The sequence below is a fragment of the Plectrocnemia conspersa genome, unplaced genomic scaffold (assembly GCF_051122295.1).
Source record: "Plectrocnemia conspersa isolate PC_06_02 unplaced genomic scaffold, ASM5112229v1 ptg000012l, whole genome shotgun sequence".
Classification (NCBI taxonomy): domain Eukaryota; kingdom Metazoa; phylum Arthropoda; class Insecta; order Trichoptera; family Polycentropodidae; genus Plectrocnemia; species Plectrocnemia conspersa.
Window position 1 is genome coordinate 3,931,404 of NW_028277176.1, and position 144,179 is coordinate 4,075,582.

Sequence of the window (144,179 nt, forward strand, 5' to 3'; positions counted from 1 at the left end):
GATGAGACAGGTTTATTTTGGAAAACTCTTCAACAATGAAAAATATGAATGAAGCCTTCACGCATCTTGACAAATTTTTAAATATTATGGAAGATTGTGATCCCAATGGAGAACGCATATCTCAAGTGCGTAGGGCGATCAATAAATACATAGCATGTTATAAAATACTATATGAAGAAAAGAAAAAGAATAGTGGAAAACAGTTAACTCTTGATAACTTTTCAAAGGAAGCATCCGCAATCCCCACTTAAACAAGTCTCTTAAACATCTTATATTTACTTGATAAATAAATATTTTAAAATACACACAATTTCAATTTTTTTTACTGTCCTCTACTTTTGAACATTCAACATTCGCACTCATTTTCAGGAACCAATTATGTGCGAAAGTCGAGGGCCGCCCGTAGTATATTTTTAAAAAAATTTATAAAAAATATTAGTTTATATAGTTCAATGTTTTTAATCATTTACTCGATTATATAAATGAAAAAGTTATGTTAGTTAAATAATGTGAGGTTGGATTTCTTGAACGTGAATATATGTACATAATTTATGGATTAAGACCTCATGGGACTACCGAATAGCTAATGTTTTCCATTATTCAGTCCGCACGGTTTATCTCCAATCAAACCCGAACGAAATCACACCCAATACGGAAAGCGGCATTTAGAGCGACAAAGCCTTCCGACTAAATCGAATTTCAAAGAACCGAAAATGACTTCACGAAGTGTGTTTGTATGTGCGATCTCGCGATTAGCATAGAATAATTCATTGTTCAGCCGCCGCCTCTGCAAAGATCGAACCGGCTATTGATTATTTTTTTCCTCTGTGTATGGTGGATTACAAATTTAAAATACACAATGTACAGAATAGACAGGCAACAGTGTGTGCGTTGCGCAAATTGAACAAATAATCGATCGAAGGTTCGTTCTCAGAAGGTCCATTTGGAATCATACTCGGGCGTAATTACACGGGCCCATTATGCGGCCGAGCCATTTCGAATACAATTACAGATTTAACAAGTCATTTTATAAAATGAAATGGAAGCCGAACGAAAATAACACGTGTATGTAGATTTTTTACATTGACGATGAATATCATGAGCAGACGTAAATGGAAAATCGTGCGATAAGTGGGCAATCATTGTTACACACGTGTTTGATCAAACATTATATTTTCTTTATAGAAAATCAAATAATCATCCACAAAAGGTATTGTTATGTTAAATAGATTACGCTATTTGGTAATCAAAGCTAAATAAAAGGCACTTAACGGTATTTGCATACAAATTTCGACACAGAAGCTACAAATAATTACTGTATCGTTAAAGAGCAGTAAGAAAGCTAAAAAATTAGCTAACCTAACACGTGTCGATTTTATTTTGTTTTTTTATTACAAATCAGACAAACAAGTTTAAGTTTAAATATACGATACATAATCTCAAACATTCGCTCTTTACCATAAATTACATTTAATATTTTGACAAAATGTTTAATTACACCATTAAAAAAAATATGATCTTTAAAATTGGTTATAGAAAAGTAAATTGAAAGTACACCCATACCTCGCTTTACGGCCTAGATACGTTCCACGAAACTTGGCCGCAAAGCGAAAAGCCGTACAACGAATCAATTATTCTAATACAAATTCATACAAATTCAATGGGATCGGTTCCAAATTTGTTAAATATGTAACATGGTTTATCATTTAAAATGCATTTTATCTTTTTATTTCATTTAATTAAAAAATACATACATAACAAGTACATACATTTGTACATAAAATAATAACAGACTCCAAAACCCAACAATAATCCATAAACAAAAATGAAACAACTTCATGTTACATAAAATATGTGTATGAATACAAACATATTTTTTTTTAAAATGGCTTTAACCTGAAGACGATGAAGAAATGGTAACCTACAGATCACTGTTGTTCTCATTTTTCGCTAGTAAGGATGGGCCTGGCTTAAAAAAATTGTCCAACGTTGTTTGTCTTGCCTTTTTGTCTCTTTCGTTCTTCAGTGATTAATAACAGCTAATGGCTGAATTAATTCCTCGAGAAACTTTAGCGCTACGTTCGACGTCAGGATCGTTTTCAAGGAAGATGTTTATTCCTTGTTCGAAATAGGAAAAAGCTTTTGACAATTTTTTTGATGTTAGCTGTTTGAATACAACAGACTCTGTCTCTTCATCAAATGCCGGTTCTGCTTGCAACTGAATGAGTTCCTTATATAAAAGGGGTTCCCTATCAGCTTCAAGTAGATCAAGCACATCACGTTCGTTCAAACCTTCAAAGCCGAGATCATGTGCTAGATCCAAAATGTTTTGCCTAATTTCAGGAAGGCAATTAACTTTTGCATCAGGACTTTTTACACATTCTGGCCATATTTTTTCCAAACATGGTTCATTGTTGTTAATTTTAATTCCTTCCATGATTCACTAATGCTGTCAACAGCATCCTTGATGTTATAGTTTTTCCAAAATGTTTTAATTGAAGATTTACCATCGGTTTCCCTTATAAGTTGTCGGAAAGTTCGGCGTAGGTAATATGCCTTAAGAGTGGGTATTGCACCCTGATCCATTGATTGGATCAGAGCTGTTGTATTTTTCGGAAGGTACTCAATCATGACATCTTCAGATAGTTCGGATAAATTAGTAGGATGCCCTGGTGCATTATCCAAAATTAGCAAAGCCTTGTTGTTTAAGTTATTGTCTCGCAAATATTTTTTCTTTTCTGTGCAAAAGTGATTTTTAAACCAATCCTCTAAAGTAGCTTTAGTCATCCAAGCTTTCTTGTTGGATCTCCATATGACGGGTAATTGATTTTTATTTAGTCCTTTAAGAGGCCTTGGATTTTCGGACAAATATATTAAAAGTGGTTTTAGCTTAAAATCACCCGCGGCATTTGCACCAAGTAGCAAAGTTAATCGTTCTTTAGACACCTTATAACCAGGCGCAGATTTTTCGGTTTTTAAAATGTACGTGCAATCAGGCATTCGCTTCCAATAAAGCCCTGTTTCGTCTACGTTAAACACTTGTTCAGGTTTATAACCACCTCTTTCAATAATTCCCATTAAAATGTTGGGATATTCCTTAGATGCGGCCTCAACGGCGCTAGCTGCTTCACCTTTCATTTTAAAATTATGCAAATTAAATCTATTTTAAAATTTTTTGAAAAATCGACATCGAAAAAAAGTTTTTTTGCCGTTATAGCGAAACATTTTAGGCCGTTAATCGAAAACGTGCCCTAATTGAAGAGGGCCGTTATAGCGAAAGGCCGTATAAAGAGCGGCCGTATAGCGAGGTATGGGTGTATTTATTTATCAGGAAATTGTTTTAGTCTGTTGATTTCAAAAATGATCTTTCATCACGTCTCACTTTTTTACTGCAGAGTGCAGCCCATAAATATTTTAATTTCTTTATTTTTGAGAATTCTATTGATTATACAAATAACATAATCACCCAAAAATGACGTAAAAATATTGATCTTTTCACACGCGTTTTTTCGTAAACACATGTTATGTTCAATTTCAAAAGCCGCAAAATGAGATAGCTTTTACATTGTCTTTATGCGTTGGTTTGACCACCTTTTCGCAAAACAAACGCAGGTATAAAAAAAACCAAATAAAATAACAATAAAACGGCATGATGGCCGCAAGCGTCTCTTTATTATAAATAACGCGTTATTTATTATATAATCCGCGTGCGATCGAAGTTGTGGATAAAAAGTGTATCGCCACTTTAACCGGTTAATGTGTGCCCGTATAAGGTTTTACTTTTTTGTCTATCCTCTATCTTAACCGACGGGGTTACAGACACGGTTCAGGGTTACGGAGCAAACAGCGAGCGGGGCCTTTACTACTTAATTCACATTTGAGTCTAGTTCCGGTAATAAAACAATAATTTATTTTGGTACGATAGATTAGTAATCTTATTAATTATTATATGCAAATTAATTTGGCTATCAATTTTTTTTTATTTTATAAATTAAACCATTATAAAATATAATACTTTTTTTCTGGCCTAGTAAAATATGATAACAACCTATAAAAATAAATTTACCTAATACATGTAATTACTATATTTGTTTTATTTTTCATATTAATATTTATAATAATTATAAAAAGACTTCCTTTTAAAAAGAATATATATCCATAAAACCAAAATAACCAAAAAAAAAAATACTTTTAATTATACTTTTATATTTTTTATGGCTCGTTTTGATGGACAACAACATTTTTTCGAGGTTCGAGGAAAAGACAGCAATGAGAACTATCGATTGGAGCAATAAGCTCACCTTCGAAAAAATTGGGCAAATCTAGTTAGTTTTAATTTGCATTTAGAACTCTCCTATACATATGTATGTTCTGCAAATTTTTAAATATTTACACATAAACATTATTATCTTAAAATAAAATGCTCGCACAATAAAATAATTAAAGAAACACTATATCCTGTATATATATTTTTAAACATATTTCATCCTTTATGTTATCTACATCGTTTATATAATATTTTAACATCTCTTACAGATTTACAGTTTCTAATTATTATTTAACCACTTTTCCATTATTTTATTATTATTTAACACATATTAATGATGTACGCTACGCAGTAAAAAAAATTAATATTTTTCCTAGAGTATCTTGATAGATATTCATTAGCTAAGTACAGGTGTAAATATCAAGGTCTTTCACACTGCAACATACAACAATTTCACATTTTTTTACTTCACTATATAATAAATCAATTAAAAATTACACGCTTATTTTTGATGTAATATTTTTTTATAATACTACTGTTTGAGATTCGCATGTCATACAGTCAAGACTTTACGAGGTCAAATCTTGACTGTTCATCGATGTCTTTATTTTGATAATAATGGAGTATCAAGATAAAGAATATACATTCAATACTATTTTTTTTTTTAAATTTATTTAGCTTATATATGTAATTATATATATATACATACATGAAATAAAATATAATATAAACATAATTAGAACAAAACATACTTTTATATTATTATGTCTTAACGAATAAGTCGAAAATAAAAAATAAAAATGGGCGGATTTACCGTCTTAATATTCACAACATCTTTATTAGGTAGATTTCTGAATTTTTTTGCGTCTCATACGATTTATTTAACATTTAGATCATTAATAAATTGCTAAGCAATATTCAAGAGTTGCTTTACGCTTCGTAACTATTACCAATCAATGATGTACGCTTATAAAATTTAAACAAAAGTACTATTGCTCTGAAGAGCCAAGAGTAAAAAATCACGTCAAGTTCGGTCGCTTTGAAAGGTTCTCTTTACTGTTTTCTTTATAAATAAGAAGTTTAATGTTTGCATAAAAATACCACAATTGTAGGCGAACAACTTTTGTATTTTGAATCAAGATAAAATACCAGTTTATGTACCAGAACCCTAAAAATAATCAGCTGTGACTTTTGAATGTTCACAAAAAAAAAGATAGAAAGGAATTTGTTGTGACAATATTGGACAAAATCAAAATTGCCAAGTGAAGCTTCTTTTATTCGATGTTTTGTGAATTAGAAGAAGCGCTAGTATAAGTATATTTGATGAAAAGTAAATATGAAAATATCAATATTTATAAATAAATAAATAATTTTTGATTCATAAGAAAACTATCTGATTTAATATTATTTTAAGATATTGACAATTTTATTTTAAAATAATTTTGTTATAATGTATTTTATACTTTTTGTAACCAAGTATATGAACCAAATTCTAATAATTACAAAAATAATAACAAAAAACTCTACCTTAAAACAAAAATAAGCACCATTGACAATAATATTAAGATATCGATATTAAAAATTAAGTTATTTAACAAAGTTGTTGATACAAAAAACTAAAAACAAATTTAGAATTATTCGAAATCTGTTTTTATTTTTTGTAGTAAAAACTTTGTTAAATAACTAAATTTTTCATATCGCTGTATTAATCTTCTTGTCAGTGGTGTTTATTTTTGTTTTAATGTAGAGTTTTTTGCTATTATTTTATTTTTTGTGCAGCAATTATGATTCATTACTTACAGTTGGTATATGTTAATTAAATGTAAAATCCTCTCTGTGTCTGTGTTAAAAGGATCTAGTCAACTCCAAAACCAGATTCCGGACTTCGATTTGGACCGAGGGATGCGAAGAGAGAAGCGGTGGATTTTCCGATGGCCTCTTCTTGGTCAAGTCCAAATTAAAGAGAATATGTTTTACCTCAGAAAGAGATTATTTTTTCGCCCCCTTTTGTTCCAAAGACTAAAAATAAAGACTCGAAGGCGTATTTCGGTGTATCTTTTAATGTACAATTGTACGAGATAATATTGCGTTATGTTATATAATACATAAAAAATATATATCCTTTCTTTCGTGCTTATCATTTATGATGGATGCTTTTAAATATATACAGTTTCGAATCAAACGCTAAGCCCTTGTTTTTGTGTCAGGTACTCGCCGACGTTTATGTCTTAATAACGTAATATTTAGATTTTCACGCCTGTGCGTAGATTTCATAAATTAAATTTCTTGAAAATGCTAAAATTACTCAGAACTAACAAAAGCAATAAACACTGCCAGGAAAAGATACTTTTTTTAAAGCGACTTCCAAAACAAGTATATCCTTCACATAGACGCACGTGATGATCAGAAAATCAGACTAATTAAGAGCCACTTGATGATGCATTTTTCAAATTGATATAAACAAAGCAAAAATGACTAATACAAGTAATGACGTTTGGTGGAATAGCCAGTCCTCTAATTACAATTGCCATATGATATTATTGCTTAATTTATGTTATGTTGAAAAAATAATATAAGATAAATAACAGACAACAATATAGTCTGTTCTAACCCAAATCGTCGGGTATGAATGAACCAAATCATCACAGGAAAATAAGCGCGAACATAGTACACCGACGACACTTCCTTTCGGAATACGTTTCCTTAGAATCATCCATCCAGAAAATTTAAAAGTTTCTACTTTTTTACTTCTTTGCTTGAGACAAATAAGAGTTCATCCAATCCCGATGAGAGAAGCAATCGCTTTCTATTTTAAACCAACCTTGGCCCACTTCAAAATCCGAAATCATAAGTTCATATTCATATTCATATTCATAATTTATGATATCAATAACTTTGTATTCTAAAAAATTAAACGCACAAGACTAATATTTTTTTAAAACATATATAGGGAATTTTGCATATGTTTTTTATTATTATAAATTTATATTTTTCATTTAAAAAATTATAATTTAAATATAAAACTTAAAAGTTAGGTCTTAATGAGTTAAATTTGTTGTACAATTATAGTTTATTAAATGCAATCATATATAAGTTGTTAAAAACTTTTTTTTAATATAAAAGTATTATATATTAGATACTATTTGTATACTTTTCCATAAATCAGGTTATTTACTTCTCGTTACAAAAATAGATATAACTTTGTGTCACTTAACCGTAATATTTATTAAATTCTATGTAAAAAAAACGAATCCTTAAAATAAACTCAAGGTCTATAAATTATCTATAAATTATTATGTCAAAAAAATAATCGTCAAAGATCTTTACCTAAAAATTACACAGAAAATAACTAATCAATAGTTTATTTATTTTAGCTGAATTTTGATAAGCACACTAATTCACTATACACATATTTTCATCTATCAATCATCATTAGATTAATTTCAGGTATATTTTTGGCAAAAATAATTTGAGTTAGTGAAATCTTGTATAGCTATGGCCCTGATAAATATTTAACCGCTGCGCCATATATAAATAGCTAACATTGCGGTAAAGCTCTGATATTGAATTATTATTTTGCTATTAACACCCGCAGTTTAAATATTCATAAACGTTGTAAATTAAACACTATTATTTAACTGATGTAAGTTAACTGCATAACGCCCCAGTTGGATTGCGGAATGAATTTTCAATTTGTTCTGCCGTCATTACGTTAAACGGTGTTTATGATTGAAAACATAGATTGTAACATACCAATGCCGTGGTACAAGATGTAAAAACGGTTTTAGCGCAGATTAATTTAGTAACAAATGCCCTGGACAGGAGCATAAGTCGACTTTCTTCCACTGAGTGGAATCACCACCTAAGTTGCATGGCTTCTCTCTGGAACTCGTTCGAACACTGTACCAACGCGTCATTAAAGTGTGGGCAGCTATCACCGAGACAAGTGGTTTATCAACCTGAAGACCCACCTCCAGGTTCCTGGGGATTGGATAAAAAAATGGCGTGAGAGCTAATTGCTTCGATTTAATCAAATATTACATCAATAGTCAAATTTAGGCGCTTTAGATTGTGCGAAAAATAAACTTAAATTTTTTCAATATAAATTAAATTAATGATTTAAAATATAAAAAAAGACGACAAGCATGAGGATGCAAAAACAATGTAAAAATGAGTCAATTATGCAATTAGAAATAATATATGATAAATTGGAATAATTAGGAGATATTTAAAAATATTGAGATTAGGAAAATTAAATTAACGGATTAATTTGAATATCGATTATATTATTTTTAAGCTCGCTGAAGTACCATTGACATTTTCTGAGCTTGTTATTATAACTGTCGAATATTTGAGTTAATCGTGAATTTTTGACTGGAAATTTAGAAAATATTATAAGTAAAATATTTACACGTACACACTATATAAGCATCTTCAAAACCAAGTGTTAAATAACTGATTTTGTTGAAGATGAAGACTGTCTAAAAAAATCATCATATGCATTAAAAAAAATTGCCTCTTTATAAGCAACTAAATTTGTCTCTAAAATAAAGCAAGTTCACAATGTGGTGTTATTAAAAATAGTATTTTAGTGATTTAATGATTTTATCTAATAAAACAAATAAAATGTACAACTCAGTGTTAAATAAGTGTTTTTTTAAAAAGCACATATTTTAAAATGAATAAATGTGTAATTATATATATAAGATGTATTATTGTATCACTTACTTAATGTTATCACTTACATCCTATTTTATCATTAGTATGAGAATATGTTATAGATCTAGAGAAATATAACATTATATTTTATTTTATTTTTAATAAAAAAGTCAAGATTTAAATCTTTGCATTGTTGTAAAAAGAATTGAAGAAAAATGTTTACAAAGGAAAGATTGAGCAATAATAAAAAAGTAAAAGAGGTATTGCTACAGCAAACATTTTAAAACAACGTAGGAGTTTTTCATGTAAAAAAATATATTAAAAAACACTCTCACCATGTACGCTGTATGTTATTTATATACTCGATAACGCTTAGCGCGTGAGAAATCTTCGATTTACCACCGATACATTTAATCGAAGAGTCCGAGGTGCAAAAATTTAATGCACGGATTCGTAATAAAATGGGTGTTTAGCGTGGCAAACTGTGCTTCAAATCATACTGTGGGCGTTGTACATTGGCCTTAAACATTTCACTGTACAAACGCGAAATGATATAGAATACCCAACGGAGAGAAACTTTCAGTTGATAAGCCGTAATTGAAAATTTTCCAAAACGACCTCCAAGCCATTAGGGGCACGGCTGTTCAAGGTTGCGATTGTTTATTATGGATGTTTTGCTTATAGTTTTATTCATTTTTCATGGCCTCTGTATATAGCAAGAATTCTATTTACAGTAAGTAATTATTTAGGGTAGTGTGAGAAATCGGAGTGGAAGTAAATGTTAGACTAAGAGTGAATGTTAATATTGAGTCTTTTTTTATTTATTTTAAGCCCAGACAATATTTCTAAAAAATATTTTTAAATAAAACAACTTTTTATTAATTAAATCACTAGAGGACTCAATGTATTTGAATGATCTGAAAACGAGTTTTTTGCTCTTAGATTTTTTTACATCAGTTTCCAATAATCCAAATCTTTCTATAGCTATTTATAACACAAATATTTTTTTTAAGCATATGCATTAATCATTAACAAGCAACCTCTATTTTAGCCACAAACAGAAACAAGCAGCAATTTTTTCTTTCGCATAGAAAAAACGAAGTAAACTCGCGCTTCTTAGGAAAAGAAATTGACATATCCGTTTTAAACTGTATTATAAATTAGTGTCATAAAGACCATAGTATTAAATTATTTTTACTAGCCTTTTATATTCACTTTTTGATTATTGCTCATTTATTATGCAAACACTTATATACAGTACTGAAAAATAAACTTTAATAATATTTGTGTTACTTTAAGATTTTATTTTTAAGCTGACATTTGCTTCTATACTCTATTTGTGTTAACACAGTCAGTTAGAGAGTTATCCATTTCACCATTATTCATAATTTAGAAAGAGATGGCAAGTTTGTGTTTCCGCCCCTACTATTAATACGATATGGATATACTTATCATTACTCCAATTTATTTTTTGAACACATTTATAGATTTTTTTATAAATGAGACTGTTCAAAATCCTGCAGATTTTATATTTTATTAGTATTAAGAATATTTTAATGCTAATGTAACATTAATTTACGCTATTCTTGCAGATTTGTATATGTTTTACAATCTTAAAAATCAAACGTGTTTGTAGTTTTTTTGTAGTGATCATATCTCATTATATGTATGATACAAACGCTGGACCATGTACTAAAAAATCATAACACCATATCTAACGTTAAATGCCTAGATGAATAAATTAATTTCCTACTGATTTTCATGCGCAAAATTTAGAAATCTCTGAAAAACGTCATAATGAATTTAATCGTTAATATCAATGTTAAAAAAAACTAAGAGCAGAATTACACAATATGAAATAAAGAAGTGATGAAATATGGGGAAACAATTACCACAGACATATAGTGTGCTAAGTTAATTTGTTTGAATGAGGCATGGCAATAAAAAAACCTGCTCTTATAAATTAAGAAGACCAATCTATAAGATCTGAATATTAAGAACATACCAGCGATTATTATAAGAAACAGTAAATCTAAAAATTCCGTTGTTGCCGGATGTATGCAGCACAAGACGCATACACCTACTCAAAAGCCAATATTCTAACAATAAATTTAAATATAAACCCAGATATTTTATTTTATTATTCATTTACTACATTTTATTAATAGTATATAAACCAAAAATAAAAACGGTATATTTGAGGTACTTACTTCGCTTCTGAAGAAATACACAAGAATTCTAAAAATACGATACATATTTTCTAAGTCCTAATAAAAGCATTAAGATATTGTTCAGCTAAGCAGTGACATTGAATCGTCAAAAGTACAGCCGTATTTCATTAATAATTTATAAACCAACTATTAAAAAAGCGAGTTTAACAGCTTAACGACCGAGGTCTCACCCACGAGTCCTGAGAGAACCTTTTGCAGCGGCCGAGGACTCGCCCGTGCGTCCTGCGTCACGCGTCTTCTTTTATTAAAAATACACTATTATACAATACAGTTTACCCCTATATTATAATGCGAGATGGTAGTATACTATTTATAGATAATATAAGATATAAAATAAATTATATTTTACTTTTATTTTTCGTAAAAAGAGTCGTTTTACCCCACTGCGTCGCAATGCAACGAGTCGTCGCCTATTTTAGTTTGTTATATTCTAATATTTTTGGGCTAGTGTGTTGTTTGTTAACGGTTCTCCAAGCCGCTCCCACTGACCATATTTTTTGCATTGTGGAATATTATATTTTTATTTATTGTTGTTGTTATTAATAAGTGATAATTTGTAGTAAAAGTTAGTTAATAATATTAAAAACAGTGAATTGCGTATTTACAAAAATAGTTAAATAATCATTAAAGAAATTTTTGAAATTTGACAACGTTGATTAGTGCACGATTTTTTTTGAGCACCACATTAGCTTAAAAATGTGATAATTAAATTAATAACATGTATGTTTAAATGCTTCTAAAATTTTTTGTATAAACGATTTATAAGAAATATCCATTTATAATAAATAATAATTTGCACTCACTAAATTTTTTGGCGTCCATTTTCTGCGTACAACTGTTTCGAACGCATTTATTTTCATAATTACACTGAGTGATACGTGTAAAAACATTTGTCATTATGAAGAAAATGAACTGGATGAGTGCAAATTTGTCACACGCGGTCTATGTTCACGTACACTTGAATTAGAATTACTTTCGCACACATCACTATGTTCACAATCACTGGGGGCGTTGGACAACGCGTCATCAAAATTTTCCAAAAAGGTTTAATTTCTTTCGTCCATTTTGCCGTGATTGAAAATAAAAATTTTAAATCAAAATCACAATCACGAAAGATCACAGACAGAAGAGTTATTTTCGCGATACGTTTCGACCGATAGTTTAGAGGAGACTAAATATACTGCATTACTTCGATTATAAAATGCATTTTTTTATCTGTGTAGAATTCCCGAATTTGGGAATTCCACAATAAAAAATGTGTCATATACCCTAATAGATGAATTCTTAAAAGGTATGCACAAGGTAAGCTGATAAGACGGGACAGGTAGTGGCGATTTACCCTTTTAGAATAACATTGATTGTAATTTATCGTAAATATTTAATATTATATTTGTAAACAAGTTTTTTTTCGTTACATCACTTAATTATGCGGCCCACAGATTTAGAAACATTGGTTAAATGACGTAATTACAATATATTTATGCAAAAAATCATAAGGAAGCTACAAATTAAATTTCGATAAAATATATTATTTGGTTTACAAGTTAAAGGGAATTTACTTAAAAAGGTGATTTTTTGCTATTATTCCGCGAAATCTCCCGGCCACCAAGGAAAGTTCGGCAAAAAACACCGGGTGTTAAGCTGGTAAAAAATATAGTGCTTAGATGTGTTATAAGATTAAGAATAATAAATTAACAATAACATTAGATAAAATCGTAAACTATTTTTTTAAATAATAAGTTTTTTCTTAAATGAAATATTATCATAATATTTTTGTGAATTGCTAAACACCTTGTAGTGTATGCGAATATTGTGGGCTGATCTAACTTGTGTTTCATGTAAATAACCAATACAAAATTAAGTAGAAAATATCTTTCCTAAGATTAGAGTCAATCTATCTATCGCAAGTGCAGGTAGTAAATTGTCAACAATGAACCTTTAAGAAATGGATGTTGGCCTTCGCTCAAAGCATACAATATAATTAGAATGAAACTGTTCTGAGAATTTATGTTTGGTTTTTTGTTTATATCACCTATATAATACCAAATTATTATTATGGAAAGAATGAAAATGATGAATATAAAATATATTGAAAGCATACATGTTACTTTTAATTTATTTAAGTGCAATGGGCAAAATATTTTTAGTGAAGTGTACCGTAAATTCATTTCGTGAATATGGGCATACAAATGGTCAGACATGGTGGCCCAGAAATAACAAATCAAAATTTTTATTTTTAAATTTAAAAGGTGATAAAGAATCAGGTAATTAATACTAATCTATTGAAGGGTCTCACTTACTTTGTATTTGTAAGATGTTTGCCAATGATATAAATTTGTTTTTGAAACTATTATTTCAAACAAATTGGACCCACAGGTTTAGAAACACTGGTGAAATGACGTACTTGACAGGTATTTATGCGAAAAATCATAAGGAAGCTACATATTAAATTTGAATACAATATCTTAATTGGTTTACATGTTATAGGGAATTTACTGAAAAAGATATTTGTTTGCCATTTTTCCGTGAGATCGCCCGGCCACCAAGCAAAGTTCGGCAAATAAATACCGGTCGTTAAGCTGTTAAATAATATATTGAAAAAAATAACTCATTATTTATTTTTCTAAAAAAAATAAAGTGCTAAGCAAATATGCGTCACAAATCGTGAGCGAGATCACACACGAACATGTTCAAGGATAAAATATTGAAATTAATGTGTATAAAAGGACAATGCGTTATGTTTCTCAGTAAACGCATTTAATTTTACAGCAATTTTATTTAAAAAACTTCATGCTTCATTAATATTAAGCAAGAATCATATTCAAGTCTTCTTAAATATATATTTTTTGAGGTCCATATTATAATATAATAGGCACTAATGTTTCAGATAATATAGAAAATAATCTTGTCGTACATTTTACATCATAAACTTAAGCATTCTAATTTAATATTAGAAATATTGGCCATATATGAGTTTATAATAAAATCATTTTAAAAAAATGCAGACTGTAGATTTTTAAGTTAATACATTTAAGTTAATTATTTTTTTTAAGTTAAAACCATAAAAGTTTATTAGTCAATTTTATAATTTTAAGCTGAAAAGCTAGACTCAAAACACAAAGAATAACGCTTATTTATGTTATTGTTGTTTGTAGGTCAAGTGGTTTAATCTATGTAATAAAAAAGCACTATATGTAACGGTGCGAAAAGTCACCCAAAGTTGTTGACTTGCAATAATAAAAAAGGCACATTCTTTAAATCAATTATAGTTAATACAAAAACACTAGTATTATTGCTGTTAACTTACGAGCAATCTAGTTGCGAGCAATGATAGTAATCAGAATAAAAGCTAGCAGATAAAGTTTTTTTATTGTATATGTTTTTTCCTGATAAACACATCTAACTGTTTGGATAATATTACAGCAGTAAATTTTCAATCGCCCTAATACTATAATATTTACAGTTAGGTAACGTTCAAATAAATTGTTTTAAAACACATTATTTAGACGTTTAACCTATTTTCATCATACACTAATTTAATTAATATTATCAATCAATTTTAATTTATATTGTTCGAAGCACAATATCAAAATTTCACTTATCGCACGATATTTCAAATTTAATTAATTAATTTCGCGAGCGTCAATAGCCATTTCAAGAGATTTACGACTCTGTAGATATTAAATAATGCTTTGGTGGCAATACAGTTTTGACTGTGTACATTGATTCGGCGTGATGTAACAACGAATGTTTACCGGCGCCACCGCGTGAAACTACCGTAAATCCTACGCCACGGTTCAACTATGACGACCTCTCCCTGAACAATAACCGTACGTCAGTTTTAGTGCTCGACTATCGCGTCACGTTCGGTCCGATTCCGTCGTTAGGATAATAAGAGGGGTGTTTTATAAGCTAAAGGAAAATATAATGGTATAAGGCTGTAGTCTTGTCTCCATATATGAAATTAAGTTAAGTTTATCTACTGCCTATGTACTAGGTGTAATAAAAAGTAACGACAATTTCTGTATTTGCATGAACTCTCTTCGCTCTCATCTCTGTGATGTGCAAGTAAATTGTCAGCCTAAATAAACGGGTAGCTTGTGTTTAAAATATGAAGACATTGATTTATTTATTTCAAAAATGACGTTCTGGAACTCAAAAACAGATTTTTTTCTTGAATAGTTTGATTGTCGACAACACTTCAGTAGTACAAAAAAATGCTTAGCGACATACAACTTTTCACAATAACTAGGGAATTGTCAGATTTTATGCTATTTCGAGTACCAGGGATTTCAAAAAAAAGTAGCCCGAAAATCAATACTTTTTCAAAATCAATATTTCGTATATTTAATATGTGTTATTATGTAATGATAAAAGAAAAATTCTTTCATATATAGATTTACCGAACGACAAAAAATATTCTGGAAGAAACAGATACTGCAGATAAAAATTTACTGCAGCAAGGGACTATTTCGTATTAACAATAAAACCTTTTACCGTTGTTTATAAAGTACGAGTATCAATTACAACGAAAGAATATTTCGAATCTCGCGATACTTTTCGGCAAGTAATAAAAAGTATAATGCACGTGTAGGGATCACAATAATACTTGAATTTTAAATACCGGTATTACCAAGAGAAAAACAAGCAATACCGGTATTACCGGTAGGCTTCATAAGATTCCCATGTCGTCTGGACGAAGTACCGTTACACGAAATAGCATGCTTTATCTCTTTCTTCGTTGCGTGCGATACCCCTCCCACTTTTATTTCTAGGGGATCGGCGTCAGTTCTGGATTGTTAAATGAATAAATTTGATTAACCTACAATACTACTAACTTCATTCCATAATTTTACTACTTATGAATCTGATTTTTTTTAATTTCGCGCAGAATTTCAACGATCTTTTATATAAATATAATTATTATAGTCATTATTAAATGTGTTCCTACTATTGTTGCTTCCAAAAGCAATAAAATATTTGTATTTATTATAAGAAAAGGGCATTATTATATAATAAAAATAAAATGGTGAATATTTCTTTAGAAGCGCAGGGTAACACCCCCACGGTGTATGGCTGAGAGGCAAATAGTAGTGGATTCTAATTAGAATGTAACGGTAAACCGTCGAGCTCGATAGGGAATCTTATGATGCTACCGGTAGTGACAATAAAATAAGTATTTTAATTAATTATACATAAGAAAGAACCAAAAAATTATCGCTCCATGTTTCACCATGTTTATTGCAATATTGAAGTTTTCAACACCGGTATTGTACAAGAGAAAAACAGCCAATACCGGTATTACCGGTATTGACATTAATATTATTAATATAATTAATTGGAAATAAAAAAACGAGAAAATAACCCAAGTACCGCTCACATGTTTTACCATGTTTATATAATAGCAATAATAATAGAATTTTTAATACCGGTATTACCGAGTGAAAAACAGTCAATACCGGTATTAATGGTATTAACTGCTTTTCCGAGTCACCGAGATGGCACTTATTATGAATTTCCTGATGAAAAAGTTGTTCAAAATCAATACAACTTTACTGCAAGAAATGTTTTCAATTCTGAAAGTCAAAATACAATAAAAATAATAAATATGTGCCTTATTAGTTTAATTTATTTGTTGCAAAGTTGTTCATAAAATGTATCTATAAAAATTTATTAAAGAGGAATTTTTCTAGTGTAGAAAGTATCAAGGTAACCGAAGAAGAAGAGAGCACTGATTGTATTGTCAAAAAATTGAATAAATATTTAATACACCACCAAAATATTTCAACGGTGAAAAATAATAGATACAATCATTAAAAGGAGTTTCATATCTTGAAATTAAATAGAACTCGGACTCTAAATTTTTATCTGTTATATAAATCATTATTTTTAATCAAGCCTACTTCAACGGAAATCGAACGAATATTTTCTACGGCGGTAAAACGATTCAACACGAAAATAAGAAATAGGCTCTCTGATTCATGATTAAATGCTTTAATATTTTAAAAATATTATTCTGTCCTGAATATGTAAAATATTAGATAAATAAATATCTAATATAATATTTTTCATTAGTTTCAATAAATTAATTTTTACCTATGTTTATTTAATACAATACGATTTTTGTATTAATTAAAATAAAAAATAATAAAAATCTTGATATCTTATTTATGACTGTGATCAAAAATGATTATTCATCAATTATAATGAACTAGACAATAGTGTAAAGGATGGGACCACACAAATGCTCTCATTATGACTAGAACAAATGGTTTCACATAAATAATACGCAAGGATTGACAGAATATTTCTTTGATTCGAAACGGTCACGGGAAACAATATATCACCGGAAGACAAAGATTAAGAAATGATGAGGTTTTAAGAATCATATATAAAATTCGTTTTAGAGGAGCAGGAAGACTGACTTCGCAAATTGAAATCGGAAAACAAATCTGGGCCAGAATAAAAAATGTTGATATTTTCTATTGCTCTTTTTTCGGTTAATTAAATATGTAGGAACAGCAAAAATACTACGTAGTTTAAAGACACAGCGCCTTCCATTTCCTTCATATCTTAAATTCAATCAAATACTAACGAATCGTATACGGCCATATTCAGAAGACAGATTTATGAGGCGAGAAAGTAGCTATCAAAAATCGCAATGTTCGAAATACTATGAAATACCCGTTTTGCTCGTTGTTAATGGTAATGAAGTTAGGTCGTAAAGACAAACGTTTTACGGAAGCCCTGCATATCACGTACAAGTTTCACAACACCGCCGGGACAATTTCACGTTAAATACTTTCGCATTGTTTTGCATTCGAGGCGCGCGAAAACAATTTCGTTGTTCAATAAATCAAACCTTCGGCTATTACGATTCGGATGGGTAGCTTAATAAGCGAGGAAGAAACTGCTGATTTACATTATTATTTTAAGTGCTTAACAACAGTTTAAGAGTCGATGATTATAATACGCTAAATATTTTTTAAATGCCGTTAAAGTTATATTACACAAGCAGCAATTTAAATATACATGTTCAAAGATTAAAATTGTTGGCAAACCAAAAAATAACGTTAGAGAGTAGTCGTTGTAGTCGTCGATGATACGTTTGATAATGAGTGATTGTCGTCCGTCGACAAATTTTTGCTAAGACACAATGTCACGTCTTTTATATTTTATATACGACGCCCTTCAGCTTCGAGTCTTTAAGTGATCTAGAGAGTCGCGATCGCGTCCCTTATTATTACCCGTTGCGACCAGGATATCAGCCTTGTATTTGGCAAGCTTCTCAACGAGCTTACCAAATACATTATTTATATATATATATATATATATATATATATATATATATATATATATATATATATATATATTTATTTTTTCAACCATTATTAAAAACCGCAAAAAAAATGTCTCGATTATTTTGATTAGTGTCTGTCGAGTATTCGTCGGTTTGAGAGTCGTCGTTGTAGTCGTCAATGATACGATCTGTTGTTAGTGATTACCATCCAATAATTATAGAATATAGTTCAAACAAAGTTAATTCTATGCTAAGACATTAGTATATTTTTCAAAACTAGTTTTAAAGCTCAAGAATGAGTAAGTCTCGATTAGGATGGCTTTTGTTTTGGCTCAACGGAAAGTTCATAATAATAATGATAATAATAACAATAGCAATAAAGATTAATGCGACATTATGTTGCGCGAACAGCGCTGCGAAAATGGTGTGCATGTTCATAATTCTGCAAATAATACCTATTTTGTTATTGTAACGAAAATATAACATTATACACATGTACGTGTGTAAAATTTAAAAAATTAAATTACATTCGTAAATTGCCAGGAGACCATGAATGCATTATCATTAGGAGCAAACTACTCGGACGGAGTAATTACGCTCGGACCACACAGATATCTTCTAATCTAATGGCTATTACAAACATTAAAAGTAATAAAGCCAACGAATAAAAAATAAAACTAAATCAAGATTCTTTTCGGATCTTATTTTATAATTTAATATTTAAATAAATTATTTCATAACATATGCAAATTGATAACATATCGTTATATAATGCTGATATCTGTCCATAGATCTTTCTGTGTGTCTGTAATATAAATAACGATCGTTAACCATATGACAGAACTCGAGTACATTCTGCACATTATCGTTACAATGTCGATAACGATCACATTGAACGTTAAACGATCGTAGAGAGATTTCTTCAGCGGTAATTAAATTCTTATCGACGTTTTCCATCTAGCGTATTTATCTCGACGTAATTAATTTCAATCAAATGCATAGCTTACGTGGTTTATAAATTATGTCTAATACTACTGAATCGTGTTATAAGTGTAACAGTGTGCTTAGTAAATGTGCAGATATTGTCAACATAATTTATGCCAATTAATATATTAGGAAAAGGTAGCGATTTATTATGTTTACAGATCATTTCTTACTAAATAAAAAAATACGTAGTGCGTCATGGATGACTGAATTTTATTTAGTCTCCCACTGTTTGTATAGTAACAATTCAATATAAAATCCGTACTTCCTCAGTCATTGTTTGTTTTAATAAAACCGTCTGGTAAATTGAATTTCAAGTTCAAGTTCCGAGAATTGATTTTCTGAAATTGATTTATGAAGTATCTATTGTAAACTCAAAAGGGTTAATAATCTCACATTGCGTACTTTCACTGTTATACGTTATAACCGGACATTGGATACTGAAGGTAAATGGACATAAGTGCTTAAAATAGCTTTTGGATTAAGTTTTATATAACAAAGTTAACAACATAAATTTTTAATAATGTTCCTGATATATTTACCCATTACACTCATACATTTCTCGTTCTTATAAACATAAGATAATTCTTGTTATAATGGCATACATTTAATCACAAAATGTCTTCAATATTACATTTGTATTAGATTCAACAAGATAACAATTCCGTGTTTATTTCAGAAAATATGTTTTAATTATAAATATTGATAATTAAAACAATTAATCTATTGATTATTTAAACTAAATATCTCATAACAAATTAAATTATCGTAACACCATAATCAATAAATAATAGTTTATTTGAATCAAAATGAAATATGTAAAATAAAATATATATGAAATGGGTCACTGAAGAACATGTTTAGTTAAAAATACATATATAAAATGGCCAATTCACAGAAATCCAGAATTAGTACCAAAAATAAATTATTAGCTAGTAAAACTCTACATTGACCAGATTTCGAGCCGCCGGTGTACAAAGTAAATTTCCGTATGCCAATTTTACTACCTATTGATATTCTGGCACTAAACGACAAAGTCTTAACCGTGAACCTCTGATCTCTCTATGCAACAAGGAACGATTAATAACTTTTTTACAATGGGTATTGATAGATAAACACCAATATCAATAAAATATACAAATTATTGTATATAAAGTAGCGTAAAAAAACGACTAACTACGAAATCATAATATTTAAAATTAAATTATTATTAAACATATATTTTTTCCCACTCTCAAAATGTAATTAAATTTTATTGATTGAATTTTAATTAATAACCTTAATATTTAAACGTAATTATAAATAAAGTTAAACGAGAGAATAAAATAAAATTATAAGTATATTTATAAAATTTCAGTTCCTAAATAATTAATAAAGTTCACTTTCATTCGCCGCTTAAATATTATTTATAGAAAAATCGTTATTAAGTAACTTCACCTTAAAACACCGACTATTATATAATAATCACCGACTTATACCAGTGGTATCGAAACTGCAAATAAGTTTGTCATCCTCTGTTATTGGAATATTTATTAAAGGCATACATATAGTCACAAAATGTCCTCAATATCACAATCGTATTATATTTGATAACAAAAATTACTCGTATATATTTCCGTAATATACAGAAAATACATTTAAATTATAAATACTAAATTACTAATATTATAATTGAGTATTTCGGTATTAATTAAATAATAATTCAGCAATGCAAATCATGTTAAATTTTGTACTGTACAAAATATGATTATTATAAATAAGAACCAGTGGTATAAGTCAATAAATAATACTTTAAAAATCTGGGTTTGAATCACATTTTATTTTTAATCGTGTATAGGAGGTCATAATTAGTGATTATTTATCTATTTTATTAATCTTCAATCAGACATAATGAATACTTACAAGTAAGTATTGACCACCAGACTAGGAATCGATGACTGAAATTATGATTTGCCATCAATAGATGTCACTGTAGTTGAAGCCGGGTTTTTTTTTAATAAAAGCGTATTTTTTATTTATAAATTTTCAAGTGCCGCTGCCGGGGGCTCGAACCCGAAACCTCAGAATTACTAGTCTGAGACGTTACGTTACGACTACGCTATTCCGTTCTTAATTATGTAATTCTAATTTTGTTATTATTCATTTATAATATTTTTATAATTTATAATTATAATTTTGATCGATTATCACAAATGAGTTTTTTTATAGATTTTCCTTATCTCACGGATAAATATCGTAATAAAAAATTAATTAAAAATAAAGTAAGCACTGATTTGAATTTATTATGGTGTCTTACTAATTTGTAGTTTGATTATATTTACTCCGTTGTAACGTATTAAGTTAGCACCTGTCATGTTGCAATAAATACATAAATTGTGATATAAATGATGATACAACTAATAAAGAATCTGATTCAAATTAATATAATACGAATATACGCTACTGTAGCTGATAAAGATACACTGCACTAATATCATTATATGTTTCTTCAATGCAAAAATCGGAAATAACAAGACGCTTCGGACTAAGTGATCGCAATGAAAGGGGCGAGCGGCTAATTAAATTTTGCCAAGAGGAAGATTTAGTCATCAAATAAATCTATATACATACATATATGTTCCCGTTTTTTGGAAGGATAATAATATATGTTACCAAATTGATTTTAAATTATTTAATAAGAGATTATTTTTATTTTTTTAAATCATCCGTTGTAGCCTGACAAGCGTGAGCCCAATGCGTTACAACGGGGAAACTCTGTACCAACTATATATCATGAAAAGATCTATAAGTAATTATTAAACCACCAGATTGAAAGTCTGGGAATCGGTGACATATATTTTATTAATCAAAAATGATTGTGTTGTATACTTTACAATCAATTAATGGATCGGTTTGTAATAATAGAGTATTTTTTATACATACAAATTAGAGTGCTACTGCTGAGGCTCGAACCCGCAACCTCAGAGTTACTAATATGAGACGTTACGGACTGCGCTATTCCGTCCATTGCTAATATAAAAATGTGGCTTAAAAGCATACAAAAATCAATAACCAAAACAAAATTTAATCTATAATATAACTTTTTCTAAATTTTAAATAAAACTGCAATAGATAAAGAAAAAAAATTAAATAAATAAATATAAAAACGACAATTATTCAAGCAGAAAAAAGAGACTAAAAAATATCATAAGTAATAAACAATCGTAAAAAACAATAATTAATTAAATTACAATATTCTTCGTTTTATAAAAAAAAATAAAAATCAATGAAGATTAGATAAATAAAAAATGGAAACAAATATAAAATTTACATCAAAAATACGATAAATATAACTTACAATAAAAATTGAAAGAGACATTAAAAAAAAATATTTATATTTATATACCAAATGCTTATAAAGCTATTTGTATCAATCTGATAAAAATAAAATGTAATCAGGCTATTGCTGAATAGCAGCACCAAATCAAATTATTCAGATTATTTGCATATCTAAACAACAATGTCAACTATGGCCATCAAGATACTTGAACTCACGCCAAACGGCCAAATTTGCAATCAACACCAAACAGCGCACAATTTCCTATGAAAATTATGGTTATTGTGTATTATATTATCTGTATATTTTTTTTAGTGGCGTGATTTCTTACAATAAATCCCGACGAGTAACCCAAAGGTGGATACTGCTTATTGATCACGCCACTTCAGCTACGGTGCTTTTTCACCTATGATTTGTCACGCGATCGCGGAAAAACAACCATGAATCATAGCAATTTTTTTCATGGCTCTCGCTTCATTACTTTAACAAATTGAGAAAACGATAACCAAGTCGAAAATTACGAGCGGAGCCTTTAATTAAACTCGTGACGAAAATTTACCGCCTGCGTACGCGCCGAAGGTTCAAAGCTCGGAAGCGAGTTAAATTTAACGTTGTCGTATTATATTGTAAAGTTCGGAAGTCGATCGTTAAGTTCTAAATTATGTGTTGGCCTTATAAGGTGTCTTGTGCTATATATGTTTATATAGATCAGCGCTTGGTAAAGTCGTGGGTTGCGAAAAGTTTCTAAATGGAAGAAAAACATATTAAATAATAATTGAATATAAATAAAAAAAATATATTACTTTTTATATTAAGTCGTATATTTTAATTTCTCAATATTAAAATTATCTTTATATCATTTTATTGGGCAATTTAATTTGAATATTTTATCAAATATGATTATTTTAAACTTAACATAGAAGAGTTTCCTGTAAATTTCTGGTATAACAAAAAAGCTATATAATTTAATATTTTTTCCTCTCTAATTTTTTTGAAAAAAATTCAGAGAAATGCATTAAATTCATACCATTTATTTTAATGCAATATTGGTTACAAATCAATTAGTCTGCTTCCGGTCTTTGAAAAACTTCTTCTTCAAAGATTTAACTCAATACTGTAGCAAGAAAACCTTATCCTTAATACCACAATTTGGCAAAAATATAAGTATAAAAATATAAGTCCAGTCAAATAAGGGTTTAACCTCGGAATGAAAGATAACAAGCTGAAATTTTGCACAGACCTTTGTTTTGGCGTTCTTAATATATGGTGAAAAGTCTCAAAAGATATCGTGTCTGCTAATCAAGATATTAAAGGTCAAAGGTCATAAAAATCGTTTTTTTGCAAATATCTCGCCTCTTTAGCGTCGCATGTCATTAAATGTTTCACAAAACTTATAGAAAATAAAATTTTCTACAAGTTTGTTTTAATTTATTTCTTCGTATGGTTAATGGTTTTCGAGATATAGCGCGGGGAGTGGGAAGCGCGCATCCGTTTATAGCAGCGGTTTCCAACCTGGGAGGCGCGCCTCCCAGGGGAGGCGCGGACTATTGCCAGGGGAGGCGCCAACATTTTTTAATGAATTATTTTCTATACCATAATAACTACAAATGAATAAAACTTGATATATTAACGTAACAGTGAAAATTCAGTGCATGAATGTTCATTTTTTTACATTTACATATATTTAATTCCTATTAAAAAAATTATCTGGAGCGGAGAAATTTAAAAATGGCGCGTTTGCAAACGCTCTGTTTCGGTAATACACAAAACGACCGCTAGTTGCATAAAACAATAACCTCAAATTTAAATGTCACTCGTGTCAACTGAAGCGTGTCGGCGGGCGTGATATTGTTTTTTTTAATTGTTTCTGACGTGATTTCTTCTTGAAAATAATCGTTAGTATATTTTAAACTTCATTTTTTTTTATTTAAACTATCATTGATTTTAATTTATATCAATAAAATATTTTTTAGACGAATGGATAAATTTTTGAGTGGTTACAAGAGAAAAGTCAACAATAATGAAGATACTGATGCTGATACTAGTGGGAATAAAATCAAAAAAGTACAAGGAAGTAAAGCTCCCAAGAAAAGACAATACAGTTCATCCTATTTATCATTAGGATTCACCAATGTGTTTGTTGTGTTCGAAAGTTTTGGCTTCAGATAGTATGAGACCAGTCAAATTAAAACGGCACCATGAAACTCTACATTCTGAATACGTTGATAAGTCCATAGAATATTTTGAAAGAAAATTGGATGAGCTTAATAATCAAAAGCAAACGTTCAAAAATATTCTTTCTGTATCACCAAATGCATTATTGGCTTCGTACCATGTCTCTTACCGAATCGCAAAATGTAAGAAACCACATACAATAGGAGAAACTCTAATTTTACCAGCAGCTATTGATATGGTTCGAATAATGTTCGGCGAATCATATGCAAAACAGTTGCAACAAATTCCGCTTGCTGATAATACAGTCGGAAGAAGAATCAATGATATATCTGAAGATATTTGCGATCAATTAGTTTCTCGGCTGCGTACTTCGAAATTCGCCATACAAGTAGATGAGGCAACTGATATAGCTAAAGATGCCCATTTAATTGCATATGTTCGATATGTTGTGGAAAATAATATATTAGAAGATATATTATTTTGCAAACCCATTCCTGGAAAGACCACATCCATTGAAATTTTTAATATAATGGACAGTTTTTTTAAAGAAAACGACATAACGTGGAGTAATTGTATTGGACTGTGTACTGACGGAGCTCACTCAATGTCCGGACACAAAGCAGGTCTTCAAGCATTAGTTAAAAAGAAAGCACCACATGCTATCTGGACGCACTGTATGCTTCACAGAGCAGCTCTAGTGTCAAAAAATATGAGCGAGGAACTTAACAACATTTTTACAAAAATTATAAACTACATTAAGAACAGTCCTTTGAGATCTAGGCTGTTTGCAAAGTTGTGTGTAGATATGGAAGCTAATTATACCTCACTTCTGTATTATTGTGAAGTTCGCTGGCTATCTCGTGCAAAAGCGATTCAAAGGGTATTTGAACTCAAAGAAGAAATAACAGCCTTTCTCGAAGAAAATCACCACGAAGAGGCACATTTGTGGACGAACGATAATTTGCTTGTTAAACTTGCCTATTTAGTTGAAATTTTTGGAAAATTGAGCAGTTTGAATAAATCAATGCAGGGATCACAAATGCATCCACTTGTTCAAAAAGACAAAGTAAAAGCTTTCATTAAAAAGTTGAAGTTATGGAAGTCAAATTTACAAAAGAATGAGTTGGACATGTTTTCACTGTCAAAAGATTTCTGGGCCACAGCCAATATTGAAACAAGCAAGAATCTTTTTATTGAACACTTGGATGGTCTAGTGCTGCATTTTGCAAATTATTTTAAAGATCTTGATTTCTCAAAGTTTTTGTGGGTACAGAATCCATTTATCGACGATGAAAACGACAAATTTGAGCTGACAACCATTGAAAAGGAAAAACTTATAGAATTATCATGCGATAGCCTACTAAAACAAAAGTTTCAAAATGAAACCTTAATTCAATTTTGGATGAATCTTAAAGGAGAGTATGAATCTTTGTATTGCAAAGCAATGCAAGTGCTTCTACCGTTTGTAACGTCGTATTTATGCGAAACGGGCTTTTCGGCACTGGCTGCAATGAAAACTAAATATCGCAACAGGTTAGTAGTCGAAAAAGAGATACGAGTGGCACTCTCCACATTGCCCCCAAGATTTGATAAGCTTTGTGCTAATAAACAACAAAAACCGTCGCATTAAATTTTTATGCGATAGATGTAGTTGGTTTAATTGTTTAAAAAAACTTATATATAAAAATAAATATACACGTATGTGTATGTTATAACTAAACCTTGTTATTATTCTGTTAATTGTGGTTTTCAGTTTATTTATGTAATAAAGTTTTTATTATTTAAAACGTGTCTATATTATTTAATCTATTAGAAAAATAAAAGGTAAGGGAGGCGCGGAAAAATTTTTTTTTTTTTGGGGAGGCGTAGTAACAAAAAGGTTGGAAACCGCTGGTTTATAGGATAACGCTATGTAAACTACGGAGCCAGAGTTAACTGTACATTCTTCCACAGTTTCGTAGAAAACATCGCAAATTGTTATTTGCTGAATGAACCTATCTAAAGCATTATAACTTTCAATCTCCATATCTTCAAAAATCATCATCGATAATGCAAAAAGTAATACGTATGGCCTCTGATACTTCTTGCAGAAGCGGGACCATCCAACATTTTGTCCACAGAATTCGATGCATAAATTGTACTGAGAGCTTCCTTGATTCCGCTTCCATTCATTATATACCCTATGCATCCAATAAAAGACATAAGCATATGAAAGCCTCCTAGTTTCACAACTACTCTGGACAAGTCTGAGCTAGCATCTGAAGCTGCTACGATTTCACGTGATTTTATGTACAACGGCTGATCAAAAGTTATTAAGTATGTTCTTTGTTCATGTTTCTTGGCAGTGTTTATAGCACACTGTAATGTAGTGTAAATTGTGTCTATATTACTCACAGGATGATGAATAAAAGTAAGAAACAGAATCTGAGAAGTTACAAAGTTCTCATTGTTTTTTGTAAGTTGTTCAATAAATCCATTCCACCCTGGCAACGGTGAGATATTTTTCCACTTTCCGTACTTCCACAACAAATCAACTACCTTAAATTTGTTCGGTTAGTTCTTCTACATCATTAAAATTTTGAACTTGAATCTCTTGCTCAATCCGGGTACGACATGATTTTCATACACTAGAAGGGGTATATGTGATAGTGCTGCTAACTCCTTTGCACTTGGTTTTGTTGTAAATTTCTTTATGCGGTCATCAGATATAACTTCAGATTTTGGAGTTATTATTTTTATCATTCCCATTATATGAACAGTATTATAGCCATCAAGAGTATAAATATTTTTCTGCATTATCTGCTGCATACTGTACTAAGGCACTTGACTATGATGGTTGATTACGAGGCTGTGGGTGATAAACAGCTGAAATTTAACATTTTACAGTATCACTATATGAAGCGAAAAAACCTAAACTTGACAAAACATCCAAAAGATTTTTGGATGTTTGGCCTATCTGTATTTTTTCTATGAAGAAATACAGATAGGCTTATTAATAACTGCAAAGAAAAGGACCGTTTTCGTATGGAAGTCATTATAGCATGACTTATAGCTGTGTATTTCGTTTTAAAATGCCCCGTCTTTCCTTTTCTGTTCTTTATAATAACTTCTTGCAGAAAATGTAATAAAGTTTTCGGAATTTCTTCATTAATATTTTACTCGGGGGCGGATAAGACTTGGTCTCAACAACAGAAGATCGAATATCTTCTCTAATAATCGCCGCAGCAGCTTCCATTACGCGCAAGTGCTCTTCTTCCAAAGTGCCTTTTTTATTTTCATACTAAGCTATGGATAAAACTTAAGCTTGAGCATCGCGAAAAGAAAAAATAGGGAATGATCCAATCTTCGTTATAACTATAATATCAGTCAAATATTTTTCTCTTAATTTGGAAATGATCTTCTTATCATCTGGTACATACTCCGTAAGGACATCTCTCAACTCTTTCAATTTTTTCGCACAAATTTCTTGTCGAGCAATATTTCATTTTTAATTCCTAATAATACAATGAAGAAAGTAATAAAATTATGGTTCAAACGACTTGCCGAGACCACTTTTTTCACGATTGTTTACTTTTTCAAAGCTTATACCAAGTTAAGCAGGTAGAAATACTCGCTGGATTCTATAAACGGATGTACGCCTCCCACTCTTCGCGCTATATCTCAAAAACGGTTAATGATACAAAACAAATATTATAACTAAACTTGTAGATAATTTTATGCTTTACAAGTTTTGGGAAGCATCTAATGACGTGCAACGCATAAAACGCGAGATATTTGCAAAAAAACAAATTTTGTGACCTTTGACCTTTGATATCTTGATTAGCAGACACGATATTTTATGAGACTTTTCGCCCTGTCCTTAGAACATCAAAACGAGGTTTAGCCTTTATTTCGCCTTATTTGACTGGACTAAAGGTTTACTTGAATTATTACTGCATTATTTTCAAATAATAATATTATCCAAATGGTCACAAACCAATTAGTTTTAGAATTACATTAACTATATTTTATGAGTGAAATGAATATTTAATTCCATGTTTTTCCTTTCGATTATAATAATCTAATCTGGTTATAGCGAGCGTATCATGTTACTTAATGAAATCAAAAATTTGCAAAAAATGTGGGGAAATAATAAAATTTTATCTAGTCATCAACACAGGTGTGGAAGTGTGAAAATATTAATATAAATTTATTACTATTTTTTAGTATGAACATTTAATACTATTTAATATATATTTTTTCAATCGAATTGTCAGGTATATTTACATTTAGCTATGAAAACTAACTAGCATTTTTTATTAAAGTTATTTTAATTTAACAGTTAATATCATTGACCAGAATTAATTACTAGTAAGAAATTTACACTGTTATTTACAGATATGATTATGAATTGATTAAAAACAAATATTTAAAGATAATTTCTAATGAAAATTAGCTCAAACTGTTTTTTTAAAAAAAATAGACTTGCCCCACTTTCAAAATCAACGGCTCATATGGCTCAAGCTGGAGTTACCGAGAGTTTTATAAGATCTCAAAAGTGCATCGAAACTATTAAAAATATAAAAATAAATCACATTTTACAATATAATGCCATTATTTAAAAAATAACAACGATTTTGAAACCAGATTGTAGTGCAAGATTGTTATACATTTTATTGCTAGCCTGATAATATTAATACACTATTCCTGACAAAGCTTTTTAAAATCAGCGTGTCAAACTATTAAGAAACAACATTAAAACCAGATATAAAAATAAGATAAGTTATCAATAAATGGAGTTTTATTAAATTTAAACGTCTCGGTTAGGCAATCTGATTTTAATCAGATTCCGCTTTAGGAGATTGTCATAAATGCCGATTACCTATTTTCGTGCCTGAAATAAGCCTTAACTTATTCGAGAAAGGCACTCGGAGCGTGTATATGCAAAATGTCATTTTTTCACCGGCTATTCGTTACCCGAAGTCGATCACGATTTATCTCGGTCACGAAATAGATCAGATTGCGCTTGTAATGTTGAGTTAATTTTTTCTTTCCAATTTTTTTTTAATTAGATACACGACTACGTTTTTGTTATTAACGTTGTAAGTAAACAAACGTAAGAGTGTCGATTTTTGTTTCGATTAATAATATTCTCAACCTCGCCTGTCAACGGTCTGCGGTTAACGACTTAATTGAAATTCTGTACAATATGAAAGATGATACAGCCGTGAAATGCCAAAGTCTCAGCGCGGTCGTTAAATGTTAATAATTATTGCGATTTTTTACGAATAATAATCAATTTTCATATTTTAATATGAGCAATATCTTAATATACATGGTATTTGCAGACGTTTCGCATAATTTGAGGTGTCAAGAGATCGGTTTGTCAACGTTATTTATTGTGTGTAATTAATACCTTCTGCAAATAAGTGGCATTAATTAAAAATATATGTAGTTCTTGCCACCTGGTGCTTATATTATTTTTACTACATTAATATTATATTTTAAAACATTACTTTTACTTTACTAAAATATAAAAAATAGACAAAAAGTCATGATATAGCTTAACGCAAAATATATGTATACATATAAATAATTTTATTAAAATGCAGATGCAAAGTAATAAAGAAGTTGAGTTAAAAATACCATCTTTTATGTTAACAAGTTGTTTTTAAACTCCAACTTTAATAAGCATACTTAGCGTCTACATATGAAAATTTAATTTATAAAATATATGCGATTCGCATAATACACCTTCTAGGGTTCTCCTAAAGAGCGATTTCTCTTTATAATCACACGGTAATCCTGCAATACAACCATCTATTCAATCGTTAAAATTCTATTTTACTTATCCATACCTGCAATATTATAATTTAGCAAGATTTTATAGCGGATTTAAATATTTAACACTTCCAATTGCGTGGAGGCATTCAAAAGTACAATTCATTCCATAATTCAATTATGAATTCACATAAGAACGTTAATTCATGATATTGAATAAGGAAATACGCGAGAGAATTTTTAATAAGAAATATATTTTTTAATCGACGCGAAGATCGGTAGTAAATTTAATTAATTTAATTATCGCCTCTTAAATTTATTATAATAATTTTTTAGTACCTTGTAAATATTATAGTTATAAATTGTTCAATATGATTTTTTTATTTTAAGTATCTTTGATAAAACACGGCGACTCTTCTCAACTTCGAAGTTCAAAGTTTCGAAGAGGGTTTGAATTATTCTAATAAAACGCTTAGTAACTCTAGCTACCATAAAATAATTTGTTCTATCTTTACATGTCAGTTGTGAATCGATATAATCGGTGTATTTTCGTTATTTAAGAAAAAAATCATTCCCCGCTATTTTTAACATTATATGTTAATATAAGCAGATTCTATTTCGTCTTCCAGTCTTAAAATAATGATAAAGCGTCTGTTGCTGATCAAATTCTTGTTGCTAAACAAGTGAGGTGGTTCACACTTAACCCCATATATGTAGATATATAACAATATTAAATTAAAAAAATTAAAAAACAATAATTTTGTTTTTAAATATAATACATTGGTCCTCTATAAATAACTTTTTAAAACATTTTAGTATCACTAAAATACCTAACTTATTTAATTATATTGTCTTATAATTAATTTTTAAACGCTATCTACATATATTAATTTGTTAGGGATTGTATGAACATTATTATTTCTAATTACCTACTTAAAAACTTCAACTTAGCAGTTTTGTACGTTTAAAATATTTCACTAATTAATTCAAGAAAATTGTATTATTTATGTAAGAAAAAGCAAGCTGAGGTTAAATGTAATTATTAAGGGTCGGATCGCGGATTTTTTTTCTCAGAACACGAAAACTTTTTGCTGTGAAAAGTGCATAGACCTGTATTTATTAGTTGTTTACCTCATTGTGATTCTAACAGCAGGTACTGAAAATCAGCCGCGTTCCGAGAAAATGAATCCGCGATCCGACCCTTAGTAATAACAATACTTCATGTATAAATTTTACAGTCTAGACAAGCGCGATGCCAACACGTGTAACTCGTTTTTTTTACGGTAAATTACATATTTATTTAATATCAAACCAGACGCAAAATATTTTAATGTATGCATTGAGTTACTTTTAAATCTAAGTGTATGACCATTAAAATTAAATTTTATAATAAAAAAATACTATGGAAATATATTAAAATTTTTATAGAATTACACTCTTTTTAATATCTAAATCCTAAAATTATATAAATACAACTTAAGCATATATTATATATAAATATTACAGATGCACACGAAACATTTAATTTAAAAAAAATATAAGTGCCGTACACAACTATGTAGATATTATTTAAAAAAAACATTATTTTTCATGAATTGTTTTATGCAAGCTCGCTGGGAAGCTTGATTGCTCGTGTAGGAGTAAAACTTTGAGCGCTGACCTCCTGGCCACAACGGTTAAAAACAAAGAACGCATTTGCGACTATTTAGAGAAATCTAGTCTACAACACAAAATCGAAGAGCATCGAAATGTGTGTCCATGATTTGCAACCACTGTTGTGCAATATCATATTAGTGATAATCTTAATGGCGTTATTTAATAACAAATCTAACATTTTCAAACAAATAATAGAATCATTGGAAAATGAAATATTAAAGTTAATCTTTTTCAAAGTATATAGTTTTGGGCAGATAGAAAACATTTATTGCAAAGATGCTTTGCCCGTGAGTAAAGGACTTGTCGCATATACGGGCTAAAAGCGCAATAAACTATTTACATTTTGCATTCATCAACAACGGTTATTCAGTGCCTTTACAGACACAAAATAATATATGGAATTGAGAGACGCTGATCACTGTTCGTGAAATGTACTTCCACCTTTTAATATCCTTACTTCAACGACTATTTGTGTTAGAAAAACTACGGAAAAATACAAATTTAATTCCAGTCACAAATTAATAGAAGCCAGCGTAAAAAATCTTACCCTTCTAGCATATATCACATATAGCATATATCATTCACTTCGTACAATAACTTTCATTATGAACTTCCACCAGTTACTACCATTCAAAACCAAAACTAAGAAGTGAAGGATTGTTGACACCACCCTTTAGAAACTTTAGTCAAATAATTTTAAATATTTTACTATGATTTTTTTATATGTTTATATTCATTAAATGCTGCATTTATATTTACCTTCAGGAATAAAGCTTTAATTTATTTTTTATAATGAAGTTATATTTAGAAAATTAATTCAGCACTTACATACATACACTAGAATACAATCCATTATTTTTATTTTATATCTGAGATTTTTTTCTGAATATCTGAACATATTTCTCTGCTTCGCTAAAATTTCAGACAAATTGTCAATAAATTATTTAAGTGACACACGCTCCGAATTATCGAATAAAGTATTTCTGATTAAAACCCATCTGCATGAACTACAATGAAGTTCTGATAGGTAAAGTGCCTTAAACATTTTAACAATTACTCTAAAACACTCTTAGATCATTAGCATATCATAAATATTTTTAGTTTAAATTTGCCGCATGTTTCTCATTGATAAGTTGATAAAGAAAATTACTTAAATTAATTCCTTGCTTTACTTCAGAATTAGTGAAATACTCGTCAGATGGATAGTACTGTGGCTACTTAATTTTTTTTTTAAATTCATGACAAATATAGTTGAATGATTATTGAAAGTCTATGTAAAACACATCGACCCAAATTATACTAAGAAAGGAATTTTCCACCACCTTTTAAGGTATAAGAGGTTAGTGACCGTGGAACGACGTGAGCGAAAACCGTGTTGCTGGTCCATTAACGCCGGCCGACAGTGATTGCAAATATACGTGTGAATTATTATATCCTTAAATCTAAATTTGGTATTCAATTCAAAATATTTAAGAGTGTCTACTGTAACAACAAACCCATCAACTGTCGACAAAATTGACTGGCATATCAAGGGAACTTTACGCATAAAAGAATTCTGGCTCTCGTGAAATGAAAAAAGAGAGTGTGTATGCAAATCATAACCTTCTACATTTTTCCTCTCATTCTCCATTCGTATTACCATGTCTATGCTTAGTTGCATTCGCTCATATTAAAGATACCCGCCCAAAATGTACTTATTATTCCATTCGGGTCATTTCCGCCAATCGCCAATCCGGCCCTGTGCGCGTGGAAACTGGAGCCACGCTATTAGAATTGCTAATGCGTATAAAGAAATACTATGTACGTGTTATAACAATAATAACAACGCTTGTAAATTCGTGAATTATCCGTGACTGTAATTTTACAATCCGCTTGTTTATGAAGCCGTTACGTGATATTTCCTTATCCTCTCGCGCTACCGGTGTCAAAGACTCTGATTATTATTTACACAGCACAATATGCATAAACATATCATTGTTGTGAATATTTTTAACGAACTAGTACCGTAAATTGTATTATATGGATATAAAACGACGTTCGAATTGTGCGATTGTAATTTAATACTATGCGAAATGATCTGCGAGTCGATGGAAATATGTATTATTTGTTATTATATTAATAGTAAAATATTTTTAGAACCAAATTTATATATAAAAGATTTGTTAATATTGATTTTGTACCTCAAGGAAACCTAAAGCACGATAAAAAACTTTTTATTTCTAAAAGTTTTCTCTTTATGTGTTTCAGTTTACCCTTACATAATAAATTATAAACAAAAACTCAATTTTCAACAAATCTAATACATTTCTGTTTATTATATGTGACAAGAAATCTATTTATAATATTATATAATTAAAATTAATAATATTACATAAATAAATCTATTATAATATAATAAACGGACTTTGAAGTTATTATGTTTTAATTAATAACAATATTATTCGAAGGTAAAGTGGTAACAAAATAAAAATTTGTTTCCTAAATCTATATCTAAATTTTAATTTTCGCTAGTAGAAATATACATATATTAATTCACGGTAAAAATGTATTTAAATAAGATTTCACTTTGAGAGCTAATGAGCTTCACTGAAAAATGCACATTTACTATAAGACAAATTATTAAAAAATATTACTAAACAAATCCCTTTTTACATATTTAATTTAATATATCAAATAATTTTTATAATATAATTCCTAAAATTAGATAAAGCAGATTTGAGTAAATAAATATAACTAGACCTATAAAATTTGTATTTAATCACGAGAAACAGTTTTTCATTAAAAACTGTTATTAGAAAAACTATTAATATGTTTTAATGTTCATGGGAAGATATTGTATCGCTTTTTTTAATTACTTGTAAATAAAATAATTAACAAAAAATGTTATTAATAATAATAAAATATTGACTAATGAAAGAAGCTAAACAAAATCAATTAATCTCAAAATTAAATCGTTAAATTAACTATATACATTTTTTTATTCAGCAACGTGTAAATTATTTTTTTTAGATATTTATTTTAATTGCGATCATCGTGGCCTAATAAGTTACCTCAGTGATTCATGTTGATCAAAGATGATACATTGTGTATAAAAAAAAAAAAAAACTGGACCAGCTCCTCATTTCTGACATTAAATATATCAACGTCTAATGCAACTGAATGAAGGAACTGAATGGCGATAGTCATTAGGGAGTCCACTAGTTCAGATGTTCTGGCTCTAACGGGCATCAGACGAAGACGTTTCGGAACCCAAAACTGGAATTCTTTGAGAATAGTTTGATTGCCAATAGGCGACAAACAAATATATGTTAGAACGCTCCTAAAAGAAAGGCGCTGGAATACAAGAACGGATAATAAGCAAATACCATTTTTTAAAGGTATATCAAGAACCTTTTTCAAACATTTTGGTTTAAGAGAAAATATTTGGTTATTCTTAGATCTAAAATTATAGATCCTGACTCTAGAATGCTGCGATCTTAAGTGTCATAGAGGATACGAATAACTGTTAGATCGTCAAAGTGATACACGTTTCTCATAACAAAACCGAGAACCTTGGAAGATTTTTCGCAGATTTCGTTTACTTGCTCCTTAAAAGGATTTGGAGATCTTTAGTGGAATTTTCTCTAGACAGAACGTTTCCATCAAGGTTGTAGGAATAATGGTGAATAAGGTCGAGAAAATTACACAATATAATACTTTCCGACACTAAAAGGTAGACGGTTGATGAAACTCTATCTACATAGAAAATTAAAATCACTCTGTAGAGAGAGTCTTTAAGAGATCAAATGCATCTAAACAATTTTAAATTATCTGCATAAAAAATAAAAATGTAATGTGTAACTACCATGTTTATGTTATTAATGAATAATGAGTAGAGCAGAGGGCACAGGTTGGACCCTTGAAGAACTCCCGAAGAAGTGAAATATGCTTTTGATAATTAGCAGTCATAGTTTACAAATTATCTACGATCGCTCAAATAGCTCCATCACTGTTTAGGTACCAGTGGAACGGGCAGCATCATAAGATTCCCTATCGAGCTCGACGGTTTACCGTTACATTCTAATTAGAATCCACTATTATTTGCCTCTCAGCCATACAGCGAGGGGGCGTTACCCTGCGCTTCTAAAGAAATATTCACCATTTTATTTTTATTATATAATAATGCTCTTTTCTTATAATAATTACAAACATTTTATTGTTTTTGGAAGCAACAATAGTAGGAACACATTTAATAATGACTTTAATAATTATATTTATTTAAAAAAGCTTTGAAATTCTGCGCAAAATTAAAAAAATCAGATACATAAGTAGCAAAATTATAGAATGAAGTTAGTGGTATTGTAGGTTAATCAAATTTATTCATTTAACAATCCAGAACTGACGCCGATCCCCTAGAAATAAAAGTAGGAGGGGTGTCGCACGCAACGAAGAAAGAGATAAAGCATGCTATTTCTTGTAACGGTACTTCGTCCAGACGACATGGGAATCTTATGAAGCGAACGGGCAGGATAAATAATATTATTAATATTATATTTATGTTATTTTATTATATTTTTTTTTCAATATAAATATTTTCGCAGTATTTCTGGGTTCTAGTAAGTAAAATTTTAAAATATAATTTACACAAAGCTTTCAACTAAAAATATTTTCATTGTATGTATATTAATTACAAATGCAAACAAAAATGTATGTTTTAATTATTCTCGGTAAGCTTTGTTTGTGCTAAATACCGTCAACGTTGTGTTTCACTGTCGCATGTTATGAATAGCACATAAATAAATATGAGCAGATATCAAAGGCCTTACAAGCTAATTAATAATATAATAATATATTTTTATTTAAATCGATATTTTTTTTACTTAAATAGCTTTAGTGGTATTTAAAGAACACGACATGCTATTTAATGGAACAAACATATATTTTTTCCAACTCAATACCCCTCTATTGTGTCATATATCGAATATCAATTGTATGGCAAATCGACCGACGTGATTTACGACCGCTTTTTATTTCGATCATATACTCGTTTGACTATTTATTACACACTTGTGAGTTGTATGTGTATTTTTTTAGATCGCAAAAAAATCATATTGTCAGACACCTGTAGTCATTTTGTTTGTTTTTTTACGCCTTGTCCTTGTATCAGCGAAGACACAAAAGGTTAATTAACATCTTTAAAGATCTGTAAGAAGGTTATTTAAAAAACTTATTATTTACGATAACAGCTTTCTTTAAGTTTGGTGATAAATACAACATTCGTGATTATTCGATTCGCTTCGTTTAGTTTAAATGTAAATTGATAATGCGTGAGTAGGCGATAAGTAGCAATTTTGTATCAAGGTAATGAATTTTCTTTGACATTTTAAATGTCAAACGTCTGTTCGATAATAAATATTGGAAATGTTTCGAGTTTGCTAACGATAATTCATGATAATTATCGAATGAAAATGTTTCAAATTGTAAGCAAAAATCATTTTATGATAATATTAATAAAAACTTTTTTAATGATTGTCTTTGGAAAGTAGTTTGTTAATAAATGTGTAATAAAATAATCAAATATAATAAAAAAAATCATAGCACAGGAAATTGAATCATCAATATGGATGGACAGTTAATTTAGCTGTCAATTAAAAATATAAAATTATGAGTTCAAAAACGGCATGAATGAATTAGCACTAAAAACTACACACCGTTAGTTTTAGAATATAAGTAACGATAACCTAATAAAGGTTTTTCTCAAATTTCATAAAATAAGCAAATCCATATAAAAACAAAGAAAGAAGTATATATACATACATATATTGAAAAAAAAATCTTATTATATAAATATTAAAGGAGTTTTGCTGAAGTCGTTTCTAATACAAAATAATTAAAAATCATTTTTTAAATATTTATCAATTATCTCCATTTGTTATTTTTCTTTTCTAAGTGCCTAGCTACTAAGAAAAGAGAAAAATATATGGTATAAAAATTGCTTATAAAAATGCTTAGATAAATTGCAAAATTAAGAAAAAGAAAAAAATTAAATATTGAAAAATTAACAAACAATTAGGATCACTGTAAAGTATATACTACAGTACAGAAAAAGTTTCACTATTGACAGTCAAATGGGACTTCAAATTGTATTAACTAAGCAAAGAGACAATATATTATTACTATTTATTAATATAATATTTTCAAAATCCAGAATCTTTTACCAAGCAAAAAATAATGACCTTTTAGTTTATCTTTTAAGGCAGAAATATGTTAGATAGGTAAAAAATATTCTTAGGCTATTTAATATTAATAATCCAGAATCCACTAAAAAAAATCTAACAATAATCAATAATTCCACAATTATAAAAATAAATTTATCGATTTAAAAAGAGAAATGTAATAAAACCTACATCTAATATTAACAAAAAACTATTTAAATATTAAAATATTTAAGTAAATACATATGATGTATAAAAAGATATTTAGGTAAATATTTTTAAAACATTCTAAAAAAATATTTTATGAATAATATGTAGCTACCACACACAGTTTGAAGGGGTTTTTATCTCAAAATTTGCGTTAATTTACTGTGACCAAAATTATCATCCATCAACAAGGAAACAAGACAATAGCGTAAAGAATTTGGATCACACAAGCCTTCGTTACGACCAGAAGAAATCCATACATAAATAAGACGAGTTTTGTTCTGACTGTAAATATTATCTGTCAATGAGAAAATATTTCTTTGTTGCGTAGCGGTCACAGAAATAATAAATCACCGGATCCACAAGAGTCCCGTTGCAATGCAATACGACCTTGGACAATGCCCATCAAGCGAATGTCGCTTTCTAAAGGCGTAAACCTATTTCGCCGTTCTAAGAAGCGACTGCAGCGACTGGCTGGATGATCGCTGCATAATTGCAATTGGTCAGCAAGCTTTGCAGTCTGGACATGAGGAGTAGACAGTCACCAGCAGCGACTCGAAGACTCAGGCAGACACTTAAAGAGACCAGTAGACGCCCGCCGCCCGCGGACAACATATGATCATGGACTCACACATCTTCACCATCGCTCAGAGAATATACTGTCGCTGCCACACCAATCAGAACTCTGAGGATCATCCACTGTCATTATCCCTCCGCCAGCTTCCCCACCGCTGCTCGGAAAAAACATCTCGCCATTTATCATCTGTCGCAACATCTCACTGGCTACCAAGTCACACTCCAAGGGTTCCCAAACCTTAAAAATAGTAATAATTTACTTACTAATATGTTTTAGTAAATGATTAATAATATAATTTGCGTACTATAATATTGACAAAAAAAAACTATTTAAAAATAACCAGTAAAAATTTTTAGGTAAATATATATAGATATGTAGCTAAATATTTTTAAAATATACATTACATTACATGTGTTTTTAAAAAAATCATAGAGAAACAACCAGAATACCTAGTCACACTGCACCGCAGGTATACAAGCAACCAGCAAATTCCAAGAAGCAGCTGCATTGTCTTATGTATCTAACTATACCATGTTGTAAGGTAGTATGTCGCTTAAAAGGGCTTGCCGCCATTGCGGCCCTTAGATCTATATTTAATAGAAAGAGTGTGGTAACAAGAGAAAATTAAATTTTAATCAATAAACAATTAATTGGAGCAGAAAATATTATAAAAATATTTCGCGAAACCTTACTAATCTTCTAATCTCATGTATCAGTGACTACAATAAAAACAACATAAAATTTAAATACAAAATGCCAAAGAGCATATTGTCTTAGATGCTAAAGACAGCATATCAATGGTTCCAGATTTTCAGTGAAATTTTTTTCGCTAAAATTATGTTTTAAAATTTAACTAATAATAAATTGTAAGCATAAAAATTATTTATATACATATATTATTAAAATAAACGTATTAAAAAAAATGGAAGTATAGATTCATCAAAAAAAAATTTTTGTTCGTCCACTTTAAGAACGTAGATTTTTAGGGGGAGGCTGGCCATTTTTAATTTAAAAAGGTGGCAGTACGCTAAATAAGTTCAGGAACCTTTGCTTTAATTCATTGTGTCACAATTAGCATTTGTAATGGACACGTTTTATAACGTTGACATTTTGCGTGTTCTTTAAATATGCACACTTTGTCGTGTAAGTTTCATATCATGTTAATGGTAAAATTTCCACTCTGATTCATCCAAAATTGAAAAATCAGATCGACATTAAATGCTTGTGCACTCCACAATACGTCTAATTGTTAGAGAAACTACATAGTTTAATAAAATTACTCTGTGTAACGGAGAGAAAATATATCTCGGTTAATCCTTTACCAACGTCTCGTCTCGGAGCTTTACTTTTTCAATTAAGTTTTATCAGGAATTAAATTTAGTCGTAACTAAGAGAATAATGTCCCGTTTAAGGAAGTCACGTACAAACCAAGAAATACAAGGCGATAACATCGTGACCTAGTTGGTGAATCCCATGAAACCGAACATAAATTCTCAAAGTCTAAGTTATTGCAATCGAGAAAATCGACTATTGTATATAAAACATGACAAGTCTTTGTAAGCGCTGTGACTAAACATTAGAATTATACTAGTAATGTTATCGTTGCATCTTTAATGGTGGCACAGATGAAAATTATTATTTATTAATATTTATTTTTTTAATAAAAAATATTAACAACAAATTTATGCACATATGTAATATTCAGAAAGCAAAAATTAAAGCGATATTTTTTTATTTGATTCACAAGACATGGTAAATAAAGTCCGCGTGACTTGGTAAACAAATATGCTTGCAGTGTGTGCTTAAAAAGGCCGAGTGTATCTCTTATCTTAAATAAACACAGCATTTAGAATAAGAGATAAATAACTTAAATTCAGTGATCCGTTTTATATATAATATATAATAATAACACTGTTGCTCAAATATATTTCCATTAAGGCGAATATGACTTAGACAAAAACATTGTAACAAAATAATCACAAATTTAAAAGAGCAGATTTATAAACATACATAATAATAGAGCAAACTTTAATATAATATATACGTTTAACGATTCATAAACCTCATGATAAATTTTAAGAAGTGCACAGAATAAAAAACTGCACTTATTAAATGCCAGACAGCAGAAATGAAACATCTATGACTTTGAAATCAAGGCAAGTGGTGCACTTTATATTTATTTGTCTGGATAAGTCAGAGCATTAAAAGCTTCTTCTAAAATGAACGTAAAAAATAAAACTTCTTACGCATTAAGAGCGCCATAAATCTGTAAATTATACATTTCAAGTGACTAACAGCCCAAAAAGCACCATCATAGCCATTTGATAGCAAAGTACAGCCCTTTAAATGAGAGATTGTTTGTTCTAAGCCTGTCTAAACGATATAAAAATAAGCTAACTCCAGCATATAAAAGTCTAGTAGGATATGTATGTATACAATATTATAATTACATCCCTAGATTAGACGTAGCAGTAAAGGTGGGCGAGCACTAAGCTTCCCTTCTTTTTTTTCCACATATTAAATATTGTATATGAACTGAAGTGGATTAATATCAAGGAACTTTTAATACCTATCTGATATGAACTAGCTCGACTTTTATTATTAATCACGATATTCATCTGTGAGATTAGGAAATTCTTGGTAAACATAATCTATGATGATCGATCGGAAATATAATTATGTAATTATTACTAATTCCGATCTCCCAGACACGATATAAATATTAAAAAAAAACTCTAGGGTCTTCATGAGATTTGAACCCATGTCTTTCAGGGAAATAGTCAGACACTCGTCTATGGTGCTGGTATAAATTTATGCTGGATATGTGTATAAAAATAGAGACACAGTGCCCAAATCGATTACTTTCATAGAATTTGTGTGTACTCAAATCAAATGAAACTGTCGACTATGGATACATACAAAAGAGAAAGTAGCCGCTTCCCTCTTCACGTCAACACTAGTCTTCAACCTGCTTCGGAGACGAATGGATTTTTGAGGCACAGAGAAGGAAGGATTTCACATGTGAAATAACATAATTATACAACTTTTCACGAATTGTTGCACAATATCAATTATATGAACTAAATACTTTATCTTGTAGTAAAATAAACATCTCTGAGCACATATGCCACGACAACTCAATCGCATAAAAATGCTTTAAAAATACTATCAGGATTTTCAAGGGTGAATATTTAAATAGTATTACGATAACTAAATACTGTAAAAAAATATTTTTAAATTTTACTGTGGCATTTTGAATTTTCAAAATAGAATTTAAAATGTGATACCTAATTTTTACTTTAATACCAATAAGTATATAAAACAAAAGCTCGATTATATGTAATAACAAATATTACAAAATTAAAATAAGTTTTTCAATGTAAAGTTTTGTTTTAACGCCAACTAAATTTTGTGACGACCACTTAAGGCATATTTTTTACAAATGAAGTAAATTTATGTGACAATATTTAGCTCGCCAAAGAATCCATAAAAGCGAGCTACGATAAAACAGCGAACGATATTTAAAGGCAACCGATTTAAAAGACGCATACGAAACAATTCTTTAGCTTGTCAATAACAAAAGAATTCCGACCAAGACCGGTGAGCTTTTTCTTGGATTAGATAAAAAATCGTTAATATTTTAAATATTTTAAATTTAATAAAATAAAGAAAAATCATAATAGGCCTTTTCTCTTATACACAAGATGATATATAATTCGGAACACTAGTTCAAAGCATTTATTTCAAATCTCACATTTGTTTTTAACTATACTTTAGATGAGATCTAGAGCTTACATTCAATAAAGCTCAGAAAAATGACACTGATGATTGTACGAGCTTGAACAAAATTAGCTAAGAAACTTTTCCACTTCAATCGTCAGATTTTAGCCCAGCCACATCGATCCACTAGGTGTCCTGGGATGACCTGGACAATACGTCGCAAAGCCACCGTATGAATGACCTAAAATAATAATTTTACAATGAAATTTATAATTTAATAAACGTATTCGCATTTTAATCTCACAATTTATATCTATTACAAATTACTAAATAACAATTTTTCATTATTTTTTAGGTGAAAAAATCTCAAAAATGTGTCTTGATTGTATAGTTTAACTGAGACTTACTTATTTCTATAAAATTTGATAACTTTTTGTGCAACAAAGATTCAGTAACTTGGTTTATAATTAAAATTATTAACTCAAAAAAATATGTCTAACAAAAGCAGAAATACTCATATTTAATAACATATTTACGTTAAATGATTTTTTTATTAAATTAATAATTATTTATTAACAATATTTAAAAATAGTTTGACTTAAAAATTAACTATGTATCATTGTCTTTTTAATTAAAAATGCCTTATTAGTATTTATCAAAGTTTTATTAAATTAAATGTCATATAATACAAACAATATATAAAAACCAGACCTTATAATAAAAACAACTAATGTAATTTTACATATAAATTAAGCTATAAATTGTACTGCAATATTTGCTATTCAATCGATCTTAACTATGATGAGAATCGTATTGTGTTACACAATACAATATACTAGATCGTAAAAAATCATTCACAGAACTATCCCCAGGCTAAATTCTCATATGTGAACGTATATTACATAATATAATCCAATCAAACCTGTTGATATCCTTTGATATCGCGTGCTGTATTGTTCTAATATTTTTTAGCATGTAAAACATTAGACAAGGATTCATTAATTCCGGTATAAATACAATTCATATCTGTAGATTGAGACATAGCCCAGCATCACCTGTCGCAACTCCCGAGAGAAAGGTATGCAAATTAGCTAAAGGAGGAGGAGGCTGATCATGTCACGGATCTCGTGAAATACAGTACCATGTATGAGACCCAAATGAACCTTAGATACTATCATCAATGGAACAGCTAGCTGTCTGGATGTGAAATTGTAGATTTGATTTAGTCGATGCATATTTAGTTACAGTAGCCTATGTATGTTTTATTGGATATTGAGTGTTTTGTATATGTAATGTACTTCTTAGATATACTTCTATATATATATATATATCAATGAAGCTAGTTTTTAAATATAATTATGGTACTAAATGATTTTTTTTAATAAATATGATTCAGATTCGTAATGAATTTGAGCTTCTACTAATATGTTTAAATAATTGTATATTTATGAATGTGAGCAATTTTCCTATTTTTTACTGTAACACATGTTACGTCTGCCATTGTATCAAAATTACAATACATACAATGTAAAACTGAACAACCTTGTTCACGCAAAGATCACGAGTCAAACTTAACCGAAACTCGTTCGAAACTTTCGCATAATTTATGCAATTTCTTTTAAGAGTTACATACACCTCGCAATTTTAAAAACATACAAAATAGAGTTTGAATTGTATTTTTTAGATAAAGCCGCAGATGTTCAAAGCAGAGAAAAAACATTATCTCGAATCTAAGAACAGGTCCGTCTAACATTTTATAATATTTCACGGCGTCAGTCATCCTTGGGGGTGGCCGCTGATTAATGCTTCGGCGGCTTCGAAAAGTGCACAAAAAATCGCGAACACCCTGTGGCGGCAATTAATTAGCTCATTGTTTCGGTTCGCCGAGTGTTGGCGGTGATTGACGGACCGAACGTTTAGTTTGCGCTTCTGGGGTCCATTGTGTTACTTATGGCAAATAATTAACATCTCGGAATACATAAAAGAAGTTTCGTTAGAAACAGGAAGTGTTTTGTTAGGCAAGTCATTAATCGAATCTTAAAACGCGACAGTGTCTTCTCGCGGTCAGACATACGACAATTTCCCGTGGGACGTGAATTAAGGCGATTAGAAAACACGTCTTGATTACAATATTAATTTATGTGTGTTTATATATGTACAACTAGCTTTCGCACACAGTTACATCGTATTTTACAACACTTAACTGTAGACTGAAGAGGGACGGCCCGAACAAACTATCCTGGGGGATTTTTACGCGATATTAAGTTGATTATTTAGCAGGACAACATATGTAGATTTAATTTTTCAAATTTAAGCATATTATGTAAATAGGATACTCAAGAGCTTTATATTTGAATAAGTAGGTAAGCCATCATGCGACGCCGTATCGAATGCTTCTTCTATATCTAGCATTAATTACTTTATGTTTTATTTTTAATTTTCTGATATATATATTTTAAGATATCCGAGAGTTAAAAGCTTTGGCACATATTCATACAGTTTTCAAGTATTATATATAGGGTATTGTTATTTTTAAGCTTGACTGTTTTTGAGGTATTTTTTATTAACAGCCTCAATTTGAACATTTGAAAGGGTTTTGTAAACCTCTCAGGGGAAAATTTCGGTTTATTGTAAATATATATAGCCTGATCTCTGTCATTGAACCATCTCCCAGTTTTTTTTTATACTGAAAAGTAATATTGATGGCATCCCTGAATTACAAGAGAGCTAACTGAAAACATTTATAATAGTATATATACATTGTACAAGTCACTAAAACAATCAACTATGATTTTATCTATTTTAAATTAATTAAATCCATCGTAAACTAGCAGATTACTCTAATGTATCACGATGGCCAAAAATCGATTCATAGTATTATTACAATATACAAAAAATATCGTATAAATAAGATAAAATAATAAAATTAAATGGTACGAACCAGACCAGCTCCTCGTAGCTGACAGATCAATGTGCGATGCTAGCATATTAAGGAGCCAGATGACGACAGTCATATACGAGTTATCTAGTGCGATCGTCGTGGCTCTAATAGGCATCAATAAATGACACAATCGTGATTATATATGTATATCTATACTCCAAGCTTGAATTCACTAAGCATATACCGCGAAAATCAAGTCTAAAGAGCTTCCTGCCATTGCGACCTATTTTAAAGAAAAAGTGCATGAATAAAAAAAATATGAAACTTTACTACAAATGCGGCTAGTTATACTAGTAATAATATACGATTGCTCGGTGTGGAGTAACGTTAGTAATTTGTTTTTCCTACAATTTAAATCATTTAAATAAAGCGATAAAAATAATCTATATTACATATTTTTATATCTATCTAAAAAAACCTAATAGTAGATTTATAATACCAACAATTAAACAACAATGCTATACTCGTACTGAAAAATATTTACAATCAGAAAAAGTAATTTATTTTTTTCTCAGTTTGTTTTATGTTTTTAAATACTTTTAGTCTTATTTTGTCTTTAAAATTTTATTTTTTAAACTAGAAATTGGTTTTAAACCAGTAACTTGTACTTAATTTGAATGTATGTATTGTAGTTTCCTGTATTTTTAATATTTAAATATACACTTATTCATAAAAAATAGCTTGTCTAAAATTTTAATACTATCAACAAAGTAACGTTTTAATTTAATTTGAAACACTGACAGTGCCAGTCTTTCAAATTAAAAATATTTTTTTCAAATCTCCACATTGAATCGGTTAAAAATCTGTGTGGACAATCTCCAGACCGTGACCGTTCCTAGTGCTTAATTCAGATAATGACTTGTAAGTCCCTCCCTAAGAAGGAAGACAAAGGATCAAATTGAAACAAAGCTTCCGAGTTGTACGTAGTTTTGTCGTAGCTTTCGAAGCGTAGCGTACGTGAACGAAATATATGTATGTGTCACGCTAGAAATGTTTCATGCTACATTGATGTCTTATTAAATCACGGGACACGCGATACGACGCTTATTACTACACAATTTCTTCATTTTGACAAACCAAAGTGTCGTTATTATAATTTTATACATAGTACGTAAGTGAGAAGTCAGCAAAAATGTGACAAAGCTTTGTATAAAGCCATTGAAATAATCCTTTCGATTATATTCATATATTTATTTTGAATTAAATATGATTTAAAATTTAGATTAATAGATGTTTTTTATTGTAACAAATATCCGTATTATTATAAAAGAGATAGATGTAGAAAAATTAAGTCACAGATACTGAAAAAGCACACAGCTCCTTAATATTACTTTTGAAATATGAGTAGTTTCATTATTCTGTGATTACTAGTTTGTTGTCTATTAGCTTTAAATTTTATTATAATGCTGAATGCACGCGTTATTTTTATTAAGGTGACGGATATATAATCCTTTATAGTTTATGACATACCTTGTGACTTAAGCTGGTAAAAGATTTCTCACAGCAGTGTTCCATTTTAACAAATGAACGCTTTATCACATGCCAAATGAACTTTTATTAAATTAAAAAGCATAAATTAATTTTTTTAATCATGAATAGAAGAGTGAAAAACTATTTTATTTCACTGAAGTATGCACATTTAAGACACATTTTAATGATTACAAAAACTCCCAAGGTTCTTCCTAAATACCGATGACGAGTAAAAACATACTATATTTCAAAATATTAATTAATAATTAAAATTAAAAAAAAATTGAATGAGGTTTGATTAAAGAACCAGTAGAACAAAACTAGAAAAGGTTAATAAAATATTTTATACCGGCTGTTTTATATGTTTGATTCAAGAGCACATACATTTTTTTTTACGTCATTCACAGTAGATCCTTAAGCGTTAATTGATTTTGGAAATAATATGCATTGCTATATGTGGTCCTTTATTCCTATTGTTTAATTTATTTATTTTAAAGCATTAGTTGCAATAATATAAGCGAAGCCCAATACGTTACAATGCAATAAACTAAGGTGACCAGATTTTGAAAATATCAAAGAAGGACTCTTAAAAAAGGTTATCTCGAAGAACAAAATGAGGGCAAAATATTTAAAGAAGACAATCCTTCTCAAAGGAGGACTTACGGTCACCTTAGGTAAACATAATCAGCAACTAGGTGTATGTACCAAGCAAGTAGTGAGACTGAAATCAATGTATGCAAAATATAAATATATAATTTTAATTAGATACTTAACAGCTTAACGCCCGAGGACTCGTATACGAGTCTTTATACAACATTGCTTAGTGGCCGTGAACTTAGGCATGAGTCCTGTATCATGCGTTTTCTTTTATTAAAAAAATACTTTGATACGATCAAGTTTGCCTCTATCTGATAATCAAAAAATGAAAAATAAATTATATTTTACTTCATATTTTTGTGAAAAGAGTCGTCTTATCCCATTGCGACGCAATGCAATGAGGCGTCGCCTTTTTGGGGCACGTGAATTTTTTTTATGAAATGTATGAACCATAAATATTTATTTCATATAAAAAATAATATTATATGTTACACTTCTTGAACAGAAATATATTTCAGGGTCAAACTGTCTAGCAAGGTAAACATAAAACCAGTCCAATCAAAAGAAATTGAAACAACCCGGTTGACAGTACTCCAATTAACAAAGTTTTTCAACCTAAAATTCTGTATGATATTGCAAAATTAAAAAGTTAAATTGTTACGGTATATGTAGATAAACTAGATAACACAGTAATCAAAGAAATTCCTAAAATATTTTCATTAACTTACGAACATTTTTACCGGATATTATTTTATTAATAATTTTTACAGCTATAATTCGGATAAATTATCGCCATATTAGTTTATTGTAAAATAGTTGGAAAATATAATATTGCTGCATTTAAAAGAATCTCTAAGGAATAAAATCAAGAACGAATAAATATGTATTTTTCATTCCTAATATTTTGTGTAAATTCAAATGGTTGCAGTGGTTACAAACCAGTTATTTATAATTTAATAATATGTATGTTTAAATGCTTCTATACATTTTTGTATAAACGATTTATAAAAAACATCCGTTTATAATATAATATAATGTGCACTCACCAAATTTTTCGGCGTTCTTTTCTGCTTACAACTGTCAAACACATTTATTTTCATCACTACACTTAAACCACACTATATCCCTATTTATATTTATTTTTATTATTTACACTTTTTTATCGATTTCAATATTTTTTGATACGTATAAAAACACTCGTCAATATAAATAGGAATTTCACAACTTCTGCACATGCATCATCTCACATATTTCTCCCCACTTTTCACTTGTATTGGCTGCTGGTTTTTCAGCTAATCCAAAAGCCTTTCTGTTGGACCGACAACACGGACACGGCAAGATGTGATAGAAACTGGTGAAATGTCTTCAAAATCGATAGATCACACTGAATTCTATATCGATCCTTCAGCCTTACACAAAAGAAAATCTTTTACTTTAATTTTGATGTTACGATTAAAATGTTGATAGACACTGAACGAATAAAACAATGCGCATTGAAATAAATGAAAAAACAAAAAAAATGTTTATTCCATTGTTTTTCAAAATATTTAATAACTAGATCGTTTTTTTTCTAGTGTCTATTATCTGGGTGTTATGAAAAGTAAATATTATTCTGAAATATCTTATATAAGATTAGGAAAATCTAGGAAAACGTAATCTGTGATGATCGACCGGATATACAATGATATAAAATCTCTTATTCTGATCTTCCAGATAAGTATTTTATCTATGCCATGGACCAGAACTAACATTGTAGAAGCAAATTGCAAAGCAACGATTAAAATTACTTAAAGTACGCTCGGGATAAGGATGCCGGTTTGTTATTGTGTGCGTGTACATGTATATGAGAGGGAGAAGCGATGTAGCGTATACTTCGTTGTCTCGCTTTCTCTTTTAAGGACAGTCGCTAATTCGTCAACGCTGGTATTCGTCATTAAAGTGCAGTGTGGCACAGAAGTTCGATCTTCTCTAGTGATTTATTTTAAATAATTTTGTGTTGATATTGGTTTAACCCAGATATGCCCACTGTCCCATGGGTAAGTCACTAAACTCGTGTCACTGTTTTTTATTTATAAATGAAATCTTAAGAGAACAAAATTTCTTGGGCATATCTGGGTTAATTGATATTAAGGCTTCAAATATACACTGTAAATTATTCGTTCTCTTACCCGTGGATTAAAATATTTTAATTATTTTTCCATTAATCCGTACGTTGTTGGTTTTTTTACACTATTCTCTGTAAGGCTTAAAAAATTATTATTCTTATCGTTGCGCCAATGATAATTTTTTAATTTATTCAATGGATTCTAACGATTTAATAGAGTCGTCGAGCCATTAAACAATCTGCGAATAACTTCTTTCCACATTTTATATCTTTTTGCTTTTGAAGAATAGCTAAAGACTTCATTATTTTTTTGACTAGTGAAAGATTTTGAATTTTACAAATATTTAATTAATGACATCAATGTCTGGTTTCTTCGATTATATAATATATTTTTAATTGTCCGTTGAAATTTCCATCTTAGCTCAGATGTATGTATGGTAAATACATATGTTTTTTTTTTAAATAAAAAAATTAAATATTCTGCGCGAAATTGTTTTGAGTCACACAGTTCACGCACACAATAACAAACCGGAATCCTTATCCCGAGCGTACTCTACAAAAGTATTCAATATTTTAATTTTGCATTTATGCAAGACAAATCTATTCTATACCTTGCCTATGCAGATGACATATACATAAAAGGATAGCATAGTAGAAATTGTATTCTACACACATACAAATAATGATAATTAATAGATCTAAATTTTGTTTCTTTTTGGTGTGATTAATCAATCTTAGGTTTTGTGCCTTCTTAGAAATGACCATAAAAACCGAAGTTTTATTGATATTTAAATATATATAGATCACGACACCTATCTTGTTATTATTGTCGATTGATTATCATAGCTACTTAAAAAAATCCTGACAAATAGGATGACTTCATCACTTAAAATCGTTAAGGCTGTTAAATCCACATTTGAAGCAACAGCTCAGAAAAGCCACTCCCCTAATGGCCGCTGCCAAAAGTGTACCAACCTTGAATTGTTAATTGGCAATCGTTCATATAACGAGCGTGATACATTTTTAATGAGGGATTCAACTATTTAACCCATTCGCGCCGATGGCCGGTGATTAATTGCCATCCATTAACGACATCGCTCGTGTACCCTCCTATGCATACAATTATCTACAGGAGGTTTATGTGTTAATAAAAAAAAATAGCCTAAGCATGGGAGGAGTTGAATAATTGACGCAATTTACTTTTACACGCCGGTCGAATCGATATGATTTATTTTAATTGAATTTTTAGGATTGGTTAACCCGTTCGCTGCACGAGCGTTAACTTATCTAATTAGTTTGATATAAAACCATATATTTTTAAAAGTGCAAATTATATTATATTTTAAAAATTTATAAAAATCATAGCTAATTAAAAAATGACCTTAACTTTTACATATAATGAATAATAGTAAAAATATACAAGCGGCAGAGGATCGGTTAATTATTTTTCACGCTCACACACTTTACTTTCAAAGTCAACCGAAATCCTTGGAAAACCAATGCACACAACATTTTATCAAATCACGCCCGCATACTTTGCCTTTTGATTTACAACATGTTAACTTTTAATAACCGACATTATTCGTTATATTTCAAAATGACATACGAACGTGTCGAATTAATTTCGCCGCCAGTATTATATTATATAGAAACGTCACGAGCAGCGAATTCTTGTTACGCCTCCTCCATAGAGCAACTTTATCAACTCATTCACATCCTAATTCATATCATAAACAACACAATATGAGCTGTTGTACTACGTAGGACACGAGAATTTAGTTTGACATTGATAACGCTGTTGTTGTATTAAAACTAGGGTGCGTTTAATTAAATCCTTGTGTTATCGATATTCTTATACTATCGTACCCGTTTCCCAGTTACATCGTATCATTTAACACTTGTCCCTAAACGATGTTTTTCATTGATTATATAGGTGTTATTGATATACGCTCAAGACATTGCGAAATAAGTTTCAAAATTATTATCCATAGATAGGTACATATGTCCTCAATCATTTTCGGCAAGTTTTGTTGGTCTAACGTAATAAGTTTCGTTCCGCCCGTTCTACTGTTACTAACCTCCTGTCTTTAACCAAATTAGTGATAAAAAATACTTGTATTCCATCATAGAGATATGTATATGACACAACTACTGTATTTTCTTGAAATAAAAAAATCATCGTAGTTCTAATAAAAAAGTAGATGATTACGAGCTAGCGAAAATATGCACAGCAATCATGATAACGAGGAAGTGTGAATATGCTCGATTGCAATGAAGTACTTAATCTTTTTTAGCGATGATAATTCAAGGTTTATTCAATTACATTTTATGATGCAATTATTTAATTTGCTCAATGAAAAAACAACGTAAATTGGAAAATCAATGCAATCGACGAAGAATCGTGCCGCAAAAAAGCTGTTATTTGCGCAGTGTTTAGTTGAGCGTTTAAATCTTGGATTATACACCCGTTGATTTATTAACTGTTGTTGTAGTTAACCGACAGTTTGAACGGTTAACTTTAGAACAGAACGGAAACCGAAGCACTGCGGTCAAAGTTAAACGATGGAGTTAAAGAATAGGAATGCGAGAAATAATTTCAAAACTTATTCTATATAATCAATTTCAAATTGAATGTCTTAAATAGCAAGAAATACATATTTTGGTACTAATATTATATTATATTAGATTTATATATAAATATAAATCATTTTACTCTTAAATGGTTTTTGTATTACTATCTCAAAATATTTTTCTTATAATTGCGTAAAATAAAAATAGTTTAACTTAACCATAATTAAGGTGTATAAAGAATTAAAGTTCAACTTAACCAACGTATGTTTTGAAATTATTGACTTTTAATTTTATTAGGTCGAAAAGATTTAAGAGAAAAAATCGCATAGATTTTCTTCTCATATAAAAGATTTATTTTAATATAATTCCTAAATTTTTTTCAGATAATTAAATAATTTGCTACAATATAATAAAACATTAGTAATTACAAATTATGAGGAAAAAAAGTAAAACTAAAAAAATATTTTTGGATGAGGTGCTAACTTAGTTTATAAAGAAATATGTGCTTTGACATTTTGGGCTCATTTTCATATTTTAGGTTATTTTTATCGTAGTATTTGATACATGAGATTAGTGGGTTAGTTTGATAATGCAAAATATACTTGAAATTTAAAAAAATAGTTTTACTGCTGTTACTCCACACCGAGCAAGCATTTGTTATTATGAGTGTGATTAAGTGTTATAAATATCTGTTTGAGGACCACAATGTTAGCAAGTCCTTTAGAGCAAAATTTCAAATTGTGCTTAATAAATTTTAGCCATGTGTGCGGATATTTAACGCTAGAATCCTATTCTACATTCCACCCTGTTCACTTTCAAAGGACAAAGGCAAAGCTTATCTACGTTTCGTAAATATATTTACTTTTGCTTTTTTCTGGTTAATTTTTATTTTCTACTTTTGGAAATATTTATTAATTTTTTTAAAAGTTTGTTGTAATTTACTTGCGATTCAATAACGACCAAAAGTATTTATTACAATAGCTGTATAGTTTACGTATATAGATAAATGTGTATTTTTAATTTTTTTAACGTCGTTCGTATAAAAAAAACGACTAAAAAATCAATGAGGAACATCAGATGGAATAGAGGAACAGCAAAAATAGCTTCTATTCTTATGTTTGTATAATTTGTTAATCCATATCTATATTTATCCTTAACACTTTTTCATATTTCACTTCATCAAACTATTAAAGTTATCCTTACAAAAACAAAGTGATCGTTAATAATTCTACTTTACAGAGATTTTTTTAAGCGCGTGAGTTGAATTATTTTAAATATTTTACGCAATTACGGTAATAATTAGTCCTTAAGTTTAGTCAACCTTTTCATGGTTGGGATTTGTAAAAACTTAGCAGGACCAAGCTGGAGGAGTTGATTAAATAAAATGATAATTTAATTGATAAACCCGACAAAACTGTTATAAATAATTATTAAGAATAAGATGTGACTTAAAAATATTTTTTGATGAAATGCACAAAAGATATATTGTTAAATCGTTTAACTTAAATATTGATAATTCCTAAAAAAGTTTTGATGTGAAATTATCGATTATGTTCGTTCATGGAGTGAACATTATTTTTCAAGCCCCTCAATTATTAATTGCACTTGTAGTAATTATAATAAATTATGGTCGTTTTTTACAATGAAAAAATATCACGCTCGTTAGCGTGTTTGTGGCTTTGTTTGTGAAATAATTTGAGAAAAATGACTGCGGTCGCTAGCAATGTCTTTAATAAATATCTTTTTGTGTTGAAAACGATTGTTTGATTTGCAGAAACCGTTTTATAATGCCCAAAGGCCATTTTCATTTGACGTGTCGAAACGACATTATTATATGGCAACAATGCCGTTCTTGTATTTTTTATACTCAATCTAAGAAAAATCAGTTTAACTGTTGCATTCACGGTCGATCTAATTGACTCGATTTGACCGCGAATGAATGCACTTTAATTTACGACATGGTCGTTTACGTCATAAAGTATTTAAATTAACGGTGCTCATCATAAATGTATATTGGTCATAAATATATCAACGTTAACTGTATAGTGAAATTGATAAAAATATTACTAAACTGACAGTTGTTATATCAGAGTATTAAAATATAGCAAGCAAATTAACCTATTTTATTTCTACGTAGTATAATATCTTTTTTACGGTATACTTCTTACAATATGCCATTAAGCAAAATATTTTTATATTAAATGTCAACAAATAAATTTAAAAATAGATTAAGAATGTAGCAAAAATAATATTTAAAACCCAAAAAGTTGAGGGTCCGGTATTCGCACACTTGTTAGCTTCGGTACCTCACGACAGTGAGGTACCGAATTGTAAAAATTCAAGTGTAAGCAAATGGATGTTGTTTTTAATGACGTAGAAAAATAATATCAGTTTTTACTTTAATGATTTAATATTAAAATTTATGTATAAAATATATTTTTTAAGAGTCTAAATGTGTATAGATATAACAAAAAAAACGTACTCAAATATCAAGAGCAAAATAGTACTGTTAAAAATTAAATTAAAAAAATGCAATTACCTAATATTTGCTTGTGATAAGCCGAAATCTATTTAGGTTTCAGATTTTACAACCTATTTATATGCGATGTGTTAAAAAGTGTAAAATAATTGCAATGCTTTAACTATAAATACAATGTGTAATAACATCTTAGTTTTTACAACATCTGTATAATTAAGATAGATAATAATAACATATTTATTTACAAATAGGAATCAAAATCACTGCAACAAATTATGAATGGTATTAAATTATATACACATTTATCACAATCTTTCAGAGATAAATTATAGTTTTAATTATAGGTATTCAAAAATATATCGAGCGTGTGATTATTTTTTATTATAATATTTATAGTTTTTTTGTTTGATAATTTTTGCACAAATGTTATAGCATAAAATATATGATAATAATAACATTTAATTATGGGAACACCACGGTTATTTAATACTACATTAATTTTGAGTATTTTCAAATATTTATCCAGTACATGTAATTTAATTTTGCATACAATAATAAAGTCATAAAAATATGTATAAAAAAAATAATAAGTTTGAATACAAATTTTCGATAAAACCTTTTTGAAATTTTATGTACGGATATAGTACAAATATTTATAAATAGTAGACACGTGTGCGCAGTTATTTTTAATTAAATATTTCACATTGAATATTCCATTGATTAATATTAATAGCAGCTCTGACAACCTGCTTATTAATTATTGCATAATAGCGATATATATTACGTCTTTGGATTAAATTAGTTCAACGCAAACGAATTTATAACATTATCATATTATATGTGCGTGTTTGTATACTTTAAGAAACCTTTATCAAGCCATTTACTATTTATAGCTAACGTATATGAATAATCATTCATATTTAAAATTACGTAAAACAAATATAATATAATAAACATTTAATTTGTTTAATCATAATATAAATCTTTAACCTAAAACTTGGTTTTAAATAAAGTCAATAATAGAAATAAAAATAAATATTTGATCAAAGCATAATTTAAAAAGAAAAAAAAAACATTTAAGAAGAAACTAGTAATATAAATATATAAAAGCAGTATATAATAATATTCTATATATTTTCAGGGTTTGAGACCAAAGAGGTGTGTTTTTGTAACCAAAATAGATGACCTTTACAAAAAAATAATTTTATCGAGTAAATAATTATTAAAATAATTCTTTAATTAAAATGGTTTTATTATTATTATAATTCTGACAAATATTTATTGCATGTTTAATTAAATTTTCATTATACGATACATTCCTTTGTATTTTTTAAATAAATTATTTATAGCATTTACATAAAAACAATGACTCTTGCTTTATTTATCTGATAAGCAAATCAAGACATAATAATATTATTGTATATTTTTAATAATCGTAATATAGTCGTATCATATTTCAATTTTTGTAGACGGGCAAATGTTCAAAGCAGTCAAAACTAAATATTTTCCTATCGTAATTCCTATAGTCGGTCATAAAACTTATATTGACAAACAATGTTTTTAGAGTGTTAATAATTTTTATACTACCTGCTCTGAATGAAACTGTGAACTTAAAAAATTAAAACTAAGTTAAGAATGATACAAAAAATATTATAAATAATTACTACAATATTTACTAATTTTCAATTATTATATTAGATATTATTTTTTTAATTCTGAATTAACAGTAGCTTTTTATCAAACAATGTTTTTCTGTGTTTTGAAAAAAAAATATTTATAGCATTTACATAAAAAACACTGACTCCTATTACATTTATCCGGCGAACGAATTTTACTTGAATGCTAAAGACTAAATAATATATTATTTTTAAGTTGTTAATCTATGCATTCTTAACTTTGTGTTGATCATAAATTGTTCAAATGAAAGGTTTTTTAATCGTATTTTATAGAGTCAGTCATAAAACATATCATCAAATAAAGTTTTTTTGTAAATGTCTGTCCATTTTCGTACTACCTGCTTTGGATGAAGCTGCGAATTCGCGGATTAAGACTAATTTTTTTTAATAATTTGTTGCTAATCATTTAAAAATAGTCATATAAATTTAATATTATTTAAAAAAAAAAACATTTTATGAGAAATGAAAAATTATCATTTCCATTTTTGAGAAAAACATTAATTGAATTTTTTATATTAGAATGGTTTCTAATAAAGTATTATTATTATTATTATTATAAATTATTAGGAAAAATATTATTCTTTAACGTTTGCATTTATTTTTCTGTTTCAAAGAAAATGTTATAAGCAATTATTGTAAGAAATTAGGTTTTCAACTAGCTTTAATCAAACCATTATATCCGGAATTTCAAACTAACTCTCTCGATAAATGTTTTTATGAAATTAAAATTTTGCTCTCCCCAGTTTAATAATACAGATGTCATGAATTTATAAGCAAATATCTGGTGCTGTAAAATATTTAGGCCCCTTGAAACCATTTAAAAGTGTACAATTTAAAACTTTATTGAAAATGCATAAAATAAAACTAATCAGAAATTCGCAATGATTAATGTATTATTTCATAAAAATAATATATGTTAAATGAGTTTACATATATTCAGGTAGCAGTACTCAATAAAACTACGAGTTTAACTTTGACAAAACATATTTTTATGTATTTTCGTTATATGAACAAACACGGCGCCTTTGCGGTAACGTTCCGTAAACAAGTAGTTATAAACACGAATTTCAGTCTGTAGTTTAGCACACCGCACTATAAATTTTGGCGAAAAGCAGGTAACCCGAATTTTCAACTCGACCCAAACTCATCCCCGAAACTGCCCTCAAACGAGTTTTGATATCCCGAAATATTATAAACATCAAAACTCGTTATGTGTTCGAAATTTTCGAGCCGGATAATATTTGGCGACAGCCGAAAGCAGATGTGATTAACAAGGTAAAGGGGATCGCTGCAAAAGTTTCCGCATAATTCGCACGTGCCAATTATAAATAATTTTTAACAAGTACAGCAGTAACTATATGTATGTACATGAGTACCTTAAATTAAATAAATATTAAAGCCTTCATTTAGTACACTTTTGTGGTGTTTGAATATTTCGTCTTGAATTAAGAAATATGTAAAAAAAATTTTGATTTAAGAACGCACTTAATGAAGTATAACTGATACGCAACGATTAACACAAGAACTGTATTTAGCAAATGCGTATTCTTCAGCAACCGAGAGTAACAAATATTTTCTATAAATGGTATTTACTTGCTAGTTAAAATTACGCCTCTAATTAGATTGCTCCTTCTTCCGAAGACTAAGAATTATAATTAAAATTTTTTGCAGAGCAGCAGAATAAATATTTTTATTTGATTTAGGGCCAAGTAGTCATCAGATACCAGCCAGGAGTTAACTGAATCAAAATGACTGTCAATGAAACATTTGCATGTGTTGCATTGTTACTAACGATACTCCTCACCGAGCAAGCGCATGTTTTAACCCAGCGGTTCTTCACCATATTGCTGTCGCGTTCATATTCGAGAGCAAAGAAAATAGTACCAGTCATAGGCAGGGTTACTGATATCCAAAATCTCAAATCTAAACTAAAAAAACATATTTGATGTTAACGACAATACTTCGTAAGCTATTTTTTTTTCAAAAGAGTGTATTTTTTATGATTGCAAAAGTTTTCAACCGTACTGTGAGATTTTAATATATCATTTTAGAATTTCCGAATCTCTTTATATTTAATCAAGGAACATTTCTTTATTTTAAAGTTAATATGTCCATAAAATATAAGGTACATGTACATATACATATGTGCACAAGAAAGAATTTTACATGAGACTATGTTTCATTACTAACACATGACTGGAATCTTATGCTTGATATTATCCATTATGTAATTTATTTTCCTTAAATAAAGTTTAACCAAGTCTTACCTAAGCACCCAGCCATCATCCGAGGAATTCCACAATCCCCGGCTGGCACCGAGTGATGGATAACAATGCGCTCTGGGCATGTATAATCGCAGACTACTAAATAGAGGAATCTGATAAGTGCAGCCGGAGTATATGCAAATCCGATGAATGAGACGTTCGCAATAAGACAGAATTTATTATTCAAGACTTTGTTTTGTTGCATGCACAACAAACAAAACCGAAACACGGAACAGAATATCCGAATAGTTTTAGAGTGGAGAAACACTTTTGTTGCTTAAGGATCAATTCTGCAGTTGTTAATGTACTGGATATCTCATTACACTCTCAAAGAAGCTAGGAAAGCATCTGAATAGTCAGTTCAATTAAAATTTTATACATAAAACGATATCGGAAATAAAGTGCCGCTTTTTACGACACTTGGCAAATGAGAAAAGTCGCAATAACTTATTTTATAAACGTAAATCTGACATTTTGCTGGTGTAAAAATTTTGGGGCAATTCCAATATAAAAGATATGCCTAAAATTATCATAACAAAATACAATATAGTATTATATATAGCAACTAAATTAATTTATTTTACATGCAAAACACCAATTAAAAATTGTAGCTGGGATAATGATCAATGCACAGGGTTATTTAACTCATAAAGAAGAGATAGAATTACTTGCTGAAAAGGAGTATCCGCTATTTTTAGGATTAACAGAAACACATAACACAAATATTAATTAAATATTCAAGAATATAATATGATTAGATGCGATTTTAATTTCAGACATACAGAAAGTGTTATTTTGTATATTAAAAAATAATATATTTATTATATACTATTTAAAAATAAGAAAAATAAACGTATTAGTACGTCACGGTGAAATTTTTGTGAAAAAAATCTCCACAAGTTTGTTTAATAATGGCACTAAAAGTCAACCTCAAATTATTTTTATTTTATATTAAAATACACAAAGATATATTAAACTTCAATTAGTTAATGCAAGACTCTGGCTTTTAAGAATATATTCTCGTACCTCTCTCGTTAAAAAATATTAAAAACATACATTTGACTTTAAAAATAATATATATAACGATTCACTGCTATGGGTTGTGTGGCGTATACCCTATTGGTGACTGTGTATGTAGTGCTATTATTGCTCAAAAATATGTAGTTATCGTAAGTAGAGTCTCCAATTCGAGTAATCGAGTACTCGATACTCGAGTATTTTTGTCTATTTTTCAAGTACTTGATAATCGAGTATTTTGAAAATTACTCGATTATATAATAATATAATTACTTTAACTCGGTCCAGTAAATGTTAACGTCTTGCTTTTATTTGGCGTTTATGCACGAAGCCCCGAGTTAGAGCGGTTACTATCAGGTATAATTTTTTCATAGTTCCATAGTTGCATAGTTCCGGTCGTCGGCTATGTTAGTGGGTACGACGGAGAAATTTCTTTTGTGTTTTCTGTTCGACAGTCCCGACTTATCTAATTTATGGCAATGAACAATATGAAATATCAACAAAAAAAATATAAATCAAAACAATTGTATGTTTTAAAGGCATTTAAAGTAAAGTCAGTTCTTTGCGAACCGTTTAGCTCTAGAGTGAAAGGGATTCACCCAAATACATCTTCGAAGGATATAGATTTAAATTCTTCGCATTAATCAGAAGGAGTAGAATATTGTATATTGTTAAGAAAAAAAATCTATTCAAGAAGAATTACAAAATGCTATTTTGTCAATTGTCGAAGGAAATAAGAGAAAAGCAGAGAAGGGAATGAAAGAAGAGAACATAAAAAGAGAGTTCAAAAAATTTTATATCTATAAAAAGCGAACAGATATAAATTAGAAGCCTTATCCAACGCGTTAATGACAATAAGACCAACATCAACAGCAACGGAAAGGGTTTTTTCCATAACGGGAATAATAAAACCAAAGGTTAGCAGTAATATTAAATTCGAGACACTTTTTGCATTATTGTTTTTAAAAAGTATGTTCGTGAAGTTAAAATAATTGTAAAAATCAACATACTAAGTATTTTATTTATTTATTTATATGTGCACGAATTTGAATAATAGCTATTTTGGTACATTTGGTAAATACTCGAAAGTACTCGAGTACTCGAGTATTTTAAAATTTTAATATTCGATACTCGAGTAGTATGGTTCGAGTAATTGGAGACTCTAATCGTAAGTCAATAAAAAATGCTTTTTCAATGTTTTAAAAAAACATATATATAATTTAAAAGACAATCTTTTATACGAGAAAAATACCAACTTTACATTCCAGCAAAAATCCTGCTAATTCAACATGATAAAATTGTATCGATCAAATTTCTATTATGATTCTTCAAAGTTCACATCCTAGCTATTGCTAAAAATATATTATTTTATAATTTATAGAATACTAATCACTGATGTTTTTTATTTTCAAACGTGATTGCTTTAATTTACATATTTTTCTGAATTAATAACTAATTAATAAAGGCACAAAAATTCCTAGTAATTTAATACGGAACATTTGTAATACTCAAACATAAATCACGTCACTCGCCACCGACGACGCATTAGTTTGGAACATTTACTACAAATTTTTGACACCTATAAATTACCAAATTAAAAATTAGTTTAGATCCCTCTCGTAACAAACCCGCAAGGGTTTTAACGTGGGTATGTATACCTATCATACCTCTTGAAGCACTTGAGCTCCGCTTTTCGGGATTATGCGACACGACCGTTTCACCACCGTTAACCATAACATTACCATTAAGTAACTTTACTTTTTTATTTTAAATAAATAAAATTAATATGCAGATACATCACACGTAAGTATAAAATAAATTTACTAATTTTACTATAAAATGACTATATTTTATATTTGAAACAAATTAAATCGTTCATAGTGCATACGTAGAAAACTTTACTTACATGATTAAAAATAAAACTGTTTAAGAAAGGATATGTATATTTCTAACGAGAAATAAATAAACTTAAAAAGTATTTTTTTATATGTATAAGTATCGACTGAATAATCAAGATGAATAAAGTTTTTAGTAGCATTTTAAATACGCACCTCAGATTTAAATTACAAATGTTCTATAACCTGGCCCTCTAAAATTTGTATGTAACCAAATATCGTTGAGCAGCTTAGTGTTAAAGAGTTCCCAAAAATACGCGACAGATTATTTTATTTTCGTGCCATTATATGGCACAGATAATATAATAATATGCCGCGTTTAAGATAAAAAGAGAAAAAGTGCTTCTCGAAAATTGTTTCTATGTTACCACACAGATAGATATCTACAGTGCCCACAAATTCCATTGTTGCTGGACCTAAGCAGTCTAAGACGCATTCACCTGCTTAATAACTAGAATTTTATGGTAAAAAAATAATATAAAATAATATTAGAGATTCTATTATAGTTTTAGTCTCATATTCACATTATTGGACAAGAAGTGAAAAAAAATTTAATCTCTTTCCATTTCCCATTTAGTATGCAATAAAAAAATCACATTACTTGACAAATTTACACCTATGATATTTTTGACGCTCACTTGAATCACTTTGAATCGCTAAGTATTTAACTAATCTTTAAGAAGATAGAAGACAGGGCACAACAGCAATAGTTTATATTATATTTTAAGTGAGTTTTCGTGAGGCAATATGATCGCGAAGCTACTGAGCCCCCTAAGTGGCTTGTGGCATTAGAAAAATTATGTTTATGTATTTTTCTGAGAAACCTCATTCTAATCAGTGTATGAATGTACAACAAAATATCATACTAAACACAAGTTTATTTGCGTTAAATCCCAATCTTGAGATCGCCAGCTGAATAAATCTTACTATGACTGTTTTTTAAAATGATCTTAAAATAAATAAATATTATGACATTTATACCAAATACACGCCATTAAGTTCCACCATAAACGTTAAAACGGGCCATTAAAATAAGGTATTGAAATGGCAATAAAACCCATTCAATTTTCGAAGTTTTTCATGTCGTTAAGATGCATCGAAAGAGGACATCGGTCATCCTGACTGGCGTTTATTGCCTCAATCCTTACAAATCCAAGAGTCCATTTCGGCCACGCTTCGTCCATTGTGCTTTTCTTAGTCAATTCGTCAAGCGAGCTTTTACATTTAATTAGCAAATAACGCGTAACCGACTTGAATAATAGCCTTAGTACCAAAATCGGTCCGTTTCCTAACAAATCGTGGCAGGAGCCAACCCATTCAGCGTTATAGAATATACTTCAACTGGTCAAGCATTAATTTTATTTATTTTTTGAACAAACAACTTATTGGACATGCTTGATTAATCATTTTGGAGAGAAAATGATTGTTGATCAATCAGGAAAAAATATCGAAAAGCGTTATTTTGTTAAATATTGAATCTTTCACACACTTTGATTGTTCGATGGTTTGATGTAATGTGAAATGTTGATAAAAAAAACTTTACAACGACTAATCTTAACTTTACATAAATAACTCGGCTATTTACACGTGTTTAATCCTTTGGACGCAGAAATCGACTTAAGTCGCCGAATTGATTTTTTTATTTTTTTACGCAAAAATCAGTAAAAAAATGTTTTTAAGAAAAAACTTTTTTTTTGTGAATAAACATAAAATATCATTTTAAATAAATAAGAATTAAAAAAGTAGAACATTTAAACACAGTATCAAGATAAAATTTGCATTTGAAAAAAAACAATTTTATATTTTTTTTTATTAACGCGTCCAAAGGGTTAACTTAATGTTTTAATTTTTATCGTATGTTACACTTCAGTGATGTCATAAGACACACCGCTACGACATTGCATTGACGCGCAATGATAAAAGTTTAGAAACTTTATGGACAGTTGATGTATGCATAGTGTGACCAGCAATTAATCGGCACAAAACTATTGCCGCTGCTTGGCAATTAGCGAACCAAATTGAAATGTTCCAATGTCGCGCACGAATCTATCATAAAGTCGCTTAAGACCTTTAGGTCGAGTGACAAGACTAGCAATTTGTACGATAATGGGTATAATAAAGAAGCGTGTAATTTTTTTAGGAAATTTATCGCGTCCGATTTGAATTTGTTGCGCAAGGGACAAAATGGTGATATTTTTTAATTTTTGTTTCACAAGCTGGTTTCGAGGTTGAGAAAAATCTGGTTAACTTAATCGGTGCGATAGATCAGTGGTCTTCAACATCCTCAGGCTTACGAAACCCTTAAAGCCTACGGTATAAATATATGAACAATATGTACATAATATTAGATAATAATATATAATTTTAAATAAATAAAATTATATTTATTAAGCCTTTTCTATTTTTCCATTTATTAAGCCTTTTCTATTTTTCCATTTATGAATACTATTTTGCATAAAATTTTAACACATCTTTGCTAATTTATTGAGTCAAATGTAAATGCTGCAATTTCCTGTCGTTGAATTTTATGAATTGACTAAATCGTAAAAAAGCTTTTTTATCGAATCTTTAATACAATTATGTTATTTCCAAATTATTGCATAAAAATGTTTCGAACGAAACTTTCTCGAATCGCACACGCGAATAACAGTCACAATTTTCGTAAAATGTCATTTTTATCTCATTTTTTTTACATGTTTATTTTGAATATTGCCCCACGAGAATATGATTACAGTCCGCCTTCAATATATTTATTTTGCTAAGCAGGAAATATTTTTATCTCGGTATATATTTTTTAAAGCAAGTCTACAAAGACGCAACAAATCAACTTTTAAAGCAATATTTTAAATATATATATATGTATATAATTATTTATTTTTGCTACTCACATAGACTGTTGTAAAATTATATATTTTTATTTTAATACGCTTATTTTAAATAGTATTTTTGATTTTTTTAAATCTGTTTTTTAATTTAACGGTTGAAATTAGACATTAAAACAATTATGTAGCTGTGAGATTTACAATATTAATTGGAAGAGATCGCACTTGCGCGTCCGAAAGATATGCGGTTGATCTTAGTACGTTTTTGACTGTTACCGCGATAATGCGTAAATTTGCGCACTACATAGACAAATATTCAGGATTTTCAATGGTAGTCGAAATGATTCTATGCATAAAAAACTACTTAAAGCTAAATATTTCCACTGAAAAGCATTTTATATTAATCAAAGTTAGATGTGAAACTTAGATATTTAATGATAAAATTAAATACTGAATATCATTTAAGATTAGGTTTAAAACAAAAAATATTAATAATAATTGTTTCACAATTTGAATCGATAAAATTAATTGCGTAGCTCATTTTCAAGCGCGCCAAAATTGAGATTTCCCTTAAATGTCTAATTTGCTTACATATGACAACTCTTTTGTGATCTGTCAAGCACACGACGCGCAGTTTAGTGCAATTAAAAAAACAGTGAAATATGTTATAATAACATAATTTTTCTCACAAAGTGTTAATTGAAGATGATTCAAAATAATGTAGCACTTGGAATTATAGACAATATAAATAAAACTTTGAATTATGAGTGTGCCAATAAGTGTTTGATTATATGAATAATATATCACGGTTATTCTAACAAAATTACTATTGACGTTCTAGGATCAAATATTAAAAGACAAATAGCAGTGATTTGATAATTAATAATATACATACCAAAGTTAATTAAACATATTACAATGTTAGTAATAATGAAAAACTTAATATTAGTGTAAGCAAAAAGTTACGTTTTATCCACTATATAATAACGTTTACAGTTAATTTTCAGAAGCAATAAAAGATCCAATAATATTTACGTATGGCAAACAAGTAAAATATGGCTTATAACTTATGAGTTGAAGAAGAGATGGCAATCTACGTAAATAATTATCTATTCAGTTGTCGTTTAAATTTAATTTATGTATTATATTAGTAGTAATAATATGTTTAATGCTTAACTCTTGATACAGTTCTTATTGTTTTTAATTATTTTTCAGAAGCAATGATAGTACAATTTGATGATTTATATGACGACAATGTAGAATTGGTATATACATATATTCAAAAAATCACTGTCAGCAAGTATTATTTTTTATAAAGAACATACTACATAAGTTTGCTGTAGCTGAATATCCTAAATTTGGCTGTGCGCAAGAGAAATGATTGCAGATGAAAACTTGATAAAAATACCATGACGTAGATACATATTTTGCCAAATCGAAATTAAAAATAATTCACTATCGATTATTCCAGGTATGCAATCACATATTTATAATCATTGTAAAATGTCATTTATTAGATAACATCCAAGAATAAGCTGTTCTCGAGTCGTCGCTCAGAATGGAACGATCTAGGTGAATTTTTTGCTTCAATAATGGTTTTAATTTCTTTTATTTGTATACTTTAGTGTATACAACAACTCACTACACTTAATATTATCACTATATGGCACAAAAAACTTAAAAATCTAAAAATTCGAGAGACCATTTAGGACAAATATAAAATTAATTTAAAAGTTCAAATATTTGCATCCTCGCCAAATTATTATGTCATATCATTGTCAATTCTCGGTATAAATATTAATTATTATACATAGTTTTTATGGTTTATAATTATTTTTAGAAGCCATGAGCGAGCAATAAGATGACTACGCAAAAATGCAACCAAAATACCCCTGCTAAATAATCGACTGCATCACAATCATTGTCACGCGATCGTATATAATATCAATAGATAAAAAATACGTTTTATTAGCATTTATATGGTTTGAGCGACATTAACCTCAATCTTCATAAGTACTAAGTATATATTACATGTGCACGTTTAAAATGTAACTGGTCTATTTGTAATTCAAGTAATTATATTCAGTGAAATCTAACCTATATATGCATTTTGATAATGTTTATGTATTGTAAAAGAAAAAACTCACTTTTCGGTCTCGGGGCCCATCGACGGTATTCAAAATTTGAAGATCTCAACAAGAAGATTGTTTTTGAGTATAACATTCAATCAATATAATCCTCACACACATTATGTATGTATTATTTTCTTAGTTATAACACACTTAGTTAATTTGCAATCAGAATATTTATATTCAGACAAATCGAACAACGCACATAACAAAATAATGTCGCGTAGCAAAATTATTTAAAACTGTTGTCACGTTATTGTCGGCCATCTTGTTTTATATTTGAATGCTTATTTTTCATTGGTCGAAACAACAGAATTTATTACAGAAGCAAACTCAATTTGTATTATTATATTATTATAATTAAATATATTTCCTTTGTTTAGGTTAAAAACAATTATATATAAGATTTAAATTAAATGCTTATATATTCATAGATCACGTATTCAATGTCAATTAGTGCTTCCTCAAACTTTTGTGTCATACTATAAAAATATAAAAAAGTAATTTGTAAGTAACATACATATATTGATCGGTTATATTTTAACCAAGAAGGTCCTCAGAAACGTTGCTAATCCAGGAATGACAATAATTTATCAAGTCATGCGATTTGAGACGATGTGCGTAGCGTATGCTAATGCTCTCATTTCGGCAGACTGGTCGTCGCCGGTTTATCTCGCAGTCAACCCAGATGGTCCCCGCAGCCTCCGCAGATGAAATAAATTATTATGATATAGTGTCCGCCGGTCTGAATTGCTAATTCCGAATGCGAAGTCGAAGGACCGCTTTCGGTGGGCAGCACAAAAAAGACCACCTTCCGCACTGTTTATACAAGAAAAGGCCAATAATGAACCGATGATTTAAGCGATAAAGCTACATACATAAATAATCTCGTGTGAGTGTGTGGATAGGATATGGTTCAAGTGAGATTTATTGGCTGTATGTTAACGGGTTAAGTTTTGCGTCTAGTTAAAATGCGTCTGATAATAAATTATGGATCATTTTTTTGCTACCATCATTCACGTATTTCTTTATGACACATTATAAACATGTGTGTTTTTGACATCTGATATAAAACATGATTTGTATCGAATTATTGTCAACCAAAAAAATGAGTTGGACTTACATTTTAACAACTTATTTAAATTGATAAATGTAATTATTAACTCTGAAAAATATATATTAATTAAACGGTCATAAACTGCATTTATTTTTCTAGCATCCTAAAATTATAAAAATAGATTACGAACGTGAGATAAGAGTTGCTATTATATTATATAACGCATATTTGTTGATTGACGTCAAATATGTTGAAGACTAATATCGAAAAACATAGCTAAGCCATGACGGAACTTGTCGAGTGGTCGCGTGATTTGAGTCTGGTTAGAGTGATAGGTTTAACGAGGGTCAGGTGCGCGAGATGTTAAGATTCGTATCGGCTGTTCTACAGGCTCTCATTTGAATATCACGAGTCACATACACTCGGTAACACAGGTGATTCAGCACAATCGAGGCAACACAAGATAGTTCGTGTGAAAAATGCACAGGATGAATTGTTATGGAGCAACGTTTACGCATGGGTGAGGTCATATAGATGGTAGGTAGTATTATATTGCATATTGTAAAGTATGTAGCATGAAATCATAAAAACCAGGTCTTGAATTTAAATAATCGTATAATTTATTAATTTTTCCAAACATCCGGGAAGCATAATTTTCAATACATATTTTATTATCGAAGAAAAAATATATTCTTGTACCCAATAAGTTTTAATATTCAAATACTCGTGTCGTTGTCTCACTAATGTGAAATATGAATATAGATCAGTGGTCGTAAAATTTAATAATCAAGGTTACATTCGAAATATAAATTATATGACGAGCTAACTTAAATATTTTTATATTCAAATAAATGATTTCAATTATCAAGAACCTAATTTTTTTAAATAAAAAATATATATGAATATGCTAACCTTGTAGACTTGAGTTTATCTGTATAGAATGCAAATGTTTTAATTGAGGCAGGATCAGATGATTGAGGTCGGTCGACGAGAGTTCACTCACCAACCGGCTAGATGTGGCTTTTTATATACGTCGGAATCCAGTAGTAGAGTGTAGAGCACTCCTTCCGGTTCAAGAACCCCAGAATGAACCCATCTTGTATAGGAAAATCCAACCTATTTTATAGCAGACTTTCATCAATAATATTGCGCAATATTATTCTTTTACCCATGGTCATGGTTCCTAAGCAAGTGCGATATTCATATTCCGAATTTTGAGCTTTCTCACGCTTTCATCACTCTTGTAAGAGCAAATATTTTATTATCCCAGATTTTATAATAATATAATTAGTGACGTATTAAGAATGGGGTGTCATTTTTTTTGCGTGAGATTATCCGTTTCAGACTAGTTTATTTAATTAAATCCAGGAATATGTTAGTTTTTTGTCGCTCTATTGATCTCGCTTGATTATTGGAAGGGTCGATTAGATATGTAAGAATGTTTTATCTCTTTGTCTCAAATATATTATATTTTAATACCTTGCAATAATGGTTGTCAATTGTTAGTCCCGATTTTATTAAAATTTTGCAGTTCATTATCAAAAATTTAAGATATTTTCTCTAAGCTAAATAATTAATTTTAATAAAGGTTTTTTTTGGGTGCGTTTTTTTTCTCAGTAAGTCAAAAAATTAAACACGGGGCTAGCATTTTTTTATTTGACAAGAGTGTTTGAAGCTTTTCAAAAAAAAAAAATCAGCCACGCTTTGAGTGCTTCGCAGAAATGCAGGAAGCACGTGATTTTTCGTACGGACAGAATATCAGTCCGTAACGTCTCAGACTTGTAGTTCTGAGGTAGCGGGTTCGAGCCCCGGCAGCGGCACTCGAATTTTTATTTATAAAAAAATGCTATTAATAAAAAAAAATTTGGATGATCGGACAACATACTGTCATGGACGCTTGCACCATAGAGGGATCAACTTTACCATACGAGCACCGCAACATAAAGGGATCAATTACCACAATACCGTCGCTGCCACACCAACCAAAACTCTTTCACAGACAATATCCCTCCGCCAGCTTCTCCGCCACTGTTCGGAGAAAACATCTCGCCTATCATAGTCTGTCGCAATATGTAATATAATCTAATAAATTAGTTTCTATCTGCGTTTTACTGTCTGCAGAGTCACGCCCCATAGGGTTAGAATCTAATTGAAAATCCGGCGGATATTATGAATATTGGAATATTCGATTGAGAACCCTACATGTATCATCTTTTGAAACTGGTTTTTAATTTTTAAGAACATAAAGGACTTTGCCTCCTTTAGGTTTTGTATTAAAGAACCTCAAAATTAAAATTGTGAATGGTCGAGAATAAAATTAATTTACGACCAAAGGAAGTAATGCAACTACTGCGACTAAAAATATATGTTTAATTTACGGTGATGTGGTAAAATCTTGTCGTTTTGGTTTAAGTATTGCTCTGAAAACTTATCCTTGGACGATAAGCTACACGCTAGACGAAGTTATTAACGAACATTCAAGGCTATGATGGATGCTGGATGCAGACCCACGACTGACCTCAATAGATAAAAATTGAATGTCAAATCAAGTATTATAAGACATCTCCATAAACTGTAAATGGTGTCAAAGTGCAACGTTTGAATACCGCATAATTTGTCCCAGAATAATTTAATGGATATGCGGAATATATGCGAATCAGTGATCGCAAGACAAAATAAAATAAAAGGTGCGGAAATGTGGGTTATGTACTTTAATATTACACGAAGATATGTTTTTAACTACTTGAACCTTATTTAGTATATTACTTTATTATTAAAAATAAAAAAAAAAGTTTTTTTTTTAAAGTTTTTTTTTTAAAAAAAAGTTTTTTTTCTATAATGTATTTTTTAACACTTATAATATTATATATTTGACTAAGAGCACTTATGGAATCAACTTAAGTGGAGAAATAATTTTGGCCGCCCAGATCGGGCAAATACCCCACAGTGCGTCGTTGTCGTCACTGTTTCTAAATATTTAGATACATAAATGTCAGTTGATAATTACGAATTATTGCTCCAAAATTTACTTTATTATACCCGATCTGATATTAACATATTTACAAGATAGTTTATTTTTATTATATTTTCGTTTTTGATTAACTTGGCTTTTACTACATAATTTATTATAGCGACATTATCGATCAGCAAATTACCACAATATAATCAAATGACATTTCAGTCACCATTTTATTTACATAAATCTATAAAAAACATAGACCCCCCCCCCCTCCCACATACACACACACCCAGTCTATAGTCTATAAATCGTGGACAATACGCGTTTAATTGCCATGCACTTTGCGAGAGCCAAGAGCTAAACTTGGGGCGCGTTCACACAAATTTGTAGAGGCGCAGCGACCAGGGTTCGACTGATTTACATACATGATTATAATCTGATCGCCAAGTATGATCCATAATATGAATACCCATTGAGTAAATAATCGAGGATAGGTGTATCAGGTATGCAAATGGAAACTGACACTGTCTAGGGCCGTTGTGCAACTATACTGATTATTATTAGGTACATGCATATCTAATATAGATACCATGGATATAACGATTGCTGTAAATCTCAGTATGAGACCCATCCATAATGTTAGAGTTTCTCTCGTACCCAATAAAAATGCATATGTGATGTGAAAAGAAATTTCTATCATGATTAATTTTTATGAATATAAATACTATATATATTTACATTATCACAGTTACATAGCAAGTTTTAAATTAATAAGCAATTTATTTATCTTGCCATTGTTAATTGTTGCGGCGCGTATATTTATAGTACTAATTAATGTCTTAAGACACAGGCAGTATATTTAATATATATAATATTAAACTTCAAAGGTTCACGCACTTCGTTGAATAAAAACTACTTTGCAATCAATATTAACCCATTACTTTTCCCACTTAACCAATCGCCTGCATCTCGCGAAGAACGGTACATAGTCATAAACGTAAACCTTTAAGCTGGCATAACACTATAAAGTCGGTAAATAAAAAGTTCAAGCGATAAAATACAATCCGTTGGGTAAAACGAACCTATATTAAAGGTCATACGGAAAAGTTTAAAGACTGATAAGTTTATTACTAAAATACTGTTCTTGCATTAAAACACTATTTTATACATTTTAATGTTTTTGTTTATATAAAGACCATGTTTTATGTGAATATAATGCCAGATTCACTAAGAATCACTTCGTATTCAAATAATATTAATATATTACTGAAATATAATACATGGAAAACTTAGCCCTTTGAGTAGTAAGTTAATTTGTTAGTATACAGATACAATTAGAGTTAATTTTATGTTTATTTTTTTAATTATTTCTGTTGTTATTTGTTATTATTTAATATTGCATTTATAGTAAATAATAATAAAAAATCAGTTATTCTATTAGTTGTATTACTTTGATTTATTTTACTATTTTTTTGTATTAATATGTTATAATTGATTTTTTTATATCAATACAGAGGCTTTAAATATTTTTTATAAAATATTTTTCATTATGTTAATTTATTGGTATTATTTTGTATAGAAGTCATTTGAAAAAATTTCAATTTAAAAAAATAATATATAATTAAATACTTTTAATTTCTTCAGTTATATACATATGTAAATATATATCTCAAAACAATGAAAGATCGACCACCGTACATGTACGGCGATACTCCTCAAAGGCTTATCGTTTTATTTATTTTAAAATAATACATATTTAGTCTTCAATAAAAAATCATCGTACTTTCGGATTTTAGGACCCCTTCATGCGACTTTATCTACCAGTAAGGTAGCAGTGAGATAAATAACATAGGTGTGCGTATCGGGTGGCGATGTCGAATGCGTGAATTGAAGTGTTTGTGGGGACAACGGTAAACAACCACTATAATACAAATATACAATTACAATTATGAAGGTTTCAACTACCTGCAAAATGAATTAAGAGATCATTCTAACGACTATTTCAGACCAATGAAAATAAATATGAACTTAGAAAAGGCTTTACTTTTGAAAAGTTCCATTTTGTGTGAAATATTTTAATTAGGCATTAAAAATATATACATGAAAATTAGTCATGTTTCCTTTGCTGCTCAGTGTTGCCATTTCTAGTCCAGATCAAAAGCAATAAACGCTTGATTATCAAGCGTTTAAGGCTTTTTATAACAATATTACGAGTGAGAATCAAATAAAGCAAATATAAACCGAATGTGACCAATAGGAGAGCGCAAAAAACAATTATTACTTCTCGAAAGTAAAAAATCCACGTCAAAAGCAATAAAATTGTGCTATCGCCGTCGCAGTGGGAACGATCGGTTATCAAGCACTCATATTACGACTTTTTATAATAATATTACAAATTTAATGTGGAACATATAAATCGAATTTTGACCAATAGGAGAGCGCAAAAAAATATTACTTCTCAAAAGTAAAAAATCCACGTCAAAAGCAATAAAATTGTGCCGTTGCCGTCGCAGTGGAAACGATCAGTTATCAAGCACTCATACTACGACTTTTTATAATTTTATTACAAATTTAATGTGGAACATATAAACCTAATTTTGACCAATAGGAGAGCGCAAAAAAAAAATACTTCTCAAAAGTAAAAAATCCATGTCAAAAGCAATAAAATTGTGCCGTTGCGTCGCAGTGGGAACAATCGATTATCAAGCACTCATACTACGACTTTTTATAATAATATTACAAATTTAATGTGGAACATATAAACCGAATTTTGACCAATAGGAGAGCGCAAAAAACAATTATCACTTCTCAGAAGTCAAAAATCCACGTCAAAAGCAATAAAATCGTGTCGGTGCCGTCGCAGTGGGAACGCTCGTTACCGAGCGTTCCCACTGCGACGGCACCGACACGATTTTATTGCTTTTGACGTGAATTTTTGCCTTCTGAAAAGTGATAATTGTTTTTGCGCTCTCCTATTGACCAAAATTCGGTTTGAATATACTTTGATCAGCCATGTTATATTAGAAGTCCATAGAAGTATCGGTAAGAATAGCTTTCATATTTTTAAAACATAGTGCAATATGAAATGCAGACAAACTATGGATCAGTATGCGGCAATTTTTCCCTTTCCCCCCCCCCTCACTTTCGGCAAATCTGGGTATGTCCAATAAGCAATGAAATTACCCTGCCAACATCTTGAGCTGCGATTCGCCAAAGCAGTCTCGAACCAGGAATATAAAATCTAATAGCAAAGTTAGAATAGCAGGTATTTGCAGCCAAGTAGTCTTCGCTGGAGTGTCGAGTTGATTTTTTGTCGGTTAAATGAACGTTCTTTCAAAGTCTGGAAATTGAGTAGTAAAATAACATATTTCGTGTTGAGTTTTAATTTTTTGTTTCTCTTATTTCTTTTTCCATATTGATCCGACATAGTTTTAATCTCTATGAAAAATGATATATTTAGAGTTTAATTCTTGCAATAGTATTTTACTATGCTGTTTTTTTGGCTTGATAAATTTTATTATAAAATAATTTATTACCTTGTTAGATTTGACTTTAAAATTCGGATAAAACCAAATTTTATTTTATTAAGAAAACTATAATATAATATGTATTCGTTAATTAAAAAAAAATATAATCACTTATATTGCTCATGTCTAATTAATGTCAGTGCCCAAATGGAAATCATTTACATGACAATACTATATTTTTTTCTGCAGTACATAAACCCACAATGTTTTGAATATAATTTATATAACAATTTATATTTATTTTTAATATAAAAATATTTAACTGATTGATTTATATGATGTTTTTTATAACACATCAGTTCAAATTAAACAAGAATAATGTTTATACCACTTAAGCTCTTTTTGAGCATTATATTATATTTTACTATTACATTAAAAAAATAAAAATAAAATTATTTCACTATATAAGATATTAGCTGCCAAATTGTTAAGTTTTAAAAGTATTATATTTTATTATTATTCTGTGAAATTTATTCCAAAATTATATTAGTCTGGCAACTTTTATGCCCCGGCAAGTAAACCGAGTCGATTCTACACTTGCGCATAATTAAACCATTTACACGTGAATTTTCGCCTTAAACCTGTTTTGACACAACTTGTCAAATCAAAAAGTAACACTTTTTTCCTTCAATTTCCGCGTATTCCAAACACGTTACGAGGTACGTCGCATGTGTATGTAATATTATTTTTGCCTTCGCCAGACACACAGGCGACTCGGCTCATTACGGATTCCGTCGATAGGCTTTGATCTTCGATGTTCAACACGGCCATAAAACGAAAATTTGAAAGTTTATCGCTTTTCTAAAATATTTATCAAAAATAACCATAAAAAACGTCTCTTGCATAACGCGTCCTCGCATAACTCATTTCGGTAAGGCGACACTGCGCGAAAAGGTTAAAAATATGTCGTAAATTATGCTTTAATTTGAATTTCGCATAAAAACCATATTTGTATTATAATACGTTGTGAAGTAGCATTAGGGTATTTTTTGCAATTTATTACTTAACTGTGAATTTCATGATTTATTATATTTAACATCGATTATATATATTTTTACGATAATAAAACAATGAGTAATTGTCTTACTGTTAACATTAAACTCCAAATTACATTATTAAATAATTGAAACATCATGCTTAAAATTTATTAAAAATTGCATCAGATTGTTCATCGCATCATAAAAAGCATAGAAGCATGTTATATCAACGATAACCGAAGATTTATATCGAAAAATTGATTAATTAACAATGTAAATTTTATGATGGGTTTTTTATCGTGATCCTATTAAAGTTTACGGGCTATTAATTGCTCAACAAATAAATAAATCATATTTAATATACCTTCATAACAATAAAACTATTATATTTACGTCGTAGAACTATTGAGATTGCCGCTTTACGATTGGGAGTTTTAATTTTCACATCGTAAGATATTATAAAGATGAAGTTGTTGATGCGATATTCGAATAATTTCGATGATGTAATCGCAATTCACATTTCATGTGACAAATTGGTTTTATATCGACGCTATGAAATATTTATTATTATTATTAGAAACGATACAAATATCATTTCTATGATATCAGTATCTAAAGACATATGGATATTTTTCTGTCTGACAAACAAAATAAGTTCATCTTAATATGATTCACATACTTCTCGTCTATACCTGTTGAACTATATTTTTGCCTCGGAACACGCTCCTATGTTTTTGCAATCCATCTTTGAAAAATTAAATAAACATTAAAAATCTTTTTCTGGCTTCTAAACGAAATATCTGGATAGATAATCACCTATAATATTTCATAAGTTTCAATTTTATTTTATTGTTCGTAAATTATTAAAACGATTATAAATTTGTTCTAATTCTTCACTACTATCAAAAATTATATTCAATAAAAGAACATCTTAGATTTATTTATAATTAATAAACTGTAAATAATTTGTGTTTCCTGATTAATTTTATTAATACTGCATATAAATTCTTGTCAAGCTTTTTAAGTTTAATTTGCTGAATTTTATAAGCTTGTTAAATATATAGATCAATATTTAAAATTTTATTTTTAAGTTACTAACTAACTATAAAATCTGAAAATAAATCATAAAAATATTATAGTTTATTATCAAGTTTTGAAACATTATTTCTTGTGCGAAACATATAATACCAACCAACATAATATACATTTATCACATTTATTTGCAGTTTAAAACAGTTTAAAAAAAACTGGAAGTGCTCTGAAATGACTTCGCGTTGAAAGGGTTAAAAAAATGTTCTTGACTATGTAAAACGGTTGGATTCACCGTTATAGACTATGGCAAAATTATTCCTATTTCTACGCAAGTCACTTATATTGTGGTATTACAATGAATTAAAATGTATTAATTTAATTTTTATATAAATAATGTTTGTCAACACACTAAAAATACAAAAAAAAATAGCTTCGTAAAAAAATAGTATTTAGATATTCAGTTTGAATCATATTAGATCGAAATTATTATTATTATTATCCGTATAACTATTGTTAAATTTATTGACAATACATAAAACTTTATACAAATTTAAAATAAGTACACCTTTAATTGAAAGTCCTTATATGTAATATGAGTTTATTTTTTGCAATTTTCTAATTTCAATATCTATTTTAATTTTATGCTCAAAGAGAATTTCTCTTGAAATGAGTAATTATGTAGTGTTTTTTATTTTACTTTTAATCTCAACCTCAAAAACCTGTCTATATCATTTGTCGCCCAGCTTTACCCATAAATCACACGGGCGTTATTGTCACGTGTGGCAGACAACCGCGGAACAATGGCCGCAATTAAAGCGCATTATTTGCAAATTGCATTTGTGGAATAATAATTAGAAGGTGCACTCGTTCGCCAACGACCCTCCTCCTTTGCTCAGGTCCACCCACGCTAAAGTCCTACGAGAGGTGGAGGAGTACCTGCCAGGACCTCCTTCTAACTTCTAGCTGCTGCCCGATATCAAAACACACTCTCTGGTGTATAAATTTTGTCCGGGCTCTAGTTGCGAAACAACGAGGTTGTCGGATCCGTAACGAGGCAGGTGGTTTTGCGCTTAAATGGTTAACAGTCAAAATGCTATACAAGCAGGATTTCCAAGATGGGTGTAGGTATCAAAATAGCACGTGCTCGATGAACTTCAATAAACTTTTAAGACAATGAAATGTATAAATTCTATTTAATATTTAAAAAAATTTACTATTGCTAAGATATTGATTATTGGATTATAAATTTAGGGCAATATCGCTTCTTTGAGTTATTTCCATTGGAAAATTAATATCATCCAAATCAAAACAGATGCAATTATTTTCACAAAAAGTAGACAAACTCTGCCATAACCGCATCTAAGTAAAAAAGGCAGTAAAATAAAATAAAAAAATATATGGGCTTACACCTGTAGTCTGAGCTAAATTTAATAAAGAAATTTCGAAGATTACCCGCACAAAAAAAATGGGATATTTCCTCAATTTAGGGCTTACAAACTGTGAACATTATTTATTCTTCAATTATAAGACCGAGAGCTACACTTTTGCTATTGAACTTAGACAAATATCAATATGCACTACTAATCGGTTGACGAGAAATTAATCTGTTCGTCGACTGACTTTAGTCAGCTGATCCAGTTCTTACTAAATGAACCACAATTTGGATAACATATACCGCTCACTGACTTTAATTTTTCCCTGATGCTGATGCAAAAACTATTGACTAATTTCAACTTAATGAAACTATTGCGAGAAAGAACAATCAATTATTGTCGATTTCGTAATTTTCCATTACTTTTTTGAGGTTTTGTAACCCTACTTTGTAGCTAGTAAGACTTATTACAGATTTTATTTGCATATGTTGCGACATGTTTTCTCCAAACAGTGGTATAGGTAATAAGTAATGACGCATTTTCAGAAAGCATGGTTTTAGGTTAGTTGCATTCAGTCATTTGACTAAGAAAGACGTATCCGAATATTTAGTGTGTTGTGAAAGGTCATTATCTTCATTTTGCGGAGAAAAAAAAAATTTTTACGTGTCCCTTTTAATAATGATAGAGACGTGTCCATCTGAAGAATATTTGCGAAGTTGCATGCTTTTTCAGTTTTATGCAAAAAAAACGCATTGGAGGCAACAAGAAACATTTGCGAGGTTTATTAAGGCGCATTAACTATCCAGGAATGGAAAAATGGTTCAATAAATTTAAATCTGGAAATTTTGATTTAAAAACTGAGCTGAAAAGTGAACAACCCCGTGAAGGGGATGAAGCAGCCCTAAGAGAAGACATAGAGAAAAATCCTAGTCTCACCATCAAGGAATTATCGAGTCAAGTCTGTACTTCATTGTCGACAACTCAAAGGTGCTTGAAAATATGGAGAAGATTTGAAAAAAAGGAATCTGAGTCCTACATGCGTTGACCGCCGTAACAGGCACTCGAGACGCGCTATCTGCGAACTATTGTTTAAGAAAAAATAGTCGAGCGCGTTTTTGCATAATTTTATCACGGGAGACGAGAAATGGGTACTCTATTCAAACGCTACAAAAAGAAACAATGGTTAAATCAAGGAGAAAAAGCAGCCCCGATCCCAAAACTTGGATTACACCAAAAAAAAGTGGTATTTTGTGTATGGTGGGATGCAAAAGTAATAATTTATTATGAATTATTAAAACAAGGCAATATTTTAACATCACAAGAGTACTGTGACCAATTAAAACGCTTAAGCGCTAAGTTGCGTAAAAAAGTACCAGCTTTAGTGAATATAAACGAAAAGCTAATCCTCCTGCATGACAACGCTCAGCTGGTTTGACCAAAAAAAAAATGCACGAATTGAATTTGAGGGCTTTATTGCTTCCGGCCTATTCTCCAGATATGGCACCAACTAACTACTATCTTTTTCGCTCATTGGAACATTTCTTAAAAGAAAAAAAATTCAAAACACAAGATGAGATAAAATTGACCCTTTCGTCCTTTTTCGACTCTAAACCTACAGAATTTTATAAGAAAGGAATTTTTGATTCACAAAATAGATGGAGCAAAGTCATCGCAAATCATGGAAATAATTTTGTATAAATATATTAAATAAATAATTTAAAAAATAAATTTGAGTTTCATTAAAAAATACGACATTACTAATGGGTACCCCTATAGAAAAGCTGGCGGAAGGATGATGTCAGTGGACGAGTTCTGATTGGTGTGGCAACAACAGTATATTCAAGAGTTAAATCGAGCTTCAATATGTCTTTAAACGACGCAGAACAAAGAGATGAACGATTCAAAAACTATCGAAAATATTAGTTATTCAAAATATTGCTATAAAAAATTTAGTAAATTTGCCACTCGATAGTCACGCGAAAGACAATTTTATTTAAACATTTTTTTCCAATAACTGTTTTACCAACATATGGACTAATAATGGTAACGAAAAGAATTCTGAAATGAAAATTTATTTTAAATACTTAATTTAAAGACAGAACACTACTAAATAATTATGAAACTAGATCCGCCGGTGATTTACATATCCCTCGACTATATGCCTTTTTTTGCAAAATTTATAATTCATTTTTTTATCTTTTTCATAACAGACCCTAATAGCCAATAAACAAAATAACGATTAAGCACCACTTTTTAATTGCTGAAATTACAAAACGTACTATTATTTCAGAGTTAATATTGTGTAACTGTGGACTTTTTGAATGGCTGATATCGAAATTATTATAAACACGAATAATCTTGATTTAATCGTGCTCCTTAGCTCTCAAAAATATATTTAAAAAACTTCTACTGAAAATATTCCTGTCACACGCTGAAGCGAATTTCTTGTCCACTAACATCCATATTTGTCAAAAGCCCAACTATTTAAATATCTGGACCTCTACAGCTAGCAGCAAGGGGTCCTTCTTTCACGGCTTATGTAAAAGCCGAACCGATTTCACTTTATCGCTTGATGAGTCGGCCCCAATTACGTTCGGGACACGTACTAATGAGATCGGCTCTCGTTTCTGGTTTATGACCGTAAAGAGCGAACCAGTTTTTTCTTATTCTTTTTTTTTATTTCGCAGCACCTCACATACTTACTAACCAACAGTTTTAAATGGGTTAAACGCGCTCTCGTTGTTATTACTATTATTTAACGACGAAGATTCCACCGATTGCGCAACGAAACGCCTCTAGGAATTATTTAATGCCGCAATGTCAATTATTCGAATTTGATTCGATTACTTACATATTAAGGGGCCTTTGAAGGGCCTTGGTGTTCGGGAGAGCAAAAAATCGGCGGCCAAATGTGAAGAAAATCGTGGCAATTTATTTTTTATACAACGAGCACGCACAGATACGTATATAATAGTTTTATTGTTCGACTACAATTATTGCTATATATAAAGTATTTTGTAAGCATTTTACAACTTCTATGCAATTAACGGTTTGAATCGTTTCTTGATAAAAAAAAATGTGTACAACTATTAACTATTATGTTACTCAACATCATTTAAGATAAAACTTTCGTTTTATACGGAATTTTATCTTAGTAACTCTCGTTATATAAAAAAATAATAATTATTGCAGCGATATTTGAAATAAAGCTGTTTGATAGATGTTCAAGCATTATATTATGTAAAAAATAAGATATACATAATATACATTTTTAATGTAAACTTCATTGAAATAGAAGAAAAATCTCATGACTAAATAATTGCGTTATTAATAAAAATCACCATAAGTAATGTCGATAAAAACTACTCTTTGTGTGAAAGGACAGATGCTACACAATACATGCTAACCGCGTATATTACTATTGTTCTTCGAATCCTTGGTTACCGATCGCCGAAGCAGCCATCTGGATCGTATCCAAGGAGCGATGCCATTGGCTCGTATTATCCTCATCTGCGATCTGTCTCAAATCAGCACTACAAAAAATGTGACACTTAGTCAAAGTGAGAGACGAGAAACAGATCCCAGCTGTTATACCAAAATCACAGCCGACAATAATACAACTCAACATTCCAACAAACACGCTCCGACTTATTCGCATTACTTGCAGTTGATGGATGCATTTAAATCTAGCCATTAATTGTATGCTTGTATTTTTTCTGTTAAAAGTACATTGGCGTAAATCTGGTATGCTCTGCACATAAATAAAAATAATTTGATTAAATATTTTTTTCAGTTACGCTAATATAAATAATTTTAATCTAATCTCGTGGTTGGTCGCTACATTTAATTGTTGAAAAGCTTGAGTTATTGGGACATATTAGCTTACAAAGGTTTGAAACAGAATGTCAGCGATAATTGAATCATTTTCACATTATCTGACAGGTCACAAGCATCGTTATTATTTCGAAACGAATAGAAAAAATGACCCGCAGAGCGCCGAAAGTGTGACCCCGAACATCGATCACGTTTCTGTTTTACAGCGGTTAATCATCGATCAATTTGGGCAATACATTCAAATTAAGACATTTCACTTTATTTATAATAAATTAATTCAGACAACGTTAAAACAACGTAGGTTTATTTACAAATAACACGCCGACGCGTTTTTCACAAGACGCCGACGTACTTTTGCGGGAAAATCGAAACAAACGGTCAGTTATTAATCTTTTAGTCGCTCTACGTTATTTATTATGTTGTAATTAAGAAAAATCAATTGTATTGCTGCAGTGCAACCAAGAACGAGTGATAAATGCCTTTACAGCACTTGGTTGTGGTTGTGTTATTTCCTATCTAAAATTTATTTTCAGATTAAAAAATGCTAGGAAAACCTCAATTAAAGTAATTAATAAAAAATCGCTGGTTAATTTTATAATACATAGATTTTTTTTATTTGTTTTTAAAAGTCTAAAGAAAACATGAATATGTTATCATTCCGTCATAGATCGAAGCTGTCGTGTGTAATATTAAAAGGGAAAACATTTTTTATTGATACAAAAAGTATACTTATTTTTTATGTTATTTTTTATTTTGACATAATATACTGCGAAAGTTGAAGGAAGATATTCAATTTATTTTTATGTACATTTTTCGAGCTTCGTGCATCGAAAGCATGAAAACTCGTCTATAAATACACGTTTATGAGACAATCCAACAATCCTATTAGCAAATACCAGAAACTTTAGATAGATAATCGCTCGCAATCATGCGAAAATTATTTTGTTTACTATAAAATTGATTTTGGGTAGATATATACTTAAATTCTAAATCATAACATTTGTGACATAATAATATATAATAAAATAAAATATAAATAATTCGATAAGGATTTTATAATGAAGTCACAAAATTTTAAATTAAATATAAAATCTTATAAAACAGATTCGTGTTTTAAAGCTCAAGGGATATAACTTTGCAGCTAAATATATGCTGAAAAAACTGGTAACAGTTTATTTCATAAGCATATATAAATTTCATAAACATATATAGAGAGAAATATAAATGCCGTAATCAGGCGATGGAATTGAAATAACGGGTTTTGAAAGTCAGAGTGTTTGTTATAGCCAGAAAGTTGTATTATTGTCGGGTGTAATTTCAGTAGTGCAACTGGGATTGCCGTGATGTGTTTTAGATGCGTAGCTAGGATATTTAGTGCCCGAGGATGCCAAAATATCTAAATTTATTAATATATTTCTATATCTAATTATAATATTAATATTATATTTCACAATTTTTTAATATAAATTTTAATAAAATTAAATTGCTTAACATACTGAAGTTTTATAATTTTCTATTGGATTTTAAACATAAAAAAGTAATAATTTCTATCTTTCAATTAATATTTATTTTATTACAAATTTTAATGTATATAATACATAATATATTATAAGTATATATTTGAATCTATGTAATTAAAAATAACATAATAATATAGCCATTCTTATTAAGGTAAAATAGTTATATATTATAAATAGTAATAATTTACATGTATATATTAAAAATATATACAACAGAGAATTTTCCCAATTTGTCATAATGGTCTGTAAAAATAAAATAAAAATCTAACATTAGAGAGTTTAAATAATATTATTACATAAAAAATTTAGAAGCGTTTTGTTTAATTTTTATTTTACTAGTCCACTAAAAGTTCACCACACCTGTACGGCAGTTATCAATGCACCAGCACGTAACCACTCACGCGTACATTTGCGTGAATGTGTACACATGATAAACATCTTCCGAATGGTACAAGCGGAGCAAATCTCGAAGAACTGGTTTCGCCCGAAGAACAGAACAGTCGCCGCGGCGGCCATTATTGATCCAGGTGTTTGAACCAGAAGACTAGACATGTGAATGGAATAGGTGTGTACTTCAAAATCGTAAATATCACTTCCGCGCAGTAATTAACGCGCCAATAAACCAAAACCATCAATAACCACCTGCTAAGCCGAGGAATCTTCGTCTATGTAAGGCAATAAAGTACATTAGTTACAGTGGGAATTGCAAGCAGTCGAGTTGGATTGGATTTGAGTAACGACGAGTGCACTCGCCATTGGCGATATCAAACTTGATGGATTTATTAATAGTAAGGTGGCCAATTGGAGTCGTGATGAGTGTATCGGTTAGTTATCTTGAATAGAGTTGGTGCTCTTAATTATAAACTTCTGAATGATATTTATTAAATTAAGTTCTTAAGGTAATATTTAGATTTCTGTACATTTTTTATCAATCGTTTGAAACAATTTTGCAAGTTAAAAAAATGAACGATTTTATTCACCCATATTTGGATAATAATTTGGTATATAAATTATTTTTAAATAGTATACATGTGACAGTTAATGAACATATATTACTAGTAAAAACATACTTTTACTGACAAATTAAGTTTCATAGACAAAGCAGTATAATATTTACTAGTGAATTATTTTTTAATGTAATATTATTGAAACAGTTACTGTAATTATATTTATACTAGTGAAAACATAACTTCACTGAAAAATAGATAACATATATAACAAATAAAGATTTCAGACACAAACTTGATTAAAATGTGTTAAATATAAAATAGTTTTATAAATATTATTTGCATCTCTATAATGTTATAAAAAAGCTTAAAACAAAAAAAATTGTTGAAAGTTTCATAACAAAAGTCGTATAGACGATAATAAAATGTGTTGGAATATATGTTTATTTAATATATTCAGATAGACGATATCATCTAAGAATGACAATATATTATAAAATAAAATATATGCTAAAAGTTATTTGTCTTCTATAATATATTATGATATAATATTTTGGTGACAGATTTACATCATGATCTTTATCTATTCGCATTATGAAAAAATATATATATTGTATTTTAAAATGTAAAAATAATTTATGCAATAACGAAATTTATGTATTTGTATGTGTTTATATATATATATATATATATATATATATATATATATATATATATATATATATATATATATATATATATATATATATATATATATATATATATATATATATATATATATATATATATATATATATATATATATATATATATATATATATATATGTAAATATATAAATATCATACATGCCTAATTATTATTTTGCTTATTATTTTATTATATTAACATAAAATACTTAAAAGTGTAATTGTTTTCAAATAATGTGTCAAAATTATTTTATTTTATATTGATATTAAAGCTATATATGTATGTTCTTATAACTAGGTTCTAACCCCAAATATACCCTGATGTTTTTAAATTTCTAACGTATATGAAAGATATGATTTGATGGTTAATATATAATTATAATTCCAATCGATTAGCACAAAGTTGGTTTTCTTAGATTTTCTTAATCTCACGGTTAAAAATCTTATGAAAAAAAAAATAATCAAAAAAAAATATTAAATAATAGCGTCTTCGAATATTGCTCCTTGTTGTATTCAAAGAAAATTCTTAAGATATTCTCACAATATAGAGTACGGATCGTACCCGTTTTTAGGATCCTAGTCATTTATACTTAGAGCGTTGAAATTAAATTTATTGCATTCTCGCCGTATTGTCTACTTAATGAAGTTTCTAAGGGTCGGCGTCGATAACTCGGCAATGACTTTCAATGACTTTCGGTTAAGAGTTTTAGAATACCCTGAAAAGTCGCGATCGCGTCCCTTATTCTTACCCGCAGCGGGCAGTTTTTTTTTTTTAATTGTATAATATATAATTATAAAAACCTGTTAATTCATAATGGCTAGATTTGTTATAAAAAAAATATAATGTACTTAATCTATGATCTACTTTAAAGCACGTCCTTCAATATTTGTTGCATTGTAAATACATATTAAATATTAACCTATTTATATACCCCATATTTTTTTAAGTAATAAAACTATTTAATTTAAATTTAAGATTGCTAAATTAATATTTAAAATAATTTTATATTAACATCTTTTAATAATGGAGTAATTTCCTTTTGGTATCTACGATATATAAATAAAAAAATCTAGTTTTTTTATGTTTTATTCATTAACCATAAAAAGCCAGCGATAACCTTTAAAATATCAACATACATATGTAGTTCTCGCTATAAATAGCACTAAGAAACCACAAAATAAATATAAACATTAAGATTAAGCTGTTTCTATTATAATATGAATGTATTTAATGATAGAAACGAAACTGAATGAGACGAAACGATCTTACAATTTAAATTTTATAGTTAATAAATATCTGTTTCTACTGCAATAAAAATAAATGATCCCATAATATAAATACAATTTGAATACTAATGTAATCATAATAGTATACTTTTCAATAATTTAATTCACATGTAAAAGGTAAAATTCTGCTATCTTCGTCATTTGCTTGCACAATTTTTTCAGGTTTCGATTGATCAGCTTAAAAACTCTAATATATAATATATACATCTTGATTACAATATACTTTGCTATTTATGCAAGTGAGACTTGGATTTTTCATAATTACAAATATTAGTAAAAAGGAACTGAGAACATTTGAACGAAGAAAAATGGCAACATAAAAAAAGCACTGATTCAGTAATATTTTCAAACCTAGTGCTAAAATAATAAAAACATTTTCTCAAGATAGATTTATGTAGAACCTTAAATAATTTGTAACATTAAGAAACAAGAATGCCTAGATAAATGTGACCAAAAAAAAAATCGTTAAATTTTATATAAAATGGCAATAAAAATAAATGTGCTCCAGATTAAAATTAACGCAAACGCAATAAGCTGGTAACAAAAAATAAACTTAGCAGGTAATCTCAAGCCAATAAATATTACACAATCATCATAACCATGCTACTAAAAACTCATGATGTAAAATCTTACATCAACAAGAAGAACCATAATGACGATAAGAGAATAAATAACGTTATGAAAGAGTAATTGCATTTATACTAAAGAGCATCTAAAGGTCTGCAAAACAATTCATATTTTAGTCATAAACTGTGAGATTACTATAAAAACTTCAATGAGCCTATCCTGATACCGATGTCGATGTAACTTTTCGTAGTTAAATTCAATGTATGTTAAATTCTACTCTGGTTAATTTCTGTGTGACAAAGCACGCCTCTTAAAATTAAAAAATATAGTGGCGCAGGCTTCATGTGTGTATGCAAGCTCTCTGTGAGTCTAGTTTCCGCAGCACGAAAAAACATATTCAAAAATTAATAATTGGTTTCTATTTTTGCATTTTATTTGCTTTTGAATGGCTCATACATAATATATCTGTAATATAAAGTGAAAAATTGTTGTTTATTGTAATAAATTGAAAGAAGTTAACCTTTAAATTATACAATAAAAAGATTAAAAAACTCCACTCTATATTTATCCAAAATCCCGACAAAGCCTAGTTAAAGTTAGGCAATTGTCGCTAAATTAAAATTGCCATTCAAGACACGTATTCGGTTTCGTTGAATCTTTATTGTACCACCATATACGCACACGCATACACACATCTGTCCAAATCCGGATTTTCTTTTATATGCCACGACTTTCGAAACATAAATTTTCCGCGTCCGATGGGATTTTGAAGAGAGCCTTTTTGATTTACAAAGCGCGCCCGTTTTACAGCCGCCTCATATTTGACCCCGTCTTCTTCGGCACCCCAACTTTGACCCTGGGGCCAGTTTTTTCGTCTCCTTCCCATTCCATCCGATTCAAAGGCCGGCGACTTAAACGCCCGGATTACTGTCATAAATGCGCTCTTTAAAAATATTTCCTCTGCGAACAAAACTCGGCCGCCGTTTTGTCTCCATGAATAATTCAAACAATCGTCGGATAGCGTTTCTAAAAATATTCCTCTTTGAAAAATTTATCACCTCGCCGCCTTTGTGATGCGAACATTAAAAAATGGGTAAAATCAGCAATCATAATACGTGATTTACGAACGTGTTGCAAGTTATTATACGTGTGACCAATACGACGTTTTAATTTGACAACAGGTATCGGATTTTATTGGCAATCAATCTGAATGGGCCGAAAAACTTATGTATTGAGTTAATTCACAAAGGCCGCGTCGATATTTCTTCAGCGATAAATCAACAGAGGATTTAAACCATAAATAACGTCATAATTATTAATCAGTATATTTTAATGTCAACCGTTTAATTTTTATCTTCCTTATAAACAACATTATTTATCGTGGCGTTAATAAATAAATTTGATATTAATAATTTAAGAATACTCGCAAAACCTGCTACATGTATTATGTATATGAATATATGATAGTAGTTATTATACGAATACAGAAAAAACTGCCATTCAACTTGCAATAGTTACTTCGTATATTAAAAGTGCTGTGAAATGGTTTCCCTTCTACATTATATTCTCTTTGATGAAGGATATTTAAAAATAAGAACTATTTAAATATGGATTGTACAAATAATGCTCTTATTAATTATCTAACAAAATCAATGTATCTTATGAACCTTAAAATGAGTTTCTTATTTCCAGCCATCATCATAAAATTTTCACGCTTGTATTATAGAACAATTAGCAATAGGACAATTAATGGCCATTAAAACGAATTTTGATCCAACCAGTGATATTGAATATTTTTTATTAGTAAGTATTATCTATAATATATCGAGACTGACAGGTGGTATCATAAGATTCCCTATCGAGCTCGACGATTTACCGTTACATTCTAATTAGAATCCACTACTATTTGCCTCTCAGCCATACACCGTGGGGGTGTTAACCTGCGCTTCTAAAGAAATATTCACCATTTTATTTTTTTTATATAATAATGCTCTTTTCTTATAATAAATACAAATATTTTATTGCTTTTGGAAACAACAATAGTAGGAACACATTTAATAATGACTATAATAATTATATTTATTTAAAAAGACTTTGAAATTCTGCGCAAAATTAAAAAAAATCACATACATAAGTAGCAAAATTATGGAATTAAGTTAGTGGTATTGTAGGTTAATCAATTTATTCATTTAATAATCCAGAACTGACGCCGATCCCCTAGAAATAAAAGTAGGAGGGGTGTCGCACGCAACGAAGAAAGAGATAAAACATGCTATTTCGTGTAACGGTACTTCGTCCAGACGACATGGGAATCTTATGAAGCTGACAGGTGCTATTGAAATTATATGCTGCTTTAATATATCATTCGACAGGCCTGAAACAATCAGTGAAAATCAACCCTTACCTAAACGAATTATAAAACCCAACTTGTCTTTATGTTAGAACAGCAAATGGACGTTACGCAACAGTCAAATTTTTAACGAAAGTAGAGCAACATATTCCCTGTTAAGATTTACTGATTTTGCCTGCAAAATGCATTTCATATTTTTTTGAAAATATCTGATAAGGACTACCTTAAAATGGACAGTAAATAGCAATAAGGGAAGATCGGAATTAGTGACCAAAATTAAATTATAATTTTGGTCAATCATCACAGATTATGTTTCTATGATTTTTCTAATCTCACGGATAAATATCGTGATGAATAATTAAAATCTAGCTAGTTCGTATATTATGTTCTTAAGAAATTGTAATAATAAACTACTTCATAAAATTTGTATACGTATAAATCAAAATTATCGTTATATTTTTTTACGCTAACTACTATAATGGTTTTTAAGGTAAGCAAAAATGTTCTAAAAATACCAAAATATATGTATGTAAAACATATAAAAATTGTCTTGATTGTAATACATATAAAAATTATTTTTTCTAAATTTATTCTCAAACATTTCCAAAGCAGAAAAAAAGTATTATATATACACGCATTAGTGTCATAAAGTGTCAATAAATTAGAATAAAACGTGTCAGACAATTCAAGCTTAGACTTTCGCCAATTTATGTGCTAATTACCTGCCTTGATTGGCCGCAAACGTTCAAACAAATTAATTTTGAATACTAACACCACATTAGAGTCACATTTGAAAAATTTCCATACAATATTTACATTATTTCGTAAACCGAGTTGTTGCTCCGCCCGATTATAATCCGATTAACATTTTTTGGTGAAAACACACACTTTGATATGGAAATGTGTCCGCAATAAAAACGTCGATGAGGCACCAATAAAGTGTGTATAGATCGAGATAAGTCAATAAACAAGCGTATATCTACACGACAAACGTTTGGCCATCGTGTCAATCACTTGGGAAAATTTATGCTAAGGTGTTCCACAATCCACTTGTAAATAGCCAACTATTTTGCAATGCATTCCGAGAGATTTTCCGAAGACACTCTGCGTGACCTTAGAGGGAGCCAACTTTATCAATGAGGTACCATGAATGGAGTATTGCGTGGGATCAGAATCGGTTCTACACAACCGCTTCTATTCACGAGCTGTGTAATATCGAAGCGATTAATTATCAGTACTGTTATGTCGGATAGTGCCGGTTAAAAACGACAGAAAAAATGCATTTTTTAATTAGAAAAAATGCGATAATCCTATGATGTGAGCAGTAGACTGGCAGTTCACACAATACATTGTAATTATGCTAATCTTGAATGAAAGGTTGCTTGCTTTAATTACATAAATATAAATTAGTAATAATTATTGCATGTTTCAATTATTTAAAATGCTTAAGAAAACAATTATTTATATTGTTAACTATTTGCTTTATATTATATAGTATATGCTTCATCCAGATTATCACCTAAGATGTGACTATGTATATGTTTATGCATTATTGATATCTAGGGAAAACTCGAGAGTGAGAATCGATAGTACATATCGTGCCAAGAAATATTTTTAAAGCATATTTTACTTAATACTCGCAATAGGGATATTTAATATATTAGTATTAAAATTATTTAACTAAACTAAAAATGCCACCTTATACTTATTTACACTACTCAAGATTGCGCACGAGATACAATTCATTTTTTTACAGTTTATATATTTTAAAGTTATATTTTATATTTATTATATATATTTATTTTAAAGTTATATTTTAACTATTTTTTATTTATTTTTTATTGACAGAATATTAACATAACACATCTAAAGACTAAAATCCAAGTATCTAAAAACAGAATAAATTTAATAATTATAAAATATTATTTTTAAATATTTAATAACATATTATCTGTAAAATTTATAAAATCCAAGAAATCACTATCTTTGATTATCGATTAGAATTACAATTATATAGTCATCACTTCCAAAAATTATGATTGTTGAAATATAAAATTCGATGCGTGCATATAAAATTCGAACCCCGGTCTTTCGGATACTTGCGTCAATGCTCTGGATGGCGGAAGTGCTTTTTTTGGTAGTGTGCCTTCATGATAGTTGTATTTTTCAAGGCGCCAATAGAAGTTCCTATTTTTTGAAAAAAAGTGAGTGTTTGAGGTAGGAGCCCTGACGGTTGAGCCTCTGAAAAGTTGCAGACACGCACTGAAAAACAAGCTCTTCGATAACGCACTGTGGAACTTATTACTGCTTGACAATCCAAATTTAGAGCTTCAGTGGTAGGCTTAAATACAATGTCCATAAATAAAACATGTCTTAATATTGTCGCCGGGGCCATTATAATACAGTATTTTTTTATTATGCCTGTGTGATACATATTGACCGCCACATATTACAAATTTTAAAACAAAAAAATACTTTGCCATATTACATATTTAGAGCTAGTGTAATGTTGGTAAACAATTATTATTTTTTTATATTAATCATGCATTACTCGTATATAAAATATCAATATTGTAAGTGTAATTTAAAATATTAAATTCTGGACTTATCTCTGTAACGACTACAAATGAAATGTCACATTTTAAAATAAAATAATATTTACAGCAGTAGTTTATATATATAACAATAATACAAAAATAATTTTAAACTGAAAATAAAGCGATTTTATTTGGAAAAACGATTCAAACTATAATATAGTGTAATTTCAGGAGCTCTGGAGATTTATTTCGTATAGTGTCTGCGAATGTGTATCTTTTAATCGTTTAAGGACAAAGCCCTGACGGTGAAGCCTTTATGAAAGCACACGCCTTGCAAAGCTGTTTGGGGCTATGAAATTATAAAAAAAAATTACTGTGAATATTCGGTTACAATATAACAGGCGTTAGCCCAATGTGTTACAACAGGGTAAACACAATAAACAGGTAAGTAGTAAAAAACTAGACAAAAGGGAAAGTTTTAGTATCAATACTATATTATTACAGATTTCAATCAATATATGTTACTTTTCCAGGTTTAATTTAAATTATTTTTAGCAATATTCATCTATGAGATTAGGTAAATCTATAAAAACCTAATATGTGATGATTATTAGGAATTATATCTTTATATATATATTATATTATAAGGACAGAATAGCGTAGTCCGTAAAGTCTCAGACTAGTAGCTCTTAGGTTAGGGGTTCGAGCCCCGGCAGCGCACTTGAATTAATTTTATACTATAATTAATTTTACAAACATACTTTTAAATATACTACATGTTACTGATTTACAACCATTTCTAATAACTACAATATGATAAAAATAAATTTAAGTGGAGGAAAAAAGTTTTTGAAAAAATGGATTAAGTGCTAATATAAGTACATTTAGCCGATGATCTTGAAGCATTTATATAACTTCTTCGGTTTTTAAAACCATAAATGCTTTTATTTAAAATTAAAGTTATTTTCATTGCAAAATATTTTTAATATTTTCTGGTATGAAAATGATCACTGCAAAATGTCTAAATCTTTTATTTATTGTTTGATAAATGTAGTAGTCTTAATAATAGTAAATTTATTTATTGTTTGATAGATATAGTAGTCTTAGTAATAGTAAAAAAATCTATAAACATAATAGAAATTTATCTATTGTATAATCTTGTTATTGCTCAATTTCAATAGTTAACCACTTAGTATTTTAGAGCTAAACAATTTACACTTACGACCATCATTATAAATTAAACCAGTATATAATTATGGTATACTTAATAAGGTGTGGCGTATGTAAAAAATTGAAATAACGCAAACTATCGAGAAAGTTAGAAAATCCATTACGCAAACCAAAGCGTTATCAAAATTAACTTTTGTGCCGCTTTCAAGCGATTTATATTTCCATTGAAATGCAAATATGAATATTATACGCTTGGAAATTAACACACGCATTTATCAGCTCGATCTTGCGTATATATAAAATAAGAATTAATTACAAACAATAAATATTTATTTTCACTTTGGCCATATAATGTTTCGAAGGCGAGAACAGAGCTTATCTGTCAAAATTATACGGCAAAATGGTAATATCGGACCTAATAAAAATAAACGATATGTAATCATGAGCCACTAATGCGACCTTTTTTTCTTTCAATCAATTACCTTCATACATCCAACCGATCGCTAATTGATTACACAACCGTATGACGTAATTGTCTGGGCGCTGTTATATAAACAGCCAAAAGCTCACTTACTCGCACTTGTGATTTTTTTTTAAATTTTTTCGTCGATCGGAAAAGAGTCAACAATACTCTCCCGATAAAAATTCGAGTATCGGCTATCTCCGATCAGGTTATTCAAGTTTGCCGGGGATGCTACTTGAGAAACACACCTGCTTTCGTATTATATGCGCAGACTCTCACCCGAAGCGATTTGTTGAATTTTAATGGTGATTGATATTGGTTAAAGTATTTTTTTTCGTCGTCAAACGCTCTTTTGACAAAGGAGCCGTAACTGTACTCTAAAACGTTGGCGCAATTTTCACATAAGTCTAAGCAGTGCCGTAATGGATAAATAAACTATAGAAAGAAATATGCTTACAAACAATAAACAATAAAAAATATCGATTCATATGTAAAATCTACACTGCTTTAACAAAAATTGCATATAAAAACATAAATTTACTAATTTAAAAATCACAATCAGTAAAGCACTCCTTTTCATCAATATCAAGAGACGAAAAGTTATTTTATCTATGCATAAAAAAATCTTGCATAGTATTTTTATAAGATATTTCCAACTGATTGAATCAACTAATTTTAATGTGTATTTTTAAGTATTTAAATATTGAATGTTTATGTATAAGATTAACAACAGTGTGCGATACATAAGTTGTTTACATTTATACATTTCAATATGTTGGGTGTTAAAAATCCCAACTGCGTCTCTGGACGTAAATCTAAAAATAATTACAACGTAAAAAAATGGTACGCGAATCCGACAACTTCGTGTATGTAACTTTTTTATTTGGCCAACTTCAACAACTTGTAAGAAAAAAAATGATATTGTATGGTCGATGATCTCACAAAATGTCAATGAGCTCTTCACCCACCCGGCTAGACGCAATTATTTCAGAAATAGATTTATTATACAACCTTATTATATACATGAAGTAAAAAATGCATTTATGTATGAATACCAACACGTTATATTCAAATTTCACTTACACGATTTTTTTTTCATCAACACAATCCTTTTGAAAGGTCCTTTGTATGCATAGACAGGGCTAGTCGCAAAATATGTAAAATTGACATCAGTTAAATTTACTTAAAAATATATATACCGATACTAGAAGATGTGCAATAGAGGTCGATGACACTTTAAAATGTTCACAAAATATTGCTGATGGTTTCGCGCAATATATCCGAACTATTTGCAAAAAATATTATTCAGTAGCTTCCATCTTCTTGTACTTGATTTTCAGTACTAATCATCAAGGAAACTAAGGACTTAGATCTTAAATACGGTTTTAAAAATATGGTTCCTAATTGAATTGTGAAGGATTGCACCTCTAAAACGTATTTTTGATCTGATTCTCAAGGCGTCACCATTTCGTGATCTTTGGAAATGCACAAAAGTCACCCCTGTTCATAAAAAGGGTGATAAGTAATGCATAAAAACTATAAGCCTATTGCAGTATTGTCAAATCTTTCTAGAATGTGAACGTACTACATAGAAAGTGGGTGATTTTGAAGGCAATGTTCCGCTCCTTTTATTTATTGTATGTATAAAAAGGGCTGAAGGAACTTATACCTCAAATACATCGCAAACAACTGTAGTTGTGAGGTCGATTATTACTTTTTTTATAAATATATTCTTACTATGGTTTTTTAGAGTCGGACCTCTTGTAGCGCTATTCAATAAATAATAGTAATTGTAATTTAATACATTTTATGTAATACTTTATTTTTACTACTGATTGTTTTTGAATTCTTATCCGAAGAATATATATATATGTATTTTCAATATGTTATATTTAAACATAATTAAAATAGTTATTTATGTATCGCATTACTGAAGATATACAACATAGAATATATCTACATAATTTAATATATTAATATATCCACGTTTTAAGATTTTAAATTCAAATGATGCAAGATTTATTAGGCCGCATTAAAAGGACGTCTACATGCTCGTTTGTAAAGTTTTAAGACATTTTTTCATTGTATATTTAACGTGCTTTTAAGACAAACACCACCCAGTGGTACCATTATCATAAGTATTTATTCAAATTTACTGGTTTTGTACTTTTGCGCAATTAAAATGGACCACATACCACTGTGTCAGTTGTTAACGATAATTAATAAAACTTTTATGCAGTAATTAAATAGATTATATTAATCTTTGATTTTTTGCTTCGTTATAAATACACAGCACGGTGTTAATCAATTAATTTACATTTAATAATATTAATCAATACATAGTTCAATTGAAAATTATTAACCATGTTTTAAATAATAAAATTAAATTTCATATACAGTACTTGACAAACTTAATATCACCAAATTTTGACTTATATGAACATAATGTATTAAATATAATATCAATGAAGAGTAAAGTTTTCTATAATATTACCTATGAAAAACATAAATTATTCATTATAAATAATTAATCTTTGGCTAAATATTTATGAATGGCATTTTTTATTTAAAACCCATATTGTTTTATATCAACTCAATCTATAATAACGCATGATAATAATATTGTTGTATTTTAAAAACACAGAGAGTATGTTATAAAAATAAATAATTTCCAATATTTTTGTCATATATGTGTAATATATAAATATGTAAACAAAAAGTATATAAAAATAGCAAAATAAAAGTTTAAAACCGTTTTAAAATATTTAATTTAAATAAATCTAGTCATTTCTTATGCATTTTGTTTGGTACAGAAAATATAAAACCTCATTGGAAGTAGAGATTGCAATCCGGATAATATTCAAAAATACGAATTTAAAAAAAAGGACTATCGTAATATTTTACATCACATCCTCCTAACATTTTATGAGAAAATAAAAGTAATTTAAAATGACCGAAAAATGAGAAATATTTTTTAAATCATAAAAACATTAAAAAGTAAATTTATAGATTAATTAAAAAATTACATTCATTTTGGGGTTACCTAATACATAGTTTTTTGTGCAATAAGTAAGTTTTTTTTTATTCAAATATATCTTTATTTTTTATAGCACTTTAAATAATAAGTCATTTTAGTGCCAGGGTACCGATTAATCAGCCTTTGATTCATAAAACATCGTTATCTAGTAAAGAATAGAAAAAAATAAGTTTTAAGAAGTGATGGTAAATAAGATTTATTGTATTCGCGTGAATAAAATCAGGTAGCAAAATGCACCAACTTTGACTTTTATCAAAATATATTTCCTAATAAAAAATAGACGAAAGTTCAAATTTTCGACTCAAAACCAATGCAACACTAATGTTTCAAAATATTTTTTTTTCAGAAACAATAATTATTTTTTAAATAAATATATGTTTTATTATCATTAAAAATATTTTATTAATAAAAAAAACACAAATTACTGATTTTTATATTGTTTACTTAATATATTGTATATTCGTTACCAGTAATAAAAAATTACTATATTTGATATAAAATACATTTATTTCTAAAATAAACTAAAAAAATATGAAATAATTATAATAAAGCGATTTTTATAATTTATTATAATTTTTAAATAAAAAATAAAAATAATGTCCACTTTTTAACCAAAATATATTAAAACATATAAATATATAAAATCAACAAGGCATAATTACATGGACTCGAAAAGGCGCCGAGAATAAAAATCCTTAATAAATACACATTAACAAAAAAAAATAAAGTAGGCTAGTTCTGAAATATATATTAAAAATAATAAAATTTCACTCTTGACTTACTCCATTAATATTAGTTATATGTACATTGCTAATAAAACATAAAAATATAAATGACCTAAAAAATAAATCTCTTATACAAATATTATATGTACTAAATTAGTTATAACTTTATTACCCAAACCCTACTATCTACTACGCTTAATATACTCAAGGCTGAAAAATAAAAATGTTGTTTCAAAAAATAACGAACACTTTTTGGATATTCAGTCCTATGAAAATTACCAAAAATAGAATATTAAATAAAATGGTGTAGGAGTCAAATACCTGTTATATTTGTAATTTCAAATTATACACCGGAAATGCAGGAAAATTCGTAAGCATTGTGATGAATGTACTAAATCGATATATGGACAAGTGGCACCGTGTTTACGCTGACAATTTTTATAATAGCATTTTACTCGCAAAGGGTTTATTTTTACGGAAAACAGAACTTTGTGGAACTATCCGGAAAGGTAAGGGTCTGCCAGAATCCCTTAAAAATATATAATTAAGGCCCCTACAGATGAAACATGCCAAAAAAGGTGAAATGCTTATCCAAATTTTGAAAACAAATTTCAAAATAATATATATTCTTTTCATAAAACAAAATGTGTTGATTAAGCCGATCGATACATAGCTACCTAATATTTCAAAAAAAACAATGGAATGGATAAAAAAAATCAGTTTTTTTTTACTTACATACGCATTGTTTAATTCGTTCCGTGTCTATCAAAATCTGAATCGTAACAGCAAAATTATATGCTAAATCTTCTTTTGAGTAAGGCTAAAAGATGGATCCATAATTCAGTGGAATCTATCGGTTCTAAAGACATTTCACCGGTTTCTACCACATCTTGCCGTGCCCGTGTTGTCGATCCACCAGAAAGGCTTTCGGATAAGCTTTAAAATCATCAGCCAATAAAATGAGGTGAGAAATATGTGAGAAGAAAATGTCGTGTTTGTTCTTCATGTGGAATAAGGAAAGATACAGCATACATGTGCAGAAATTGTGAAATTCCTCTTCATATTGATGAATGGGTTTTTACGTGCCATAAAATGTGAATAGTGTAAATAATAAAAATAAATATAAATAGTGATATAGTGTATAAGTGTAATGATAAAAATAAGTGTATAAGTGTAATGATAAAAATAATGTGTCAGTGACAGTTGTAAGCGGAAAAAGGACGCCGAAAAATTTGGTGAGTGCAAATTATATTTTATTATAAATAGATGTTTTTTTATAAATCGTTTATACAAACATTTATAAAAGCTTTTTAGCATACATATTATAAAATTACAAATAACGGTTTGTAACCATTGCAACCATTTTTGATTTTCACAAAATATTAGGAATGTAAAAAACATATTTATTCATTCATTATTTTATTCCCCAGAGATTCTTTTAAGCGCAATAATATTTTTATTTAAAATATTTAACTTAACAGCAATAAATTAATACCGCGATAATTCATACGAATTGTAGTTTTCCCCCTAGTTTCTTGATTAGTGAATCATTCCAGTTTTCCAAATGGTGATGAAATATCAAAATAACAAACACCCGGTAAAAATGTTCGTAAGTTGATGGATGCTATTTCTTAAACGTTCTTTGTTTACTGTGTTATCTAATCTATTTACATATACCGTAACGTTTTTAATAATATACAGTATTTCACGTAGAAAAATTTTTGTTAATTGATGTTTCGATTTCCTTTGATTGGATTGATTTTATGTTTACCTAGCCAGTTTTGCCCTTGAAATCTATTTCTATTCAAGGAGTGCAACATAAAATATTATTTTTTATATGAAATAAATAATTGTGATTCATACATTTTCGAAAAAGGGATGACTCATTGAATTGCAACGCAATGGGTTAAGACATACAAAAAATTGAAGGAAAATATAATTTATTTTTATTTTATACTATGTAGAAATAGACTACCATATTTAATTATCGTGAAAAGGCAAAATTGATAGTATCCCAGTATTTTTTTAATAAAAAGAAACGCATGACGCGGTCCACGGCCACTATACAACGATCTTTCAAGACTCGTATACGAGTCCAGTTTCCATAATTATTTTTATTGATTTTTATTTATATTGGATTTATAGTCAATTATAGCATTTAATTGATATGATTTATTTTACTACATTTTAGTATTAGTGTGTTTTAATAATTTATTTTAACACTTTTCTAATATTTAATTTTGTTAATATATTTTACATATTTTTCTGCTTTAGTGGAATTTTTTTATATCAATTCAGAGGCTCTTAATATGTTTTATAAAATCAATATAACATATTATTTGTTATGTTTATTTGCGTACTCTTTAATTTATTGGTATTATTTTCTACAAAAATAATTTACTTCAAATTCAATTTAAAAAACATAATATAAATATTATGTTTTTATTTTATATTTATTCAGCTATATACATATATAAATATAACGACCGCCGTACATGTACGGCTATACCGCTCAAGGGGTTTATATAATAATACGATTTTCACCAAACGCAGGTCTGCCGTAAAAGCATTTGTGTATGTTCAGTTAATCACCTTGATATTAATTATTTTAATTATATTTTATTATTAGTATTTATTACAATTATAGAATATTTATTATATTGAAATAAAATGAATTAATATATAATATTTCTGGATTAAAGAATATACTTTATTTTCAGAACTATTTACTCATACAATATGTAGATGGTTAAATACGAGCCAAACGAAATAAATAATTCACTAAATTAGTAACTAGCCTTAACTTATTAGATTATCTTGAAAAAAATAGAAACACAGTCCGAATAATTAGCACAGAAATATTTATGTATATTTTTTCGAATAAATTAGATTAAGAGATTAAAACTAAATGTGGCTTTTTCGAATAACATTAATTTACAATTAAAAATACATTTTAATGTATATAATACTATGGTCTTTTTGGCATATATCAATATTTTTATTCATGACGCAAAGTCATGCAAGGACACGGAGAGGTTCTCGTCTGGCCCTCAAAACAGAGTAGGATTCCGTGACCTCTCTTCTCGCAAGAAAATAATTATTTTATGCTACTAAAATCGGGCAAAAGCTTGTTTGAAAAACACACACAAACACCCATATAAAGAAAAAGAGAGAATAAGCTGCTTTATTCAACATCCATTTATTTTCCCTTCGGTCGATATTCAATCTCCAAAAGGCGAGGAAACACTTTCAATATATTGTGTTGTGCCAAGTTTTTCAAACGCCGACGCCGAAGGAGGAAAATCTTCTCTCTTTTGTCAGACTTTTCTTCGGCCGATAACAAGTAAGTCTCGAACGTCATCGACGATGATACAAATTCAGAATCTTTTCTTTGCTCGTTCGATACGTATTTTTTTCCAATGCGAGACGCCAGAGAAATAAGTTCATAAAAAAGTTTTCAGTTACGCTGCCAAAGGATATTATGATCGTTGTATGGAAGAACGTTTTCTTGTCAAATGTACGAGAAGGTTTTAATATTTAAAATTCGTATAATTATATATGGTTCGTAGAATAAGTCTGAAAAGAAAACTTGTATACAAAATATAAGGTTAATTTACGTAATAAATACAAAGGTTCTCTCACATTGAATATTTTATTATAAAATAAGTGTTCAATAAAAATCCATGGTAAATATAAAAAACGGTCCATTTTTAGGCATCGTGTATCAATATATAAGAAACACATAGGAATGCTTTAAAGTTTGATATATAGAGTATCTTTATTTAAATTGTTGTTATCCGTGAACTGATGGATTTTTTTCTTAAAAAAATGCAATAATTTAGTCCATTTATTTTTTGCCACATTTTTAAATAACTAACGAGGCTAATTATTCAAATCATCATTATCTCACTAAGCCATCTTAAAATAAAATTTGTCTCGTTATACTATAATGCGAAACAATAATTTTCCTATATTATTATGAATGCAAATAATGGTGCTTGACATTCAATAGTTCTATTCACAACACTATTGCCATTACACAAAATGTCTTTCTCTATTTATATATTGACAATCAATTACCGAAGGGAAATATCTAGTTCCATTCGCTTTTACTAACAATCCTAGATCGTATTTCCGCAAAGAACAACCATATTGAAAGGGTTCAAGTCTTCTCAGTTCAAGAGTTAAACTCGATTTGCGTTAAATAGACAAATCCCCTGATTAATTTACGTATTTATTATTCATTACCATTTTCCGTGGCGTGACTTTTGTAATCCGTATACGAAAATAAGATTAAAGTTAATAAACGCGAAAAAAGCGATATGCATAGGGTTAAACGATATTTATGACTTTCTTATACTCAGAAGTCGTTAACACTAACGGTAGTTGTATAATACGAACGCACGATATGTAAAGAGATGCAAATTTAACGATTAATAATAACTTCACCGTGGAAGTTTTCAAAAATTTATGATTATATGTGAACACTATGGCGGTGTACGAAAAAATGCCACTTTAACCTCTGCTCGTTATTTTTTATTCGAATACATGGATAACAATTTATTATTATTTAATGATCCGTAGCAGTCGCATAAAAGTTTAATCGTAAATTTATAGATTAAAGAAATATGTAATATTATATGGAGTTTTTCAGTGATTGTTTTTTTTCACCATTTTTATTGATCTTATTCATATTATTAAAAATGCAAAGCAATTTTAATTCATATTTCAATTTAGTATCATAAATGATTTTTTTAGTATAGAATTTTGATTATTAATTACTAGTCTCTTACTATTTTTAAACTATCACTATACTAATATTCAATTAAAATATAAAATTAATCCTTTAGAAAATAAAATGTATTAATTTTAATACATCATTTAATTTATTAATTTTTTTTTTAAATATTTATGGACTGAACACTTGTTAAGCTTACACTAATAATCATTCAAAATCAGCAGAATACTCAAACTTGCACAATAGCCGCGCGGACGATTACCTTAAATACTTCTTAAAACCTGATCTATTTTAAACTTATATGATATTATATATGAGCTGAAATAGCTCATAATTAGATTTGTTATAGATTATATATACGACTTAGCTCTATTTAAATTATTCATAAATTTAAAAAAATTAGGATAACCGAGTACGTTACGGTAGATCGGAATTAAAATTATACATTATTTATTAATTCTGACCTCACAAATACAATAGAAATTTAAAAACACAAAGTTTAATATGGTATTTGAATCCAAGTCTTTCAGGTATTGGTCGCCAACTATACCATTGGCCTCGTGCTTGTTCATGTACAGTCGACTCCCCTATAACGTAGAGATTGGGACTTCGTTATAGAAACCGGGGACTAAGCACCCATACAAAATTTGAGGTGAAGTACTTTCAACTGAATTTTGTGAATTAAACGAAATCAGCAAATCAAACTATTTTCCGATTTGTATGTACTAAATGATCTTGTATTTAATTTGTTAACAAGAGCACGTGCCCTATGTTCTTATTGCGACACGCATGCAAAGAATGTCCTTGATTTTGCGAGTACCAAGAGAGTCAAACTTAACAGTTTTTTGAGTTCTTTTTTTAAAAATACGTATGCCTACAATGAATAAATACTAAAAAGTAAATTTAAATTATTAAAATTTTTGTACAGTATGTTTTATTTTAGGATATTAATTATATTAAAAACAAACAATAATGGTATAAATGAAAAAAGTTAAGCATCTTAAATCGTGTAAATATGCATTTAACAGTTTACTAACCGCTATATTTAACTATAATATTATAGAAAGATTACACGAACTACTGGCACTTTTTTAAAATTACACACAAATTTTAATTGTTTGGATTAAATTTATATATCTGTTGCTCCAGTGCACATAACATTATTCTTTTTTTGGATATTGTTTAAAATATATCATGGTATCGAGCCGTTTTTATTCAACGGTTCTCAACACTAGGTCCGCGAAAAATTGAAGTTAATCGTAAAATATTATAATTCGAAATTGAATTTACCAACGAATTATTGAAAACACATTAGACCAGCCTAATTTTTGATATTATCCAATTCTGGTGAAATTGAACCATACTTTTTTGGAAAATTTGATAAAATTCATCAGTGGCTTTCAACCTTAAATAATTTTATTAAAATTTGTGTCACTTTAATTATAAATGAATTTATTATTTAACTTTAATTTAGTGAATATAGACATACTTGAAGGTAAACGTGTATTCTAAATATTTTGCCAAAATTCATCAGTGGTTCGCAAATTTATTTTATTTTATTAAATTCTAAGTGAAACAACCCTCAAACTTGTTTTATTTCATTAAATTTGAATAGGCGTTTGAAAATCTATTCATTTTATTATTTATCTTTCATTAGATGTATATGATCGTAATTGAATATTTACGATTATTAAAAAAATCGACACAAATGGTGATTCTCAAATATTTTTTTTATTACTAAATTCCAAGTCATTTAAAAAGCGAATTATTTAATTATATACCTTTAATTAGATGATTATTATTGTAATTGCATGTCTGCGATTATTCCGAAAAATAGACAAAAATTTAACGGTAATTCTGAAACTTTTTTTATTTCAATAAATTCTAAAAGACATTTGAAAAGGGAATTATTTTATCATTTACCCTGAATTAGGTGTTTATGGCTGTAATTAAATGCTTACAATTTATTAAAAAATTGACATAAATTAAACGGTGATTCTCAAACTTTTTTCTTATTAATTAATTCTAAAAGTCATTTGAAAAGCGAATCAATTTATTATTCACCATTAATTAGGTGTATATTATTGTAATTGCATGTCTGCGATTATTCCAAAAAATTTCAAAGAATATAACGGTAATTCTCAAACTTTTTTTATATTATTAAATTATAAAAGAAAGAAAAATAATCGCAGTTTTTAAATTGTCATATTATTAAAATTACGATAATATTATTTGATAATTAAAATAGTTTGTGTGGGCACTCACCAATACAATATCAATGAAAACTTTTCGGTCGTAAATATTCAATTTACGTAAAATCTTTGTTGGCTTTTGCAAAATTCTATAAGGCATAAAGATGATACTTTAGAATATGAACACCACATGTGTGACTATCCTAGAATTTGTCGCTATCGATTCTAAATAAGAATTTGTTGTGGCGTGACATTTATATAAACTGATCTAGGAAAATTCATAAGGATATACGAAAATTTTTTTTTTAACAAAATCAAGTATAAAATGTTTTGGAATCAAATAATTACACGTACATAACAGCTGAACAAGCACAACAACATTTTGAAACATTGCTCAATGAAAAGACAAATTGACAATTATACATTAATTTCAGTGTAAAACAAAAAAATGTAATTTCTTATTACAAAACCCGATACCTTGGAAATATGAAAATACTGTTATTCCCTAATGATATTTGAAATTAAAACCATATTTGGACATACCAAAATATTTAGGAATTTATTAAAACCGTTTTTATAAAATAATTAAATTTGATCATTAAAAATGATTTCATTAAAAGATTATTCTAAAACAAATTGGTAGAAATAGTCTATATTAGCATGAACGTGTCTAAAGCTGATGTTGAACGTTCGTTCAGGTCGTTGAATCGCTTTAAACACATATGAGTAATTTGATTTTCTATGATGGACTAAATGTCCTTTCTGTACTATCAATCCAGAAAGTGTATAAAATAAATCAAATTAAAAATTAAAATGAAAATTATATTAAAAAAATTGTAGAATTTACAATTTTAAACTTGTCTTAGAAACAATATTTTTACTAGCTTACAAATAATAATAATAAACTATTATGCTAATCTCTCTTAGTAAATTGATAAGTGTTTTTTATAAATCGATATATTATTCTATTTTTTCGGGTCTCTGTGTATCTGGACAGTAAATGAATCTCTTGGTGCTGAGGTATTATATTAGGTTAAAAATATTTACTTGGCGCACCATACCAATTAATTGTCATTTTATTTAAGATTATAATAAGATTCGTATTCATTATTTGCATCAAATATTGCCATAATCCATCTTCTTTTAAGTAGTTAGATATCATTCCTACTACTTTTACTGTCACAGTAATAATAACGCGGTTAATATCAAATTCATCGTCACTTCTTTAAACATCCATTATTATATCGTCATTCGTAATTATATGGATAATTTCTAAAAGTAAATCAATATATGTATTTATAAATAATTAAAACACAGATTACAAATTCTGTTTTACATAATTTAGTAATTTACTAGCTCGAAAATACATCAAATGTGTAGAGACTAATATTATTATTAGAGTTGCGGCTAAAAATGTCGATACCCAAGTCGATAGTTGGCAATCGCTGATTTTTATAGTGTGAGCGAGATAGCGAGCTCTGCTTGCATCTCGCTCTTTTTTTCCGTCATACTAAAATCGTTTTTATTTCATAACAGACACACAATATTAAGTAATAATTATGCACAATTAGAGCATATAATCCCGTTTCATCCCATGTCATAAAAATATAAATACCCTTTGAAGGAAAAAATCAGTTTAAGACCAATAATTGTATCGCGTACGTATCGCGTCGTTACGCGGTCTTAATACCACAATCGTCCGGCCATGTTCCGATGAAAAATTTTACAATAAACTTACACTCGTAAATTTAACATTATTCACTTATTTGCATAAGTTTAGAATTCAATATTACTAATCTGTGTTTACCGGGAAGCTTTTTAACCATTAATAAATTGAAATTGCCAAAATTAGCTCCAACACAAAGCCAATAAATGCATTTCAAGTTTTGAGTGCAACGCTTGGAATACGATGTCGAGTTACTAGCACAAAGAGTTACACATAAAATTAGAAAGACATTACCTTGTCAACCGAATGATGCCTAGAATTGTAAATATCCTCGCGGACTTCGCGCTTTCGGCGTCAATAGACGTCCCTTTCCCCCGCGAGGCCGGCAGGGAAAGGGACGCGTCGCGTCCTTTGCCTTGCATAGTAACAACATTATAAACACTAATTTGAATTATGCCCTGCTTAAATCTAACACATACACTGAATTACATTATCACTTTATAATTTAAAACATCGAAACGGATATTATTATAAAAAATATGAACGAGAACACTTATTCGAGAAAAATATAACAAAACAATTTATTCGACCGTTTACGACCGCGGTCGCATTCCTACTGTTATTTTTTTTAAATATTTCTAGATGCATCCAGACAATTCAAGGTTATGCTTCATTCAAAATAGCAAATGTCATTCACCTCTTTGTCTATTTTTAAAATATTTATCTCTAATTCGAATTATTTTAATGCAAGTTGTTTGTTTTTTTAATGCGAGTGTGACGCGAAGGTCACCTTGGTTGTTGTTGTTGACCTACTTAAAGTATTATGTCGATGATTTGAAGTTTATTTATATGAAAAATATTATTTAAATCTAATTTATATGTGGCAAATTTACGACATTTTCAAATGACGTTCTTGCGTTGAAAATAGTGAAACATATATATTTTCATCACATATCGATAATATGCGAATGTATGTTGCCATATCTTGAAGAAATATTTATAAGTTTGATAAGGAATATTTATAAGGTTTATAAGTTTGAAATTTGTCTTGAAATTATTTTGCCCTCGCATCGAATAAAACTAGTTTAAACAGTCCTTTGCAGTCCAGATTTTACTAAAGGGAAAGATTTTGAGATAGACCTACAAATGTCTGCGATAAGGTCTCAATTTACCATATCTACTACTTGTTCAAACTTCCTTGAATATTCACAATAAATCACCACTGGCAATTGCTCGCCAATCACTTTTCACAAATTGTATAATGGGCTACAAAACTCACGCCATTCGGCCATCAAAATAATTTGAAACCATCTTTAAAATATTCATTATTTTACTCAGAACTATCTTAATTCGTAGGTGTTTTGGTGTTCACTAAGATTTTTTTGGAGACGCCATTGCAATTTTTTTTAAAACGATTACGATTTATATGTTTAACTACGTTATTATTAATTTTATCGTTTAAATCCTAAATACAGCTTTATAAATTCATTTACTTACACAAACATTGACATTAAGTGTCTAGCTCTATACTAATGGATTTATTACAGTAAAAATCTTTTTTATATGATAAAACTCCCACAAAATCGTTGATACTTACATTTTTAAGTAATAAAAATGATACATTTAGATTATTTAATCTTTGTAGGAAAAATATGTAACCTAGTTTTATCTCAGCGAAATAAGCAATAGAATAATATAATTACCTATAACAATAAACTAATTTCTATGATAAAGGTAAAAGAAAAAATTTAGTAAAATGTTATTTTTTGATTCGTTTATTTGTTTTGTTTAGAATGTGTATGTGTGGATATATTACAGTAAATGTGTATTACCAGTGAAAATATATGTTTAATGACATTTTTTTGAAACCATTTCAAAATACATTTTCACCCGTAGATATATATTTCTAGTAGTCAAAAAATGTATACTTGTTAGTTAGCACATCGCTATGCTCAAAAACAGCCAGTTCAAACCCATGTTTATTGAACTTAATGCATTAATAAATTTATTAAAATTAAAAAGAAAGAAAGCAATGGCAAAAAAACTAAATTGTTTTTTTTTTGGGTTCGGAAACCGCATATTACCACATATATAGAGAGAAATATAAATGCCACCATCAGGCGGTGAAACTGAAATGTCGGGTCTTGAAGGTCAATGAGTCTTCAATGGCATGTCGAGTTGTACTATTGTCAGCTGTGATTTAGTTAGAAAGCACTTAGATTATTAACCTTCTTGGAATTTTCATTCCTTAGTTAACACCAATTATTTACGATTGTTTATATTTTGTGTGCATACCACGAAACTGAAAAAAAGCTGATAGATGTTTTATAATTCTAATTATTTAACGGCACATCAGTTACTACATGCGTATCAATAAAATTAGTTTGATTTAACACTTCTGGTTATGTTCGACACGCGAAGGCCTGATTCAGAACATGTAGACTTAACAATTAAATACGCCGTAAGCACTTGCCGTCATTGAAACACTAAGACCGACCGAGCGTATAAAAAATGGGTTTTTCATACATAAACAGCCTTTACTAACCTAATAAAGCAAAGTTAATTTTTGCCGTTGTTATTTATAAATATTTTAAAATCGATTTTCAACATAGTCGATTGTGTCAAATTTACTTTACGGCAAAATAAAACGAGCGCGCGTCTAATTCGATTATACACGGGTGGTTCGAATGTAAAAGTAGGCAATCGAGTGACGCGTGTTAACTTCGAGACAAGAACATGTGTAACTATGTTGGTGTGTAAGTGTATAAAAAATGGAAAAATATTCTACAAGTTTTCCATAGCTTGACACAAATCAAACATTTGCATCGCTATATGGCGCATTGATAAGTTGCTTCAAATCGATTAACCGCTCTTAACTTCTCGAATTGGCTTCTGACGCTGGCGCCGATTTCCTTATTCGGTCGCCATTTAGAAAAATGAGATAAAAATGTATGTATCCGACCGATAAAAAAGTCGAAGAAAAGAAAAAGAAGAAAAAGAGAAATCCGCGCGGACGCATTAAAAGTTTCCATAATATGCCTTTTCTTCGTCCATTATTCCGAATCTTTTATGTCTATCGTTTCCGCCTCGTATTGGAACAAAGTATATTATTTATTCTTTTTGGCAATGACGACCTCTTTATCTCATTTTTAAAAATATAATATATTCAACGTTTCATTCAAAAATTCGTATAAGGAAGTGTTTATAAGGTCTTAATGGATTATCTGTTTGGAAGTTAGCAAAAAGACGACGTCGAGATATTGACGATTTGTCAGTCACAAAACCTTAAATAAGATTAATTAGTCAAAAGGATAATTAATTTTGTCAAATTTATACTTAACATATGTATATCATAAGTTATGAACAAGCATTGAATAAATAATAAATAATGACTAAATATGAAAAATAAAAAGCCGATGATTCTTGTTTATGGCACAGCATGTACTCTATGCTATCATTTGACAGAATTACTTAAATTAATAAAAATAAAAATAAGTATTATACACGTTTTATCGATATATGAAAACAGTAAATCAAAAAAAAATATCGGCATTAACCGAAAGGCCTATGCCTGATGCACTATGGACCGAATTACATGCATCACAACGGCTGCCACAAATGTTTTTTATCTTGGATTTTAGACATTGACGATTACCATTATAAATTTACAAACTAAAAAGTTTTTTCAAACTACATAAAATAATACGGCAGAGCACCTAGAGTTGCACAATAGCCACCCAAAGTCTTTAATTACTAGGCACCTTTTGGTGCCATATTTTTTTTTAATGATTTTCATCGTTAAATTACAAAAATAACCTAATAATAATTCATGGCACATTTAGGTCGCAAACGCGCACTTTATTATTATGACGGCATGCATAGAATTTAAAGGATTCTTAAAGTTTCAAAGTTTCATATTGAAAGGATTAAACCATTCATAAGCTTTGAAACTCGTGTAAAAAACACGCATCGAATAAGCTTTGTTAAAACTATCATTTGTAATTATCGTACGGTCGTTTCATGTGGTTATTCCTAAAAAAAAATCTAGAAAAAACCGTCTCGAATATATATTTTTTGTGAGGTAATATGTCCACTAGTGAAAATATAATTTAACTGATTACCGCCAATGTGCTGCTTTAAAATGTCTATGAAGCTTAATTTGCCAGTTGCGAAACATCCATTTGCTTTTCAAACCCAAACCTAGCCTTATGAAAGTTCTAAAACTAATCATAGTCTTAGCACTTTCATTAAGTCAAGTCCAAAATACGAACTAAGCCAACTCATCTCTCAGGGGAAATAAGAATAGACATCGCATCTAACATATTGCTCCATAGTTAGTCTGCATTTCGATATTACACTATGTTTTAAAAATATGATAGCTATCCTTACCGATATTACTATGGAATTCCAATATAAGAGGGCTGATCAAAGTATATTCAAACCGAATTTTGATCAATAAGAGGGCGCAAAAACAATTATCACTTCTCAGAAGGCAAAAATTCACGGCAAAAGCAATAAAATCGTGTCGATGCCGTCGCAGTGGGAACGCTCGGTAACGAGCGTTCCCACTGCGACGGCGGCGACATGATTTTATTGCTTTTGACATGGATTTTTGCCTTCTGAGAAGGGATAATTGATTTTTGCGCTCTCTTATTGGACAAAATTTGGTTTAGATGTTCTTGATTCGATTCTCACTCGTAATATTTTTATAAAAATGTAAATAAAATAAAAATAAAAATGGCAACACTGAGCAGTAATGAAAACACGATTAATGAGTAGATATTTTTAATAATTTTTAATGTCTAATTAAAATATTTCGCATAAAATATGATTTCAAAAAATCGAAAGGGTTAACTCATACATATTATTATTTATTTAAAAAAATATATTACGATGTTAAAAATATTTAAAATGCCATTTTTCTCTTTAAGCCCGGAATCATTGTTTTCCCAGAGCCCGGGTTCGATCTCGCAGCCCTGCTTATCACCAATCATCGACAACCACTCGGTGAACTCTTAAGAATCAATAAATACGTAGTACTACGAAGGGTGGGTCCCGCTCATCCAGCCGTCACAAGCTGGGTGCCCATCCATAGGGTTGGACTCGTTGCGTCCAAGTACTGGTAACGACAGTGGTACACGCAAAGAATACTAAAGTAGCTATACTCCTGTACAATAAACTGTTATAAGCTCTTCTGCATCTAACTGGCTGCAAAAGTCATACTTTTAATCTACATTTTTAACTTCAAACCAAATATTCCATGATAAGCCATAAGTATGATTTCTATACCATAACTAGCTTAAATTACTCAAAGTACGCAGTACAGTTTCGTATACTCGTGACCATGGTTTTTGTGGTTTTTTGCTACGCAACCAAAAATATAAATAAATCAATTTAATATTTTTTTTTATAAATCCACTCAACAGTGCAAAAAAGTGATATATATACATTATTTATATTTTATTTAATTTTATAATAAATATACATTAATACCTAAGGCGGAAAGTTAGGTTATTAATCTTAAGTAATTCAGATAAATAAATTTCCCTATAACATTTACTTACAAATATAATCATCTGACTGGTAAAAAAATGGTATAAAAAACATACACTTAGTAGTGAAACTATAAATATTTTAATATGCTTTTAAAGTTCGCTGAAATAATTTAATAGACATACTATTGATTGTGTTGAATTTAAAATGTTGCTCTTATAAAACGCAACAAAATTATTTTTCCCCTTAATTTTAATATTTTTATAGTATAAGTCATGCTTAATATTTTGTATGTGTAATATATAACACTTTAATCCAAATATTCATACAGCTAAATACTAAAGGTTTTTCTTCTTTTTGTTATTGTAATATTTTCATTACATTCAATTTATTCTATCCAGTCTTTTTATTTCGCAAAGTTTATCTTCTTATTTTTATGCCATTTATAACAGCCAGCAAAAAAGCAGTAGCAACCTAGAAAATGATTTTTTATGAAATTGCGAAAATTACTCTTGTTTCCGATCTAACATAATGTAGACTTTCTTAATATAATAGTTGACAATGATTTTTTTTCTTACTTTAATCATTTTTTTTGCCGCAAAAAATTGTTACTAGTAGAGCCCACAATAAATTTATAGCAAAAGGAATAGTTGGAACAAAACTTTATATTTTAAGTTAAAAACATTTATTGCTGTATTACTAAAAACAAAAAGTAATTTTTATTGTCAACATAAAAATGTTTATAAATTGATTATTTAAAATGTATATTTTGGTTTTTCATTACCTTACGAATATATTGTAATATTTTTAATAGTTAAAAATAACCATTATTTAGAGAGGGTAATTAATTTAAACTTTTAAATCTTCTCTGTTAGTTTTACATGGAGTACGATAGTAGTTAAATAATAAGATAATTTAAAATATGTAAAATGTAGTAAAAAATATTTAACTAAGATAAATAATAATGTATAATAAATTTAGTTTTTATTTAAAATATTATTAAAATTACATAAAAAAAAATACTTTTAATAGTGTAATATCTAGCAGTATCAAATTTCTTAAATATATTTGTTTTATATAATGGTAGCTCTATCCAAACAAAGGCGTCAGACGTTTTTCGTCGAAAGCTGATATCTCTTATATTTAAACGTTAAATAATTATTTAACAGAACTTAAAAAGCACAGGCGAAAGATCATCGAACCCAAAAAGATATAAACGGGCAGCTGTACTATCATAACGGTTTCAAAAGTTGCATTTCTCGCATCTAACATCCACTGTGGATACAAGAGAGGATATGTAAGCTTACATTGTTTAAATTTTCATAATGTTTGTCTTCGCTGGCTTTCTTTTTAAAGTCCGCGTCTACTTTTCTCTCAAACAAGTCTCTTTGAAACAACGTACTCGTTGCAAGTATTTTTTTAATGTAAAAAAGGCACTTTTCTAGGCGCACTCATATTGTACGAGAATAATGGTGGTTCTGAATAAAAAACGGCAAGACTTGCCCATTACATGCTAGAAATTAAGCACGTTGATTGATGATGTTCTAAAAACGCGACTGACAGACTTACGATGATTGCGAAATGAAGAAAATGAATTGTTCGCATGATTTATGGCGCTGTGGAACAATCAAAGTTTACCGCAAAACTGATCGAGTTTCCAGATCTGACGATCGATTAAATTTGCATTAATTCCGCGTTCAACCTACATGTGAAACGCGGTTTATATTTTATCATCATAATTCATAGATACGAATCTATTTATCTTTTATATATCAGTAAAACTAGACAGCACAAGCCTTAAAACTTCCATATAGATATCTATACTAGATGTAAACCTTAGTATTTAGAAATATTTGCAGAAAATTATGCGATCTTTGAGACAAGTTTAATGTGTAGAACGTAATATATACAACATTTAACAATAAGTTAAAAACCTATCTGGAAAAATGAATGAAACATAAGTCGATTGATAAAAGTTATTTAAAAAAATACTTACTTAGTTAAAGTGATAAGAATATCAATATATTTATTTTACTATTAAGCAACGGCTTCTAAATGAGCCGCTGGATAAATTGAAACTTATAAGATTAATGCTTTAATGCGCATATTATTTCTTATCAACGCAAGTTCAAATGATCTGGTTGAGGCAGAATTTCATTGTTGACCTGACATATGTCAACAATTCACAATTTTTATTACCCTTGGGTAAATAAGTCCACAAAAAAATTGCATTGTTTGTCAACGCCTCAAAGATGAATACCGTTTTTAGAATCACACAAAATCATACTGTGTTTTCGCAAGCATAAATGTTTGTCTGTAATGAAAAAACGAATATTTTTTATTTCTACCTAGCTCAGCTACATTTGTCTTTAGAAATGAGGCAACAGATAGAGATTTTTGCTCTCCTCCACCTAAAACGATCACATATAAGTCGGCTTACTGCCTCAGAAGGAGCACTTTTGTTCTTGCTTCCGACTTCGTACTAGGACCTTGAACTCGCTATCAGTGGAGCATACTATAATTGCCTTCGAAGATCAAGTCTAAGTCTACTTCAGACTGACACCACTGAAGTCCGTACTTTAACAACCAAGCAGACTTTCCGATATAATCGTCGTATTCTGATATAGTCCAGTCGTCAACTCAGAGCAGTCTGGAGCTTCGAGATGACGCGAACTAAAGCTTCGAGATGACACTTTGCAAGCTAAAAATATATTCTAGAATTTGAACGAAATTAGGCAATTAAGTTTTCTTTTCTGTAAAATTTCTAAAGGAGACCCAAAAGCTTTTTTTAATCACAATTTTATCAAACAGTTAACCAAAGTCTATTGAACTATTGTATATTTTTCAACTGACTTTTTTTATTTCAGACAAGTTTTAATTAACTGTTTTCTCATGGTTCAATGTAAAAAAGAAAAGGATGATTGTATTTATATTGCTACTTCCATTATTTTCCAGTTTTTTCTGGTTCTTGAGGTATAAAATTATTATCACGCAAGGTTTATATATTATATGAAAATAATTGCACTTTAAGCAGAAGTATAGCTACATGTTATCCGTTGCGTGCGCCACTGCCGTTACCAGTACTAAAGCCCTACGAGTCCAACCCTTATGGGCGGGCACCCAGCTTTTGACTGCCAGATGAGCGTGACCCCACCTCCCGTAACGCTAAATATTTTATTGGAGTTGCGTTAGTATTTCTCCCGAGCGCTCTCGGAAACATGCTCTCGTTGGTTGGCTTGCATTGCATTGCTTTGCATTGCATATCGTTCTTGTAACAACACCACCCCCATGATCTTCGAGGGGTGTATATGTTGCCTCAGTCGCGGCCTTGGCCTTTGGTTCCCCTCAAGGGCGAGCCCTTTGGCCCTGCTTGCGTTCTTCTTCTATGCTTTATTCGTCATCAGTAGTGCCTCTCCTTATTATTATTTTTTTTATTTTTAATTGTAAACAATTAAAATGGTTATAAACCAGTATTGTGTATTTAACAGGTCTGTATACTATTGTATCCATGAATATTTTTGAAATAAACGCGTTAAATACAAACACAGTAGTGCCTCGCACCCTACCTCAGATGGCCAGCCCGAGAGATCACTTCCCCTCAAGGGTTTGGGTTTTAACCTCAAAAGTGTTTTTTTTTACGATTTTTTTCTACGATATTTTAACGGTGTTGCGAATTATTTTTTAATAATTTTAATAGTCGTGATTTTTAATTAAGCTGGCTAACGTACTTATCTGAGATATTAACAAAATTAAATCTGTTCGCTTATGTTTTTATAAATGAAAAATCCCTTAGATATTTTAAAATAATATCAGATTACCATAAAATATTCCACTTGAAATAATTTTCAGAATAAAGCATTCAAACTGCGTCTGAAAAAAAATATATAACGATAACTTGCCTTTCAAAATGTTGCTTTACGGGTGCACATTTTTATAAAAGCGAGCTTATTATTGATTCGGATGGTTGTAAAGAGTTATTTTTTTTATCAAAAATATCTCCGTTTTTAGTAATAAATGGTTCATGATCTTAAATATTAGATGCTTAAGATTTTGTGCATCCTAATTTGCATAAATATAATAGTAATTAATTTGCAATAATTATAATTTTTCGATAATTTGCCACATATTTAGGATATAAAATTCTAAGCACCAAATTTTCATATAAAATACAAATTGCCACCAATTTTTATTATTTTTTTTATATAAAATTAAGTATTAATTATACTCATTTACGCTATAATAATAATTTACCATCGCCTTGCACCAGAATACATATAATCCTTAATGAATTATAATTACAATAATACAAATAATATCAGTAATTAACTTAGATATACATGGCCTTAATTGGATTATGATGTGAGGCCGCCGATTAAATTGAATATGGCAATAAATAAACATATTTTTCTCTCGTAAACATTTCGATTGTGTATCTCTCGTGTCAAGGATCGATCCGACATGTCTTCTACATTCACCTGTCCGTTTTGCCGGTCGTAATGAGATCATTTCCTTCATTTTTTGTACCCGTCTGTCGACATTCGCGTAGCTCGAGGGTTAATCTATAACTGGAAATCTGATCGTTAGCCGTATTATGTGAATGTAGGAGATTTTTTATACTTCCGATCTTATGTGACGTGTGGCGAGTGCTTTATGAGACTGAGATTAATTAATGAAATCATTTTTAATTGGACTTGGATGTTGCATAGTTAACATTCAATTTTTTTAATAACACACTAGAGTGAATCAAATTTATTTTTGACACTGTAATGCGCTAATAAAATACCGCAATATGTAATCGCTTCAGAATTGATTACGTATAACATGCTTTTTTTTCATACGCATGTATATTTTTTGTTTTAATCAATTATGCACATACCTGGCTATATAAATTACAGGCTTGGTCCATCTAACGGCCGGCGCGAATGATCTGTTTTTCCTATCCGTATAATGACATTAACTTTCTCTTAGCTTAGTTGAAATTGAAATAAATGATGATGAAAAAATCATTCGTTATATAAATGCATGTATGCATTTGAACTTAGTTTCTCAACGTTACGTTCGCTTATTATAGTAAACGTTTATATCTACATCATGGTTATTGCCGAAATTACATCAAAACCAAAGTTTGTGTATTATTATGCTAGAACACCGTAGTGATTGTTGACTTTCACTATTGATAATCAGAGACCAAAATCTGTGGTCGGGAAATTAAAGCAAGATGTTTCAAGATTTTGATGAAATATTTCTTAACTTAATTTCTTATTAGTATAAAAAGAAATAGATATATAGTTTTATATAGTACAGTATAAATTTTGAGCAATTCCAGGTAAACATCTTAAAAATCAACATTAAAAAATACACTTTTAATAATAGCTATGGGAATTATTTGTTATTAGAATTTTAAAAAAAATGTAGAGATAATTAATAAAATATTAGAAGTATTATAGATAAATATATTTACAAAAATACGCCAGCAATAAATAAATAAATTATGTTAGTGTCAGATAAGTTAATCTATTAAATGTCAAAAATTTTATCTTGAAATGATCTGTAAAATATTTATATCAAAATATGTTGTTTAATTTTTTTATAAGATAATTAGATTAAAATATTATTTAAAATTAATATAAATATGATATCAAATAAAAATAGTAGTATTATATCAATATATTGAAGAAGTGTATAAAAAAATCAAATAATTTAATTATTTTACAATTGAAAATTATTTCAGCTATGTAATAAGATATTTTTATTAAATTTTTGGCTTTATGGGTTCAACGATTATATATTTGAAATATTTATTTTTTATTAATATTAAAATAGATATAAATAAAAAATATTGTTTATTTTAATGTTTATATAATACTAAATACGTAGAAATTTTTAAATATATGAAAAATAAATTTCCCTAATTAAAGATTAAATTACATGTATATGAATGTTATAGATAGTCAATTTAATATTAATATGTAATATATAATATTCTAGACAAATTAAGCAAACCCAACATGACAAAACGAAAGTGCAAAAAGTATAGTTAGGTTTACAACTATTATTAGGTGAAGTTCAGTTTGATTGATTCGTTTATGTTAGGTTTGGGTTTTAACATTTTCTACTAGCAAATATAATATTTAATTGCTAGGCACTAGAGAAATCATATGCTGCTCTAAAATATTTTTAAACTCAACAAAACTTGACATTGTTCAAAATTTTAACTATAGTCTTTGAACTTTTATTAGGCTTATTTGTTTTAAAACATGTTGGTTTTGTACGATTGATGTGTCATCCTACAACTAATTTTATTGCTGGTGGCTGGCAGAAAAAATATATTTTCACTATTAGAAACATATTTTATTGGTGAAAATGTATTCTAATATGATTTCACTGATATGCCAGTAAACCTATATTTTTATTAATGATACACATATACGTAAAATAGACATACTTTATATTTTATTTTAGTTTGATAATGACTCGAATGAATACATAAAAAATGAATAAATAAACGTAGTATATATAAAACTAATTTATAGTTTAGTTTTAGGGTTTTAAAATATATATTTTTTTAATTATAAATGGAATTTATTTTTGTATTATAATCTCTAGAAATAATTTCTCGGTATTTTCCACATAATTATTATTTGTTTTAATATAGTCAAAAACTTTCTTCTTGTATGATTAGTTTTTTGTTTATTTTAAACTTTTCAACAATTAAGCACGATTCTTAACTATTATATAACTTAAACATTATTTTACAGTTAATTGAAAATCTTTTTTAAGGCTTTCCTGTCATATATACTTTTTATTCGTATAGACAATTTAACATATATATATGTATTATATACTCTATATTCAAGAGAGTTGTTTTATAACAACATATTTAAATTAGCGCATATATAAATCAGGTAGCTTAATCTTTGAAATATTATTTTATTTAATATAAATACATATATAATACATGGTAGCATAAAATATTTCTTTTAAAACACAAATAAAATATATACCGTATATCATATTTAATTAAAATCTAATTGAAAATTATCTAAAAATATTATGTTAAAGTATAAATATTAATAACTAATATCTTTACTATTTTTTAATAAAATATGCATAATGACACCTTATAGGGTTTAAATTGCTCATATGTAAATAATTTTAATCTAAATATTGTATAATGTAATTTATATTGTAAGTATTATTCCAATCTATTACCTCACATTAATGTGCCGACCAATAACTTCGCATATGATTAATAGTAAGAACATATTATATTATGGGGACTGCTAGCCACCATACGACCTGAAAAGATAATTTATCGTTTGTTTCCTAAGTCACTTAATCAATAGGAAAACTTCTAGTAGAGAAGCATTTATGTATTCAATACGAAAATGCATTGTTACTAAAACCAACAAACATCCAAAGCTCCGTATTTTCCGCAACGTCCGAAATTAATCTTTCGTTTTTCATCTCCATCAGACGATGACACAAAGTGTCTTCTTTGATAAAACAATAGATGACGTGATTAATGCGTCGAGGCTTAGCCGTGAATAATGAGACGTCGTCACTCTTCGGCCCGGGGTGTGAGTATTAAGTATAGTAGTGAAAACGTAACTAGAGACCTTTCGAGAAATAATAACAAAAATAGCATTTTTATATTATATAATAAAGTTCTTTCTTGAGAGATATAGAGAGTGTCGAAAGATTAATGCTCTCCGACCGCGGGGGTCCATTGTCGGATTTAATTTTCTTTTCAGCCGGAAAAACCTGAATCCGATCGGAGTTTCCGCCGAAATTGCCAAAAGTTGATTTTATCGTTCCAATTACCGAGGGATATCCTCCGGAGGCGACTCAAGGAATTATTCAAAGATCGTGTTGAAATTTAGAAAAGAAAATCGGATTTTTTCAAGTAATTAATAACTTAATAATTAACTAGGAAAAAAAATATTCAGAAACTAAATACATATTTGCATTTCTTTGTAATATTTCTTATAGTGAAATTCAATTTAATTCAATTTAACCAGATACCTTGCTTTATCTATTTTTTAAATAAATTAAGTCATGCAGCAAAAATTTTATTTATATTTTTAGAATTAAATTTATTCTTTTTGGAAAACACACATTTTATTTATTGAGAGCCGCTTACTTGTTTGAGTTGGAAATTTTGACTCAAATGTTAAGCTTTCCCACCCAACTTACTCTCTGCATTTCCCCATATAAAGCTGCTTCAAAGACTAGATTGAACCCATTTTAATTAAAAAGCATATGTGGAACAGAAGTTAAATACCTTTGTTTATCATCAAAGACATCTGGGTATGATAACCAATGTGATTTTACCAAATTCTTATGATAAAAATGTCAAAATATAATAGGTCCATTACGTCTATTATACCTCGCATAATTAGTATTGTATTGCATATATTATAAATTTAATTTAAAATATTATTTAACATTAAAAAGTTTAATGTATAATATAAAAGTTGTACATTAATAATGTGTGATAATGTTTATTATTTTTTATACATTTTACGAGCTGAGATATTAGTCGTGTACTGGGCGCACAACTATGATGATATGGTCGTAAAAGCGTTACTTTCACACCGTTAAGATAACCTCACTATTAATTTATAGTTCAATTAAATTTTCTGAAACTGCGATATTTATGTTAATATGTTAGATAATTTCCCTAGAGCTTTCGCGAATTTTATTACTTATCATTGATACTACAAATTTAAGCCACACTGGGATCTTGTAAATACAGAACAACCAAAAAATATTTTAAATATGAAAATAATAATATTTTTATAAATTAATTATTTCAATTTGACTTATGCTAGATATTGAATAGGAATTTGACACGGTTCATGTATTAGCTCATTTATCTTTCACAAATTTCAAGGCGGATCATAAGCTAATCAAATAAATTGTCAATCAATGCATGCAATTCTTTTCGTGTGTGGCCTTAGATATCTAATAATTCGTGTAATTGATAATAAGTGCGATTCGCTTAGGCTCTAATAATTTTCCCAGCGATTTGGCCGCTTGCGAAATGCTAATATCAAAATTCGCAAAGTCGTTGGGCAACGCCGAGCGAAATTGCCATTTTGAATGGATAAACTACCACACGGGGCTGTGGGAGTAGACTACTGTCGGTTGACGTTATTTTGCATAAAGCAGGCGTGCGCAACCATTTTTGGACGATAAAAGTCATTGTGCTGCCTTGCGCCGCTTGCCTGGCTGATCAAAACGAGAATTGCGCTCGAATTCATATTTAACTTTAATTGAAAGCGACAAAAATTTCCATTTCTGTGTATGAAATAAATATGTTTTCTGTCCCATTACTATGCAGCTAAGTGGTGCCTAAACTTTTTGCTTACGAGGACCATACTTTTTAATTAGTATTTTACTGTTTAAAATATACATATATATATATGAGGTGTGATAAAAAAAAAAATAATCACAATTTTTATTTTAATTAAAATTATTCAATGTTGATATTGTGCCCTTTAAAGTAATCCCCATCGGATATACACGTATGAAAAAATTTCTTTCAATCCGCAAAACATTAGTAGAAATAACATTTGAGATAGATTTTTTAATAACATCTTTACCTGCAGGAACAAATTGCCGATGGCAGCGGCATCACGACAATGTCGTTTTTGGCCAAAAAAATCATTAAGTGAAATAAATCGGTTCGGTGAATATTGCCCAAATAAAAATTGCTACAGTAAAAATTCTAATCATTAATGATTAATATAAACATATACTATATTTATTTACGATACGTTCAATCTATACCAAATATATATAACAAGTGGTACTATAATTTTAATTTAAAGATGTTTTAAAAATGTTTTATGACTGCACTGGTTCTGTCCGCTCTAAAATCTCCGAGAAGTTGTCCGAGGTTACCGAGAACGGGAGGTAAAGTGGGGGTAATTCAGAGAGATAGAGATAATGATATGTTGTTTCGCAAACTGAGATAGAACGAGTAACTCGGCTCAATTTCAGTATGCGCGTAGGCGTCCTATGGTCAACACGCATGTCGAACGCTACATAGTGGTCACGTGGTCAAGTTATAATACCACATGCATATCGGGGACTTCAACAGACTCTTACTGACATCTTTGAATATTTTAGGGCACCGAAAGGGATTAATTATGTTTTTAATAGTATATTCTTCTAACAAAAATCGTTATTATATTTTTTTTCATATAAATTTAAATAACTAGTGGTACTTGATTTTGTTAAAAAAAAATCGTTTCGAATATCCTTATATATTTTCCTAGATCGGTTTATATAAATGTCACACCATAACGAATTCTTATTTAGAATCGATGGCGACAAATTCTAAGATAGTCACAGATGTGTGGTTCGTATTCTGAAGTATCATTTTTATCTCTTATGACATTTTGCAAAAACCGACAAAGATTTTGCGTAAATTAAATATTTACGACCAAAAAGTTTTCACTGATATTGTATTGGTGAGTGCCCACACAAACTTTTTAATTATCGGTAGCGTAATTTTAATAATATGACAATTTAAAATTTGCGATTATTTGGCACATTTTTCGATCGCGTACGTGACAGAAGCCGCCGTCTGGACGTCATTCATGACCGCCGTCCAGACAGCATATGAAATTTGCGACAGTGTGGTCGCTTACTCGAAGTCGTAGGTTTCAGCCGACTTCAGTTGTAACTTCGGTTCGGACAACTTCCAGAGAGTGAAGTGCAGGCATTACAATTTTAATAGTAATTTAAATTGGTATGATACATTTATATTTTCTATAATCACACAAGTTTTTACTTGAAATTAAAGAAAAATATAAAGCAGTTGGGATTAAAAGTAAAATATTTAACAATCAAACAATCCTCTATCCTTAGAAATTTCGCTGTGTGGAATTTTTGTGTGTATAATTTTCGTATGCGCAATAATCTGATCACCCTACAATTCATGTTGTTTTCGTTAGATTTTTTTACGTAAATAGCATAAAACTCCAAGTTAATACTATTTATTATTCCACGCCTTGGTGGTATAAATTCGTAGCGGATTATTCCGTAATAATCTTATAAACATTGTGAAGAACTTGGAAATTCAATCAAACTTGGCGTGCTTTTTTATATTGGATTTGCGATGCTTTCATTGCAATGATTGGACCTTTGTTTTTATATCATAACCAATTTTATTATCGAAAAACGTTTTTCTTTCAATGTCCTCCTTATCTGTAAAAACATTAATTATCTCGTGGCATATCTGGTGAATAATAGTGAATCTAGTAAACATTAGTGTGAATCGTTACTGAAATTTATTGCCTACAATTATAAACGTTTTGTTTGAAATTGCTTAGGGCTAATACCATAATACTGCAATGTATTCTTAATAAGCATACAATCTTAAGGAAAGAATTTGTAGTGAATTGCCATTCGATTAAGCTTGACGTACTTTTTTTTCTTTTGGTTCATCAAGATGTCTCTGTTAAAATATAAAGCTATTTATAATCTTAGTTATGACGCGTTTTTACCGACTTCATTTAACAATATATCAACAGTGTCTTTATGGTGCTGTTTTTGTTAAAAAATACCGTTGTATAACAGATTTGACTGCTACTCATTTGATACTCAAAATCTAATAAAATATTGCTTTGCATGAAAGCAGCCTCTTTATTGTTGTAACGTGGTTCTTATTTTTGACATTATGTTAAAGACTATTATAGGGCCCATCTACCAGCATCAATTGGTAGATTACGTCCTTCAGTAGCGTCACCAAACGAGTAAATCTCTCACGAGTGTAAGTGCTCAGAGTGAACGAATTGCCTCTCACTGTACCATTTATAAAACCTTTGCTTGGACATTACATCCTCAGTAAAAGCATCAATACATTTTGAGCGTGACAAAATGCGTCGTTAAAACTTATAGACATTTAACTCAAACTACGCGTCCAAAACGGCAGACAATTACCATGCGCATCACAAATAGTAGTCTCAGTGTAATATTTTTATCACCCCTCATACATTTTCTAGAAAAATATTCGTTGCTATATTGTATCATACATGAATTTATAATTTTTCTCAACCCTTTAAAAGTAAAAAGTATCTTAAGATGCACTGAAATATTTCTCGACTTAGCACTTTGAGAACCGTTGTATAATTCTAACTTAAAGTCAACTTACTCGAGTCGAATTAGTATCGTTAAAAGCTAACTTAACTCAATTGCACGATTGACTTTTAAAACATAGGTACAGCGTACACTATACACTCTCCATCGAATTAGTCGCGTAAATCTTACACTTGAACTCCGACAGCTACCTCTATTAATTATTCGCCGGTTATAAAGTACGTATAAGTGCGCGGCGTTTCGAGCACATAAATATTAAAAGACGCATAAATATTATGAAGCCTATTTCGTCCATCGCATCGCGTGATTGTCGACGAAAGCTAAGACAAATGGCTCTCGTTGGGGGGGCACCGAGAACTCATTATTTGATCAATGTCCTACAAATTTTACCATAAATCAGACGAGTCACCAGAACGAGCGTGACGGTATGCGAATGCTGGTGCATACTACATATCTTATACGTTCATTTATTAATCCAACCGATCCTAATGACGGCCGCAGAAGAACACTCCATCACTGGGCCTAGGTATCTGGTAGTATCTGTTATGTATCTGGTCGGTCCCACACGGTTGCGTCACCTGGCATTCCTATGCGCAGCTGGCTGGATGGTGGAGACAAGTCGGCGTCTTGTCTTTGGACCAAAGTTAATCTCGTGCCTCATGGCTGGTTTGTTGAGTAAGAGTCGCGGAAGTATAACTAACTAGCCGGCACCTTAAAGACGTCATTGAAGTTTAATTGTGGTGCTAATAAGCCGCTCGGATGAGACCTCCCACATTGAATTTTTAAATTATTTCTATACGAGAGAACATTTTTAATTCCATTTTTAAGAGAATATATCTGCACAACTATAACAAGCAGTAAAACAAATAAATATTGCTGTGTAGCAGTCAAACGATTACGACATTCGTAAGATAATTGTGAAACGGCATATTAAGTCTAAATTTAGGACAAAATTACTCTAAAATTGCATTTTTTCTGTATACATATATATATTATTTTTTGTATTACTAAAATATCACTCTCGTCAGCTATAAGAATATTTAATCTTTATCAAAAGTATTTTACTGATTTTCCACAAATATTTTCCAAAGGCCTATGATAAATCTTAAAAATATTTCAGCTGCACAATAGTAATTTTTTAATATATTATAGTTAAATCTTGGTTTTTATATTTAATCTATGTTTTTTAAACTTTGTTCTGATTTTAAAAATATTATTATTATTATTTTAATTAAGACCTTAGAGCAAATCCTGCGAATATGCATTTCAAAAATATGCAATTAATTGCATATTATTATGTTATGTATTATATTATTTATTGAATATTTAATATTGGACATGTACTAATAATATTTTTTTATTGTAAATATTAAGTACTGTTGAGCAAAAATTTCAAACATATATTTTTGGGAATCCTTGGATTTTTTCAGCTTTTGAAATCACCCGCATTGCATAAGAATAGCTATATATGTATTATAAAATCAGTGCTTAAAATTATGTGAATTGATATTTTTTAATATATAGGGGCTAAATCTTTAGAGCCAATTTTTTGATAACAATATTTTTGGCTATATAGCAAACACAGCTTTTACATTTATTTTTAAATGTTAACGCCCCTCTAACTAGCAGGGCTGTGGAGTCGCTAAAAAAAACACGACTCCGACTCCGACTCCGATTCCGATATTTACCAACAACACGACTCCACTCCGACTCCGACTCCGACTTTGACTCCGACTCAAAAAAGTTCAATTTTATAAGGTATTTTTGGTGTTTTTCTACACGTTTAATATTCATACGCTATACACATTCATTATTACGCAATTAAAAATTCATAAATTTCATAATTTAAAAAATGCTCGGAGTTGCTCATTTTTCACGACTCCGACTCCGACTCCGGCTCCGGCCAAAACACCACGACTCCACGACTCCGACTCCGACTCCGACTCCGACTCCACAGCCCTGCTAACTAGAGTGTAAATAAAAATAATATTCTATTGAATTACTTTGTTACAGAAATTGGTTAGACATAAGCTGATTTACAATACATCTTTAAATATGAATAATTAATTTGAAATTATGCTAACTTGGTAAAATTTGTTTGAACGCCTATTTATAGAATTGAATAGTAAACACTACAAAATTATTTAGCTATAATTTAAAAAATAGTTTTTGGAATTCAGTTTTCTTATAAAAAATCACAAAAATATATGCATATCAAAGATAAAATCTTATATTAATATATTTATATATATTTTAACATTTGATTTAGGGATTCCAATCCCGGGATCCCGGATCCCGGGATCCCGGGATCCCGAACGATTTTCAATACCCGATGAGTCCCGGGATTATAAAACATAATCCCGAATTTTTTGGATTGATCGATTTATCAAGCACAATCGAATTATTATTGACAAAATCGTTATATTTCGTATACAAACTTGCGCGAGTTGCACGTGTCATCTGTGAATCTTTGAGGCTGTGAGTCTGAACGTGCTTTTTCAGCTGCAGGCTGCTTAGGAACCAAAATCAGATCAAGGCTAAATGATGAAACGCTTGATGCTTTGATGTTACTTCGTGAGTTTTTTCCAAAATAATGTTTTCCATTAATTGTGTCTATGAATGTACATATGTACATACATTGTCAAAAGTTAATTTTTTATCTTCTCAAATAAATAAATAAGACCTTCCCTTTTTTATTTTTATTATATTATTTTCTATTTTAAGTCCAAGACTAAAATTATACGTACTTTATACATTGTACGTTATAAAAAACGGATGTAAAAAAATATTGTATTATTCATTTTAAATTATTTTTCTCGATAAAATAACATGAAAATTATCCCGGGACTGGTCCCGGGATCCCGGGATCGACTAATTGCAATACCGAAATCCCGGGATCAAAATTTTGGCCCGGGATTGGAATCCCTAATTTGATTCATAATATAGTAGCAGTTAATCGTATAGGACATTCCCAAAATTATTGTTAACCGCTACATTAAGTTGAAATTTAGATCAAAATTATCCTAAAATTGCTGATTTTTCATTATTTTATTAGTAATACATCTAAACAAGATTAAAACTATTTAATTATTAAATATTAAAATAATTATTTTCCATAAGAAATTCAATTAATAACATTTGTATCTGTAATCGAAAAATATTTAAGTTAATATTTAAAATTTAAAAACAACGAAACAATATTAAATTGAAAACATTACCTTTAATATTCTGTACAGTAACTTCTTGTCATTAAAATAGCCTTTTAACGGTTTGGCAATTACTATTAAATTCTGACATTTTGCTGCTGGAATCAGCTTCCACTTATTTTTTACAATATTACACCTTTTTGTCCTTAATCTTATATTTCAAGCACTGCCATAAATGTTCAATTAGATTTAAGTCAGGGCTGCACGATTTATACTCAAAGACGTCCATAATATTGTCTTTAAAGCTTTTTGACCTAATTTTTCGTGCTCCGTGTCAATGTTCTGTTGAAAAACTTATTTATTTAATATATTTTCTTTAGCAAATGGTAACATTATGCATTCAATAATATCCACATACACTTTCTGGTTCCGAATTTTTTAATCTATCTAACACCACGCCAATATATACAACCCCATACTATGATACTTCCCTCTGCTCCCTTAATTGTTTTTATGGTATATCTTGGATTAAACTCTTCATTCACAAATCGTCACACATATCGCCTTCCATCAGAGCCTATTATATTAAATTTACTCTTTATATAATATATACAAACGATATTCCAATTTTAAAAAACACCAGTCTCTCTATTTACGCGGACGATACGGCCGTTTTAACTAGTTCATATGGTCTTAAACCAATAGCAACAAAACTACAAAAATCTTTGCATAACTTAAATAAACATTTAAAAAAGTGGAAAATAAAAATAAACGATGATAAAACTGAGGCAATCATTTTTACGATGCGCCGGCAACCGTTGCCTCCGCCTTTAAAAACCGAGCAGGGCAAAAACATTGAATGGAAAACGAGTGTTAGGTATCTGGGTCTTCACTTAGATTCTAAATTAAAATATACAAAGCATATAAAAGAAGTACGGTCTAAAGGGCTTGCCGCCATTTCAGCTCTGAGACCCATTTTTAACAGAAAAAGCGCGTTGACGATTAAAAACAAAATTTTATTATATAAACAATTAATACGACCGATATTAACATACGCTTGCCCAGTGTGGAGTAATACGTGTAAAAATAATTTTAATAAGTTACAAGTAATTCAAAATAAAGCTGTAAAAATAATTTATAACACCCCATATTATACTAATTTAAAGAAACTCCACACTCGTTATTCTATACCTACAATTAAAAATCACATTATTACTAATACGATAAATTATTACAAAAATATCTCGCGTGAACATAATAATAAATTAATTGCAAAAATTGGTAACTATGACAAAGTCACACTAAATTTCAAGTATAAACATAAAATGCCTAAGCACATAATGCTTTGATAGCAAATCTGTAACCACGACTTCAATAGCCCCAGTTCGTAAGTGTTATTTTTAATTATGTATCTTATATTTTATTTATTTTATTTTCTTTTTCTTATTGTATAAAGGTTTTAGTATTTTCTCCTTAAATTTTACTTATTAAATATTGCATATTGTTGCCTCTATTTTTATTTAAACTATTGTAATTTCGCTTGTAAACATGATAATGGCTAAAAGCCAGAAACATGTAATTTATAACTTGTATAAAACTAAATTATTTTTGAAATAAACATTTAAAAAAAAAAAAAAAAAAAAAAAAAATATTAAATTTACACTCACCATTAAACAAATTATTCTTCTAATCAGAGATTATCTAATTAATGTGATTTTTGGCAAAATTAACTCGTTTTACTGGTTGTCTTTTTTGCCATTGCAAATTATAAATTTTGATTTTTCCATGCAAATTTTATATTTCCTTTCTTATATCTACAGTAGTTTTTCTTTAGAATTTCTAAATATTTTTCGATCCAAACGTACAGAAGTTTTTGTCGCATTTTTGTTATGATTTTGTGACGTTTTCACGTGCTTTATATTTTTCAAAATATTTTAAGGCATTATAAACTTGATTTCTAGCAATATTTAGGTTTTCTTATATGCTTTTAACTGACCAGTACTTGTTTTATTTTAAGTTCACGACTAATTTCCGTTTTATCTGATCACAATGGATAGCTCACTCCATATTAAATTTTATCTTATTTTATGATTTTTCTCTATTTAAATACGCTATTTATTAATATTTTTTACAACTAAATTTAATCAAAATAATTAGATTAATTTAATCACAAAGACTCCCTTTGTAATATTTATAAGATATGACTCGAGAAAAGCAATAAACTTAGAGTTTTAATGAATACCATTTGAAATGTTCCTCAGACCTGTTAGATGGATATATCTAGGGCATCCAAATACCCGGCCAAATTCATTACCCGGTTCTACGGGTTTTTCCCGGAAAAGAACCGGGTACCCGGTTTGGTTCCGGGTAATTTTTGTAAGCCGTTAAGAGTCTAATTTTTATTATATTTGAATCTTTAATTAAATATGACATGATATATTTAATTTTACTTTAATAATTAATATCATTTAAAAAAAAAATAAGGTATTGAAATAAAATCAATATATTATGTAATTATTAATCAAAATATTTTTACATTCCATCGTTAGGTACATATATACATATACTTACATACTACATACATGTAACAGTACAAAACCGGAATATTTATTTTAACACATATTTGGCAATAATAATACAAATTGCACATGAAAAATACCGAGGAAATAAATTTTATTAAAATATTTTAGAAATTAGATGAATATATTTTTTATATGTATTATATGTAGGTAGAGAAACATAGCTTATTTTAGTGATGTTCTTTTTGTAAAAAGTTGTATTTTAAAAACACTAACGAATCTAATGTGTTATATTTTCATTCTACAACGCATTAAAATTTATTTTTATTTACAACTGCAGCCTTTCAAATTAATCCTTATCTATGCATTCGCTTATCTCAAAATCTATAGGCCGCTAAGTGATGTCCCTTCTTTTGTCGTTCAAAGACGTTAGTCGTTTTAAGAACGCCGATTCGGCTCTTCCATTTAATTTGAAGTAATGGAAAAAAATATTTAAATGAAATTAACCGGATACCCGTCAAAAATTACCCGGTTTTCGGTTCCAAAACATGGCGGGTACCCGGGTACCCGGTTCCGGTTCTACCCGGTTTGAATGCCCTAGATATATCCACTAGTAGTTTTAACGGTTTTCTCAAATCTGTGATTTTATTAAGCAATATGTATGTACAAAAATACCATGTCGTCAAAAATGGTCTATACGTTATACTGCCACTGTACAAATCATCATCAGCAATATTTTCCCAGTTTTTACAAAAGGGTCGAAGTTGATTCATGCATTGGACTGTACCAACATACGCATAAACCAAGATGTATTCAACACTTTTATAAAGCTGCGTTGACACGTTGACAGTATCTTGATATGTTTTAAATTTACACGTCGTTTATACGGGTTATTAGTAAAAAAAATTGTCGGACCTCAATTATTTTTTTTTATTTTATTTACCTTAAAATAGATAATTTTTACAAAATTACTTAAATTTTACGAAATAATATTTCACCCCTTCATAAATTCCTTAAGGGTCCAACCTAAGTCCTCTACTCTTTAAATGTATTTGATCAGTTGCGAACTCTTTCTCTCTACAGTGTGATTTAAATTCTTTATAGAGATATCCTTCCGGCAACCGTCTATCCTTTAGTGTCGTAAAGTGCCATACTGCGTCATTTTCTCGATCCCGTTTGCCATCAGATTATTCTGGCTAGAGAAACTTCCACTAAAGATCTTGAAATCACTTTGGAGAGGAAGTGGAGGTTCTCTCTACACGTAAACAACGATTGCGAAGAATCTTCTAATATGACTTTGTTCTGAAAAACGTATTAGTAATAATACAATGTATAGATTTTTCACTATTGTGACGCAGTGTGGTAAACTGTTAATTTTAATTTAAATAAATACATTAAATTTCTACGCTCAATGCACTAAGAACCATTAGCATATTTATTAATTTTAGTATCTAGCTATTTTTGCTACTCAAAGGATCTTTACTCTGAAAAATCGTTAGCAGTGTAGTAAAAGCTAATGAATATTTGTTATATTGTTTTTCTCCAGTAATCTGTTTTTTTTTTAATTTATTGTACTGAAGATAATTTACTTACTGTCATTTAAATAAATGAACTCAGTCAATTTACCTAGCACGAGTGTACTAAAAACGTGTCAATGCAGTTTTATTGTGCTAAAAAATCAGCGCAAGGCTAACGTAAGATGCATAAAAAATATATGTTTTTTTATCAAATTATTATAGAGTAAAGCTTAAAAACGTTTTATTAATAACGTATAAGTCTTTAAAAAAATTTTTAAGTATAATAGGAAGGAAAATTTATTACCAAACCTCTATATGGTCACTTCATTATATTTTAATTGTTAAGGTCACTTCATTATATTTTAATTGTATAAAACGATTTATTAATTAAATTAAAGAAATTAATTTTAGTTCCTTGCTATCTTCATTTAATAATCTTTATCATAACCTTTTTATTGGCAATGATTAAAAATTGCTTTCACAATTTACACAATAAATAAAATTAATTATCCTAAGCTTTTAAATACAATATTATCCTCTTGTTCCTTCTTTAGTAATAAAAATTCCATCTTATATTTTAAATTATAAAATATTAACAGGATATATAATATAACTTATTTGATTTATTTAAGTATATTTAAAGTCAGGATTTATATTTTTAAACATTCAAAGAGTCGTATAAATAAATAATTAAAAATATATATTGCTCCAAATAATTTCGAGAAACTATACGAAAAATATTGCCGGATGCGGCAGCAAAACGACTGATAATGAAAATCGATTTTCTCGGCAACCACTAGGGTAGGGGTAATTCAACTACCTACGCTATGTTATCAGCACTATAGCATATAATAACCATGAACTAGTGAACCGGTGCGCAATGTGCCTTCGCTGATAAGGCGTATTGCAAAAATGACGATTGTATCGTGACCACTCAACGGTCATTTCGCTGCCAGTTCAACATTACTTGTAACAGGTCAGGGCCGTGTCTGGTCTTGCGGTCAAAGTATTGACTTCAAAAAACTGACTGCATTGAAACCCAGTAATTTCACAATTTTTTATAAAATGAGATTCTTTTTTTATAGTTCTCCGCGGCTAAAACTGTATCAATTTTACTTTCATTCGGAAGTCCCTTTAGTCAGCATTTTAATATCACAAAAAGCTTTCAACCAAATTATAACACAATAGCCGCTTCCCTCTTCACGTCAACCCTGATCCTTAATCCATAGTTCAATTTTATCTTTCGATACGACTAGATTTTTCAGATACAGACAAAACTATGTAGGGCTTTAAATACGTATACAAAAATTGCGCAAACTGTACTTTGAATCAAAAAAGTTATGCACAATAATAATTTATAAGTAAATTATTTTGCCTTATTTAAAAATAAGTACTTTGACACACCACTAAAAAGATCAAAGCATAAATCGCGGATGACTTATCGTTGCATAAAATAATTGATTATAAAAATATATCCACCAACTTAGGTATTTATGAAGGAAAACAACACTATATCCTGATCGATATATACGCACAAATTTTTGTTAAGATAATCAGTCTTATATGCACTAGTAATTATAACCAATTAAGGATATTTTAATACTTATATTATAGGTTAAGGGAAATCAATATGTTATTATTATCATAAGTAAAGGACAAAAATGGTTATAAAGTTGTAAATGAATCATTTTCAATAATAGCGGCAAATTGATTTGTTTTTTTTTTATTAAAGAATGATTAAACTCATTTTTTTAATGAAAATAAATTATTATATACTACATCACGATTACGTCAATAAAATCACACGATTTAATCCATGTATCGAAAAAAATAGATTTCAATGGCATGACATTGCACTCTCAATGTTTTCTCATAAAGAACTAATTTACATATTCAAAAATAACAAGTGTAACAATATAATGTATGCATATACCTAAATGACGTAAGTGATTAAATCACCTTTTATTTTTATACAAAAATAATTAATAATTTATTCACACCTTAATTAATTTACACGCTAAGTATTCAGATTGTTTTTTTTGACCCTTTTTTTTAACAAACACAATGGGGTTAAGTTATTATAAAACTGGACCAGCTAGATAATTAATGTTAATTTATTTCTAGTTTTTTTAACTGAGGCTAGCGAAGCAGGTGATACGTTAGAGCTGATTAGTAATACATCTACATGTTTTTTTAATGCGTTCTACACATAATTAAATGCACCTATAATGACGACGTTAAGACAGCAACGCACACCCCATTAATTTACATTGCATTGTTAAGATTCTATTGCATCACTTGCATTTATAGCCAATAAAGCACGAGAGACAACTCAAGGCGAACTAGATATATCGGCTTATTAGTAGCCTTATTTAAAAGTGATGTAAAAGATTGGAAAGCTTAAGGATTTAAAAGATTTCACCCACGTTTGTGTAAGGATCTTATCTAAATACACTTGCTTGAACAGTAAAAATTAAGTCAATAGATATAAAGTTGTACAAAAGACTGCGATTTCAATATACGCAATCGTCAAACGTATCTCAAGCTTTATATTATCCGCAATCGCAATTTGTTTGTTGATCCTGCAAACAGTTCGAGAACTTTATTAAATGTTCATGATACTGCAGCATTATTTAGAAACTGGTAGATAGTTTATTTAATTAAAATCCAATGGAAAATAAGAGAGGATATTGCCGTCGTAATTTTGTATCGAAATATAACGCTTCGTATTATATATACAATAAAATATGTTTCATTCGACTTATTTGGGTCAACGGAAAAAATACAACTTCTTACGCGTCACTGAAACAAGCGTTTTTCAAAAGGCAATTAAATAATATTTTTTAATAGTAGTTCCTGGTTTTATGTAAATTATCATATTATATAAAATATATAACAGATCTTAAATACGGATTTAATAAATTAAAGACAGGGCGTTCTTTTGAACCTGATTTAATTCCCGATTTTATTTTAAAGGGTTGCGAAGTCAGTCTCGCTGCTCCTCTAAAATGTATTTATGATCTGATTCTCAAGACATTATTTCCTGATCTATAGAAATGCACAAAAGTCACCCCTATTTATAAAAAGGGTGACAAATTACATATAAAGAATTATAAACCAGTCGCAGTGTTGTCAGCTCTTGCTAAATTATTTGAAATAAAGATTCATAAATATCTCTATAATCACTTTCAGCAAGTTTTGTTTGACCAACAGCACGGGTTTCGTCCTGCCCGTTCCACTGTTACTAACCTTCTGTCGTTCACCAAAACGGTGACAACTTCTCTCGATGCGGGAGTTCAAGTAGACGTCGTGTATACAGATTTTGAGAAAGCCTTTGACAATGTTTGTCATAGGTTATTATTAAAAAAATTGTTGAACCTCGGTTGCTCGGATAATTTAACTCGGTTATTCTCGAGTTATTTAAGCAATCGTAGACAGTTTGTAACCTATGGTGGACGATTGTCGAAAGAATATTTTACCCCTTCGGGGGTTCCTCAAGGATCCAATCTGGGCCCTCTGCTTTTTGTGTTATTTATTAATGACATAAATACAGCAATTACAAATTCAGGTTTTCTTCTGTACGCAGATGATTTAAAATTATATAAATGCATTCGATCTGTTGTGGACTCCTTCTCTCTACAAAGTGATTTAGACTCTCTGTGGAGATGGGCTTCCGTAGTGTCGGAAAATGCCATACTGTGTCATTTTCTCGATCCCATTCGCCATCAGCTTATTTCTACCATCTCGGTGGTAACATTTTGACTAAAAAAACTTCCACTAAAGATCTCGGAATCACTTTCGAGCAAATAGAGGTTCTCTCTACACATACACGACGTCTGTGATAAATCTTCCAAGATGCTCGGTTTTGTTATGAGGAATGCCTTTCACTTTGACGATCCGTCAGTTATTCGCATCCTCTATGACACCTTAGTTCGTAGCATTCTTGAATTGGGATCCATAATTTGGAATCCCCGAATAGCCAAATATTCCCTTTTAGTGGAAAAAATTCAAAAAAGTTATTTAAGATACCTTTACAAAAGGACATTTGGTTATTATCCGTACATATATCGCAGCGCCTTTCTTTTAGGAGCGTTGGGATACGATTCGCTGAGCTCTCGCAGAAAGTTATATGTCGCTAAAAGGTGCTGTCGACAATCCAGATATTCTCGAGGAATTCCAGTTTTGGGTTCCGGAACATTTTCGAGAATCACGATCGCGTCCTCTTTTGATGGACGTTAGGGCTAGGACGTCCGCACTTTCCGACTCGCCTATAGCTGTGGCCATCCAGCTTCTTAATACGCTGGCATTACATATTGACCTGTTTAATGTTAGCTACGAGGAGCTGATCCAGTTTGTATCATTTAATTTTGATATTTTATAATTTTTTGTTATGTTTATTATTTTTAAGTACTGTTCTATTTATGTATACATACGTTTTTTTTTGTATTATAAATTTAAAATTTGTTTTCGACCATCGTGGCGCATTGGGGTAACCTGTTAGGCCACGAAGGTCTTAATTTAATCTAAAAAATATTAAAAAAAAAATATGTGCAATATATTATTTTTATATATTTTTTAATTTTCTTTGTGCATTTAAGTATTTGTTTCATTGTATTTAGTTAACTATAACTTGCTTTTCTTGTGTTTTTAATTTTATATTTAACTAATGTCGCATTTATATTATTTAAATATGCCAATCATACTAATTTTAGCATAGAAGCATAAAAGTTTTGGCCAGATATTATTAGAACTCGCAAATGGATGTGGAAATGCAGACGATAACATAGTAATAAAAATAATATTTATTTTCTGGCATAAACGCTTTTTTAGTTTATGTTACAGTTTTAATTAGTATCATCAAATAAAATAAATAAATATATATTTACTGATCACCTATAAAATTTAAATATTGTATTCATTACAAATTTCATCCTTATTTAAAATGTTATGGTGAATAGCAAATTAATCGAATGACATTCGCCAGGTCTATTTAATATAAAGTGACCAGACATCTCGGATTTGAGTTGTTCGTCCCGTATTGAACATCATCCCGGAAAATGTCCCGCATTTTTACATTGTTTCACATTAAGACTTTTTTCGGTGAGACATTAAACAGTTTTTTACGATGCCGTTTTTGTTGAACACTCACCGGTTTTTGTCATACGTTTTATGTCTAAAATGTTAATCATAGTCTTGAATAGTACGAGATACAATTTTTTTCTGCAATTTCTCTAATAGTAAATTGGTCATTAGTAAGCACAGTGTTTTAGTATTTGTCACATTAATATTAAGATCGATGAGCTAGTGTTTTTTTTAACTTCGACGCCTTCACAACCCTCTCGGAAAAATTATACTGTTATAATCCTTTTGTTTGAACATAGCATCCTCGATAAGACTTTCAACGTTTGCAACTACTTCACTTCACTTTATTCCATTTAATATCTTTTTTCTATCTCATAATTTTAAAAATAAATAAATTTTATTTATCAAACAAAATGATAATGACATACGCATCAATGTGAGAAAAAAATAAGCTCAACAAAATAAGAAATATATACATATGTACCTACATATTAATTATTAAAGACCCCTGTGCATTTAATTATTCATAACCTAGTAATAATTATCTGTAATTAATATATTTTACATGCAAAAAAAAACTGGTCCCAGACCGAAACGTGTCCTTTCAATTTAATAAATTACTCAATTAGGGTCATAATTTTTGCTATAATTTAAGACAATGCGAAAAATGAGCGGCGATCGAATAAATTACCGGAACGACACGTTTCGTGTCAAATAAACACCCAATATAAGCGTCAGTCAGCCTTGGTTTTAAATCACTTTATTTCACGATTTTAGTATGGCGAATGACATTATTTGGCTCACGGCCGCCGATGATGAGAATAACGTGACGACTTCTCCGCACCTCTTCGTGGCTGATTCGATCCAAACTACGTGATAATGGGTATTTAATAATTCATCAAGCAATTATGTGTCGATGTCCCTATTGTTATTGTGCTCTTTTGAGACTTTCTCTTGCTCAATCGTGCAGGATTCTTAGTGTGTCAAATAGATGAGTATTTATTATTATTACGCACAAAACGTAAATGTAGTTTTTTCGTGATATCGATATTTTAAATAATCGTAATTCAAATAAAAAAAAATATTTTTCAGTATATTTCATTAGGAGACGAGGTGATTCAAATCGATTTTGATGCCGTGACCAAAACAGATTCATTGAAGGGGAGTTAAGATCTTTCTTTTTGTTTAGTACACATTTTCTTAGACTTTCTGGCTTATTTAAGCAGTAGTTACGCTATTAAAATTTTCGATTTTGTGCTCGCTGCCTGCTCAGTGACGATATCCGGGGCTGACCGTTTTTTTTTTGTTTGGAGTATTATCACGGTAATTTTTCTTGGCACAAAGATGTATTCCATTATTATAATTTTATTATAAACCGAAACCATACTACTTTTTACGACACAAATTCATCATTTGTATAACCCTTTAACAGGTCTTGCACAACTAATTTTAGCGTGATAAATATAAACGCAAAAATAAATGCTATTTTTAGATTATCTAATTATTGTAGTGATGTAAAGAGTTAAATAATATTACCACCATGAATTAACAGATATTATTAATGCGCATTATTTAAGCAATAATTACACAATTGAACATTTAAAAAAATAAAAATTGTGTTATGGTACACACCGAAAATATATGAGCACCGTCCCACATATATTTATTCAGCTCTTCATAGCTATCACCAAAACATTATTGTGCTTGAAAAGTTCGTTAAGGACCTGGATGGTTCGTGCAACGGGAACGTAACCCAGCGCTGACATTCTAGCCGCAACGGGTAATAATAGGGGACGCGATCGCGACTAGAGTACTCTAAATTTCGCATTGACTCTTGTTATCAGAAATTTATTTATAATATTTGATAATAAACTTAATTCATTTAATTACAGTAGTTGTTCACGATTCCTTGATTTAATTAACCGTGGAAGATGTATAAAAAAATGCTTAAATATAAGGTTTCATTTCAAGAAACCATAAAAATATTCATAAATTAAATTTATCATATGTATTTCTAATAAGACGGCAATTTAAACTTGACACGCTTGTCTGGTATTCTAATTTTAATGTTAATAACAATATCAATGAAATTAGTAAAATGTATTGCAAAACGTATTTTTTTTATTCAAAAAATATATCTAATATTTTTTGAATAAAAAAAACGATACTTATAAATAATTAAATTTATTATTAAATTCTATTAGAACTTGTTTTGACCAAATTTTTGGTCAAAACAAGCCTTTTGGCCAAAAATTCAGTGTGATAGGACGTTATCGTGGAGAAAAATCTGAGATTTGTTCGCTAACAATCAAGGTCGTTTTTTCAGATTTCCTTAACTAAACAGCATAAAACTGCAATCAATACTCTTAATTGACCTATGATCTGGTAGCGTAAATTTGATAAGAATAACTTCAAAATGCGATCGAACTTGACGTGCTTTTTCGCTCTTTTTATTGCAACGACTGGACATTTGTATATATGTCGTAACTATTATTTCCATTTTACTGCTTTTTATAATCTTAACTCCCAGGATTCACGTTTCAAAACCCGGGATGAAAAAATATACAAATGATCGAAGTGACCATTTTATAGCTTCCACCAGTAAAGGAACAAAAATATTTAATGAAATTACTCTTTTTAGTATATAGCTTGGATATTTTCAAAATCTTAAAATTCTTGGTTACTGGAAATCTATAAACCGGGATTCGAAAAATCCTTGGGAACAGCACCCACTAGTCGTAACCATATGTCATGATGCATCACTTTTCAAACTAAAATTAGTATGTTTCTTTAGTACGAAGTCAATTTATTAAAATTGGTTAGTACTACTCTAATTGTTTATATAATAGCAATTAAATAAATTATGATCATGTGAACTCTAAATTAAAAAATATTAACTGAAAATATTTTAAATTACTGTTGCCTTTAACAACCAAAGTCCGTTTATGCTAATAAATTCTCGAAAAAATATTGATAATATGTAGTTATATTTATTATAAATATTAAAACTATTTTTTATTAGATCTAAACAAGCAATTTAATCATTTCAATCTTTATATTATTTTTTAATTATTAATTAAATAAAATGAGATTCCTAATTTAATTTATATTTTAAAATTCAAGTTTACTTTTAGGTCATTTTTTACCTATTTTGGGGAAATTCATTTTGCAAAGGGACTAAAGGAATTATATAGAAAAAGTAGAGGCTTAAAAATGTTCTAAAATCAAAATAAAAATATATTCGGAATATAACGGTATTTAAAAATACAGGAGTTTTGATCAGAACGCAATGAATCTTTACTTAAAAATATACCTTGTATATATATTGCCTAGGTTTATTAATAAATTATAAGTATTAGTAAAAAATCGTAACATTGTTAGATACAATCTAAAGATTTTTTCACTATAATATATATCTAAATTAAATAAAAATTATATTGAAATACTTATTTTACACATTTTTAAATTCAGAAATCAACCTGATTTCGGTTTTTTTAATTCAATAATATCTTTATTTTCAATAGTATCGTAACTGTGAAAGAATAATACATAAAAACAGTGAAAATTAGTTGGGACTTATTTACTATTCGTGAAAATATAATTTGTGCATGGTACAAAATAATTTTTAAAGTCAATTGTAATAATATTTTTTATAATATACTTATAAGGATTTAAAAATATTTTTATTAAATTTATAAAATCAGACAGTATTTTTTAGTTAAATAAATCGATTAGAAATATAAGCATAAATAACTGAATTTAGTCATAAATAAAGTATTTATTATTTCACTCGCGACTGACTTCATTCATTATACACCTATGTAGGTGTTTATAATCGAATTATTATATTTATATTAAATTCATGACATAATTAAATTAAAAAATAGTTATTGCAAATCGATAATATTATTGGTTTTGGCCATAAAGACCGCAATAAGCTATACATAATTTTGCTTTTGCAATTGTAGAAGTTTATGAATGTTTACAGCTTAGAATACATTTATAGCTTACAATAATATAGCCATTATATTGCTCGAAAATATTAGTGTTATTAGAAAGGAAATGTACAGATGTAACACATATTATATTGAAGATTGTATCAATAATTGTTAGAAGCTAAAAATAAAATTCTTAAATTAGATCGTCATCGATTTTTATGGTTTAATTTGTACGTGACTACAGAATGTTTACACAACATCACCGATCCATTTGCGTAACGTTCGTCATTTCCAAAATAAAAAGCAAATTAAACATTAATGGAATATTGGAGTACATTTTTTATTCACACAACGCAAAGGTTTAAATGTCATGAATTTAAATAAAGCATCAGAAGTTTAAAACCGTCGCCGGCACACCCCAGTCTAATCCATTTGTTTAATTAATAATGAATCGTGTCAGAGGTCAAACCGAGGCCCGCACGACGATCGGTTGTGGACCTTAGCATGCAACGACTAAATTAATAGAGTCCCTTTAACGCTGGACTCAATTATGTAAAAAGGTCTAGTTTAAAATTTAACGAGTGCACTCAGTTGCGGCTAGAATTAAAATTCGTAGAGGTTAACACTTAAAAATAGCTACTATTGGTGAGCACGTGAGGAGCATTTTCGTATGACGTAAACGTGAAAAATTAATACAGCGACGTAAAAATGTAAATTAGTTATAATTTAAAGTATGTCATAGATTTACATATTTTACATAAATTCAAACATAACATATAATTATGTTTTGTGTGATGTAATATTATATCACCTGATCATTATCAACATAGCGAGTTAATATTCGCACACAAAGGTTTTATATTTGACGAACTAGCGAAGCAGTTAACTCTTATGATCTAAATAAATATGTATTTAATAAAATATAATACATACAAACACATAATAAAATAAAACAAACCGTCAAAAATGAAATCGATGTCCAATTTAAAACGTATTTAACTCATTCTAAGAAATATGAATAATATTTATCTCAGCATAAATCGAAAAAAATATTTGCGTATGTTTTATTTTGCAAATATTGGTCAATATCAATACAATACAATACAAGCGCGTTCAGAATTTTTACTAGAGTACGCTCGGGATAAGGATGCCGGTTTGTTATTGTGTGCGTGTACATGTATATGAGAGGGAGAAGCGATGTAGCGTGTACTTCGTTGTTTCGCTTTCTCTTTTAAGGACAGTCGCTGATTCGTCAACGCTGGTATTCGTCATTAAAGTGCGGTGTGGCACAGAAGTTCGATCTTCTCTAGTGAGATATTTTAAATAATTTTGTGTTGATATTGGTTAAACCCAGATATGCCCACTGTCCCATGGGTAGGTCACTAAACTCGTGCCACTGTTTTTTTTATTTATAAATGAAATTTTAAGAGAACAAAATTTCTTGGGCATATCTGGGTTAATTGATATCAAATATACACTGTAAGTTATTCGTTCTCTTACCCGTGGATTAAAATATTTTAATTATTTTTCCATTAATCCGTACGTTGTTGGTTTTTTTACATTATTCTCTGTAAGGCTTAAAAAAGGTATTATTCTTATCGTTGCGCCAATGATAATTTTTTAATTTATTCAATGGACTCTAATGATTTAATAGAGTCATCGAGCCATTAAACAATCTGCGAATAATTTCTTTCTCCATTTTATATCTTTTTGCTTTTGAAGAATAGCTAAAGACTTCATTATTTTTTTGACTAGTGAAAGATTTTGAATTTTGCAAATATTAAATTAATGACATCAATGTCTGGTTTCTTCGATTATATAATATATTTTTAATTGTCCGTTGAAATTTCCAACTTAGCTCAGATGTAGTATGTATGTTAAATAAACATGTATTTTCTTTTTAAATAAAAAAATTAAATATTCTGAGCGAAATTGTTTTGAGTCACACAGCTCACGCACACAATAACAAACCGGAATCCTTATCCCGAGCGTACTCTAGTATAGAATGACAGACAATACGCTTCAATATCTTGTAGAAATCATCTAAGATAAACATACTTCAGATAAAATTATCTATGAATGTTTTTTATATTATATAATATATGGATAATAATATCCGAAAGATCTGGTTTCGAATCTTATATAAACCTTGTGTTTTTAAATTTTTGTTGTATTTGGGAAAAGGGAATTAGTGATTATTATATAATTTAAATTCCGATCAATCCACACATTTTTTTTTATAAATTTTCCTAATCTCACGGAATAATATTGTAATGATTGATTTTAATCATGCTAGATCCCACATATTAGGTATATGCATTTTTCTAATAATTAAATAATTTAGCTCATAGAAAATAAAATATGTTTAACAATAAAAAATAACAATAATTTTAGTGAATAAAGGATATGCGATATAACGCCAGATATATCCATTCTGGCACAGTCAACGTTTTAAAACGAATGTTTATTGTTAGCCTGGCACGTGTTAAGACACCTGACCGTTTTAAAAAAAACAATCAAAAACATAGATTTAAATACCTATATTGCTTAACAAAATTTCCAGCAAAAAGGATTTTTCTATAATGATTTAAGAAAATTAGGATCATGGCAAATTATTTTTTCTAGATTTTCTCAATCTCACGGATAAATATTGTAATGATGAATTTATGTTACGCTAAGACAAAATATTTTACAGAACAAAATTTTAGCGATATGACGCTAAAAAATCCTTTCTGGCGCAATTCATGCTTTAAAACGAATGTTTTTGTTGGAATAGTACGTGTTAATATAACCGAACGTTAAAAAAAACAAGCAAGAGCATTTATTGAAAAACTTGCATTGTCAAGATTTTTTTGCATAATTTTATTTTTTATTTTTTAATTTGCATAATTTGCAAAAAATATGGGAGCATCAAAGATTAAAAGTTTTTAATCTGACGGATGAATATCGTGATGATTTATTAGCCTGAAAATACTTTTTGTCTTATATCCAACACCGTAAATTGAATAGCGACCTTTAATAGTTTCGCGCCGGTCACTTTCGACAGCCTGGGTAGGAGGTCGGGCTCTCAGTCTACACAGTGTACTGAACTCTGACTAGTTAGGGGTCATAGTTTCTAGTAATACGCTTAAACTCCTGAATTTTATGTAACTACCCAAGGCCTTACATCCGGGACACATTCAGAAATCTTGCGAGTGATGTGGACCTTCACGAACATTATACAATTGATATATTTATAAAAGTTTCATAAAAGCAACTGTAGCAATATTTTGGCAAATATTTCTAAATTTAGGTGTCCGACTTGGTTGGCCTTTCGTTTTTAGCGTTAGTCGGTTTTAACGAGTTTCCAAACCAATTAATCACTCGACAGAGCAAAATCGTTCATAAAAGCTGTCCTTTGTCGTCGGGGGTTCGGTATTGAAAATGGATTTATCATCCGTTGGTCTAATCTATCAAACCGTACAATGCGCTACAATTGGACTTCGAAAATAAATTTGGCGTGTACGAATATTTTTGGAGAGCGAACGTGTTTATTCGATTTGCCAGTCAGTGGACAAGTACCTGAAATATACGAGGTACGTGCTGGAATCAATTAATGTAATCGATACCTTTGATACGTATTCGAAACAAATGTTGAAATGAAAATTTTAATTTATTATCTTATAAATAAACTGAGAAAATATATTATGCAGATGACACTGCTCAAATCGCTATATCTAAAACTGCTTTAACCTCTTCTTATCATGGCTATTTTAAATTAATCCCTTAAAATCGCAGAATGGAGGTTTATTTAATAATATTCAAAATGGATCCCAATAATCAATGAATTAACCGATTTGGATTACATAGCTTTAATAATTGATATGTTATTATTGAAATGCTGAATCTTATTTATACTACATTGCACATTAAATCTCGTTTTCTTCGTATGCTTTTGCCTTAATTTTAATGCAACAACATTTCAAGTCAATGACATCGACTTTCACGCAGCAAAAATGTCGGCGTGATACAATGCCGCACCAAAGCCGCGATCGGATCGAATTACTTTGCTTTCCGATCAAATCGAATGTAGTGTTTGTTACTTCTTAAACCACTGAATAAAACACTATAATAGTAAACGTTTTACCTTTTACCGTAATCGATTGTGGAACGTGCGAAAATGTCTGCGCAATTAAAACAATAATGATTTACAGAGCTCTGGCGTAACGTACAAGCTTCATTATTTATATTATGTAACAAAATAGGCAAATTAAATAAATTATTGATCCAGCATTAGATCATTCACTACAAGAATGAATCGTATCACAAGTGCAAACTGGTCCTCAAAACAATTTTTTAGACTTTATTTAAACATAGACAATACCAATCCACCCTTGATATAATTTTGCACAAACATATTTAACGAACGTCAGTATTTTAATATTTAAAAAACACTTTTATTTAATTTGAAGTTAGATATACACGAATGCATTTTTAAATAAGTTCCGAGAAACGGCGTTATCTCTTTTGGTGTGGCAGATGATCGCCACACATACAAATGAGTTTTAAAATGTAATGCTTATTTTCTGATTTTTCTGATTAGTGGTATTTTTAGATACTAGTTTTTTGGTTATTTAGTTCAATAATCATATCAAAAAACATTTACTTTTATTTTGATATCAACAATCTAATAATTCTGATTTATTGGCAAAAACTTTGTCGCATTAAAATTTGATTT

At 29.3% G+C, this 144,179-nt stretch overlaps 1 long non-coding RNA gene across 1 annotated transcript; it reads left to right on the plus strand.

Moving 5' to 3' along the window:
* Positions 1–24,254: 24,254 nt before the first annotated feature.
* Positions 24,255–26,623, plus strand: LOC148227977 (uncharacterized). Its single transcript, XR_015811604.1, has 2 exons — positions 24,255–24,415; positions 24,476–26,623. It is a non-coding gene; the product is annotated as an uncharacterized LOC148227977 (long non-coding RNA).
* The last annotated feature ends 117,556 nt before the right edge of the window (positions 26,624–144,179 follow it).